This window comes from Nicotiana sylvestris, chromosome 2 (assembly GCF_000393655.2).
Source record: "Nicotiana sylvestris chromosome 2, ASM39365v2, whole genome shotgun sequence".
NCBI lineage: Eukaryota > Viridiplantae > Streptophyta > Magnoliopsida > Solanales > Solanaceae > Nicotiana > Nicotiana sylvestris.
This window is the reverse complement of record NC_091058.1, coordinates 102,257,380-102,401,558: the sequence shown is the minus strand read 5'-3', so window position 1 is coordinate 102,401,558 and position 144,179 is coordinate 102,257,380.

Genomic DNA, 144,179 nt, shown 5'->3' with positions numbered 1-144,179 from the left:
AGTGGCACTTTCGATATCCAACGTTAAGAGTAATTTGTACGTAAATCATGTGAATCCAACATACAGAGGAACCGGAGTTATTGTAGGACCAAACCCAAAGCATATCACCTAGGTAACGTTCCATGCCCCCATCACTAGTCTAAATCCAACAACAAAGTTACATTATTAAGTGTTAGTTTTTTTAATTAAATTATTAATTGTTTGCAGGTTTAACATTAACAGCTTGTTTGGATGGTCGTTATCTATTGTATCGTATTGTATTGTTACTTTAAATACAATGTTTGTTTTGGTTGTTACTTAAATTTTATTGTATCGTATCGTTAAATCCGTCGTTACGTAACGACGAAATGTGCCATTTTATGTAACGACCGATTTGGTATGGTTGCGTCGTTATTTTGTCTTTTTCTCTCATCTCACCCTTCACTATTATTAAATTATTTTATTTTATCATTTCCCCTACCTTTTTATATAATAAATTTACCCCGTATCATAATTTATCTTTATAATATTACAAATGTATTCTTCATATTGCTAGTGCATGATATCATGAAACAATGGCAAACAATACAATCTATCCAAATATTGTATTCATCAAAAGATACAGTATAATACAATACAATACGATACGATACATTATGAAACGATGTGTAACAACCATCCTAAAAATTCTAACTTACTCAAAATGAAGTGTCTTATTTCCATGAATATAGCTAACAACCCTCTATTATTACAGTCTCCACGTCCAGAATGAGTTGGTGGGAATATAAATGAGTGATATTCTCAAAAGGACATTTGAAAATTGAGATATTATTGCTTTCTCTTTTCGTCACAACTACGATTGTACCCAAGTAAAAGTATTTCACCGAATTACTACTATTCACCAACAAGGGCTGTGGTGGAGTGGTAAGTACTTATTCATCCTTAATTAGAGGTCTCGAGTTCGAGCTTGGGGTATGAGTTCGGGCCCCAATGTGAGTACTGGATACCGAATGAGAAATCAAAAAAAAAATTACCACTACCAGAAAATGAGCCTATTGCAACAGTTTTTTAGTAACGGTTATAGAACCGTTGCTATAGAACACATATAGCAACAATTACTACCATTCCCGTAGAATGTGGATGATATCAGCGCACTTTTGATATAAAATCGTTACCATTGAAATTAAACCATTGCCATAGCACTTTTTAACCGGACGGTTTAGAACGAAATTTTGGGAAAACTGATAACGGAACGGTTTTTGTTCTCCTCATCGGATTCCCTCCTAAATGTTGTTAAACCCGCCAAATAAAAATAATTTCTGTTTTTTTTAATTAATTAGAAAAATAAAAATATAAAAGTCTCTAATTTAATTACTCCATATCCTATTAGCAGCCGTCGATATCTCCAAAGTCCCAAACCCCAAAATCGCCTTTGACGCGTCTCCACCCCATTTCCGACCAAAATCTCCACCGTCTTTCAGCCATAAAACTTCCACCAAAGCACCATGGAAAAGACCACCTTCTTCCCCTGTTAAACCAATATCGATTGCTCGAAGAAAACCCATATTTCAATCTCTCTGTTAGAGACAACGAAATTGCATAAAAACCTTTTTGGCGATATCCGACTGCTCGAAGGATAAATTGCTGAAATTTGTTGGCGTCTGAAACTCCAAGGAAACAAAGAAACTAACATCATTCCAAGACTTAGGATTTGGGCGGGTGAAATCACAGGTACTTTCTTTCTCTCAAGTTTTTTCGCCTACTTTTAAGGGGTTCTCTTTAATTTTTGTCAAATAAGGGTACAAATGGGTATTCTCTAAATCTCAAAGCCTAAGTTTTGCTATATTCAGTAAATCTCCTCCATTTCACTAATTTAATTGCTTCTTTATTTCACTATTTCTTCCTAGTATTATTCCCTATTTGTTGTTTCCCCTTTTGGATTTGTGGCCCTCTTTTTAATTTCATCGATCTGTATAGATTTCATGGGGTTTGTTGTTTTGTGTAAGGAATACATGTAAATTTATTTAATATTTGTGATTTTGGGTGCATTTTTTGGGGCATTTTTATTAGTTTTCTTTTGCGCCCCATTCTTTGATTTTTTTCTGGTGACAAAATGCTTCAAGTTTGAAGCTCAAAGTGGTTGTTGTTCTGTAGCACGATAGGTACATGAGATACAGAAAAACATATTTAACGTGCAAGTGTCAATGACGCGTGTAACAACTTGTGGAAAATAGAGCATGTGCTTGTGAATCTTAGCTTTAAAAACCTTGAAATAGTGATGGACTTGGACAACAAACAAAAGGGATAACTTTTGATGTGTGTTTTCTAAAAACTGCTGATACTGCATTAGATCTGTTGTTTCACCATAAAGAGACTTGAACTTGAAAGAATGTATATCTAGGCAACACTGTATTCAATATTAATATTACTTTTTTGCAGAAATAAATCCCAACTTTTTAGTAGTGTAATTTTGTGAAATAAAAGAAAAAGATTCAGAAGCTTGAATATTTTAACAGAATCTTCATTCTTATCTAGAAACTTTCTTTTCTTCATTGCAAAAATCTGCTTCAAGATTTAACTTTTCTCCAATCTGAAGCTTTTACTATAACCAAGATTTAACTCTTCTATTTTTAGGTGACTGTTTATTCTTTTCTTTAACAATTTCCTCGAGTTTGGGGTTTTAAGAATCCCTTTCTCCTGCTTTTTAAGAAGCTGTTGGGACTGGTGAGTTTAAAAAGTCCTTTCTTTTTGTAATTGTATTAGTTTCTTGAGACCTATAATGTTAAAGATTTAATCTTTTGTTTGTTTTTCCTCTTTCAGATTAATAAAGAAAGAAACTTTTTTTTTCTTTATTGTTAAGTTCTGAAGTAAAATTGGTTTAGAAGGAAGAAAAATGAGGTCTTTTGATATTTTGTCACAGTGATGAATCATTGACTAGTCTAGGCACCAAGTAGCAAGGATTACTTGACTTGAAGTTGTAAATGTGTGTAATTTATGCCATCACAAGCTTGACTTATTTCTGCATAAAATAACTCCTGAATGTGTCTCTGTTATTAGGTACATTCCGACCCATATCAGGTTTAAGAGAAAACAAATGATGCCTTGCTATTTGTATTCCTTACATTCATGTAATATAGCTAATATACAGTAACAGACATAGAAATGTATCAGAAATGTAATATAGCTAATCACAGTAACATCTTAATCAGCGAGTATAGAAGATCAGCATATTATTACAGTACTATTCTATAACAATAGTTTGTATTTAGCATGATTTTTTTTTTAAAAAGTTGAACTTTGTATATATAAATACACAGAATTGAATTACAACCTTAGTGATTAAACAATAATACAACTTAGGGTTGTTGGTTGTTGCAATTTTTTCCTTCTTCTTACTCATTCCCTTCAATTGAAATCCACATTTTTTTTGAACTATGCTTTATTTTCTAGACTGAGATTACCAGCCTGAGATTACTCTGTTTCCCCTTTGATTGTCATATCTGTATGGAGAATTCAATTTTTGGTGGATGATATTGGTGGAAATTATTTATCAAATCTCATCTACGAATAAGATAAGAAGGATGAGTTGTATTCAGGTCATCCCCTTTAACTCCTTGAGCTCATCCCCTTTAAGCTTTGGCCAAAGTCAAATTAGTATGTACCTTGGTTTATTGAGTTAATTGTGTTAATTTACTTTTGTCGTATAAGATTTTCATGGATAATATAGATAAAATTTGGATGCATCTTCTAAGATGGACGGATGAGTATATCCGTGGAGTGAATGATTTCCTTGATAAAGCATTTGAACGAGCTTCCCAAGGAAATGAAATATTATGTCCTTGCAAAAAATGCATTAATCGCTATTGGCATTATAGAAATGTGGCGGAGGATCACTTGATCGTTAATGGCTTTGTTGATGGTTACACCGAATGGGTTTTCCATGGTGAAGGGTTTTCCTCTAGAATTACACCTCGTCAAAGCAATAATGATGAAGGTTCTAACATGCGTGATAATATTGGTGGATTACTTCATGATACATTCAAAAATGTAGAAGGCGAGCCGGTACAACAAGAAGGGATGAGAGAGCTCTATCTGAAGATGCTAAGAGATTTTTTAAATTATTAGAGGAAGGGAAACAAGAATTATATCCAAGGCATGAAAACTTCAATAAACTGAGTTTCACCATCCGGTTGTACTTGTTTAAGTCTTTGCATGAGTTGAGTAATGTAGCCTTTTCAGACTTGTTAGAGTTGTTAAAAGAGGCATTTCCCTTTGCTAAGCTGCCAGAGTCTTTCAACAAGGCTAAAAATATGATATAAGATTTGGGTCTTCATTATGATAAAATACATGCATGCCCTAATGATTGCTTGCTATTTTGGAATGACAATGCAAAGGTCGATAATTGCTCTATGTGGGTCTTCTAGATGGAAAAGTTCTAATCGTGCTTTGACTAATGCAAACTCTAAAGTTCCTGCAAAGGTTTTAAGGTACTTTCCCTTGATGCCTAGGCTTCAGAGGATATTCATGTGTCCTGAAACAGCTATTGCAATGAGATGGCACGCTAATGAACGACCTAATGATGGGAATTTGAGGCATCCTGCTGATGGAGAAGCTTGGAAGGATTTTGATTCTCTTCATCCCGACTTCTCCAAAGATCCACGTAATGTTAGGTTGGATCTTTCAAGTGATGGTTTCAACCCGTTTCAAACCATGAGCATTTCTCATAGCACATGACCTGTCATGTTAATGAACTACAATTTATCACCATGGATTTGCATGAAGCCAGAATATATCATGTTGTCAATGATCATTCCAGGTCCTTCATCTCCAAGAAATGATATAGATGTGTACTTACAACCACTTATTGCAGAATTGAAGGAACTATGGGAAACTGTGATAGAAACATATGGTGTTGAGACAAAGCAAACATTTCAAATACGTGCAGCCTTGTTGTGGACAGTTAGTGATTTTCCAGCATTAGCTATGCTTTCAGGATGGAGCACCAAGGGGAGGTTGGCATGCCCCACTTGTAATTATGACACATGCTCTCTATATCTCAAACACAGTCATAAGTGTGTTATATGGGCCATCAAAGATTTTTGCCTCATGATCATCCTTTGCGGAAAGATAAGAAGTCATTTGATGGTAAGGAGGAACATAGACTTGCTTGAGTTCAACAATGTTTTTGGAAAGGGAAAAAAGAAAAGACCTCGGGATAACAAGTGTCTGTGGAAAAAAAGATCTATTTTTTTGAATTGCCATATTGGGCGCATAACAAGTTGAGGCACAATCTTGATATGATACATATCGAGAAAAATATATGTGACAGTTTGCTTGGGACTTTATTTGAAATGGAAAAAAAGTCAAAGGATCATGTATATGCTCGCTATGACTTACAAGAAATGGGAATACGAAATGAGTTACAACTAAGAGAAGATGATGATGGAACAGTGAGTTTGGCTCAAGCTTGTGTCACGACCCGGATTTTCTACCCTCGGGAGTCGTGATGGCGCCTATTAATGTGAGCTAGGCAAATCAATTATTGAACCATCTACCTTTTTACCAATCTTATTCTCTTTAACAATTACGAAGAAATAACATTTAAACGACGGAATATTACATAAGCGGAAGAAAACAATAAGACATCTGAACATGAATATCTATTGCAACTGTTTGAGTCTCGACTACCCAGAAATGGTGCCACAGTTTCACAGACGGTCTAAGAATTCTACAAATAAAGGTCTGAAAGAATTAAATATAACACTGTCTCTAGAAATACATGTAGAAACATGAATGTAGATAGAAGGAGATGCCAAGGCCAACGAACGCCTGTAGGGCTACATCGGGTCGCCTGATGAACGAGATTCAGCAATCTCACTGCAGTCCGAAGTCTAAAATACTGGGGTTTACACAAAAGAGTGCAGAGTGTAGTATCAGCAGAACCGACCTCATGTGCTAGTAAGTGCCCAGCCTAACCTCGACGAAGTAGTGACGAGGCTAGGACATACTACCAAATAAACTTGTGCATTTCAAATATATATAGCGGAAAAGAAATACGAAAATAAACAAGTAAAGATGGGAGGGGGAAACATGCTTCGGGGAATAATAGGTAAAAACAGAATATCAAGAGAACTATAAAAGAATCAAAATCCAACCACTAACAAGAATAGGGAAAACAAAGGCAGATTTTACTTTCTTTTCACATCTTGTTGCAGGCGTGCAACCCGATACCATTTTCTGTATCTCGTGGCAGGCGTGCCAACCGCTCCCATTTCATTATATCTCGTGGCAGGCGTGCCACCCGCTCCCATTTCATTTATCTCGTGGTTGGCATACCACCCGCTCCCATTTTATTATATCTTGTGGTAGGCGTATCACCCGCTCCCATTTCATTATATCTTGTGGTAGGCGTACCACCCGCTCCCATTTCATTATATCATGTAGTAGGCGTACCACCCGCTCCCATTTTATTATATCTTGTTGTAGGCGTACCACCCGCTCCCATGTACAAGCCAACAATAATCACAAGGAATCCCGGCAAGGAAACAATAATTTCAACAAACAATATCCTGGTAAGGGAGAAACAGCTATAACCAAACTTGTTACAACATCTAACTACCTCAGCTATAACAAAACTCGTTAGAACATCTAACTACCTCAGCTATAACCAAACTTGTTACAACACCTAACTACCTCAGCTATAACCAAATTTGTTACAATACCAAACTACCTCAGCTATAACTAAGCTTGTTACCACACCTAACACAAAGAATCATCAACCTAAACATCCGTAGTATCAATTAAGAACACAATGCAAGGGAACCACAACTCAACAATAGTTCGGCAAGGGGGCAACATAATGATCTCTTCTCTTTCTCACTTTTACTTCATAATTCACTTCACAACTGGAGCCAATGCTCCTCAATGTTCATAGGTCACAATTCTTTCCACAACTTTACACAACAAATAGAAATCTTCACCAAGACATGAATAATACAACGAAGTCATGAAAATCACAATATAAGACCCACGGTCATGCTTGACACCAATGTATAGATACTCATCACCATGCCTATACGTCGTACTCAACAAGAGGCAAATAGAAAATAGGACACAACTCCTAATCCCTCAAGCTAAGGTTAGACCAAACACTTACCTCGAACTTCCACGACCAACTCAATCCTCAAACACCGCCTTTCCTTTCGAATTCGGCTCCAAATCAATTGTATCTAGACATAATCGACTTAATAACATCAATAAATGCTAAACAATCCAATTCCAAAACTTAATTATAGCTTTCTAATCATTCTTCCCAAAAATTGACCCCGGGCCCGCTTGGTCAAAATACGAGGTTCGGACCAAAACCCGATCATCCATTCACTAACGAGTCCAAATATATAATTTGTTTTGAAATCTGACCCCAAAACGAGGTCAAATTTCCAAATAATCAAAAAACCCAAACTCTACCCAAATCCCTAATTTTCTACCCTTAATCACATGTTTTAAGCCTAGAAATCTAGTGGGTGTTGATAAAAATGGAAGAAAATGAGCTTAGGATTACATACCTATGAAGCTATGGTGAAGTTCTTCTTCAAAAATTGCCCAAGAGGTGCGGAAAAGATGAAGTTTGTGAAATATAATGAAAATCCCGTATGGCATTCTATTTTTGAAACTTAAAATAACTTGGCGAAATTGGTCATCGCGTTCGCGATGAGTTAGGTCTGACAGACCTTCACGTTCGTGGAAGATGGCTCGCGTTTGCGGAGCTTTGGCTCCTCAAGCCTATGCGTTCGTGGGCCAGTGGCCCCATTCGCAATGCACAAAATGGTGACCCCTCCCCCGGCCTTAACCTTACGTGTTTGTGAGTGCATGGACGCGTTCACGAAGGGTATTCCCCCCCTCAGCCTCGCGTTCATGTCTCAAGCTTCGCATTCACGAAGAAGAAATCTGGCACCTGGGAAATTTGCCTTACGCGTTCGCGAGAGGGACCACGTGAACGCGAAGAGTTAAATCCCTGGGCACTGAACAGCAGAAATCTGCAATTGTTTGAGTTCAAAAACCTTCCGAAACACACCTGAGCCCTCAGGGCTCAAAACCAAACATACGTACTAACTCAATAACATCATATGAACTTATCCGTGCGATCAAATCGCCAAAATAACCTCAATAACAACGAATTAAACCTCAAAATCAATGAAATATTTCAAAACTTCTTAAAGCATCAAACTTTGCATTTACGGTCCGAATCACGTCAAACGGACCCTCCGGGACCGTCAAATCATGGGTCCGTCAAACTTGGGACCTCGGAATTCGATTCCGGGCATATGCCCAAGTCCCATATTTTCCTACGGACCCTCCGGGACCGTCAAATCATGGGTCCGGGTCCTTTTACCTAAAATGTTGATCAAAGTCAAATTTATTCATTTTATAGTCAAAATTTATCATTTTTATAGATTTTCACATATAAGCTTTCCGGCTACGCGCCCTGACTACGCACACAAATCGAGGTAAGGCTAAATGAGGTTTTCAAGGCCTCGGAAACACATAATTCAATTTAAAAGCAAGTGATGACCTTTTGGGTCATCACATTCTCCACCTCTAAAACAAACGTTCGTCCTCAAACGGACATAAGAAGGAAGTACTTGAGTCAGGAAAAAGATGGGATAACGGCTCCGCATATCGGACTCGGACTCCCAGGTCGATGCCTCAAGAGGCTGACCTCTCCACTGAACACGATCAGAATGAAAACTTTTCGATACCTGCCGGTCTAGAATAGCTACCGGCTCCTCCTCATAAGACAAGTCCTTGTCCAACTGGACAGTGCTGAAATCTAACACGTGGGATGGATCGCCGTGATATTTTAGAAGCATGGACACATGAAACATTAGATATACGGCTGATAAGCTCGGCAGCAATGCAAGTCTATAAGCCACATCTCCCACTCGATTAAAAATCTCAAACGGGCCAATGAACCTAGGGATAAGCTTGCCCTTCTTCCCAAATCTCATCACGCCCTTTATAGGCGACACTCAAAGCAATACCCGCTCACCGACCATGAAAGCCAAATCTCGAACCCTGCGGTCAGCATAACTCTTTTGCTTGGACCGAGCTATACGAAGCCTATTATGATAATCCTAACCTTGTCCAAGGCATCTTGAACTAGATCCGTACCTAATAACTGAGCCTCTCCCAGCTCAAATCATCATCCAACCGGAGACCAACACCGCCTACCATATAAAACCTCATAAGGAGCCATCTGGATACTCGACTGGTAGCTGTTGTTGTAGGCAAACTCTGCTAAAGGAAAAAACTGATCCCACGAGCCTCCAAAGTCAATGACACAAGCTTGGAGCATATCCTCCAAAATCTGAATAGTCCGCTCGGACTGCCGGTCCGTCTGAGGATGAAATACTGTGCTTAACTCAACCCGCGTGCCCAACTCTCGCTGAACCGCTCTCCTAAAACGTGAGGTAAACTGCGTACCTCGGTCCGAAATGATAGACTCGGGCACACCATGAAGACGAACAATCTCCCGGATATAGATCTTAGCCAACCTCTCAGAAGAATAGGATACTGCCATAGGAATGAAATGCACTGACTTGGTCAGCCTATCAACAATAACCCACACTGCATCAAACTTCCTTTAAGTCCGTGGGAGTCCAACGACGAAGTCCATAGTGATCCACTCCACTTCCACTCAGGAATCTCAATCTTCTGGAACAAACCACCAGGCCTCTGATGCTCATACTTAACCTGCTAACAATTCAAACACCGAGCCACAAATGCTACGATATCCTTCTTCATTCTCTGCCACCAATAATGCTGCCGCAAATCTTGATACATCTTTGCGGCGCTCGGATGAATAGAGTACTGGGAGTTATGGGCCTCCTCTAAAATCAACTCTCGGAGTCCATCCACATTAGGCACACAAACTCGACTTGCAATCTCAAATTTCCATCATTACCTAAGGTAACCTGCTTGGCACCTCCGTGCTGCACCGTGTATCTGAGGACACACAAATGGGGTTCATCATACTGCCGATCACAGATACGCTCCAATAAAGAAGAACGAGCAACCACACAAGCTAACACCCGACTGGGCTCAGAAACATCCAACCTCATGAACTAATTGGCCAAAGCATAAACATCCAAAGCAAGCGATCTCTCATCGACCGGAATATAAGCAAGACTGCCCATACTGGCTGACTTCCTACTCAAAGCATCAGCCACCACATTGGCCTTTCCTGGGTGATATAAGATGGTGATATCATAGTCTTTCAATAACTCCAACCACCTCCTCTGCCTCAAATTCAACTCCTTTTGCTTGAACAAATACTGAAGACTCTTGTGATCCGTGAACACCTCACATGCCATGCCATACAAATAATGCCTCCAAATCTTTAACACATGAACAATAACAATGGCTGCCAACTCCAAATCATGAACCGGATAGTTCTTCTCATGAATCTTCAACTGTCGCAAAGCATAGGCAATGACCTTGCCATCCTGCATCAATACTGCACCAAGCCCAATACGAGACGCATTACACTAAACTCTATAAGGCCCTGAACCTGTGGGCAAAACCAACATCGGTGCCGTAGTCAGAGATGTCTTAAGCTTCTGAAAGCTCGTCTCACACTCGTCTGACCATCTGGACTGGGCACCCTTCTGGGTTAACCTGGTCATCCGGGCTGCAATAGATGAAAACCCCTCCACGAACCGACGATAGTAGCTTGCCAATCCCAAGAAACTTCGAATCTTTGTAGCTGATGCTGGTCTAGGCCAGTTCTTGACTGCCTCAATCTTTTTCGGATCAACCTGAATATGCTCTGCTGATTAAACATGACCCAGGAATGCAACTGAACTCAACCAAAACTCACACTTCGAGAACTTAGCATATAACTGACTATCCCTCAGAGTTTGAAGACCCACTCTGAGATGCTGCTCGTGCTCCTCCTGGCTGCAGGAATATATCAAAATATCATCAATGAAGACTATCATGAATGAGTCCAAATAAGGCCTGAACACTCGGTTCAACAAATCTATAAAAGCTGCTGGGGCATTTGTCAACCCGAATGACATCACCAAGAATCATAATGCCCGCACCGAGTGCGGAACGCTGTCTTAGGGACATTAGATGCCCTAATCCTCAACTGATGGTAGCTAGATCTCAAATCAATCTTTGAAAATACCTTGGCACCCTGAAGCTGATCAAACAAATCATCAATCCTCAGCAATGGATACTTATTCTTGATTTTAACCTTATTCAACTGCCGGTAATCAATACACATTCTCATCGATCAGTCCTTTTTCTTAACAAACAACACTGGCGCACCCCAAGGTGTGACACTCGGCCTAACAGAACCCTTTTCAAGCAAGTCCTGCAACTGCTCATTCAACTCTTTCAACTCAGGCGGGGCCATACGATACATCGGAATAGAAATGGGCTGAGTGCCTAGAGCCAAATCAATGCAAAAATCAATATCCCTGTCGGGTGGCATACCCGACAAGTCTGAAGGGAATACCTCAAAAAACTCACGAACGACGGGCACAAAATCAATAGAAGGAACCTCAGCACTAGAATCACGAATGTATGCCAAATAGGCCAAGCACCCCTTCTCGACCATACGCCGAGCCTTCACATAATAGATAACACTACAGGTAGATTGACCAGGAGTCCCTTTCCACTCTAAACTAGGCAAACCCGATAAAGCTAAGGTTACAGTCTTGGCATGACAGTCCAAGATAGCATGGTAAGGTGATAACTAGTCCATCCCCAATATAACATCGAAATCGACCATGTCTAGAATCAACAAATCTACACGAGTCTCAAGACCCCCAATCACAACTATACAAGAGCAATGGACTCGACCTAACACAATAGAATCACCCACCGGTGTGGACACATAAATAGGAACACTCAATGAATCACTAGGCATGACCATATACGGTGCAAAATAAAACCGAAGCTTCCCTGCCACAAACCAGAACAGTACCTACACCTCCACCTCTAATACCTTTACCTCTACCTCTAATACCTCTACCTCCACCCCTAATACCTCTACCTCCACCCCTAATACCTCTACCTCCACCTCCAGCTAACTGAGCGGGCTGGACGAGTCCCTCAATGAACCTCCTCACTCTCTCTCACAGTGGAAAGTATGATAAGAGCATGACGGGCCAAGTCGATGAATCTAATCTCGTACTGAGTAACAGTCATAGAACCCTACTGGAGATGCTCAAACTGCCTCTGATAGACCTCTTTCTGAGTGATGTAGAGAAACTCCTCCAGAAATAGCTGCGTGGACTGTTCTCAAGTCAAAACTGATGACCTAACTGGTATAGCCAATCAATAATCCCTCCAACAGATCTTGGCGGATCCAGACAAGCAAAAAGTAGCAAAATTCAACCCCATTGGTCTCCACCATGTTCCTGAGAACCTCATGATAGCTGCCTAGATAATCTTGGGGATTCTCAAAAGATGCACCACTGAAAGTAGCGAAGAGCTTGATGAAACTTATCCAACCTCCACAAAGCCTCCGAAGACGTAGCTGATCTATCACTGGTCTGTGCTACTGCTCGGCTGAAAAAGCGGTACATGACCTCGTCGTTCGCGAAATGACAAGAGTAGAGGTTTTAATTTAGCATTGAGAGATCAAAATTGCACAACAGGAAAGAATAGATGCAAAGTTTTTCCTAACCATGTAGCCTTTGGGATAAATACAAACGTCTCCGTACCGATCCCCCAGACTCTACTAAGCTTGTTTGTGAACTCTGAGACCCATGTAACCTAGAGCTCTGATACCAACTTGTCACGACCCGGATTTCCCACCCTCAGGAGTCGTGATGGCGTCTAGTAATGTGAGCTAGGCAAGCCAATTATTGAACCATCTACCTTTTTACCAATCTAATTCTCTTTAACAATTACGAAGAAATAACATTTAAACGATGGAATATAATATAAGCGGAAGAAAACAATAAGCCATCTGAACATGAATATCTATTACAACTGTTTGAGTCTCGATTATCCAGAACTGGTGTCATGTGACGATCCGGCCAGTCGTCTGATGAGTTACTGCTTCGTTTCCCCCATTTAAGCTTCTTTATACTTCGTTATCCGTGTTTTTGTGGTATCAGGTTGGTCGGATCGAGTCCGGAATGAGTTTGGTGAAGTTTGAGATACTTAGTCTCTTTTAAGAAGGCTTAAGTTGGAAAAGTCAACCGGATGTTGACTTATATGTTAGAAAGCTCGGAAGTGAGTTCCGATGGTTCGGTTAGCTTCGGGAGGTAATTTGTGACTTAGGAGCGCGATCGGAATGGGTTTTGGAGTTGTAGAGAAGATTTAGGCTTAAATTAGCGAAGTTGATATTTTGGCGATTTTCGGTTGATAGGCGAGATTTTGATATAGGGGTCAGAATTGAATTTCGAGAGTGACAATAGCTTCGTTGTGTCATTTGGGATGTGTGAGCAAAATTTCAGGTCAATCGGACGAGATTTGATAGACTTTTTGATCAAAAACATAATTTAAGAGTTCTTGTAGTTTTTAGGCTTGAATCCTATGTTAAATTAGTGATTTGATGTTGTCGTGAGCGTTCCGAAGTTTTGAACAAGTTTGAACGATGTCATGGGATGTGTTGGTACAATTGGTTTGAAGTTCCGGGGGGTTCCGGGTAGGTTCCGAGATGTTTTAGGATGAAAATCATAGCTGTAGAAGGTCCAGAAGGGTTGCAGGCCTCGGAACCCACCAGCGCGGTCCGCACAAAATGAAGTGCGGCTGCGGTAGGTGCTGTTGATAACTGCGATTTCTGCACGTTTTTTATACCCATTCTTACCTGAGCTTTGTGCATTTATTGCCATATAATAGTCCCAAAATGCTTACAAATGACACTTGATTGCAGGTTTGAGCGACAAGATGACAAATACTAAAGATCGGCTCAAAAAGGAGTGAAATCTGCCAAGTGTCAAGAGACAACTGAAAGGGGGGATAAAAAGGGCATGTGCGGTCCGCACTGTTCTGTCACGCGGCCACGCAGGAGAGTTCAGAAGCTGGGCATATCCAAGTTCAACCTGCGCGGACCGCACTGTTTTGCCACGCGGCCGCGCAGGAAAGTTTAGAGGCCATGATATTTTTAAGATAAGCTGCGCGGTCCGCGCCCAGTTCCAACGCGGTCCGCGTCCCTTTTTGTGCGGTCCGTGCCTAAGAGAATCAGAGAAGCAATCACTCGAGACAAAAGCCCATGCGACCGCGTACCTAATCAGTGCGGTCCGCGTGGATGAAGTTCATGCGGCCGCACGTCACTTTTGTGCGGTCCGCGCCCCCCAGTACCAGATGCAAGTAATGAAGACCCAGAGCCCTACGCGGCCGCGCGTCATTTGTGCGCGGTCTGCGCCAAACCCTCAGGGGTATTTTTGTCCGATTTTTCCTGTGTAGTATAAATAGAACATTTTACTTTTTAGTAGGAGTTTTTGAAAGGCGGTCGAGAGCAGAGAGCAGCTGAACTTGTGTTACCCTATTATCAGCCTATTTTGGGCCATTTCTTATAGTTTTAAAGTGGAATCAAGTAGATTAACATTGTAGTTAACTATTATGTCAATTTCATCTATTATTTCTTTGATTTTTGTTACTACTATGTCTAGCTAAACCCATTAGCTAGGGTTGTGGCTCAACCCTAGTGTGGGAAATTGATGGGTGTGATTGTTTAGTGCATGAATGATGTTGGGTGTTTGCTATTTGGATTAATCTTAAGTTTTCACTAAGATTTGGTGGTTGCAAACACTAAGTCTAGCTTAGTGGGTCTTGACTCTTCTTGAGAAAGAGAGTCTATGACCTCAAGATTAACTCCAACAAGGAATCGGGATGGACCCATGAGAATGGTAGTCCCAATTAACGGGTTAAACCTCGAGAGAGTAATTACCCAACTTGAACCATAAGTTGCTTGGGCAAATTAGCCTACCCAATTGGTCTCGAGAGAGTCAATTGGGCAAAATCACTCTCTCTACCGAGAGGTGTGAGAGTGGGTGTAAAAAGGTGCAACGGTTATAGCATAAGCCCCATATTCGTCATTCTTGCATTAGGAATTTCTACCCGTTAGTGGACCACCTAGGTAAATGCTGCATCCCTAGTGCTTTTATCTATCTTGCATACAATTTAGAATCATAATTTTAGCATAACCTAGTTTTACAACTGTAGTTGATAAATTGTAGCTCTTAAACAAAAGAAAACCAAAAATGTTAGAAGATCAATTATGAGCTAAAACACTATCCTAGACCATACAAATACTCGACTCCAATTTGAAGTTCCCTGTGGAAAATTGACCCCGATATCGCTATTAGGTAAAAGTATTAGCACCCACTCATCCTTAGGTTGAGTCTGCTGCGATCACTTTTTGGCGCCGTTGCCGGGGAACTTTACGGTGTTGACTATCTGTGTAGCTAGTATTGTGTTTTGCTTCTCTTTCCTTCTTATTTACTAATTTTGTGTGTTGATCAATCAGGTACCTTGACTCTTAATGCAAATGACCCTCTCGGCAATGTGATAGCGGGGAAGGAGGTAGAAGATCTAGAACAAGATGAGGTCTTACCTCAACTTCCACGGAGAGGCCGGAATGTCAATATAAATGCAAATGAGAATAACAACATTCCAGACCCTCCTCCGCAACCGCCGAGAGTGGCTCCCAGAGTTCTACCAAATCAAGGATACGCCAGTGCTATTGTTCCTCCCCAAATCCGGGCGGGAACTTTCAAATCACAAATGTTATGCTGACCTTGCTCGAGCAATGAGGTTATTTCACGGGTGCCTCCGATCAAAATGCCTACAAGCACTTGAAGGGGTTCGTGGATACTTGTTGGGGTAGCAAGCAGACAAACGTGTCGCGTTGAGATTGAGGCTTTTCCCGTTCTCTCTTCGGGGTAAAGCATTGGATTGGTTAGAAAGGCTCCCCAATCATTCTATCACAACATGGGATGAATTGGCGGACAAATTTATTGCCAAGTTCTTCTCTCCAAGTCATATGGCGGCTCTTCGGGATGAAATTCTAGCTTTCAAGCAGGAGCCAACAGAACCTTTGCATGAAATATGGGAAAGATATAGAACAATCGTGAAAGAGTGCCCTAATAACGACATGACCGAGGCTATGATTCAACAAACCTTTTATCCGGGCATCAACACCACAAATCAATGCATTGTGAACCAATTGGCCGGAGGGAATTTTATGAAACTTTCTTACCAAGAGGCATGTGATGTACTTGATGAAATGGCCGACACCTCTTCGGCATGGCAAAGCCGAGCAAACGTGCCACAAGGTGACCCCACGGTCATCCATTTGCACAAGGAATTGCACGATCATGGCAAAGCAATAGCCGAACTTACAACAACTATGAATCAATTAGCAAAGGCGCAATTGCAACAAGTCCAAAACCCGCGCCAAGTCAATGCAATGGAAGGTGTTTCTATGTTGAAAAGGAGGCAAAGAGGACAACAACCTCAAGGTAATTGTGAACAATATGACAACAACAATGATGGTGGTGGGTATTCGAATGAAGGTTTTGATGACCAAAGTGAGGAAGTCCAATATGTCAACAACTACCAAGGGAATAGAGGCAACCAAGGGAATCAGCAATGGAGACCCCAAGGTAATTGGGGCAATCAACAAGGCGGCAATTGGAATTACAACAACAATCAAGGAGGCAATTGGGGGAACAATAATTCTGGGAATCAAGGAAATTGGAGCGGGAACAACAATTGGAACAACAACAATGGTGGTCAAGGTAATAGGGGGCAAGGCTATCAAAGGTCCCCAATGTATCAACAGCCCAATAACCCGCCTCCGTTCCAATCCAAGGGTCGAGTTCGTCGGGCAATGACATGAGTCGAATAGAGAGCATGTTCAAACAAATGATGAAAAAAAGTCAAGATTCCGAGGCCCAATTAGCTTCACATAACACATCTATCAGGAACTTGGAAGTGCAATTAGGCCAAATCTCTCAATCTTTAAATACACGCCTAAAGGGTGCTCTACCAAGTGACACGGTAGTAAACCCCAAGGGAGGGCACAACAATCATGTGATGGCAGTGACAACACGAAGTGGAAGAGGCGGTGATGTGCATGCCTCAAGAGATAACCGAGTTCCGGTAGATGAAGATGAGTTGCAAAATGATGAGATCCCGTTGGTAGTTGAGGATGTTGTCGAACCAAGTGCAAATAATGATGGGAGAATTGCAATTGATGAGGGTAAGGAGGAGACTCAAGAGACCGTGAACCCGTCTAGGGAACATGTCATTGATATGCCCGAACCGGAGGTGCCAAAAGCCAAAGCACCCTTGCCTAGACCTCCTCCGCCCTACCCTCAACGGTTGGCCAAGCAAAAGGGTGACAACCAATTTAAGAAATTTATTGAAATGATGAAGAGTTTGACTATCAATGTGCCTTTGGTGGAGGCACTCGAGCAAATGCCGGGATACGCAAAGTTCATGAAAGATTTGGTTACAAAAAAGAGATCAATGGAGTGTGAGACAATCAAGATGACCCATCAAGTGAGCGCAATTGTGCATTCTATGGCTCCAAAACTTGAGGATCCCGGCGCATTCACTATCCCATGTACCATTGGAAGTGCCGACTTTGCAAAAGCCCTTTGCGACTTGGGGGCAAGTATCAATTTAATGCCATATTCGGTCTTCAAGACCTTGGGAATCGGACAACCTCGTCCAACCTCTATGAGGCTTCAAATGGCGGACCAATAAATGAAGCGGCCTTTGGGAATTATTGATGATGTCCTTGTTCGTGTTGATAAGTTCATATTGCCAGCCGATTTCGTGATCTTGGATTGTGAAGTGGATTTTGAGGTGCCTATAATTCTTGGGAGGCCCTTCCTAGCTACGGGAAAGGCCTTGGTTGATGTGGAAGCGGGAGAATTGACCTTCCGTGTTGGTGAAGAAAAGGTGGTGTTCCACGTATGCAAATCAATAAGGCAACCAAATAGCAACGAGGTGTGCTCGTTTGTTGACATTGTCACAGCAATGATAGTGGATGACACAAGCGCTATGGTTAATGTTGAGGACCCACTTGAGGCCGTACTATTGAACATGAATGTTGATGATGATGCTAGAAGGGTGGAGTGTGTGAATGCATTACATGGCATGGGCTCATATTCTTATGAACCGAGGAAGTTATCTCTTGATCTTGAAAATCGCAAAACTCCTCCCACCAAGCCATCTATTGAGGAGCCACCGGTGTTGGAGTTGAAACCACTTCCTCCTCACCTCAGGTATGAATTTCTTGGTCCTAATTTTACTTTGCCGGTTATACTTTCTTCTTGCTTGACTAACGTGCAGGTTGAAGCCACTTTGGCGGTTCTTCAAAAGCGCAAGCGGGCAATTGGATGGACCTTGGCGGATATTCGGGGAGGATGATGCTAGGCCGTCTCTTGAACATCAAAGGAGACTCAATGAAGCCATGCAAGAGGTGGTTAAAAAGGAAGTCATCAAGTGGCTTGACGCTGGTGTGGTGTATCCAATTTCTGATAGTTCGTGGACTTCTCCAGTACAATGTGTGCCAAAGAAGGGAGGAATGACTGTGGTGACTAATGACAATAATGAACTTATTCCGACTCGCACTGTGACGGGTTGGAGGGTATGCATGGACTACCGGAAGTTGAACAAGGTGACTAGAAAGGATCATTTCCCATTGCCGTTCTTGGACCAAATGCTTGATCGTCTTGCAGGCCGGGCTTTCTATTGTTTTCTGGATGGGTATTCAGGCTATAACCAAATTCTCATTGCCCCGGAAGACCAAGAAAAGACAACTTTCACATGTCCTTATGGCACATTCGCCTTCTCTCGAATGCCATTTGGGTTATGTAATGCACCGACGACTTTCCAACGATGTATGATGGCAATCTTCACCGATATGGTGGAAGACATTTTGGAGGTCTTCATGGATGATTTTAGTGTGGTCGGGGACTCTTTCAGTGATTGCTTGCAAAATTGGATCGTGTATTTGCCCGATGCGAAGACACAAACTTGGTTCCCAAATGGGAGAAATGCCATTTCATGGTAGAAGAAGGCATTGTGTTGGGTCACAAAATTTCAAAAAGAGGGATTGAGGTTGATAAAGCGAAAATTGAGGTTATCTCGAAGCTCCCTCCCCTACTTCTGTCAAAGGGGTGAGGAGTTTTCTTGGACACGCGGGTTTCTACCGAAGATTCATCAAAGACTTCTCTAAGGTAGTTAACCTGTTGTGTAAATTGCTTGAGAAAGATGCCAAATATGTGTTTGATGAGAAATGTATGGAGACTTTCAAGCTTCTAAAGCAAAAGTTAACGACTACCCCCATTATTACCGCACCAAATTGGAGCTTGCCCTTTGAGCTCATGTGCAACGCTAGTGATGTTGCGGTGGGGGCGGTCTTGGGCCAAAGAATCAACAAGATGTTCCATCCGGTGTACTACGCAAGTAAGACAATGAATGAAGCTCAAAGGAACTATACGGTCACCGAAAAGGAATTGCTTGCCATTGTTTTTGCCATAGAGAAGTTTCGCCCATACCTTATGGGGGCCAAAGTGATTATTCATACCGATCACGCCGCCCTTAGGTATTTGATGAAGAAGAAAGATTCGAAAGCGAGGTTAATGAGATGGGTGCTTCTTCTTCAAGAATTTGATTTGGAGATCATTGATAGAAAAGGTAGTGAAAACCAAGTGGCAGACCACTTGTCTCGATTGGAGGAGGAAGGGAGGCCTTTGGACGACCTTGAGATAAATGATGCTTTTCCAGATGAACAACTCCTCTCGGTTTCAATGCTATACATGCCATGGTTTGCCGACATTGCCAATTACCTTGTTACTGGTGTGGTTCCGTATGAGCTCTCTTCTAACCAAAGGAAGAAGCTCAAGCGGGATTGCTTGGATTACTATTGGGATGAGCCGTATCTTTTTAAAATCTGCACCGATGGTGTAATTCGCCGGTGTGTTCCTGAAGAAGAGCAACTGAGTATTGTGGAAGCTTGTCACTCTTCGCCCTATGGTGGCCATCATGGCGGGGCAAAGACGGCGTCTAAAGTGTTGAGCTGTGGTTTCTATTGGCCTTCGTTATTCAAGGATGCCGGTGACTTTGTGAAAAGATGTGATGAATGCCAACGTGCCGGAGGGATTTCGAAGAAAGATGAGATGCCCCTTAACACAATTCTAGAGGTTGACATCTTTGATGTTTGGGGGATAGACTTTATGGGACCATTTGTAAGTTCCTGTGGCAACACTTACATCTTGGTAGCGGTTGACTATGTGTTCGAAATGGGTTGAGGCCATAGCTTTGCCAAATAATGAAGCTCGAAGTGTGGTGGCATTTTTGAAAAAGAGTATCTTCACGAGGTTTGGCACTCCACGTGCCATAATTAGTGACGGGGGTTCTCATTTTTGCAACCGGGCTTTTGACTCTCTGCTAGCCAAGTATGGGGTAAATCACAAGGTAACCACTCCTTATCATCCTCAAGCGAGTGGCCAAATTGAGGTGTCAAACCGTGAGATTAAGAGTATTTTATCCAAAACTGTCAATGCAAATAAGACTGACTGGTCGAAGAAATTGGATGATGCTCTTTGGGCTTATCGTACAGCTTTCAAGACGCCGATTGGTATGTCACCGTATCGGTTGGTGTTTGAGAAGGCTTGTCATCTTCCGGTAGAATTGGAACATAAAGCTATGTGGGCGCTGAAAAAGTTGAACTTAGAATGGGATGTAGCTGCAAATCTTCGGGTGGAGCAATTGAATGAACTTGATGAGTTTAGGTTTCATGCTTACTCCAACTCGTCTTTGTATAAGGACAAGATAAAGTACCTTCATGACAAGTATGCCAGAGGGAAGGAATTCAAAGTGGGTGATATGGTTCTTCTTTTCAATTCCCGGTTGAGGTTATTTCCGGGCAAGTTGAAGTCCAAGTGGAACGGCCCTTTTGAAGTGGTTGGGATAACTCCCTTTGGTGCCATTGATCTCAAAAATAAAAATGGTGAAGTCTTCCGAGTCAATGGGCATCGCGTCAAGCATTATTTGGGAAAGATTGATGACAGCCACGTAGTGGCGCACATTCATTTGAAATGACTGTGATGGTAACATGCATCGTGCCGCGACGTTAAATCAGCGCTTCGTGGGAGGCAACCCATGTCTTTTTCCTTTTCTTTGTTTTTCTGTTGTAGAGTAGGATTTTTGAGCTGATAATTTGTGAAGTGTTGCAGGGATTATGTTGAACCAGTGCAGGGAAGAAGTACAAAAAAATGATCAGTCCATAGAAATTGCCCCACGCGGCCGCGCATCAAAGCAGTGCGGTCCGCGTGGGCTTGAGCAACATTGAGTTCATCCTCAGAAAAAAATTCAACGCGGACCGCGTCCCTTTCTGTGCGGTCCGCGTGTGAGAAGCTGGAATTACCAAGTCTCTGATAAACTCCCACGCGGCCGCGCATCAAAGCAGTGCGGTCCGCGTGGGCTGAGTAGTCAAAATGTGACTAAAAGAAAACCAGCGCGGACCGCGGCCATTTTTGTGCTGCCGCGCTGGTAGGTAAGCTGAAAGCCCCAGGGTTTTTCTATAAATAGAAGCCTTGGGCCTCATTTGAACCTTTTCGCAAATTTTCATCTGGAGCTCTAAATTTTCACTATTCATCCGCACTCCCTGCTCATTTAGTCGATTTTTCACTAATCCCTGGTAACAAATCTTGTTTATTTCATGCATAGCCTAATCTTCTTAATGACTGTTAGTTTGGATTTCTATTGTTTAGTGAGACTTAGGGGCATAAATCCATGTAATTAATTGAGTTGGGACACTGAGGGGTCAAATTACGATCAAAATGGGACTTAAAGAGAAATTTTTTTTCCGCCTAAGTTAAATCTGCCCTATGCGGCCGCACAACATTTTTGCGCAGTCCGCGTGGTTTTTTGTGTGCTATGATGAATCGCCTCCATGCGGTCCGCGTGACATTTCTATGGGGTCCGCATGAGTCCAGCGCGGCCGCGGTCCAAAACAGTGCGGACCGCGTGTGAAAAGTTCAGAGAAGTCACCATTTTGGCAGTTCACCTGTGCGGTCCGCGTCCATTTCTGTGCGGTCCGCGCTGAAGCTACGCGGCCGCAACACAAAACAGTGCGGACCGCGTCGGTTCATTCAGAGAAACCATTGTGTGAATCAGTAAACTGCGCGGACCGCGTGCCTTTTGGTGCGGTCCGCGTTCCTCTGTCTGTGAAACTGTGTCTGCAATTCTTTCATTCAATTGAACTGTCCATTTCATATCATGTGCTTTTACTAACAATGCTAGACATGTCTTCCTTGCAGACAATGGTTCAAAAACATGTGGCTAAGAAGCGAACGGGGAAACAAATACAATCTGGGAGAGGTGGTTCCTCCCGTGGGGGAAGGGGAAAAGGAATTGTAAAGCTAAATCCTAAGACCAGGGAAGCAGATAAAGCTGCATCCCACTCCACGGGGAGTGAGTATGCGTCACGGAGCATTACCTCGGAGTCTTCTCCAACACATAGGGCCACTTCATTCCAACTCCGTGACCCTCCTTCCCCGGATTATGATGATATAGCCTCTTCCAAGGAGTCGGTCGATGTTATCTCGGACTCGTCTGATGAGTCCGGAGCAGAAAAAGACAAGGGGAGCACTTACTCCACGTCTCCCACAGCTTCAATATCAGGGGATAGTGGAGGATATGCCGAAGGGGGTGAACCACAGGTTGGAGGTATAGAGAGAACCAGGAAACCAGAAGCATGGGAGGATAGGTTTGTCAGCGAGGTCGCTTTCCACAAATTCAGGGAATGGTGGCCGAAGAGAAAGTTGATTCCGGAAAGGCGGTTCATAGACGCTGATCTTGTCCCACTCAACCCTCACGTGCAAGCACAATTCCGCACTAGAGAGGGTTGGGGATTCTTCAAAGAGAGAGTCGAATTTGCAAACAAGCATATGGTGAAGGAGTTTTATTGCAATGTTCACCACACAGTTCGGAACTCCAAAGCAACAAAAGTGAGGGACAAGATAGTAGTCTTTGATGGGAAGTCGCTGAATGACTTTTTGGGGTTTGCAGATGAGGACGAGTCTCAATATCTTGAGAAGCTGGCATTGAAAGAGGAGGTTCATCCGTGGTTGGCCAAGCATTTAGCAGCTCCAGGGACAGTCCTTGTGTGGTTGAAGGCACAGGAAAAGATTTTGCGGAACACCCTCAACTTTGAAGCAAAAGGGTGGTTAACCTTCGTGTGTAGTCGACTTGACCCGTCTACACACGATCACTCCGCCCCCTTCCTCGGGCTGTGTTGGTGGCAGCTATCATGGTGGGCTTCCCTCTGAATGTGGGAAACATAATGTCGAGGGTGATTTATCAAGTCGGGAACGAAACAAAAACAAACTTCCCCTTTCCGAACACACTCTCCCTTTACTTCAGAGAGTTGAAAGTGAAGAAGAAAAGATATGATGTTACGGTACCTCCAGTGGCCCCCTACTCATGGTATGATCAGTTGGGTCCGGACAACCCAAAGAAAGGAAAGAAAACTCCAGCTTCTACCTCCTCCGCACCTGGCCAGTCTGAAGAGCCAGTTGCGACAGAGCAGCCCTCTGACCCTACTCCTGATGAGACACTTCCCCCAGGTCCTTCCTCCACAGCTGGTCCATCAGTTGCATCTGATTCGGTGATTCATTCATCAAAGACTCACCGGTTCACTGCCAACCAGCTCGCACACTCCATTGCCAGTTTAAACAACCGGATGTCAGTTGCGACATCCAAGTTATCTTCTTTGACCACTGTTGTGCAGGCACAGGGAGCACCAACTACTGTAGAGATTCCCTCCGCCATTGAGGATGTTTTGAAAAAGATCCTGGCCAACCAGGAAAAGATGATGGCAACACAGGATACCTTGACCAAGGCAGTTGGGGAACATGGAAAAGCTTTGGAAAAATTGGCTCGGGAGCACAAAAAGCTAAGGAAACAAAAAGCTTCCAAGGAGTTAGTTGCACAGTTGAGAGGGGATGTGGACAAGCTGCTAGCGGATCAGATGCCATTCGACTTATTATTTGGAGATCCAGCTGGAGAGCCAGCAGCAGAGCAGCCACAGGCAGAGGAGGATAGGCCAAGGAAGAAGAGGAAGCTCCCTAATACAGAGGGAATAGTGATCGAGGTGGCTCCCCCGTCTAGTACAGCAGATGTTGAGCCCTCTTCAGTTCCACCAGTTGATGAGCAGGATCATGAGCAGACACCTGTCCCAGCAGCACAGCAGCAGCAGGCTGGGGACCAGTTTGATGAGGCTTGAGGGGCCGCTCTATATCCTTTGCTTATTTTTTGATTTTTGATGTCTTATTTGGTAGTTAGCATTGGGGACAATGCTAGCTCTTATTCATGGGGGTGTGGCCCTACTATTTGGATTAACTGTCAGGATGACTGTATATATTATTTTACCTTCTTTTAATTTCTATACATTAGTAGTGGATAGATGGTTTGTGTATAACTGTTCATTCCAGATGATCTTCAGAGTTTATGTATATATTCATTTCCCCCTGGTTGTATATTCTACTCCCCGTTTGTACATATTCATTAGGTTTTCATCTTGATTTTCTATTTTTCGTTTTAGTTGCAAAGTTAGGCTCGTAGCCTTTGTGTTTTGTTTTGGCGTTTGCAATAAGCCCTTGGTTTTCTTAATGCCACGGTTCTTTCCAAGGGTAGATATTGTGCGAACCGGGTGGCTCTTCCCAATGATAGATGGTGTGACAACCTTCTTAAGGGTTTGAGTCCGTTTTTGATTTTTTTCTTTTTTGATTTTCAAGTTTTTGTAGTTAAGGATACCTCAGGCAAAGCCTCACTTGGGCCTAACACATTTGCCTTTGATCCTATGGTCGAAGACATTATGTTGTGTTTAGGATGATGAAAGTTGTGGCCTTGAGACTCTTGTGTTGACCAAATAATCATCACATGGTCATTTTGGGCCATGGGGCGCTTGAATCATATCTAAGGTTGTTGTGGGCCCTCGACTCCGTCTTAGGCAACCCTTGAGTGTGTGTGGTGAGAATTCGAATCGCGAGCCCAAGTACCGAGCCGATGGTCTAGAACTTGCCCTGAATGTTTGTTGAGGCGAAATCATAGGTAGAACTTGACTTGAGACGTGAGTATAGGCTCTCCTTGATCCAAAATTCAAAATTTGAAAACTTTTCATGACCTACCAATGAAATAATCCCTAGTTCAACCCTTTTGAGCTTTAAATCTTTTTCGTTCATGAACCAAGCTAAAAACCTATACCCGTTCCTAACGAAACCACCTCTTGGCACCCAAATCTTCCCTTGATTAAATGGCAAATGTCTAAGTTTGGGGGGGAAAGACAGGAAGGGCATCAATGTGCTAAAAAGATGCAAAAGCAAAAGAAAAGGAAGGCAATGAAAAACAGAAAAAGACAAAAAGAAAGACAAAAATGAATAAAAACCAAAAAGGGAATCCAAGGACGACAAAAAGAAGTGAAAAAAGTGTAGAAAAGTGATAAAAAGGAGAAAGAATTTGAATTGCAAAAGAAAGAGTGACAATGTGTCCCTCTAACCCCTTGAAAGAAGTGAACTACTCAATTGAGTCAAGAAAGTGTGCCAAAATAAATCAAAAGAAGGGCTTAAGGGAAGATTAAACCCATTTGAACAAAAACACGTCCTACCTTTACCAAAAGCCTTCACAATGACTCCTCAAAAGCCCTATATGATCTTGAGTTGAGGGAAGCCTACATTAGTGGATACTTACATAAGGGGCAAGCATATGGTACTTAGAGCCGGACTCAGGGCCTCTTCTTTGTGAGAGACGAGAGAGAAATCCATTCATCTCGATTTGTGTGCAAATACCCTAATAGGTGAGATTCACTCAGGGAAAGTCAAGGATGTGTGAGTTTGGGTTCCATGATGACCAAAGAAATTGAGAAAGGTTCCGTGATGAAATGTGTCAACTCTTGATGCTCTTGTGTCGCACTTGATCCACAAGTTTGCAAGTTTAAATATGTTGAGGATGCATTTGCATTGAGGGCAATTGCTAGTCCCAATTGATGCCTGCTGAGGTTACTTTAGGATAAACAGGAATTACTTGGTTGTTTTCCATTGAGGGGTAGGTCTCATTTTATTTGCTTGAGGACAAGCAAAGGTTTAAGTTTGGGAGAGTTGATAACTGCGATTTCTGCATGTTTTTTATACCCATTCTTACTTGAGCTTTGTGCATTTATTGCCATATAATAGTCCCAAAATGCTTACAAATGACACTTGATTGCAGGTTTGAGCGACAAGATGACAAATACTAAAGATCGGCCCAAAAAGGAGTGAAATTTGCCAAGTGTCAAGAGACAACTAAAAGGGGGGATCAAAAGGGCCTGCGCGGTCCGCACTGTTCTGTCACGCGGCCGCGCAGGAGAGTTCAGAAGCTGGGCATATCCAAGTTCAACCTACACGGACCACACTGTTTTGCCACGCGGCCGCGCAAGAAAGTTCAGAGGCCATGATATTTTTAAGATAAGCTGCGCGGTCCGCGTCCCTTTTTGTGCGGTCCGCTCCTAAGAGAATCAGAGAAGCAATCACTCGAGACAAAAGCCCATGCGACCGCACACCTAATCAGTGCGGTCCGCGTGGATGAAGTTCATGCGGCCGCACGTCACTTTTGTGCGGTCCGCTCCCCCAGTACCAGATGCAAGTAATGAAGACCCAGAGCCCTACGCGGCCGCGCGTCATTTGTGCGCGGTCCGCGCCAGACCCTCAGGGGTATTTTTGTCCGATTTTTCCTGTGTAGTATAAATAGAACATTTTACTTTTTAGCAGGAGTTTTTGAAAGGCGGTTCGAAAGCAGAGAGCAGCTGAACTCGTGTTACCCTATTATCAGCCTATTTTGGGCCATTTCTTCTAGTTTTAAAGTGGAATCAAGTAGATTAACATTGTAGTTAACTATTATGTCAATTTCATCTATTATTTCTTTGATTTTTGTTACTACTATGTCTAGCTAAACCCATTAGCTAGGGTTGTGGCTCAACCCTAGTGTGGGAAATTGATGGGTGGTGATTGTTTAGTGCATGAATGATGTTGGGTGTTTGCTATTTGGATTAATCTTAAGTTTTCACTAAGATTTGGTGGTTGCAAACACTAAGTCTAGCTTAGTGGGTCTTGACTCTTCTTGAGAAAGAGAGTCTATGACCTCAAGATTAACTCCAACAAGGAATCGGGATGGACCCATGAGAATGGTAGTCCCAATTAACGGGTTAAACCTCGAGAGAGTAATTACCCAACTTGAACCATAAGTTGCTTGGGCAAATTAGCCTACCCAATTGGTCTCGAGAGAGTCAATTGGGCAAAATCACTCTCTCTACCGAGAGGTGTGAGAGTGGGTGTAAAAGGTGCAACGGTTATAGCATAAGCCCCATATTCGTCATTCTTGCATTAGGAATTTCTACCCGTTAGTGGACCACCTAGGTAAATGCTGCATCCCTAGTGCTTTTATCTATCTTGCATACAATTTAGAATCATAATTTTAGCATAACCTAGTTTTACAACTGTAGTTGATAAATTGTAGCTCTTAAACAAAAGAAAACCAAAAATGTTAGAAGATCAATTATGAGCTAAAACACTATCCTAGACCATACAAATACTCGACTCCAATTTGAAGTTCCCTGTGGAAAATCGACCCCGATATCGCTATTGGACATCTGTAGCGAAAGGTATGGCCAAAATACTAAAGCCTGTCACTGCAGATGAAAACCTGTGCGGCCGCAGTCGTTTTTGTGCGGACCGTGGTCGTTTTTGTGCGGTCCGCAGAGGTGAAAATCTGTGGGGTACTCTATAAATACGAGGTTTTGGGTTTTATTTAATATTATGACCTAGAGAGCTCGAATCTTGGCCATGTTTTGAAGGGTTTTCAAGAAATTCATCGGGGTAAGTGATTCTAACTCAGATTTGGGTAAAATACATGAATCTATCATCGAATTCATCATTTAATTCGTGATTTGGGATGAAATTTGGGAAGAAAAGTTGTGGAATCTTCCAAAAATATAAAATGATGATTTGAAGGATCAAATGGTACTGGAATTGGATAATTTTGGTATGGTTAGACTCGTGAGGGTATGAGGATTCTGAAAATGTAAATTTTACCCAATTCCGAGACGTGGGCATGGGGCTCGGGTTTTGGTAATTTCGGGAATCATGCCCTTGGTTGATTGTTTTTGCTTGGGATTTGTTCCCTTAGCATATTATGATGTATTCGTTATGATTTTGGATAGATTCGACGCGCGCAGAGGCCGATTCTAGGGACAAAGGCGTCGCGATTAGAGATTTAGCCGGTTCGAGGTGAGTAATGATTGTAAATGATGCTCTGAGGGTTTGAAACTCCAGATTTGCACATCGTAGTGCTATATTGAGGTGAGACACACACTTGATGAAGAGCGTGGGGTCGTGCACTATTAGAGATTGCTATATCGTAGTGCTATTTGCTATCATCATGATTTGCGTTGATTGCCATATTTGGGCTTTGTGCCAACTATTTGAACCCTTCGGGGATTTTTATTACTATTTCCTCATTGTTTTGACTTATTACTTGAACTCAGTCATATTATTTTCCACCGTTTTACTACTCAGCCATTTTTACTTAGTTTTGAGACTTAAATGATATTTTTAAATGATGTTTTGGGCTGAGAAATACTGTTTTACTATTGCCCGAGGAGCTTGTGATGATTTTTGGACTGAGTAAGGCCAAGGGCCTAGCTGTGAGGATACATTGATAGTGATATGAGGCCGAGGGCTTGAGATACATAAATATGCCACGAGGTGGCTTGATTGATATGAGGTCGAGGGCCTAGATTTGATGCCACAAGATTGCTTGATATTGCGCTGGGGCCAGGCCGTAAGGGGCCCCTCCCGGAGTCTATACACCCCAGTGAGAGCGAGTACCCATTGTGATGTGAGATTGATCCCGAGGGGCTGATATTGTTCTGAGATTGAGACCGAGGGGCTAATACAGTTCTGAGATGTTGCCTGAGGGGTGGATTCGTTGATACTGTGCCCGAGGGGCGAACTTCTATTTGTTTACTTACCTATCAATTACTTGTTTTACTTGTTGAAAAGGGATTTTACTTGACTCTTCACTGTTTTACTGTTTTAAGTAATTTTTTTACTGCTTCAATATAGAATGCCTTGTGTTTTATGTGTTTTCTTACTTTCAGTCGTTATTTACATTTTTTACTCACTGAGTTGGAGTACTCACTTTACTCCCTGTACCCTGTGTGCGTTTGCGAAGGGTATTTCCCCCTCAGCCTCGCGTTCGCATCTCAATCTTTGCGTTCACGAAGAAGAAATATGGCACCTGGAAAATTTGCCTTATGCGTTCGCAAGAGAGACCACGCGAATGTGAAGAGTAAAATCCCTGGGCACTGAACAGCAGAAACCTGCAACTTTTTGAGTTCCAAAAACCTTCCGAAACACACCCGAACCCTCGGGGCTCAAAACCAAACATACGTACTAACTCAATAACATCATACGAACTTATCCATGCGATCAAATCACCAAAATAACCTCAATAACAACGAATTAAACCTCAAAATCAATGAAATATTTCAAAACTTCTTAAAGCGTCAAATTTTGCATTTACGGTCCGAATCACGTCAAACGGATTCCGTTTCTTACCAAACTCCACAGAATCATCTTAAATCATATATAAGACATTTACCGGGTGCCAAAACCAAAATACGGGCCTGATACCAACATGCTCTAATCGAAATTAATTTTAAATTCCTTTAAACAATTTCAGAAAATAATTTTCTTTAAATATTCATTTCTCAGGCTTGGAACCTAGAAATTATATTCCGGGCATACGCCAAAGTCCCATATTTTCCTACGGACCTTCCGGGATCGTCAAATTACGGGTCCGGATCCGTTTACCCAAAACGTTGACCGAAGTCAAATTTATTCATTTTATAGTCAAAATTTATTATTTTTCACAGATTTTCACATATAAGCTTTCCGGCTACTCACCCGGACTGCACACGCAAATCGAGGTAATGCTAAATGAGGGTTTTAAGGCATCGGAAATACAAAATTCAATTTAAAAGCAAGTGACATCACAACTTGTTTCTACATGAAACCAAAAGAGAAAAGTTTATTTTGTACCGTCATAAAAAATGCCAAGTTGCCAAAAGGTTGTGCTTCAAATATTTCAGAACGCGTACAAGTGAAGCAGATGAAAATATCCCGGTACAAGAGTCATGATGCTCATTTTTAATGCATTACTTGCTCCAGGTTGCTGTTAGAAAGACGTTGCCCAAGAGTGTTTCATTGGCCTTGATTAGATTGGGTAATTTTTTTAGAGCCATATGTATTAAGGTCATAAGGTAAAGTGATCTTGAAAAAATGAACTCTGAAATTGTTGAAATAAATTGTGAGTTTGAAAAAAAATTTCATCCAACATTTTTCGATATAATGCCACATTTGCCTATTCATTTGGTGAATGAAATTAAGCTTGGGGTCAAGCTCATCTTCGTTTGATGTATCCCATTGAGAGGAATCTATGTAAATACAAGACATTTGTTCGTAATCGATCTTGTCCAGAAGCATCGATAGTAGAGGGATTTTTGGCAGAAGAGTGTTTGATTTTTTGTTCAAGATACCTACATGACAGTGTGAAGACAAGATTCAGTAGATACTCAATTGTAGATGATGAGTGCCCTCAAAATTTGTCATCCATATTCCCTGTTATAGGCCATCCAATTGGAAGTAAGAAAAAAATACTTTTCACATGGATCCACAGTTATGTTATGAAGCACATTGATATGCTCTGTTCAATACTGGAGATGAACAAGTGGAAAGTTTATCGAGTAAGATAATTATATAACACTTATTCTATACTTCATTTTTAATGATATGATTGATCTTGAAATATTCATGATTGCAAGGAACATAAGAATTTAATTGGTAATCGCAGTAGATCAAATGCATAGGAAAGGACAAGAAATCATAGTCGGGAATTCAACAATTGGTTTGCTAAGAACGTTAAAAATATTGAAGTGCCCAATTATGTAAGATGGCTAGCTAAAGGGCCTAATACAATTGCCAAAAGATATACTGCATATGTCATTAACGGATACTTATAGTCAGATTACAAATATAATGCTTCATTGATATGATATGTGCCTTAACTTTTCTATTCTTTCAACAAGTAATGACAGTCTAACTAATTGATTGATTCTATCAGGTTTGCATATGAAGCTGTAATGTCTAACTAATTGATTCTATTCTTTCACAAAGTAATGATAGTCTCTCTAACTTTGTTCAGAGAAAACATTTGATTCTATTCTTCCTTTAGTAAATTGAAACTATTTTTTTAATGTGAAAGGCTGACTGATTACAGAAAAGATCAAGGTAACGTAGACTTGTGAGGTGTATACAATGCATTATTGTTAATGTTTTGATAACTTATTTCTTATTTAATTTTTTGATTTTGACAGGAATTTGAATATTCATGAGTCAGGAAGGACACTCAAGTAAAAACAAAAAGGCTAAAAATTACATTGCAGTCGGATCACTTGCATCTTTGCTGAACCAAAAAGTTTCATAATTAAAAACAAAAAGAATTGTTCAATCTACAAGGACAAATGACAAGCATCACCTGAATTTAATTGAAAAACAACTTCCGCAATTAGGAGCTCATGTGCAAGACCTCAGCCTTCTGCTTCTCCTCCAATACAAAATGTACATGAACATGTGCAACAAAAATCACTGAACTTTACCTCTCTTGCATCACCAGCAGTACATTAACAATTGCAGCAACTGCCACTGAATTCCACCCCTCGTACTTCACAAACGGTACATGAACAATTTGAGGATTCTTCCAATCATGAAACAAATAAACAATCCGAGGAACAAGGCAAGAACATATAAATTTTATTTCGTTAAATTAGCAAATAATATGGACGTGATATATGGTGATTATTCTTACTTAATATTAATGCAGGTCCTTCTGCCGAAAAAAAGAGAGGAAAAACTCTGATGCCAAGTATTCATGATAGGAAAGAGCGCAAGCTAATTGTGCTAAACGAGAACAATCAACCCATAGGTCCTACTGATGATGTTGTAGCAGAGTTGGGTAGCTTCCTCGGTACATTGGCAAGGAATGCAACCTTTTGTTCTCTTAATGTGTTTAATTGGAGAAAACTTCAAACAAAAGAAGATATGTGGATATATATCAAGGTTTGAAGTTCGCAATATTCTATATAGATGTTTCATATTTTTACACTAACCTAACTGTACCAAATTAAATTTGTAGGGAAAATATGATATTCATGATGCTGCGAAAAGGTGGGTTTTTGATTCAATTCAGAATGCTTGGAGAAAGTATAAGAATCAACTATTTAACGACCATTATAAAGCGTATGAGAATGACGAGCTTCAAATGGAGAAAAGGCTGGTTGATGTTCCTAAATCTCAATTTAGGGATCTTCTTAATTATTGGAACTCTGATGCCTACAAGGTAAAACTAAGTACTGTCCCATGATTTGCTGAGAATGTCTGGTTTATGTTTAATTAGAAATCACTTAACTATTTTTATACATCAAATGCACTTAAGTTACATAACCTAGTACAAAATTTAAGCTTGATTTGAATCTATTAGGACAACTGAACTTGACAAATTTGTATTTATTGGCTGATTTACAGAAAATGTCCCAAACCAATATCGAGAATTGCAAAAAGTTAAAATATCCACACACTGCTGGTAAAAGAAGTTTTGCTCGAATATGCGAGGTTTGATATTATTTTTTCTTCTTATTATTCTTTTAAATATGAACTTATTAACTTTAGTCCAAAATATTTTATACCACTTTTTATATAATCAGGAAAAAAAGAAAGAAACTTCTGAGCCTCTATTAAGCAAGGGCATCTTTGTGGTTACGAGAAAAAGAAAAGTTGATCGAGTATACAAGGCCTCGTATGCGGATACTCTTAATAAAATTGTACGAGTTATTAATTTAAAGTTTGTTGTTATCATTTGTCTATTCTTAGTTATTGACTCAGTGTCATATACTTTCTGATTTAATAATGACTCAATTTGGTCTTGTAGGATGAAATGGAAAGAATACAATCAACACAAGAAAGTGAAAATGGCAGTCAATCAGTTAATGCATTTGCATCAGTCATAGGACCTGAGCATCCAGGTTGCCTAAGGTTGTATGGACGTGGGGTTACCAAGACTTCCTTAAAAAGAAAAGTGGGAGATTTTGGACCCTCTTTAAGTTCTACTGATGAGGTGATGCAGCAAAAATTGGAGGAAATGGAAGAAAGGATGCAACAAAGATTGCAGGAAAAGTTCAATTCACAAAAAGATACCATGAAACTACAAGTTGCAGTTAACATCATTTCACAACTTAAGCATCCGAATCCAGATTTACGAGTTAATCCCAGCATGCTAGGTTTCAATACTCGTTCACCTGGAGAAGCTTCCTCTGCACAACAAGCTGCTGTACAACTAATCAATCGCCTATCTACTAGGAGTAATAATCAAGGTCAGTACGTCTATCTTTGTTTGTTTCTTGCTTTCTTCTTCTCCTCCTTCTGCTTCTTTTTTAAAGTTTCACTTAAACTTATTCGGAGTTGACTGTTTTATCTCAAATTAGCTATAACCTTTTATAAAGAGAATAATTGGCTTATAATATCAACACATGTTGCTTCCTCTTTATCTTGGTTTTCTATACAAAGCCATCTATCGATTGGCAAAAGCAAATGTTAAAACTCGTGCTTTTGTTGGTCTTTTGGAGTACACAAGATTCATTCATATCAAATCTCGGTTGTCTAGGTGTGGCTAGCTGATTTTTGTATCTTTGGAACCTAAATCAATTAATCAGTCAACAACGTTTCAATTACAAACTAGTTGGGCTCAACTCCATGATTTACTGGTGAGCATTTGTTTCAATTGCTTACCATTTGCTTTTTTTTCTTTTCTTTCTAAATCCTCATAGTAGACTCTCTACATTGAAGGCTTCTGTCAACTAGCTATATTGAGCGTCAAAGGACATATAAGAGTAAGGGTGGTGGTTTATTACAAATATCATTAGCTATGTCTTGTGGTCGTGACTAGTGAATTGTTCTTAATTATTTTCATTGCTTATGCATTTCGACTGCATGTTTAATCAGCAGGTCAAAACTGGAAAAGTTTTCTCGGCTAGATCAGTTTAACACATTAATATTAGCTAAAAATAGATCTTGGTTATTTTTAACATTATTATAGGCCTGCACTCTTTTAAGAAATGATTATAGAGTGGATCTAAGAAAAGCTTCTTTTCTCTTATTCAGAAAAAAAATCTGGACCATAAAAAAAGAAGTTGGTTGGGCTTTCTTGGACAACCCTGTCTATTCAAGTTTCTTGGATATATTCGTTGTTTTTTTGGTTAAGAGATCATGAGCGTATATTTACAGATGTCTAGCATGTTAAACTTGCTATTTTTGTGGGGGATGTGGATTTGACTTGGAACCTAGTAACATAAGGTGGGCACATTTTGACATGCATATGGTTTGAGCACTTCATTTGAAAGCCTTGTTGCAGCTGCTGTAGTAGCAGGCTGCTATTCCAAGAGTGTTTTTAGTGCTTCATTCTTATTCCCTCAATCTTTTGAAACTCTCTTTATCTCATTCCTGATGTACATTTTTTTGGTTACCTGCTTAATTTACATCCATGTTAACAAAATGCATTGCTTGCCTTCCTGAGTACTACTCTTTTCACTTTTTAACTTGGTTCCGTTTGTAAGTCCTTATTCATTCTGTTGTAATATACCCTTTTGACTGGCATCTAATTGTTGTAGTTTTGGACTTCCTGTAATTCAAACATTTAAAAAAAGGTCATACTGACTTGTAGCAATTGTATAGGCTTTGCATATGTTCCACATGACACATGAGAGAGGGAAGGAGGGACTCTATTGGAAAGATATGTTTCATGTAAGTGTGTTACAAGTTATGTCTGTCCATCAGTCTAAGATGGCATGTAGTAGATGTCAGGAAGATAGGCATACATGCATCTTTTGCTTGTAATATGTAATGTAACTTTCATCATTCCAACTGAAAGGAGACACACTTAAATGACTTTGCTATTCAGAAACTGTAACAATTAAGTTTAACCAAGCTGAAATAACATTGGTTGAAATCCTTATGCTTGTCTATGTCATACTTGTCTATGTTGATATTTAAAAAAAATATCAACTGACTATTACACTTCTGGTACCTCTCTAATGTCTTGAGCATGTTGTTTCATTGTCACAAGCTTATGATGCTTCAGTTTAGAACACAATTAGATAATCCCAAAGCAAATATGTTTTCATTATGAAGTTAATAATAGATCTATATTTTTTCATCTCGTTGGTACCTGATTTTAACCCTCAGAAAATCTGAAAAGTTTCTTTTGCATTCTTACACAGATTTAAAGACAACCAATTACTTGTTGTCATCTCTGACTTGTTTTTGAAAACTTTGTGCTTTAAGATTTTTGCTGGATATAAGATTGTTTCATCCTAGCAAAAAGAACTGAAGACTTAGAGATCGACATTCTAGTACATTTGAAAACTTTGTGCTTTATGGATCGTTTATGGACCATACCCATTCTTATAATGATAAATCAACTCTTGAAGGATAATGACTTTATTTATCCTCTTTTGTAGGTGGAGCAATTGAAGAAAGGGAAGATGGAGATTGTGAAGATCTAGGCTTTACTTAAGAACTTTGAATTGTTGTCCATGTTCTAGGAATCTTTTGTTATCAACATTTGAAACTTATAACTCTAATTCTTGAAGTGTTGAAATATAAAACTTATGTGATATTGGGTTAAAATATTTTGGTTTTATGGAGACAATATAAATTATGAAGTGTTTTATCTTTTTATTTATATAAATTTCAGGTTATTACAATTTTTATATATCTAAATATTCATTTACAGCCAGGGCGTAATAGTCTAATAAAACCGTTCCAATAGGTCTTGCAAACCATTCCAATAGGTCTGACAAATTGCTCCAAAATAGTTTAAAAGAACCGTTCCAATAGGTCTTCCAAACCGTTCCATTAGGTCTTACAAATCGTTCCAAAATGTGCAACAAACTGATATAATAGGTAGTTAAAACAGTTGAAAAAGGAAAAAACCGTTACAGTAGCATAATGAAACCATTAGAATATCTGTAAATAAACGTTGCAATAGCTTACATAACCGTTGCAACAAATTATATGGTAACGACTGCCAACCGTTGTTGTAAACTCTATGCCAATGGTTTTTAACCGTTACAACTGGAAAGAAATACTCGTTGCTTCAGACAGAGGAACAACCGTTGCGATAGATAGCCCTTAAGCACCGGTTTGGATAACCGTTGCAAGAACTGTTACTCTAGATCTACTGGCACGACAGCGTATATAACGGTTTACCTGTCAATTGCAACGGTTTTCTGGCTGTTGCAATAGGCTCATTTTCCAGTAGCGTACTACTATTCAAAGGGCCACCTGTAGCCATCTTCTTAGTTAACTATTCTTATTTTCCAACTTAGTTGGCATAATCCATCTAACCTGTAACGTTATCAAATTATTTTTTGACCATTTTTCAGTGTCAGTAGATATAATATAGTAGGTGATATATAGTAATTGTAAAAGGTATAACATATTGTATGATTGGTGATGTTTAACTGTTGATTGAAACAAACAAAATTGAAAAAAAGTTGTTACTCAAAGTAAAAACAATTGACTCTTCAAATAGTGATACTATATACCATGCACCCAAAAGATAGAACAAGCAAAGAACATTGCCACGTTGCTCTTCAAGTTCACTCCTTCCTGGTTTGCTAATAAAAAGAAAAACCTAAACAAATAGATTGGAGGAGTTTTTGATATATTTCTTGGGATATGGCAGAGACTTCTCTCTCTTTTTGTTTGTAGACCCTCAACCAACTCATTAGTGTATATATTATGGAGTTATAATCTTTGGATTTAACTTCTCTTACGCCGATGGTAAAAAAAAAAAATTGCACTCTCAAGTCCCCTTGAAGGTAATTTAAAGAATAATCTGAGAAATAATACAAGTAACATTATACTACAACAAATTAAATTTGCACTGAATGTCTAAATTTGTTTGCATTGTCACTTTGTCAGTGATATTATAAGATAAATGTATTATTCTTTTGACTGATAGTAACGTGGAATTGTGCAGAACATTCTGAATTGAGGAGGAAATGAATTATGAGAGACTATGAGACAATGAACGGCAAGGACGTGGGAAAATGAGCAAACATTTGGTTCCCATACTGGGTGAAAAGCAGGCATATCCCTAAAGGACCACTTCAATTTCTAGTTTACTGCTATATTCAACGTACCCACTTCCAAATAATTAAAAGCGGTAGAATTCTTCATTCTAACCCAGATTCTGTATATTGCCTCCATCCACCCAATTATATGTCCAAATCTTTGGTTTTTTGTGCACACCGCCATTCCTTTTGATCTTCTACCCATGTTTTTGCATTTATTCCCTCTTAGTCTTACATAAATCATTTCCATGCATTTCTCACTAACCACTCATGCATTTTATTTACTCGTAAAACGATACATCTAAATTTATAACGTGGTTCATAGGCAAGATAATCGATTTGACCCAAAAACAATAAACAAATAAGAACAAAAAATAAGATTAACGACTTAAATTAAAAGAAATAACAAGCCGGACTAAAGACTTAGCATTTTCGATGACAAGAGCAGATGCAATGTTCAAATATTAAAATTGAGCGTAACATGATAGTAGATTATAGCTTTTCGTGTATAATATATTTTGTGTCCCTACAATGGTTGTTAATCCTGCTATTTATAGTCTTACTTAGCGAGACAAGATCCTAAAATCAAGCCCCTCTTGAATGAGAATAAAATCGCCATTTATGGGTGCATAACGGCTGACTTTGAATGATGATATCCTCTGTAATTGCTGCTCATTAAATGTTATCCGATATCGAACCTTTGAATCTTTATTGTCAGCTACACTCCCTTCGTGATCAATCCAGCATAGGTCATACAATTTACACCCGGTGCCAGTTATTTGCGGACTAACTTTTTACCTGTCTTAGATTTCACGTGTCATCTCACCATTCGACCACCTGCTATCAACCAATTTCACCCCATACAGATAGTCACCCTACTTTCCGGTGACGCAACGCAGTGTTACCGGAAAGTAGATAAGCATTCTTTTCTTGGCGAAAAAGTTCTTGAACGGTCTCTATCACTTGAAGGGACGCACGTCTTCTAGCATTTAATACTCCGAATGTCACGACCCAAATCGATAGGCTGCGACGGGTGCCCGAATCCTATATGTCGAACATCCTTAAACATACGTTTAAGATATAAACATGAATAACATACGTGAGGGTAACCTATCCAAAAGATATATGTACATATACATGCGGAATACAGTGGGCGAGCAGGCAAGGCTGCTATAGACAACTATATACCCAAAATTGGAAGCCGACAAGGCCACATGCTATCCAACTATACAGAACTGTCTACAGACCTCTAATAGAAAATACAAATGTGCAAGGAAGGGACGGGGCCACGTCATACCCATATATGTATACAAGCATATCGTACCAAAATAAAAAGCAGCTCCGGATCAAGTGGAGCACGCCAACTCTCGTTGATCAAGGATCCTAAGCAAGGGGACCGCCAGCTTGCCTACCTGCACCTACGAGCATAAAATGCAGGCCCCGAAAAATAGGGTTTCAGTACGAAAATGTACTGAGTATGTAAGGCATGAAAATCAGTACATATGAGACATAGATGAAACATAGAATAAGGAATTCCGCCTGTAAGTCTAAATAACTTTGCAAATCCTGAAACAATTATAACATCATGCACGTGCGTGTAAATATCGTGTCATGCATAGGTATAGGTGTACATAACATCATCAAGCCTCTGAGGGCATCCCATCATATCATCTCGGCCATTGTGGGCAAAATCATCAATATATACCAACTGATCAGGTGGTGGTGTGTATATAACGTCGTAACCTTTTTCCATATCCCATATATATAAATACGCATATATAACGCCATCTGGTCATGGGTCAATGTATATGTATAAATGAATGAAATGCATGTAAATATGTTAATAATCTCAACATTCCTTTCGGATAAACTTTATCAACCGTGTATTATTCTGAGACCCATGAAAGAAGATATAATAATATGTCACATGGGGAATCAAGAACATAGAGACCCCTAGTAATTCTGTTTATGAAAGCTGTGCGTTTGCTCATTTTTTTTTGTATCATTTAGATGATGCGAAAAAGAAAGAAGGGATAGCCTTAAAATACCTGGAGTAGAAAAAAATCCGTATGATATTCTTTGAAAAGGTTGCACTGTACTCCTTTAGAACCACAAAATTTTACGTTGCTAAGGTTTTAATAACTCTCTTTCGAATCGCTTGGTTGCAAGAAGTTTTTATTGAAAACTTGAAGAATGGCTAATGTTCTGATTTGTAGTGCTTTTTTAATTATCAATTCATGGCTAACGTTTCTAATTGTAAGAATGGCTATATTCAGATTGTAGTGATTGTATACAAAATATAGGGAATGAAGTGAATGAGTAACTAACACATTATGCCACCTAATAAGAAATGACTAAGAGTCATTTCTTTAGGATGTGGCTTGCTGCCACATGGGGATTGGGGGGGGGGATTTTAGTCTTTATCCAAACTTATTAGTTAATTAGGTAATGTCCAATTACCTGATAATTAATCAATTACCCACATAATTAAGAATTATCTCAAATTACTTAAAATACTACTTATTTTTAATATACTTTATACATCATACTATCATGATCATATGGTACCTTATATGGTACTAGTCCATAAATATCGGGTATTATAGCTCAGGCCATATTTTATCCCAAATCGACAACCTTCAACGAAACTCATTTTTTTAAATTCATATACCCTTTATCCTTTATGACACTTACTTATTGCTTGTTATGAATAGAATAAATATGCTAACCTCATGATAATCTCATCCCCGAGTCTATGTTAACTAACTGAAGACGAAACTTTAACGTACGAGAAACGCGAGATGTAACATCCTCCCCCCCTTAGAAACATTCGTCCTCGAATGTTTAACTCCCCGGAATCTATATAGACTTTGGCAGAGTCACCTTTGTAACAATAACACTATTGACTTTTCCTGTAGAAACTCAATAATTCAACGACACATAGGACCACAATCATCAACAACGACAATGGCCTCACACGACCAATGACAATAACTAATACAAGAATCCATACACGTACCTTAAGGTTGTGATATCTCAGTCGGACCCTTCTCTGGAAGAGGAAATAAGTAGGGATATCTAGACTTCATGTCTTCCTCGGCCTCCCAAGTCATTTCTTCTACATTGTTGTTTTTCCAAAGTACTTTCACCTAAGCTACGTCCTTAGTTCTCAATCTCCGAACCTATCTGTCTAATATAGCAATGGGAGTTTCTTCATATGGTAGCTACTACGTGACCTGAACGTTGTCAATTGTCACTATTCTGGAAGGATCTCCGATACATTTATGGAGCATAGACACATGAAAGATTGGATGTACAGACTCCAAGTCCGAAGGCAAGTCTAACTCATATGCTACCTAGCCTACCTTGCGTATCATCCTATATGGTCCAATGTACCGAAGGCTAAGTTTTCCTTTATTTTCGAACCTATAACACCTTTTATCAGTGATACTTTTAGGAATACCCAGTCGTCAACCTGAAACTCCAAGTCTCATCGTCGATTATCCGCATAAGACTTCTGACGACTTTGAGTTGCTAATAGCCTTTCCTGTATAAGCTTAATTTTCTCGATTGCCTATTGTACCTATTCTGGTCCTACTAACATAGTTTCCCCAACATCGAACCACTCTATAGGCGACCTACACTTCCGTCCGTAAAGAGCTTCGTATGGAGCCATCAGAATACTGGAATGGTAGCTATTATTATATGTGAACTCAATAAGTGACAGATGATCATCCCAGCTACCTTTGAAGTCTATCACACAAGCTCATAACATATCCTCAAGTGTCTAAATAGTACACTCAGCCTGTCTGTTTGTCTGGGATGAAATGTTGTACTAAGACTTACTTAAGTCCCCAATCCTTTTTGGAAGGACATCCAGAAGTTAACTATAAATTGAACTCCTCTATCCGAGATAATAGATACAGAGACACAATGCAGTAGTACTATCTCCTTAATATAAAGCCTTGCATAATCCTCTACGGAATATGTGGTCCCAACGGGAAAAAAATAGGCTGACTTTGTAAGCATATCAACAATCACCCATATCGAATCGAACTTACGCTGGGTAATAGGTAAGCATACGGTGAAATCCATATTGATTACTTCCCTTTTCCAAGTCGGAATCTCCATAGCCTGCAATAATCCACCGGGTTTTTGATGCTCAATCTTAACCTGAGGACACTAAGCAACAAACTTCGCTATATCCTTTTTCATTCCGTCCCACTAGTATACTTCCCTGATAACATCTTTGTCGCTCCTGGATGGATAGAATAACGATAATAGTGAGTTTCTCCCATAGCCTGCCGACACAGCCCTGCAAGATTAGGGGCACATAATCGTCCTTGATATCTGAGGACCCCATCTTCTATAATTTTAAATGGTGTCTTCTCTTTCTGAGGGGTGGTATCCTTATAATGAACTAATAGAGGATCCTCGTACTGGCGTTCCTTTACTTCAGTTACTAAAGAGGATGTTGTTGTATCCTGAATAGTAATTCCATTATCACCTGAGTCGAGTAATCGAACTCTAAGACTAGCTAGCTGATGAACCTCATGGGCTATTCCCCTCTTTTCTGGCTGTAAATATGACAGGCTACCCAAAGACTATGACTGAGGGCATTGGTTACTATGTTCGCCTTCCCCGGATGGTATAAAATATCAACGTCATGGTCTTTAAGTAGCTCCAACCATCCCCTTTGACGTAAATTCAATTCCTTTTGCTTGAAGATATATTGGAGGCTCTTATGACTATCAACATGAATGCCATACAAGTAGTGCCTCCATATCTTTAGTGCATGAATCACCGCGGCTAACTCTAAATCATAGGTCGGGTAGTTCTTCTCGTGCTTTCTTAGTTGTCTAGAAGCATAAGCTACAACTTTACCATGCTGCACTAGCACACAACCCAATCTAACGCCTGAAGCGTCACAATAGATAACGTAGCCATCGGTCCCTTCTAGGATCATTAGAGCTGGTGTTGAAGTTAATCTGTCCTTTAATGCAAGGAAACTCCGTTCGTAAGCATCAGTCCATTGAAATTTTGCTCCCTTTTAAGTCAACTTTGTCAAAGGTGCTGAAAGGGAAGAAAATCCCTCTACAAATATCCTTTAATAGCCTGCCAAACTGAGAAATCTACGAACCTCCGTCGGTGTTGTGGGTCTAGGATAAGTCTTTACTGCCTCAATCTTTTGTGTATCCACCCAGATGCCTTCACTTGAAGTGATATGCCCAAGGAAAGCTACAGAGTTCAACCAGAATTCACATTTAGAGAATTTTGCAAACAACTTCTCTTTTTCTAGAACTCTGAGCACCGTATGCAAATGATCTACATACTCAGCCTATGAACTAGAATACACCAATATATCATCGATAAATACAATTATGAACAGATCTAAAAAGGTCCTAAACACACGGTTCATCAAATGTATGAATACTGCTGGGGAATTGGTCAAACCGAACGGCATAACATGAAACTCAAAGAGCCCATATCTGGTCCTGAATGTTGTCTTCAAAATATTTTCCTCCTTAACCCTTACTTGATGGTACCCGTACCTCAAATCTATCTTTGAAAAACACTTGGCACCTTGCAACTGATCAAATAAATCATCAATGCTCGGGTGCGGGTACTTATTCTTGATCGTCACCTTATTCAACTATCTAAAATCAATACACATCCGTAAGAAACCATATTTCTTCCTTTCAAATAACACAGGCGCTCCCCATGGTGATGTACTAGGTCTGATCAAGTAAGTCTTTTAGTTGTTCCCTCAACTCTTTCAGCTCAGTTGGGTCCATTCTATAGGGAGGAATAGATATTAGATGAGTATCTGGTAGTAGGTCAATAGCAAACTCAACTTCTCGCTCTGGCAGAAGACCCGGAAGCTCATCGGGAAAAACATTAGGAAACTCATTAACCACAGTGATGGACTGAATGGTTAGTGGCTCTAATTCCACATCCTGAACCTGAACTAAGTGATAAATACAACCCTTTTTGATCATCTTCCTTGCCTTGAGATAAGAAATAAATCTACCTCTCGGCGACACCGTATTACCTTTTTACTCCAAAACAGGCTCCACTGGAAATTGAAATCGGACCATCTTTGACCAATAATCAACGTTGGCATGACAAGAAGCCAACCAATCCATACCCATTATAACATCAAATTCTACCATATCTAACTCGATTAGGTCCGCTATGGTAGTTCGACTATGAACTACTATTATACAACCTCTATATACTTGTTTAGCTATCACCGAGTCCCCAACAGGTGTAGACACCTCAAAAGGTTTAATCAATTCAGGTTTTATTCCCAACTTACTAGCAACCAATGGAGTAACATATGATAAGGTGGAACCTGGGTCAATCAGTGCATATACATCATATGAGGAGACTGATAATATACCTGTAACAACATCTGGTGATGACTCCTGATCCTATCGTCCTACCAAAGCATAAATACGGTTTTGAGGACTGCTCGAGCTAGATGCTCCGCCTCTACCTCTACCACAACTTATTGGTGCTTGTGAACCTTGCCCACTGGGGCGTACTGATGATGACGAACTATCCCGCTGGCTGAGCTATGCTTGCATACCTCTCATCGGACAATCCCTCATAATGTGGCCCGAATAACCACAAGTATAGCAAACACCTAACTCCATACAACACTTCCCGACATGCTGCTTACCACACTGAGCACATCGTGGCAAGGGCGGCCTCATGTGACTTGACTCACCCCTATACTGAGAACCTGAGGCCATGGAATTCTGATAAGGCCCTGAATATATAGAACGATCAAATATCTTACCGCCAAACTAAAAGGGTGCGCTAGCCGATGGCTGAGCTAGATACCTCGGGTAGTGTTGTCTTTGACCACCTCAAAACTCACTAGAAGGACTCCAAGACCTCGCTTTCTTGTTCTGGGCGCTATCATGCTCACGATCTTCCCTCTATTTCTACTTACGCTCCTCTACGCCCTGAGCGTATGCCTGAATACAAGAAATATCTATGTCTGCGGGAAGTGAGACCGACATACAATCGTTAAGCAAGTGCGGCTCTAACCCCATCACGAACCGGTGAACTCGATCCTCCATCTTAGATACAATAGTGGGAGCATACCTAGCCAATAAATCAAACTGAAGACTGTACTCCTGAACACTCATGTTACCCTGCCGAAGGGTCAAGAACCTATCAACTTCGGCCCGCCTAAGCTCTGGTGGCAGATAATGACGAAGAAAAGCTTATATAAACTCCTGGCATATTGTTGGAGGGGCATTCTCACCTCTGGACAACTCCCAAGATTCGTACCAATTAACTGCAACATCCTGAAGTCTGTAGGAAGCTAACTCAACTGACTTAGTCGTAGTGGCCTTTATTACCCTCAAAGTCCTTTGCATTCTATCGATAAGTACCTGAAGGTCTTCATTTGGATCTACCCAATGAATACTGGAGGGTCCAAATTAATGAAATCACAAACCCTCGCACTAATGGACCTATCTGTATGACCAATACCTACTTCCTAATGTGGAACCTACACGACTACTAATAGATTTAATAGCTGAATAACATCTCTCATCTCCTGACCTGATGTATCTGGATGAGGGGTTGAACGTACAAGGGCGGGTGCTGGAGCTGGTGCCTCTTGGAGCTCTTCTGGAAAGGGCGGGGTATGCGAAGTCTGAGATGTAATCTCACTATGAGACTCTCCCTAAGCCCTGGTAACTTGTGGCGCTCGACTAGTAGTCTCACCAGCCACGAACTTTCCCTTTTGCGCGGCTGTAGTCTTCGGAGGCATCACTGAAAACGTAACATATTGTTAGGAACATGAATTCTTATATCGCATGATCTAAGATAAAAAGAGAGGATAATATCCTATATGTCCTGTAGCCTCCTGTTTATAAGTGTGGTGCACAACACACCCATAAACAAAACTCTACTAGACAAGGTTTGTAGACAACTCTAGGATAGAATTGCTTTGATACCACTTTTGTCACGACCCAAACCGATGGACCGCGACGGGTGCCCGAATCCTACATGTTGAACATCCTTAAGCATGCATTTAAGATATAAACATGAATAACATACGTGATGGTAACCTATCTTATCTATATACCCAAAACTGGAAGCCGAAAAGGCCACATGCTATCCAACAATACATAACTGTCTACAAACCTCTAATAGAAAATACAACTGTGCAAGGACGGGACTGGGCCACGTCATACCCATATATGTATACAAGCAAATTGTACCAAAATCAAAAGCAGCTCCAGATCAAATAGAGCACGCCAACTCTCGCTGATCAAGGATCCTAAGCAAGGGGACCGTCAGCTTGCCTACCTGCACTTGCGGGCATGAAATACAGGCCTCGGGAAATAGGGCGTCAGTACGAATAATGTACTGAGTATGTAAGGCATGAAAATTAGTACACAAGAGATATAAATGAAACATGGAATAAAGAATTCTGCCTGTAAGTCTAAATAACTTTGCAAATCCTAAAATAATTATAACATCATGCATGTGCGTGTAAATGTCATGTCAGGCATAGGTATAGGTGTACATAACATCATCAAGACTCTGAGGGCATCCCATCATATCATCTCGGCCACTGTGGGCAAAATCATCAACATATACTAACTGACCAGGTGGTGGTGCGTACATAACACCGCAACCTTTTTTCATATATATATATATATATATATATATATATATATATATATATATATATGTTGCACCGTACTCCTTTAGAACCACAAAGTTTTACATTGCTAAGGTTTTAATAACACTTGTTCGAATCGCTTGGTTGTAAGAAGTTTTTGTTGAAAACTTGAAGAATGGCTAACGTTCTGATTTGTAGTGCTTTTTAATTATCAATTCATGGCTAACGTTTCTAATTGTAAGAATGGTTAGTATTCAGATTGTAGTGTTTGTATACAAAATATAGAGAATGAAGTGAATGTGTAACTATCACATTATGCCACATAATACGAAATGACTAAGAGTCATTTCTTTAGGATGTGGCTTGCTGCCACATGGGGATGGGGGAGGAAATTTAGTCTTTATCCAAACTTATTAGTTAATTAGGTAATGTCCCGTTACCTGATAATTAACCAATTACCCACATAATTAAGAATTATCTCAAATTACTTAAAATACTAATTATTTTTAATATACTTTATACATCATACTATCACAGTCATATGGTACCTTGTATGGTACTAGTCCATAAATATCGGGTATTATAGCTCGGACCGTATTTTATCCCAAATCGATAACCTTCAACGAAACTCTTTTTCTTTAATTCGTGTACACTTTATCTTTTATGACACTTACTTATTACCTGTTATAAATAGCATAAATATGCTAACCTCAAGATAATCTTATCCCCGAGTTTATGTCAGTTAACTAAAGACGAAACTTTAACGTACGAGAAACACGAGATGTAATACCGAACACGTGTTGCTCCGTGATTCAACAAGTATTTTGCCGGTTTTCGAGGTAATCATGATCACGATTTTTGATATCTATCACTTCCCCACTACTCATCATTTTTACTTTTTAATTTCAATATTTTCACAACTCTTGCTTCTTCTATGAATTCCCTTAGAATTTTTCTTCAACACTCAACTTTCTTAGTAAGAACTTCTCCACAGATCTTTTACCACCATGTATTCTTATACTGCTATCTCTGGAAACACTGGTCTTCTCTTCGGTGGAGGCTCAAAGAAAAACAAAATCAAAGAGGGTGACGTCGAGTCCAATCCTCCAACCGTAAACACCATCATACCACTTCACCTCAGCACTGCATCTGATCTCCAGGAGCAAAAAGCACCGGCAAATTCCACAAGTGGCAGGTTTTGGCCTATTCGTAGGTACCCTTCCTCCATTCTTCCTTCTAGCATCCATGTTGTGAAGGAGGACTGTAACTTCAACAATGTATAAATCTTCGTCCCAAAGTTAGTGGAACGAGTTACTTACTCCAAAGCGGGGTTCATGTATGTCTATACATACCCCTTCACTTTAGATCCCTTCACCTCGGGGTTAAGTGAGGGACTTGACTCACTAATCTTAGAGTTTTGTCACCGGTACTAGGTCTGCTTTGCACAAGTATGCCTATTTATATGGCATACAGTGGCTTGTCACCGTATGTTCTACTCTGAAATAGGGAAAACCCTAACTCTTGCACACATGATGAACCTTTACTCCCCCCAAGATTTTTCATGGGGGAGTGTTAAGCCTTAACATGTGTGGTCATCACGCCCTCCTCACCAGTGTTGATGGCGACAACGATCGTGGATGGATAGAATGGTTCTTTGTTATTGCTGCTAGGGACATTATCCCGGCCACATCGTTAGTTTTTCCCGAATCATAGAACCTGTTTCGCAAGTCTTCATATATTTGTTTCTTCTCTAACGAAAAAACTTTCTCCTTAGCTGACATTTTTTTTCTTCGTAATCTACTCACTGGGAACCTCCACGGGTTCAAGGATTGGTTCAATGGTTCAAAGGATCCTAGACATCAACACTCCGAAAACCCGATGATGGAAATAAAGGGCTCCAAAATACGGGTGTAGAGCCAAGAATTATAGTAAGCAAAATTCTTCTTTCTTTCAATTTTATCTGTGTAAAACACTTAAGAACAATTCACTAACCGTCTTTTTTCTTATATAGGGCTTCTGAGGGGTTCTGTTAGATGCCCCGATGTCGATGCTCTCAATGGCCCCGAAGAGGCCGAGCGGGTACTTCAGAATGCCCTTAATCAGAGCAAGGCTCATGGATTTGCTCGAGCCTCCAGTGAGGATACCTCATCTCAGAGTCCCTAGTCCCAAAGTAAGAAACCAAAGAGGAAGTGTCGTAAAAGGAAGTTCAAGCACTCTGGGGAAAATATGTTTGGTTGAAATTGTTGATTCCCGCTTTCCGATCCCCGTCGATGCCCCCGGTCTAAAGAGCTTGGCCCCTAATCTCCCTATGTCACTAATTGCTGAGTCTGCCATAACTACCATGCCTTCTACACCATCTGTATCTTCTCCATCTACACCAACAACTCCTTATCCACTGACACTAGCTACCTCTTCTTGACCAGCACCGACTGCTTCTCTTCCACCGGCATCAACCGAACAAGTAAGTAATGCTTCTCCTCCATAGTTTCCTGACCATAGGAACTTGGGAAATATTTACTCGACCCCATCTCAAGATACTCATGGAAGGCAAAGTGCCACTCTTTCAGTTTCAAACTAGTTCCATATTCTCTCAAGCCGGTGGAGCTTGCTAATTACCTGAAGCCGCAGGCTTCAGGGAAGAATTGGAAAAAGATGGACTCCCTTTCTAGGGAGTGCCTAATAATGATAGCATCCTAGGAATCTCAAATCTATTCAAGTACAAGGAGGAAGCTTTGGAATCTCAAAGAGAGCCTTTAACAAGATCTCAAGCTAAAAAGTTACAAAACAAGGTCATTGGACTTCAGGAACGATCAAAGAAGTTGTTAATTGGGAGGAAGAGCTTAAGGATAAAGGATATGAGTTATCTAGGTGTTATAATGATTTTATGGTCCAAATTCATGTCCAATAAGAGGTGGATTAGATCCCAAGATACATCCTCTGAAGAAGGTCCAAATCAGGCCACTGTTGGACCAATTTAACACCGAAAATGTTTCCAAACTTGCAGCCCATGAAGTCCTACATAAAGCCACGTTTTTATAGAATAAAAAGGACTTACTTGATGTCTGAGAATGATACAATAGTCGTGCTAGACGTTGAGTGCAAATTTCCTTCAAGATTTCCAAGATTGGTTTGGTACTCATTTCCATATATTATGAGACTATATTTATTGCTTTCCTAGTTATTTAAGGTTATGTTTTTCTTTTACTAAAATTTTTGGAATTACTTTCCAAGAATGACTTGGTTTTTACTTCCTAGTATTTTCCTTTTCCTAAGGTAGTTGGACTTGTTGTCCAAAGTAGTTCAGGACTTTATTTCATTGTATTTTTAGGTACGATTTCGTGACCCTCTCTCTATATAAAGGGGTGTCTTCTTTGTTTTTAGAGGTAGATTATTCAGATTATTATCAATAAAAATTATGAGATTTTTCTTGCACTCTTGTATGTGGCTACTCTTGGATTTATTCTTCAACCTTCAAGACTCAACTTCAGGTGGTAAGATTAAACTCTTTCGAAATCTTAGATCACTTATAGGTATTTAAAAAAGCTGATAAGTTTAGGCTTATTGTTATTCTTGTTATTCTAAAGGGTCGGGTTTCACAATCTATCTCTGGTTTTTAACCTCTACCAAAGGCGATTAGTTCTTCGTTAGCTAATTGTTGTTGTTAGGATTAACCTTCAAGAATAAACTTCTTTGAATTTAAGAAACTCTTTCTTGAATTCAATCTATCTTTAATTTCAGTCTTCTTTTTCGTTTCCTTATTTTCTTTTAGCTTTCGCACGTTTCTTGATTTTCTTGTTTTTCTTTAGTAATTCTTGAATCCCCTATCGTGTTTTTATCAAGTGGTATCAGAGCATAGACTAATCAAGATTTCAATCTTGATAATCTTGGGAGGTTCTTGAGCAACAACAAAAAAAACAAAACAAAAACGAAAATCAGCCCCAAAAAGTGTTATTTCTCATTATTATTTTTAGAATTCAAGTATTATTTGGTTTCCAAGTCAAGAAAGGAAACAAGAAGAGGGGATCCTTGTTCTTGAAGATTAAGGAAACTTCTTGCCTTATTCTTGTGGGTTTTGGGTTTCCTAAAATTCTTTTTTTTTTCTACTAACCAATTCCTATTCTTCCTAGGTTTGGTCATTCACTTTTCTTTCTTTTTCTAACTCCATATTCTTATCACTAATGGTTGTGACTAGTAAAATTTATTAATAAATCTAAAAATTAACGACCAAAAGTTGCATTGAGTGGAAAAAGGCAAGAGAGGTGAGAATATTAGAAGGAAAAAGCCAAAATTTAAGAGAGACATAATTCTTCTAATCTTTGTTCAAGATGTTTCAAACAGGTAGTTATGAAGAAAGGAGGCGAGCTATGACTCAACAATTTGAAAAGTCAAACTTACAACATGCTAAAGGGAAGGAAGACAATGGTAAAGTTATTTTTCAAACAAGAGCTAAAGTGATATCTGCGATTTGTGCCCTTAGAATTGACAAAGAGTTTGGCTATAACTCAATTAGCACTTATATGGTTGAGAAATTGAACTTGTCTTATGTTGAGCATATTGAACCCTACATGTTTGGAGGAGTAAAAGTAGATAAAAGAGTGTTATTACTATTCTCTATTGGAAGGTATGAGGATGCAATCTGGTGTGATGTGATTCCCTTGAATAATTATCATGTCTTGTTGGGAAAGACATGGTATGTTTACAGAAGAGCTTCATATAACATGGGAATAAATAGATACTCTTTTGAGATTAACGGGAAGAAACTCATTCTTGGACCTTTGACTCCCTCACAAATTTGTGAAGATAAACAGACCATTAAAGAGAATATGGAAAAGTATGAGAGAGAAAAGAATGAGAGGAGTAAGGGAGTGCATGTCGACATCCCAAGAGAGGAAAAAGGAGAGGTTGTGTTGAATGAAGAGAATGGGATGTCAAGTGAGAAAAAGAGTGAGCTTGAGGGAAAAGAAAAGAGAAAAGGCAATGAGCTAACAAAAGTATGTGAGGTAGAGTGAGAAAAATATGAGGGTTTGAGTGAAGAAAAAGAAGAAAACTTTAGTGAGATAAAAGAGGCTAAGGGTGAGGAAAAAGTTAGTCTTGAGATAAAAGTCAAAGAGAGTGTAAGTAAGAAAACATATTCTATACTTCCTAACCCATTAACTCTTTGTTGTTTTAGTTCTTGTGTTTTTGTGCAGGCACAAGTTGAAAGACCTTCTAAAAGGATAGGTGAAGCGCAAGAGATAGTGGTAAAGGATCCCATTGGATTCCAACATGAATTAGACGAAATCAATTCTTGTTGGATAGTGGAAGATAAAAGCTTGATTATTTTATTTTTTGTTGAACCTTTTGACTATTTTGATCTTTATTTACAGGTTTATGACATGTAGTTGCCTAAATACATTGCTAAGTTGGAGCCATTACATAAAAGAATACTAGGTGAAGATGTTCTATTGGTAAATAAGTCCAAGTATGGTATGTATAAATGGTTTATTCGAATTCTTGGCCTTTCTAGGATACCTAAGGTATTTTTGGAGGTAATGAACTATACTTTAATTTCTTATATTAGTGATTTTATAATTTTTGTGGATGATGATATTTTGATGCATATCAAGTCATTAACTGTAATATCTAAGTTCAAGTGCAAGAGTAATTTGCTTCCTTTTGAAATTGATTATGACATAGATGATTATGCATTCCAACTTGGTGGAAAGAGGCATGAAATTTATGAGAAGAGACTTGCTAATGAGTTAAATATTCTTTATTCTCTTATTCAAGTGCCTAATGAGTTTTCATGTGATAAATTGCTAGAATGTAAGTTTTGTTTTTTGATGGGAAATTATTACTCTAGTCATTAGATTGTGAGCCTGTAAAAGTGCTTGCTTTTAGTAAAGAGGTTATGCATGATTATTGTGACATTAGTCATCAAATACTCTTTCATGAACCTATCTATGACTCTTTCTGTGACGGTTTGAGCAATTATGTAGAATCCATTGATGTTGCGAATATTATTGGGGAAAGTTATAATCATGAGCTTGAATATATTGATATTTTTATTTTGGAATTTATGGGTTCTTCTAACCTTCTTGTGAATTTATGTGCTTCTTTGAATAGCTTACATGTAGAAGAATCCATGACATTTATAATTGATACTTGGCTATATCATAAAAGTGTCTTATTTGATACATGTGGTAGAGATACTTGTGTTAAATGGATGCGTGATAAATCTTTTGTAATTTCATTGTCATGCACATTTTTTGACTACCTTAAGAGAGATTTTTATGGGACAAGTCTAAGTAGGCATAAATTTTATTGGGATGATGATGTCCATATGCTTTATAAAGGAGTATTTACACCTACTAGGCTTAATTGGATTAAGTGTACATATGGTCACTATCTTGTTTTATTCTTACCATTTTTTGCCATTTACTAGTGCCTGTCTTTGTTTTCTTGAAAGGTCGAAATTCGCGGATGAATTTTCTTCAAGAAGAGAGGAATGATAGCATCCTAGGAAGCTCAAATCTATTCAGGACAAGGATGAAGCTTTGGAATCTCAAAGAGAGCCTTTAATAAGATCTCAAGCTAAAACGTTGCAAAACAAGGTCATTGGACTTCAAGAACGATCAAAGAAGTTATTAGTTGGGAGGAAGAGCTAAGGATTGTCATGACCCTAAAACGGACCCGGTCATGATGACGCCTATCGTGAAATTAGGCCAGCCGACACAAACCCCCAAACCAACTAAACAGTTATAATAAGTCATTTAAAGATAGTAATAAGATAAAAATCCCAAAAATGTAGAATATAATAGAATAGTGTGGAAACAAACACAGCCCGACATCGGGGTGTCACCAGTCACGAGCATTTACTAAGGTATAAAAATATACTAAAAACAATCTAAGGAATACAAGAGGGAGAAGAGCAGGGCTGCGAACGTCGAGCAACTACCTTGCTAACTCTAATAACTATATCACTGAGCAATCAACACCCGCTACCAGGTTCAGAAATACCCGAATCTACACACAAGGTGCAGGGAGTAATGTGAGTATACCAACTCAGTAAGTAATAAAAGTAAATGAAAGCTGAGTAGTAAGAAAACACATAAACCACGTCATAACGCTACAACAAATGCAATACACTTCCAAAATAGTACAGAAACTATTTACTTCGTAAATCAAGCTCAGTTTCAGTAAAACCTTTTAAAACAACTTTCAATAGTTTCAAATGAGTGATAAAACAATGATTAAAAATTATGGAAAATGTAAACAGCCCCTCGGGCAAAACATGCACCATAAACTGCCCCTCGGGCATAATATCAACAGAACCAGCCCCTCGGGCTACCTCACAATCACTCGTAATCAGCCCCTTGGGCATAACATAAATCAAGAACAACCCCTCGAGCAAACATGGATCAAGAACAGCCCCTCAGGCAATAACATGAAACAATAACAGCCCCTCGGGCTACATCCTATCACTCACACTGGGTACCCGCGCTCACTGGGGGTGTACAGACTCTTGGAGGGGCTCCTACAGCCCAAGCCCAATAACAAGCCATCTCGTGGCATAGTCAAACAGGCCCTTGGCCTCAAAACAAGCTACCTCGTGACGTAACAAATCAGGCCCTCGTCCCCAAAATCATGAATCAGTACCACTACCACGGGCGCAGCCTGATCCCATAATATCCTCACAACACAGGCCCTCAGCCTCACTCAGTCAGATATCTCTCAAGCCACTCGGGTACAGTATAACATGATGCTCAGCCCATAATATCATTTAAAATGTCAAAACGGAGTAAATATGGCTAAGTTATGAAAATAGTAGAATACAGCATGACTAAGTACAAATATGAAGTCAAACAGTGAGAAATAGTAGTAAAAATTCCCTCAGGGTCCAAAAACAGTTGGCACGAGGCCCAAATATGGCATTCAGCCCAAAACATGATAATACTTTCCAAAACACAATGATATCAAACAAGTTTTAATTAAATACACGACTTAATAGTCGTACGGGACGGACTAAGTCGCAATCACCAATGGTGCACCACCCCACGCTCGTCATCTAGCGTGTGCGTCACCTCAAAGTAGCTCAACGATGAGAAATCCAGGGTTTCATACCCTCAGGACAAACATTTACAATCATTACTTGCCTCAATCCTATCCAAACTCTAGCCCGCGATGCCTTTGACTCTCGAATCGGCCTCCGAATGCTCCAAATCTAACCAAAAATTGATTCATACCATCAAAATATGCTAAGGGAACAAAGCCCACGCGAAAATAACCAATTTATACCAAAAATCCTGAAATTGGCCAAACCCGACCCCCGGGAACACGTCTCGAAATCCGATAAAAATTACATTAATAGAATCCTTATCCTCCCACGAGTCCATACATACCAAGAACAGCAAAATCAGACCTTAAATGGCCCCTAAATTCCTCAATTTATACTCTCTAATTACAAGCTCTAATTCCCCAATTTTAGGCTTTAAATTCCACAAATTTCATGTTAAATAAATAAGAATCAATATAGGATCGAGTATTGAGTTCAAAAATCTTACCTCCAAGTGATTCCGTTCGATTACCTCTTCAATCCTTCACAAAAAGTTCCAAAATCGCTCAATAATGGAGGAAATAGACCAAAAATCGCAAAACCCACTTTTAAACATTCTGCCCAGGTATTATTTCCTTCTTCGTGAACGTGGTGGCTCCCTCGCGTTCGCGAAGCACAATTTGCCTCATGCCAAAATTCCCTTCTTCGTGAACGCTAGGGCCCACCCACGAATGCGAAGACCAAACAGCTGACCCTATGCGAACGCGAAATGCTCCTCACAGACGCGTAGCTTTAACTCAGGAACCTTCGTGAACACGGGACTTACATCGCAAACGCGAAGAACAAACCAGCTGCCCCTCTCAACAACCCTTCTCAAACACGAAGAACAAAACTCTGCAAGAGAACAAAAGAAAAATCTGCAACTCTCAAAAACCAAGAAATGGTCCATTAACCACCCGAAACTCACCCGAGGCCCTCGGGACTTCAACCAAACATGCCAACATATTCCATAACATCATTTAAACTTTTTCCAATCTTCGGAACACTCAAAACAACATCAAAACATGAAATCGTTATCTGATTCAAGCCTATTAATTCCAAAAACTTCCAAATTCCGAATTCGATCAAAAAGTCTATCAAACCTCGTCCGAATGACCTAAAATTTTGCACACAAATCACCTAAAGGAGCTAACCAAATCATACAAATCCAAATCCGAGATCAAATACTAAAAAGTCAAAACTTGATCAAATCTTACAAATTTTAAGGTTTAAACTGAGGATTGTTCTTCCAAATCCATTATGATTACCCTAAAAACCAAAACCGATGATTTACATAAGTCATAATACATCACACGGGGCTAGTCATGCCCAAAAACTGGCGAGCAAAGTGCAAAAGCTCAAAACGACCGGTCGGGTCATTACATCCTCCCCCACTTAAACATACGTTCGTCCTCGAACGTGCCCAGAGTTGTTCCGAAAACCATCAAATCGCTGTGTAACCTTGCCATGCACATACTCTGGGGTGATCCCACGTCACCCTATCTCATATAGGTCCGACAACACAATGTAACTAAAATTTCGCAATCCAACCTAGCCCATAAACCTTAGAACCACATTTCCGCTTCTGAAATCATCTATAAGATTAGAATCTCACATTTGTACTCTGAATAAGCCCGAACAAACTGTAACAAACCATACCCGCATATTCAAATGCCATACATGATATACCACATAACTCCAACACTCGTAGCGATAACTTCTAATCACAGCAGTTGTCCAAAACAACCGAATACTGATAATAAACCTCTTATCAAATAAAGCCTCATTCCAACACTTTCGTATACTGCCAATGATAATTGAAACACGCAGTAATCATAACCATTCCTCAGATCAACCATTCATGAATCCACTTCTCATTTGGAAAGGACCATGGCAAATTCTGAGCCGAACCTCGATATCATTCTTCCAACACACCGAAACCGAATCCGTTTTCATTCTAGATCCCAACAATCTCATCTAATCCAACACAACTAATCTGATGACATGACACATCAACACAATCTAAAGCCTCAACTCGTGCAATCTGCGCACCAAAAAGCAACAATTCGAATGTACTCAAATCATGAAAAATGACCCAATTGAGAGAGATGTACTGCAAGCTCACCAGTACCACCACACACAATGCTGAGAACCCGTCACACATCATAGAAATAGAACACACGGATCTAACCCGAAGGGTCATACCTCCACATAACTTTGCTGCAATGTGCGACTCTATCCAAACAATGGTCCACATGAAACACCTCAAGTCACTATGCTCAAAATCGACAACCACGCGCAATTTGATGTCTAGAACCAAAGCAAATCATCATACCCATGGCGAAGCAATTGACATAACATTACACAAACCCGAAAGGACACAACTGATACGCCACCCGCCGAGCAATACCCAATACTCTTCCCGGTCGAATTCCACTGAGAGACCCCAATAAAATTGCACCACATGGGCCTATAGCCAACAAATCCTAATGCCTCACAATGCGGAAAGGTAACTCATAGATCTCCCCAGATCACTAATAAGCTCAATAACAATCGAACCAACACATCCCTCAACAATACAACTCGGAGTCAACCAAGACGACTCTATGTAGAACACACATCCATATTGGCCTACAAATGAACCCCTTATCAAGGAGTTCCTGAAGCTGCTCCTTCATTCCCTTTAACTCCGCCGGTGCTATACGATACGGTGCCCGACACCAAATTATACCGAAATCAACAACCCTGTCCGACGACATGCCCGACAGCAGGAAACACATCGGGAAAATCCCTCACCACCGGAACTGAATCAATGGTAGGAGCCTCTGCACTGACATCTATCACGAAGGCCAAATAAGAAAGACAACCCTTTCCAGCCATCCGCTGGGTCTTCAAAAAAATGAAACCACCCAATTGGAAACATAATCCATCGAACCCCGCCACTCAATCTGTGGTATTCCCAGCATAGCTAACGTCGTTGTCCTAGCGCAACAGCCCAAAATAACACGATACGAAGACAACCAGTCCATACCCAATATCACACCAAAATCTAGCATACTAAGAAATAAGGATCCACTCGGGTCTCCAAACTTCCAATAGTCACCACACTAGGCTGATACGCGCGACCCACAACCACAACATAACCTGTCTATGAGTACTCCCAGTCTCCAAGTCCATAAAGCACACGAATCACCATATCCGATCCCAATTCCACCGTCCGAATGCATACTACACCTCTAATACCCAATCATTCCATGAGAGGTACTCCTATAATTCCTTTGTGCCACCAAATAAACTCGAATCTCAGTAGTCGATCTAATAAGAGATGCCGCAATACTAATGAAGTATCCTCAACTCAAACACTTGCCCTTTTTTGAAAATGCATACTCTCATCAAGCCATACTGGTCAGTGATATTATTTACATAGTGATCTGGAACTGCCCATGCTATCCAAAAATTTATGACCTTCCTTTCATAACTGAACCGTGACTTTACACATGCAAATATCAATCTTATGCAAATACCGCATATACTATACTCTCCTAGGATAACCATAAGAACTTCTTATCCATTCCGAGCCACAAGCAACTACATACTCAAATAGCCAAGAACTTTCCATTGATCCATCTAGAAGAAAAATCACTATACATCCCATGCTCCTCATGCTCGTAGAAAATATACATCTCTAACCGTTGTCGAACCCATCAAGAACTCTCTAAATCCCCTTTGCACAAAACCAAACCATCAGGACTAAATCATTCTAACTCAACCAAGCTACGCAGGTCACCAAAACCCAAGAGCATTGCCGCGAAAACCTATAGAAACTCATTACCTCATAAGCACCCGAAGACCTGATCATATCCCTTACCATGCCGATCCGTCCTATCACCAAGCTGTCCATCTATCCAAGTTCCTTCTGATTTACCTTCAACTTGATACTTCTTACCGCTATAACACCACAATCCTCAACCCAGATGCGCCACATGAGACCCAAACATAAAGCCACACCGTTCTACGATTCATATTCCGCTGACTACTCTCTCAAATATCCCCAAAAGCACCACATTCGAAATACTTCCCTAAAGAGACTTCCTGCGAATCTAAAGCCATTACCTTCACCTTCCTGATACTGATGTGTAGAATCCATTAGATAGAAATACCACGAATCTTGACACCCTCCAATGCAAATCTCAGTTTTTAGCTAAATATACAACTTGAAAATCTCCAATTGTTACATGTAAAATCTTGAACCCATTAGAACCATTCTCAAAAGTCATCCACTCTACTCAAACCGCAATTAGACCGATCAAACGAACCAGACGACCTGTGCTCCATTATCACTCCGACACTGCAGAATGTAACCTCACCGTAACGCAACCAATTAACTTCCTACTCTATTCACCGTACCTCTTTTACCAATAACAACTCAAGTCATTCTGTGATTCTCATACACCCATAAAGCATAACATAACCTGTATTGAAATTTCCTTTACTCGATCCATCCTTGGTCTCAGCCGCCGTAACCATAACTAATTCACAAGTACACCTCAAACTAGAACCAACATAGTACATAACCGTGTAATCAACTAATCAATAGCAGACTCCCCCACTTGGCTCAAAGCCATAGATCAAAACATACAATAACTCATAATGCATATACTCTATTACTGCCTTAATACCATAGTGAGATTAAACTCAATCCTTCATAAGCTCGTACAACATAGACCATCTAGTACTTCAAATTGTCACGACCCAAACTGGAGGGCCATGATTAGCACCCAGCCATACTTTCCGAGCACCAATATACATTTTATCTAACCTTCTTTATTATCTTTTAGGGCCGATGAGATCAATATAAATGGTAGACATGGATCATGGACAACCAACAATGAAAGATGATGGCATGAACATACATAACATGGGATGAACAGACAATTAAGAAACTATATATAAGGTACGAGCTACCACGCTACCATGAAAGACTATACAATAAAAATCAGCCGACAAGGCATACCCAACTATACATGAGTCAAAACCTGTCTATGAGCCTCTAAAGGAATATAAGTACTGCAACATTGCCGGAACAGGGCCCGACATTCCCATAATGTCTATAACAAAAATGCATACCAAGACCACAACAAGTCTGTAGAAGGGATCTCGCCAATAACCGCTGAATTGGGCAGCCTATTGTGGTGGGGGAGCTGTGTCTACCCGTCTATCAGGACCTGCACCATGACATGCAACCTCCACAAATAAAAAGGATGTCAGTACGAATAAAGTACAGAGTATGCAAGGTAGGAAAGCATAACTATGAACTGTAATGTGAATAAGGATAGAGAATATACACCCTGTAACATCTGGGTACCTTTGTGGGCTACTGACATGAAATAAATGATACAGACATATATACATACATAAACATTTTAAACACACGCCTCTATGGGCATCATCATCATTATAACGTACCCGGCCTCAAAGAGGACTCGATAAAAATGTACCCGGCCATTGTAAGGCTCGGTAGAAACGTACCTGCCCATGTGGAGCTTGGTAAAACCCAACAGATCAGTGGTTGCACAATAGGTACCTTACCCGATTAACTATAGCGTGGCTTGGTAGAGTAAAATAGATACATTATATAATGCATGCTCGACTCATGGAATCACGTTCTAAACCTTTCGGAGTGACGTAAGGTCGGTATCCTCTGTACACATTATTAGGACTAACTCTTCACCATGAACCTTATAAGAATCAGGAAGTACCAACAACATTGATAACATAAGAATAAGAGAAGCAACATCAACATCTATCGTTCCATAAGAGGGGAAACAATGTAAGTACTGCTAGCTTCTAAGAGTAGAGTATCTTTGGAAGCTCATTCATTAGATTATGTACAATCAGAGTCATGAAAAAAAAGGAAAGGGATAGCCTCACATACCTTATATATACTTCCCAACTTCAAGTTATACAAATGTCACGACTCCTTAGTCTACAATAGGAGAAATGACACTATCCTTAACGTTTAAGCATCGTAAGTATTCTGTACCGACCACAACCTATTTTATGATGAAACAAACAATACCTACCCTATTTATATGACTTCACACAAGTGAAAAAAATCACCAAACATCCCAAACAACATCAATGTTAATCATATTGAGCCTCCCAAAATAGTCCACCTACCGATAACATTACTACCAAGCCTTTCGATATATATTTCACAAGTTCTAGCTTCAATGACTTAGCCGTAACTTGGATAATCTTAAATAAATGTAGAGTAAGAGGTTCATTACCTTTAGACAGAAAGAAAAACTCCAATTTGACCTTAATTGTCCACAAAATATCCCTCCAATGCTGCCACAACAACAAGGAAGCGAAACTAGCAATCAATTAGGGGTTTTCGGTACTAGAATCACTTTAGAAGGATTGAAATCACCTAGGGTTGATACTAAGAACTTGAGGGAGTATTTACAAAACATAAACCCCTTAAAACAACCTCTCACATGAGCTGGAACAACACAAAAATGAGCAACAACAAGAAGAACAAGAAACTTACTAGCGCCACGGGATTCCCGATACTTGATTTGTGTTGTTTGCCCTTTGTTTGGGTCTTGAATCTTGAGAGAACCTTGAGAAGGTGTTTATAGGGTTCTAAGGTCTGAATATACTGAAAAAATGACTTAAAAAGGGTTGGAGGCATCATATATATATATCCAAATGTCTTAAACCGCCTAAGTGGGCACCATAGAGAGGTGCTTGGCGCAGTCTCGCGAAAAAACAAATATATCTCTACTCCGAGATCGTATCGATGAACGGTTTAATGCGTTGGAAACTAGATTCATAGATATTCAATGTGGTGGGTATATAAACCCGTAATTCCAAGTAAATTAGGAGACAAGCTTAGTAACATTTGACCTAATGTTTAAGTAAAATTATGAACCTAAGTTGCGACAACTTTTGTCGACTTTTGTTTCATAACTCGTTTGACTTCAAGACTTATGATACGGATATTATATGATTCAAATACCTTAAAACACGACCTCTTGAGTGTACTAAGAACCTCTAGGTTTACCCAAAAATACAACTGACAACATCCTTGATTCGTTTAACTTCTAATTCTTGTTAACCACCCTTATACACCTTTGTATCATTTAAGACCAATAGGATTAAATTCTTATCATCTTATAGATAATCTCTTCATGGATTTACGTCGACTACCTTATGGCATGAACTAACATACGTGAATATATGTTGTAACACCCTCCCCCCTTAGGAACATTCGTCCTCGAATGTAAGGGTTTATGGAGAGTCCAAATCATCGTAGATTCCAACGGAAATTTCTGGTCAATTTTCCCCCATAAAATGGTCACTAGCAAAACTTGCAAGCAGTTAAACCCAGTGTATGGCCTCATAAGGTTATATAAAGCATAATGGATATGTACATTATCTGCATATCACCATTTTGTATTAAGGAAGTGTATTCTCAAGCTATTTCTTACCTCATAGGGCTATTTCACCTTCTAATGCGTCCTACGTTCCCCTGGCATCCTCGTTATCTTCCTTCTGGAACAGGAAGGGTATTTAGAATTCATCCCCTCTTCTGCTTCCCATGTCATTTCTTCCATATTCTTTTTCCTCCACAATACTTTGACGGAAGCTACATTTTTTGTTCTCAACTTGCGGACTTATCGATCTAATATAGCCACTAGCACTTCTTTATATGATAGATCCTCTGTAACTTGTACATCTTTGATAGGGACTACTCGAGAATGGTCTCCAATACATTTCCTCAACATGGATACATGGAATACCGGATGGACAAATTCCAATTCGGATGGCAATTCTAACTCATAAGCAACATGTCCAATTTGTCGAAGAATTTTATACGGCCCGATATACCTTGGACTCAGCTTAGCTTTCTTCCCGAAATGCATAACACCCTTCATTGGTGAGATCCTCAGGAAAAACCAATCACCAACCTCAAACTCCAGATCATGACGTCGGACATCAGAATAAGACTTTTGCCTGGTTTGTGCCGTCCTCAATCGCTCCTATATCACTTTCACCTTCTCAATGGCTTGGTGAATCAAATCTGGCCCATATAATTTTGTTTCACCGACTTCGAACCATCCGACTGGTGATCTACATCTCTCCCGTGTATGGGGCCATTTAATACTGGAATAGTCGCTATTATTGTAGGTGAATTCTATGAGTGGAAGATGGTCATCCCAATTTCCCTTGAAATCTAAAACACATGCTCGTAGCATATCTTCAAGTGTCTGAATGGTACATTCAGTTTGTCCATCAGTTTGCAGATGAAATGCAGTGCTGAGATTCACTTGTGTGCCTAAACCCTTCTGAAAAGACCTCCAAAAGTTAGCCGTAAATTGAGATCCCCGGTTTGATATAATAGATACCGGCACACCATGAAGCCTAACAATCTCCTTGATATACAACTTTGCATAATCTTCAGCCGTGTAAGTTGTCTTAATTGGCAGAAAATGGGCACATTTTGTAAGTCGATCAACTATCACCCCGATGGAGTCAAACTTATGATAAGAGCGAGGTAATCCAATAATGAAGTCCATATTAATCACCTCCCATTTCCAGGTCGAAATCTCTATATTCTGAAGCAATCCACCAGGTTTCTAATGTTCTATCTTTACTTGTTGACAATTGGGACACTAGGCTACACATTCTGCAATAGACTTCTTTATGTTATCCCACCAATATTGTTCCTTGACATCATGATACATCTTTGTCGAGCTGGGATGGATGGAATATCGGGATTGATGAATCTCATTCATATTCTTGTCTCGCAACCCTGGCACATTTGGCATACATAATCGGCCCTGGTATCTCAGTGCCCCATCTCCTCCGATCTCAAAAGCCGTAATTTTACACTGCTGAATGCTCTCTCTCAATCGTACTAAGATAGGATCTTCATATTGTCGTGCTTTTACCTTGGCTACCAAAGATGATTCTGATGTATTTTGTACAGTAACACATCCGTCATCAGAATCTAACAATCTGATTCTCATATTGGCTAGCTGATGAAGCTCTTTAATCAACCCCCGTCTACCTGCCTCAATATGTACTAAGCTTCCCATTGACTTACGACTGAGAGCGTCTGCCACAACATTGGCTTTATCGGAATGATACAATATCTCGACGTCATAGTCTTTCAGTAATTCAAGCCACCTATGCTGCCTCAAATTCAACTCCTTCTACTTGAAGATATATTGTAACCTCTTGTGATCTGTGTAGATGTCAACATGGACGCCATATAAGTAGTGCCGCCATATCTTCAAAGCATATATTACTGCAGCTAATTCCAAATCATGGGTTGGATAATTCTTTTCATGCTTCTTCAATTGTCTTGATGCATATGCAATCACCTTCCCACGCTGCATCAATACGCACCCCAAACCTATACTTGAGGCATCACAATATACCACATAACCTTTTGTTCCTTTAGAGAGAGTAAGCACTATTGCGGATGTCAATCAATTCTTCAGCTCCTGAAAACTACGTTCATAAGTGTCAGACCACTGGAACTTGGTAGCTTTTTGTGTTAACTTAGTTAATGGTGCTGATATAGAGGAAAACCCTTCTACAAACGCCTATAATATCCTGCTAGCCCCAGAAAACTGCGGACTTTTGATGGTGTTGTAGGTTGAGCATCTAAAAACAATCTAAGGATTACAAGAGGGAGAAGAGAAGGGCTGCGAACGTCGAGCAACTACCTTACTAACTCCAATGACTCTGCCACTAAGCCAACAACACCTGTAATCGGGTTTAGAAATACTTGAATCTGCACACAAGGTGCAGAGAGTAACGTGAGTACACCAACTTAGTAAGTAATAAAAGTAAATAAAAGCTGAGTAGTAAGAAAACACGTAAACCACGTCATAACGCAACAACAAATGCAGTACATTTCCAAAACAGTATAGAAACTATTTACTTCGTAAATCAAGATCAGTTTCAGTAAAACCTTTTAAAACAACTTTCAGTAGTTTCAAACTAGTGATAAAACAGTTAGTAAAATTGATGGAAAACGTAAATAGCCCCTCGGGCAAAACATGTACCATAAACTGCCCCTCGGGCATAATGTCAACAGAACCAACCCCTCGGGTTACCTCACAATCACTCGTAATCAGCCCCTCGGGCATAACATAAATCAAGAATCGCCCCTCGGGCAAACATGGATCAAGAACAGCCCCTCGGGCAACAACATGCAACAACAATAGCCCCTCGGGCTACATCATATAACTCACACTGGGCACCCGCGCTCATTGGGGGTGTACAGACTCCTGGAGGGGCTCCTATAACCCAAACGCAATAACAAGCAATCTTGTGGCATAATCAAACACGCCCCCGACCTCATAACAATCCACCTCATGGCATAACAAATCAGGCCCTCGGCCTCAAAATCATGAATCAGTACCACACTGCTGCGGCGCGCAACCTGATCCCAGAATATCTTCACAACACAGGCCATCGGCCTCACTCAGTTAGAAATCTCTCAAGCCACATGGGTAACAGTAAAACATGATGCTCAACAAATAATATAATTTAAAATGTCAAAACAGAGTAAATATGGCTGAGTTATGAAAATAGTAGAATACACAATGACTGAGTACAAAGATGAAGTCAAAACAATGAGGAATAGTAGTAAAAGTCCCCTGAGGGTCCAAAATAGTTGGCACGAGGCCCAAATATGGCATCAGCCCAAAACATGATAATACTTTCCAAAACACAATGATATCAAACAAGTTTTAATCAAATAAGCGACTTAACAGTAGTACGGGACTGTGACGACCCGGCCAGTCTTCTCATGAGTTACCGCTCCATTTCCCCCATTTCAGCTTCTTTACGCTTCATTTTCCGTGTTTTATGGGATCGAGATCATTAGTTCGAGTTCGGAGAGGATTTGGTAAGAAATGAGACACTTAGTCTCTTTTAAGAAGGCTTAAGTTGGAAAAGTCAACCGGATGTTGACTTATGTGTTAGAGGGTTCGGATGTGAGTTCCGATGGTTCGGTTAGCTTCAGTAGGTGATTTGGGACTTAGGAGAGTGATCGGAAGTGGTTTTGGAGGTACGGTGTAGAATTAGGCTTGAATTGGCAAAGTTAGTATTTTGGCGAATTCCGGTTGATAGGTGAGATTTTGATCCGAGGGTCAGAATGGAATTCCGAGAGTTTCTGTAGCTTCGTTATGTCATTTTGGACTTGTCTGCAAAATTTGAGGTCATTCGGACGTGGTTTGGTTGGGTTTTTGATCAAAAATGGAATTTGGAAGTTCTTGAGATTCATAGGCTTGAATTCGATGTGATTTGATGATTTTGGTGTTAGTCGAGGTGTTTTGATGATTGGAATGAGGTTGAATAATGTTTAGGATGCGTTGGTGCTTTTAGTTGAGGTCCTGAGGGCCTCGGGTGTGTTTCGGGTGAGTTTTGAGCGAGTACAGACACCCCAGAACTTAGAAAAATGGAGGGAGCAACAGTTTTGGCGCGGACCGCGCTCCTTTTCACGATGGGCGCGCTGGCCTAGTGCTGGCCGCGTCAAAGTGGCCGCGGCCACGGTCGTGAAGACTGCAGGTTGCTGGTCCTACTTCGGAAGCTCATATCTTTTGTTTCACAAGGAATTTTGAGGTGATTCTAAAACAAAATTGTAGCCCTTCGTGTCTAGTTTCCAGAAAGATAAAGATATCGCAATTTAGACATCTGTAGCGAATGTTATGGCCAAAATACTAATTCCTATCCCTGCAGAGCAAGACCTGCGCGGCTGCAGTCGTTTTGCGCGGACCCCGCTGGTTTTGCGCGGACCGCGGCCATTTTTGTGCGGTCAGCGGTGTCGGAATCCGAGAGGTACTCTATAAATACGAGGTTTTGGGTTTTATTTGATATTTTGACCTAGAGAGCTCGGATTTTGGCGATTTTTCGAAGGTTTTTCAAGAAATTGGTCGGGGTAAGTGATTCTAACTCAGATTTGGTTAGAGTACATGAATCTATCACTAAATTCATCATTTAATTCATGATCTGAGATGGAATTTGGGAAGAAAATTGTGGAACCTTTCAATAATGTAAAATGATGATTTGATGGATCAAATGATATCGGAATTGGATAATTTTGGTATGGTTAGACTTGTGAGGGTATGAGGATTCTGAAAATGTAAATTTACCCGATTTTGAGACGTCGGCCCGGGGCTCGGGTTTTGCTAATTTCGAGATTTTTGATATTTTTCGAATGTTTTCGCTTGGGCTTTGTTCACTTAGAATATTGTGACATATTCGTTCTGATTTTGGATAGATTCGACACGCTTGGAGGCCAATTCAAGGGGCAAAGGCGTTGTGAGCTAGAGAATTAGCCAGTTCGAGGTGAGTAATGGTTGTAAATGATGTTCTGAGGGTTTGAAATCCCAGATTTCACATCGTAGTGCTATATTGAGGCAAGATACGCGCTGGATGATGAGCGTGGGGTTTTCAGTACTGGGGATTGTGACTTGGTCCATCCCGATTGATGATATTACTGAATATTTGACTGAAATTCATTTGTTACCATCATGATTTGGGCTGATTGCCATATTTGGGCTTCGTGCCAACTATTTGAACCCTTCGGGGATTTTTATCACTGTTTCCTTACTACTTGACTTATTATTTGAACTCAGTCCTGTTGATATCTACTGTTTTACAAACTCAGCCACTTTTACTTAGATTTGAAACTTAAATGATATTTCTACATCATGTTTTGGGCTGAGAACTACTGATTTACTAATGCCCAAGGGGCTTATGATGATTTCTGGACTGAGTGAGGCCGAGGGCCATATGTGAGGATATGTTGAGTGATATGAGGCCAAGGGCCTGAGATACTATTTATGCTATGCGGTGGCTTGAGTGATGTGAGGATATGCTGAGTGAAGATGCCACGAGGTGGCTTGATATAGCGCTTGGGCCGTAAGGGGCCCCTCCAGAGTCTGCACACCCACAGTGAGCGTGGGTACCCATGTGATTTGAAACAATGGTAACAATGACACTGTTTGATGAAAGTTGGTCAGGTAACAATGGCTGACCATTATGCTGAGTGATTGTGAGGTAGCCCGAGGGGCTGATACTGTACTGAGAGTGAGCCCGAGGGGCTGATACTATGCTGAGCGATTGATACTGTGCTCGAGGGGCGGATTTCTACTTGTTAATTACCTGTTAAATTACCTGTTTTACTTGTTTTAAAAAGGAATATCATTTGATTTCTTCACTGATTTACTGCTTTAAGTGATTTTACCTCTTGATATGGAATTGCTTTGTGCCTTTACGTGTTTTCATACTTTCAGCCATTATTTGTAATTATTACTCACTGAGTCGGAGTACTCACACATTACTCTCTGCACCATGTGTGCAGATTCAGGTATAGCAGAGTCCGTACCTGAGCGCTGATTCCTTCCAGGCTAGGCAGTGATTTGGAGTTACGAGGTAGCTGTTGACGTCCGCAGCCCCTTGTCTCTCTTATCCTCTATCATATATGTTTTCTTCAAACTGTTGTATCGGATTCCATACTTTGTAGACCTATAGCAGATTCTGTAGTAGCTCATGACTTGTGATACCCCGGTTTGGGCTGTGTCGGGATGGTTCCTGCTGTTATTATCATTAAATTCCGCAATTTATGAGCATTATATTATATGTTATTACTGTTTATGATGATTAACTGTTTAAAAGAGGTGTTCCGTTTTGGTTTGGCTGGCCTTGTCTTCACGAGAGGCACCATCACGACCGGGTTCGGAGATCGGGCCGTGACAAGTTGGTATCAGAGCCTAGGTTACTTAGGTCTCACGAGTCATAAGCAGGTTTAGTAGAGTCTCGTGGATCGGTACGGAGATGTCTGTATTTATCCTCGAGAGGCTGCAGAACCTGTAGGAAAAATTTCTTATTCTTGAAACTCTTGTCATGCGAACTTGTTGGTCTGAGTTCTAAACTTTTGATATTCCATTCTCTCACAGATGGTGAGGATGCGAGCTACCGGATGAGGTGGACGACCACCAGTGCCACCCACTGAGGCCACCAGAGGCCGTGTACGCGGTCGTGGACATGGCAGAGGCAGAGCTGCGAGGGCACCACCTGTTGATGCATCGACTGCCCCGGCTCCGGATCAGGCTCCCTCTATGGATGCTCCAGCAGCACCAGTTCAGGCACCAGTTATGCCTATCGTGGTTCCGGGTCTTTAGGAGGCCTTGGCACAGATCTTATCAGTTTGCACTGGCCTGGCTTAGGCAGTTTCAGCCACTACAGCAGTAGCTACTTCACAGGCCGGGGGAGGCAATCAGACCCCCGCTGCTCGCCCACCTGAGCAGGTAGTACAGGGACTACAGACACCGGAGGCACCCCCAGCTCAGCCGGTTGCACCAGCTCAGGAGTTTATTGTGCCAGTTATGGCGGATGATGAGCAGCGCCGTCTTGAGAGGTTTGGTAGACTCCAGCCTCTGTCATTCAGTGGTACCGAGGGCGAGGATGCCCAGGGTTTTCTTGATAAGTGTCAGCGGATACTCCGTACAGCAGGGATTCTTGAGACTAGTGGTGTGGCATTTACCACCTTTCAGTTTACTGGGGCTGCCTTCATATGGTGGAAGGCGTATGAGAGGCGTAGGCCGGTTGGAGCAGCGCCCCTTACTTGGCAGCAGTTCTCCACTCTCTTCTTGGAGAAGTATGTGCCGTAGTCCCGCAGAGAGGAGCTGCGTAGACAGTTTGAGTAGGTGCGACAGGGGGATATGACTGTGTCACAGTATGTGTTGAGGTTTTATGAGTTGTCTTGTCATGCCATTTGGATGGTTTCGACAGATCGTGAGAGGATCAGGAGATTTGTTGATGGCCTTAACTATCACCTCCGTATTCTTATGACCCGAGAGAGGGTGTTGGGTGCTACGTTCGAGGAGGTGGTCGATATCACTCGCGAGATTGAGACGGTTCGCCGTCAGGATCGAGAGGAGAGGGAGGCCAAGAAGCCTCAAGGATCTGGCAGTTATAGTGGTGCTTTTTTGAGGGGCCAGTTTCAGCATGGTAGAGGCCGTTCTTTCAGGCATGCTCAGCCAGTCCGCCCAGAGTATCGCGGGGCATCTTCGGGTCATGGTCATCATGGATCTCAGCGGGGCCAGTCATCACTCAGTGCCCTTCCAGCCCAGAGTTCATCTCGTGCCCCGTCAGCTCAGGGTTCTTTTATGCCGAGTGCATCATCCGGTCACTCCGGTGTAAAGGGTTCCCTTTAGTCCCCTTCTCCAGCACTTGGGAGTTGTTATGAGTGTGGAGAGTTTGGACATGTCTGGAGGCGGTGTCCTCGTCGTATGGCTAGTTCATCTCAGTAGAGGGGTCAACCCTCGACTACTACTACAGTTACCTCACCACCAGCCTAGCCAGCTAGGGGTAGAGGTCATGCAGCTAAGGGTCGCCCCAGAGGGGGAGGTCGATCAGGGGGCGGTCAGGCCCGTTTCTATGCACTTCCTGGCAGGCTAGATGCTATTGCTTCAGATGCTGTCATTACAGGTATTGTTTCAGTCTGCCACAAAGATGCCTCTGTATTATTTGATCCCGGTTCCACCTTTTCTTATGTGTCATCATACTTTGCTCGTTATTTGGGTATGCCCCGTGAGTTTCTTGCTTTACCTGTTCATGTATCTACCCCAGTGGGTGATACTGTTGTTGTAGACCGTGTGTACCGGTCATGTGTGGTGACTATTGGGGGTTTGGAGACCCGAGTGGATCTATTTCTATTGAGCATGGTGGATTTTGATGTCATTTTGGGCATGGATTGGCTATCTCCGTGTCATGCTATTCTAGACTATCATGCTAAGACAATCACTTTGGCTATGCCGGGTGTACCGCAGATCGAGTGGTGTGGTGTGACTGATTATATCCCTAGTAGAGTGATCTCTTTCTTGAAGGCCCAGCGTATGGTTGGGAAGGATTTTCCCGATGTTTTTCCTGCAGACCTGCCGGGCATGCCACCGGACAGGGATATTGATTTTGGTATTGATCTGGTGCCGGGCACTCAGCCCATTTCTATTCCGCCATATCGTATGGCACCAGCAGAGTTGAAGGAATTGAAAGAACATCTTCAGGAACTCCTAGATAAGGGGTTCATTCGGCCTAGTGTGTCCCCTTGAGGTGCACTGGTTTTGTTTGTGAAGAAGAAGGATGGCACGATGAGAATGTGCATTGATTATAGGCAATTGAACAAAGTAACAATTAAGAACAAGTATCCTTTGCCTCGCATTGATGATTTATTTGATTAGCTTCAGGGAGCGAGGGTGTTCTCCAAGATTGATCTCCGTTCGGGTTATCACCAGTTGAAGATCAGGGATTCAGATGATCTTAAGACTACTTTCAGGACCAGATATGGTCATTATGAGTTTCTTGTTATGTCCTTCGGGCTAACCAATGCCCCAACAGCATTCATGCATTTGATGAACAGTGTATTTCGGCCTTATCTGGATTCGTTTGTTATTGTATTCATTGATGATATCCTGGTGTACTCGCATAGTTAGGAGGAGCACGCGGAGCATTTGAGAGTTGTGTTACAGAGACTGAGGGAGGAGAAGCTTTATGCAAAATTCTCCAAGTGTGAGTTTTGGCTCAGTTCAGTGGCTTTCTTGGATCACGTGCTGTCCAACGAGGGTATACAGGTTGATCCGAAGAAGATAGAGGTGGTTTAAAGTTGGCCCAGACCGTCCTCAGCCACAGAGATTCGTAGCTTTCTTGGGTTAGCAGGCTATTATCGCCGGCTTGTTCAGGGATTTTCATCCATTGCATCTCCCTTGACCAAGTTGACTCAGAAGGGTGCTCCATTCGTATGGTCGGACGAGTGTGAGGAGAGCTTTCAGAAGCTCAAGACAGCCTTGACCACAGCTCCAGTGTTGGTTTTGCCATCAGTTTCAGGTTCATATACTGTGTATTGTGATGCTTCAAGAGTTGGGATTGGTTGTGTGTTGATGCAGGAGGGTAGAGTTATTGCTTATGCTTCTCGGCAGTTGAAGCCCCATGAGAAGAACTACCCCGTTCATGATTTGGAGTTGGCTGCCATAGTTCACGCATTGAAGATTTGGAGGCATTACTTGTATGGCGTATCTTGTGAGGTGTTCACTGATCATCGCAGTCTTCAGCATTTGTTCAAGCAAAAGGATCTTAATTTGAGGCAGCGGAGATGGTTGGAGTTGCTTAAGGATTATGATATCACTATATTGTACCATCCGGGAAAGGCCAATGTGGTGGCCGATGCTTTGAGCAAAAAGGCAGTGAGTATGGGGAGTTTGGCATATATTCCAGTTGGGGAGAGACCTCTTGCAGTTGATGTTCAGGCCTTGGCCAATCAGTTCGTGAGGTTGGATATTTCGGAGCCCAGTCGGGTGTTGGCTTGTGTGGTTTATCGGTCTTCTTTATATGATCGCATCAGAGAGCGCCAATATGATAATCCGCATTTGCTTGTCCTTAGGGACAGAGTCCAGCATGACGATGCCAGGGATGTGACCATCGGTGATGATGGTGTGTTGAGGATGTAGGGCCGAATTTGTGTGCCCAATGTGGATGGGCTTAGAGAGCTGATTCTGGAGGAGGCCCATAGCTCGCGGTATTCCATTCATCCGGGTGCCGCGAAGATGTATCAGGATTTGAGGCAGCACTATTGGTGGAGAAGAATGAAGAAAGATATTGTGGGATTTGTAGCTCGGTGTCTCAACTGTCAGTAGGTGAAGTATGAGCATCAGAGACCGAGTGGCTTATTTCAGCAGATGGTTATTCCCGGGTAGAAGTGGGAGAGAATCACGATGGACTTTGTAGTTGGACTTCCTCGGACTTTGAAGAAGTTCGATGCTATTTGGGTGGTTGTGGATCGGCTGACCAAGTCTGTGCACTTCATTCCTGTGTGTACTACTTATTCTTCAGAGCGGTTGGCAGGGATTTATATCCAGGAGATTGTTCGGTTGCATGGCGTTCCTGTTTCCATCATCTCAGATAGAGGTACTCAGTTTACTTTGCAGTTTTGGAGAGCCGTGCAGAGAGAGTTGGGCACTCAGGTAGAGTTGAGCATAGCGTTTCATCCTCAGACGGACGGACAGTCCGAGCGTACTATTCAAATATTGGAGGACATGTTGCGTGCTTGTGTTATTGACTTTGGCGGTTCATGGGATAAGTTTCTACCACTTGCAGAGTTTGCTTACAACAATAGCTACCAGTCGAGTATTCAGATGGCTCCATATGAGGCTTTGTACAAGAGGCGGTGTAGATCTCCGGTTGGTTGGTTCGAGCCCGGCGAGGCTAGACTATTGGGGACAGATTTGGTTCAGGATGCCTTAGAGAAGGTGAAGGTGATTCAGGAGAGGCTTTGTACAGTGCAGTCACGTCAGAAGAGTTATGCGGATCGGAAGGTTCGAGATGTGTCCTACATGGTCGGTGAGAAGGTCTTGCTGAAGGTTTTGCCCATGAAGGGTGTTATGAGATTTGGGAAGAAAGGCAAGTTGAGTCCTCGGTTCATTGGGCCTTTTGAGGTGCTTCGGAGGATTAGGGAGGTGGCTTATGAGCTTGCTTTACCACCCAGCCTGTCGAGTGTGCATCTGGTATTTCATGTTTCTATGCTCCGGAAGTATATTGGGGATCCGTCTCATGTGTTGGACTTCAGTACAATTCAGTTGGATGACGATTTGACCTTTGAGGTGGAGCCAGTAGCTATTTTGGGTTGCCAGGTTCGGAAGTTGAGATCAAAGGATATAGCTTTAGTGAAGGTGCAGTGGAGAGGTCGCCCGTGGAGGAGGCTACCTAGAAGACCGAGCGGAAGATACCGAACAGATACCCTCATCTGTTTGAGGCTTCAGGTATGTCTCTTGACTCGTTCGAGGACGAACGTTTGTTTAAGTTGGGAGGATGTGACTACCCGGCCAGTCGTCTCATGAATTACCGCTCCATTTCCCCCATTTCAGCTTCTTTATGCTTCGTTATCCGTGTTTTATGGGATCGAGATGATTAGTTCGAGTTCGGAGAGGATTTGGTAAGAAATGAGACACTTAGTCTCTTTTAAGAAGGCTTAAGTTGGAAAAGTCAACCGGATGTTGACTTATGTGTTAGAGGGTTTGGATGTGAGTTCCGATGGTTCGGTTAGCTTCGGGAGGTGATTTGTGACTTAGGAGAGTGATCGGAAGTGGTTTTGGAGGTACGGTGTAGAATTAGGCTTGAATTGGCGAAGTTAGTATTTTGGCGAATTCCGGTTGATAGGTGACATTTTGATCCGAGGATCGGAATGGAATTCCGAGAGTTTCTGTAGCTTCTTTATGTCATTTTGGACTTGTCTGCAAAATTTGAGGTCATTCGGACGTGGTTTGGTTGGGTTTTTGATCAAAAATGGAATTTGGAAGTTCTTGAGATTCATAGGCTTGAATTCGATGTGATTTGATGATTTTGGTGTTAGTCGAGGTGTTTTGATGATTGGATCGAGGTTGAATAAAAATGATGCGTTGGTGCTTTTGGTTGAGGTCCCGAGGGCCTCGGGTGTGTTTCGGGTGAGTTTTGAGCGAGTACGAACATCCCGGAACTTAGAAAAATGGAGGGAGCAACAGTTTTGGCGCGGACCGCGCTCCTTTTCGCGCTGGGCGCGCTGGCCTAGTGCTGGCCGCGTCAAAGTGGCCGTGGCCGCGGTCGTGAAGACTGCAGGTTGCTGGTCCTGCTTCAGAAGCTTATATCGTTTGATCCACAAGGAATTTTGAGGTGATTTAAAAACCAAAGTTGTAGCCCTTCGTGTCTAGTTTCCAGAAAGGTGAAAAGATATCGCAATTTGGACATCTGTAGCGAAAGTTATGGCCAAAATACTAAAGCCTGTCCCTGCAGAGCAAGACCTGCGCGGCCGCAGTCGTTTTGCATGGACCCCGCTGGTTTTTCACGGACCGCGGTCATTTTTGTGCGGTCAGCGGTGTCGGAATCTGAGAGGTACTCTATAAATACGAGGTTTTGGGTTTTATTTGATATTTTGACCTAGAGAGCTCGGATTTTGGCGATTTTTCGAAGGGTTTTTAAGAAATTGGTCGGGGTAAGTGATTCTAACTCAGATTTGGTTAGAGTACATGAATCTATCACTAAATTCATCATTTCATTCGTGATTTGAGATGGAATTTGGGAAGAAAGTTGTGGAACCTTTCAAAAATATAAAATGATGATTTGAAAGACCAAATGGTATCGGAATTGGATAATTTTGGTATGGTTAGACTTGTGAGGGTATGAGGATTCTGAAAATGTAAATTTTACCCGATTCCGAGACGTGGGCCCGGGGCTCGGGTTTTGCTAATTTCGAGATTTTTGATATTTTTCGAATGTTTTCGCTTGGGCTTTGTTTCCTTAGCATATTGTGACGTATTCGTTCTGATTTTGGATAGATTCGACGCGCGTAGAGGCCAATCAAGGGGCAAAGGCGTCGTGAGCTAGAGAATTAGCCAGTTCGAGGTGAGTAATGGTTATAAATGATGTTCTGAGGGTTTGAATTCCCGGATTGCACATCGTAGTGCTATATTGAGGCAAGATATGCGCTGGATGATGAGCGTGGGGTTTTCACTACTGGGGATTGTGGCTTGGTCCATCCCGATTGATGATTTTACTAAATATTTGACTGAAATTCATTTGTTACCATCATGATTTGGGCTGATTACCATATTTGGGCTTCGTGCCAACTATTTGAACCCTTCAGAGATTTTTATCACTGTTTCCTTACTACTTGACTTATTATTTGAACTCAGTCTTTTTGATATCTACTGTTTTACAAACTCAGCCACTTTTACTCAGATTTGAAACTTAAATGATATTTCTACATCATGTTTTGGGCTGAGAACTACTGTTTTACTAATGCCCAAGGGGCTTATGATGATTTCTGGACTAAGTGAGGCCGAGGGCCATATGTGAGGATATGCTGAGTGATACGAGGTCGAGGGCCTGAGATACTATTTATGCCATGTAGTGGCTTGAGTGATGTGAGGATATGCTGAGTGATGATGCCACGAGGTGGCTTGATATAGCGCTTGGGCCGTAAGGGGCCCCTCCAAAGTCTGCACACCCACAGTGAGCGTGGGTACCCATGTGATTTGAAACAGTGGTAACAATGACACTGTTTGATGAAAGTTGGTCAGGTAATAATGGCTGACCATTATGCTGAGTGATTGTGAGGTAGCCCGAGGGGCTGCTACTGTACTGAGAGTGAGCCCGAGGGGCTGATACTATGTTGAGCGATTGATATTGTGCCCGAGGGGCGGATTTCTACTTGTTAATTACCCGTTAAATTACCTATTTTACTTGTTTTAAAAAGGAATATCATTTGATTTCTTCACTGATTTACTGTTTTAAGTGATTTTACCGCTTGATATGGAATTGCTTTGTGCCTTTACGCGTTTTCATACTTTCAGCCATTATTTGTAATTATTACTCACTGAGTCGGAGTACTCACATTACTCCCTGCACCATGTGTGCAGATTCAGGTATAGCAGAGTCCGCACCTGAGCGCTGATTCCTTCCAGGCTAGGCAGTGATTTGGAGTTACGAGGTAGCTGTTGACGTCAACAACCCCTTGTCTCTCTTATCCTCTATCATATATGTTTTCTTCAAACTATTGTATCGGATTCCGTACTTTGTAGACCTATAGCAGATTCTGTAGTAGCTCATGACTTGTGACGCCCCGGTTTGGGCTGTGTCGGGATGGTTCCTGCTATTATTATCGTTAAATTCCGCAATTTATGAGCATTATATTATATGTTATTACTGTTTATGATGATTAACTATTTAAAAGAGGTGTTCCGTTTTGGTCTGGCTGGCCTTGTCTTCACGAGAGGCGCCATCACTACCGGGTTCAGGGATCGGGTCGTGACAGGGACGGACTAAGTCACAATCCCCAGCGGTGCATGACCCCACGCTTGTCAACTAGCGTGTGCATCATCTCAAAGTAGCACAACGATGTGAAATCCGAGGTTCCATACCCTCAGGACAAACATATACAATCATTACTTACCTCAATCTGGTCCAAACTCTAGCCCGCGATGCCTTTGCCTCTCGAATCGGCCTTCGAATGCTCCAAATCTAACAAAAAACAAATTCATACCATTAAAATATGCTATGGGAACCGATCCCCGGGTCCACGTCTCGGAATCCAATAAAATTCATATCAATAGAATCTTTATCCTCCCACGATCCTATACATACCAAGAACATCAAAATCGGACCTCAAATGGCCCTTCAATTCCCAAATTTATACTCTCCAATTTCATGCCCTAATTCCCCAATTTTAGGCTTTATATTCCACAAATTTCATGTTTAAACAAGTAAGAATCAACATAGGATCGAGTATTGAGTTCAAAAATCTTACCTCCAAGTGTTTCCTTCGATTCCCTCTTCAATCCTTCTCAAAAAGCTCCAAAAAACGCTCAACAATGGAGGAAACAAACCAAAAATCGCGAAACCCACTTTTAAACATTCTGCCCCAGGTATTATTTCCTTCTTCGCAAACACGGTGGATCCCTTGCGTTCGCGAAGCACAATTTGCCTCATGCCAAAATTCCCTTCTTCGAGAACGCGAGGGCCCACCCGCGAACGTGAAGACCAAACAGCTGATCCTACAAGAACGCGGAATGCTCCTCACGGACGCGTAGCTTTAACTCAGGAACCTTCGCGAACGCGGGACTTACATTGCGAACGCGAAGAACAAACCAGATGCCCCTCTCAACAACCCTTCTCAAACGCGAAGAACAAAACTCTGCAACAGAACAGAAGAAAAATCTGCAACTCTCAAAAACCAAGAAATGGTCCATTAACCACCCGAAACTCACCCGAGGCCCTCTGGACCTCAACCAGACATGCGAATATATTCCATTTCATCATTCAAACTTGTTCCAACCTTCGGAACACTCAAAACAATATCAAAACATCATCGGATTCAAGCCTATGAATTCCAAAAAACTTCCAAATTCCGAATTCGATCAAAAAGTCTATCAAACCTCGTTCGAATGACCAGAAATTTTGTACATACATCACAAATGACAGAACGAACCTACTCCAATTTCCGAAATTCCATTCCGACCCCGATATCAAAATTTCTACTACCAACCGGAAAATGCCAAATTTTCATTTTCGCCAATTCAAGCCTAAAGCTTCCACGGACCTCCAAAATACATTCCGATCATGCTCCTAAGTCCTAAATCACCTAATGGAGCTAACCAAATCATAAAAATTCAAATCCGAGATCGAATACTAAAAAGTCAAAACTTGGTCAAACCTTTCAAATTTTAAGCTTCAAACTGAAAACTGTTCTTCCAAATCCATTCCGATTACCCTGAAAACCAAAACCGACAATTTACATAAGTCATAATACATCATGCGGGTCTAGTCATGCCCGAGAACAGACGATCAAAGTGCAAAAGCTCAAAACGGCCGATCGGGTCGTTATATCCCCCCCACTTAAACATACGTTCGTTCTCGAACGTGCCCAGAGTTGTTCCGAAAACCATCATATCGCTGTGTAACCTTACCATGCATATACCCAGGGGTGATCCCATATAACCTTATCTCATATAGGTCCGATAACACAATGTAATTGAAATTTCGCAATCCAACCTAGCCAATAAAACTTAGAACCACATTTCCACTTCTGAAATCATCTACAAGATTAGAATCTCACATTTATACTCTGAATAAGCGCGAACAAGCTGTAACAAACCATACCCGTAGAGTCAAATGACACTACATGATATACCAAATAACTCCAACACTCGTACTGATAGCTTCTAATCATAGCAGTTGCCCAAAATAACCGAATACCGATAATAAGGTCATTGGACTTCAGGAACAATCAAAGAAGTTGTTAGTTGGGAGGAAGAGCTTAAGGATAAAGGATATGAATTATCTAGGTGTTATAATTATTTTATGGCCCAAATTCATGTCCAATAAGAGGTGGATTAGATCCCAAGAAATATCCTCTAAATAAGGTCCAAATCAGGCCACTGTTGGACCAATTTAGCACCTAAAATGTGTCCAAACTTGCAGCCCATGAAGTCCTACATAAAGCCACATTTTTATAGCATACAAAGGACTTACTTGATGTCCAATAATGGTACAATAGTCATGCTAGATGTTGAGTACAAGTTAGTGCCAAGTTGCTTGCAAATTTCGTTTAAGATTTTCAAGGTTCTATAAGATTGGTTTGGTACTTATTTCCATATATTATGGGACTATATTTATTGCTAATTTAGTTAGTTAAGGTTATATTTTCCTTACTAAGATCTTTGGAATTATTTTCCAAGAATGACTTGGTTTTTGCTTCTTAGTATTTTCCTTTTCCTAAGGTAGTTGGACTTGTTGTCCAAAGTAGTTTAGGACTTTATTTCCTTATTTTTTAGGTTTAATTTTGTTACCTCCCCTACCTATATAAGGTGTGTCTTCTTTGTTTTTAGACATAGATTATTCAAATTATTATCAATAAAAATTGTGAGATTTTTCTTGCACTCTTGTATGTGGATACTTTTGGATTTATTCTTCAACCTTCAAGACTCAACTTAAGGTGGTAAGTTTAAACTCTTTCGAAATCTTAGATCACTTCTAGCTATTCAAGAAAGGTGATAAGTTTAGGCTTATTGTTATTCTTGTTATTCTAAAGGGTCGGGCTTCACAATCTATCTCTTGTTTGTAACCTCTACCAAAGGCGATTAGTTCTTCGTTAGCTAATTGTTGTTGTTAGGAATACCTTCAAGAATAGACTTCTTGAATTCAATCTATCTTTAATTTCTGTCTTCTTTTTCGTTTATTTATTTTCTTTTAGCTTCCGCACATTTCTTGATTTTCTTGTTTTGATTTAGTAATTCTTGAATCCCCTGTCGTGTTGTTATCAAGTGGTATCAGAGCATAGACTAATCAAGATTTCAATCTTGATAATCTTGGGAGGTTCTTGAGTAACAATAACAAAAAAAACAAAAAACCAAAATAAATAAATAAATAAAAATCAGCCCAAAAAGTGTTATTGCTCATTATTATTTTTAGAATTCAAGTATTATTTGGTTTCTAAGTCAAGAAAGGAAACAAAAAGAGGGGATCCTTGTTCTTGAAGATTAAGAAAATTTCTTTCCTTATTCTTGTGGGATTTGGGTTTCCTAAAATTCTTTCTTTTCTTTTCTACTAACCAATTCCTATTCTTCCTAGGTTTGATCATTCACTTTTCTTTCTTTTTCTAACTCCATATTCTTATCACTAAGGGTTGTGACTAGTAAGGTTTATTAATAAATCTAAAGATTAAAGACCAAGAGTTGCATTGAGTGAAAAAAGGCAAGAGAGGTGAGAATATTAGAAGGGAAAAGCCAAATTTAAGAGAGATATAATTCTTCTAATCTTTGTTCAAGATGTTTCAAACGGGTAGTTATGAAGAAAGGAGGCGAGCTAGGACTTAACATTTTGAAAAGTCAAACTTACAATATGCTGAAGGGAAGGAAGACAATGGTAAAGTTATTTTTCAAATAAGAGATAAAGTGATGTCCGCGATTTGTTCCCTTAGAATTGACAAAGAGTTTGGCTATAACTCAATTAGCACTTATATGGTCTAGAAATTGAACTTGCCTGATGTTGAGCATATTGAAACCCTACATGTTTGGAGGAGTAAAGGTAGATAAAAGAGTGTTATTAGTATTCGCTATTGAAAGGTATGAGGATGCAATCTAGTGTGATATGATTCCCATGAATAATTATCATGTCTTGTTGGGAAAGCCATGGTATGTTTACAGAAGAGCTTCATATAACATGGAAAAAATAGATACTCTTTTGAGATTAACGGGAAGAAACTCATTCTTGGACCTTTGACTCCCTTACAAATTTGTGAAGATGAAAAGACCGTTAAAGAGAATATGTAAAAATATGAGGGAGAAAAGAATGAGAGGAGTAAGGGAGTGCATGTCGACATCCCAAGAGAATAAAAATGAGAGGTTGTGTTGAATGAAGAGAATGGGATGTCAAGTGAGAAAAAGAGTGAGCTTGAGGGAAAAGAAAAGAGAAAAGGCAATGAGCTAACAAAAGTATGCGAGGTAGAGAGAGAAAAATATGAGGGTTTTAGTGAATAAAAAGAAGAAAACTTTAGTGAGAGAAAAGAGGCTAAGGGTGAGGAAAAAGTTAGTCTTGAGATAAAAGCCAAAGAGAGTGTAAGTAAGAAAACATGTTCTTTACTTCCTAACCCATTAACTCTTTCTTGTTTTAGTTCTTGTGTTTTTGTGCAGGCACAAATTGAAAGACCTTCTAAAAGGATAGGTGAGGCGCAAGAGATAGTGGTAAAGGATCCCATTGGATTCCAACATGAATTAGGTGAAATCAATTCTTGTTGGATAGTGGAAGATAAAAGCTTGATTAATTTATTTGTTGTTGAACTTTTTGACTATTTTGATCCTTATTTATGGGTTTATGACATGGAGTTTCCTAAATGCATTGCTAAGTTGGAGCCATTGCATAAAAGAATACAACGTGAAGATGTTCTATTGGTAAATAAGTCCAAGTATGGTATGTATAACTGGTTTATTCGAATTCTTAGCCTTTATAGGACACCTAAGGTATTTTTGGAGGTAATGAACTATACTAATTTCTTATGTTAGTGACGTTATAATTTTTGTGTATGATGATATTTTGATGCATATCAAGTCATTAATTGTAATATCTAAGTTCAAGTACAAGAGTAATTTGCTTCCTTTTGAAATTGAGTATGACATAGATGATTATTCATTCCAACTTGGTGGAAAGAGGCATGAAATTTATGAGAAGAAACTTGTTAATGAGTTAAATATTCTTTATTCTCTTATTCAAGTGCCTAATGAGTTTTCATGTCATAAATTGCTAGAATGTAAGTTTTGTTATTTGATGGGAAATCATTCCTCTAGTCATGTTGATTGTGAGCCTGTAAAAGTACTTGCTTCTAGTAAAGAGGATATGCATGATTATTGTGACATTAGTCATCAAGTACTCTTTCATGAACCTATTTATGACTCTTTCTATGATGGTTTGAGCAATTATGTAGAATCCATTGATGTTGTGAATATTAATGGGGAAAGTTATAATCATGAGCTTGAATATATTGAAATTTTTATTTTAGAATTTATGGGTTCTTCTAACCTTCTTGTAAATTTATGTGCTTCTTTGAATAGCCTACATGTAGAAGAATCCCTGAAATTTGTAATTGATACTTGGCTATATCATAAAAGCGTCTTATTTGATAAATGTGGTAGAGATACTTATTTTAAATGGATGCGTGACCAATCTTTTATAATTTCATTGTCATGCACATATTTTTACTACCTTAAGAGAGGTTTTTATGGGACAAATCTAAGTAGGCATAAATTTTATTGGGATGACAATATCCATACGCTTTATAAATGAGTATTTACACCAATTAGGCTTAATTGGGTTAAGTAGATACATGGTCACTATCTTGTTTTATTCTTACCATTTTTTCAGATTAGTGAATGCTATTTTCTAGTGCCTGTCTTCATTTTCTTGCAAGGTCGAAATTCGAGGAAAAATTTTCTTCAAGAAGAGGGGAATGATAGCATCCTAGGTAGCTCAAACCTATTCAAGCTAAAAAGTTGCAAAATAAGGTCATTGGACTTCAGGAACAATCAAAGAAGTTGTTAGTTGGGAGGAAGAGCTTAAGGATAAAGTATATGAGTTATCTAGGTGTTAATAATTATTTTATGGCCCAAATTTATGTCCAGTAAGAGGTGGATTAGATCTCAAGAAACATCCTCTAAAGACGGTCCAAATCAGGCCACTGTTGGACCAATTTAGCACCTAAAATGTGTCCAAACTTGTAGCCCATGAAGTCCTACATAAAGCCACATTTTTATAGCATAAAAAGGACTTACTTGATGTCCAAGAATGGTACAATAGTCTTGCTAGATGTTGAGTGCAAGTTGGTGCCAAGTTGTTTGCAAATTTCCTTCAAGATTTTCAAGATTCGATCCAAGATTGGTTTGGTACTTATTTCCATATATTATGGGACTATATTTATTGCTTTTTTAGTTAGTTAAGATTATATTTTTCTTTTACTAAGATCTTTGGAATTATTTTCCAAGAATGAGCTGATTTTTGCTTTCTGGGAAATTCCTTTTCCTAAGGTAGTTGGACTTGTTGTCCAAAGTAGTTTAGGACTTTATTTCCTTATTTTTAGGCTTAATTTCGTGACCCCTCTTACCTATATAAGGGGTGTCTTCTTTGTTTTTAGACATAGATTATTCAGATTATTATCAATAAAAATTGTGAGATTTTTCTTGCATTCTTGTATATGACTACTCTTGGATTTATTCTTCAACCTTCAAGACTCAACTTAAGGTGGTAAGATTAAACTCTTTCGAAATCTTAGATCATTTCTAGGTATTCAAGAAAGGTGACAAGTTTAGGCTTATTGTTATTCTTGTTATTCTAAAGGGTTGGGTTTCACAATCAATCTCTTGTTTTTAACCTCTACCAAAGGCGATTAGTTCTTCGTTAGCTAATTGTTGTTATTAGGATTAACTTTCAAGAATAGACTTATTGAATTCAAAAAACTCTTTCTTGAATTCAATCTATGTTTAATTTCTGTCTTCTTTTTTGTTTCTTTATTTTCTTTTAGCTTCCGCACGTTTCTTGATTTTCATATATTTCTTTAGTAATTCTTGAATCCCCTATCATGTTGTTATCAAGTGGTATCAGAGCATAGACTAATCATGATTTCAATCTTGATAATCTTGGGAGTTTCTTGAGCAACAAAAAAAACCAATAAAAAATAAAGAAAATCTGCCGAAAAAAAGTGTTATTGCTCATTTTTATTTTTAGAATTCGAGTATTATTTGGTTTCCAAGTCAAGAAAGAAAAAAAAAAGAGGGGATCTAATAACAACACGATAGCAACCTTTCTTCATAACAACCTTTTTGAGACATCTCGAACAAAGATTAGAAGAAATATGTATCTTTCAAATTTGGCTTTTTCCCTCTAATGTTCTCACCTCTCTTTCTTTTTTCACTCAAAGCAACTCTTGGTCGTTAATCTTTAGATTTATTAATAAACCTTACTAGTCACAACCCTTAGTGTAAAAATTTAGAGTTAGAAAAAGAAAAGGAAAGTGGAAGACCAAAGCTAGAAAGAATAGGAATTGGTTAGTAGAAAAAAAGAAAGAATTTAAGAAACCCAAAACCCAGAAGAATAAGGAAAGAAGTTACGTTAATCATCACGAACTAGGATCCTCTCTTCTTGTTTTCTTTCTTGACTTGGAAACCAAATAATACTTGAACTTTGAAATACTAATGACCTATTCACTTTCCTTTTTTGGGATGATTTTTTTTTCTTTTTCTTTTTTGTTTTTTTTTTACTTTTTCTTTTTTTTTCTTTTTTTTTGGTTGCTCAAGAACCTCCCAAGATTATCAAGATTAAAATCGTGATTAGCCTATGCTCTGATACCACTTGATAACAACACGATAGGGGATTCAAGAATTATTAAAGAAAAATAAGAAAGTCAAGAAACGTGCGGAAGCTAAAAGAAATTAAAGAAACCAAAAAGGACGGAAAATTAAAGATAGATAGAATTCAAGAAAGGGTTTCTTGAATTCAAGAGGTTTATTCTTGAAATTGAATCCTTACAACAATAATTAGCTAACAAAGAACTAATCGTCTTTGGTAGAAAATTAAAAACAAGAGATAGATTGTGATACCTGACCCTTTAGAATAACAAGAACAACAATAACCCTAAACTTATCACCTTTATTGAATACACAGAAGTGATCTAAGATTTCGAAAAGGGTTTAATTTTACCACATTAAGTTGAGTCTTAAAGGTTGAAGAATAAATCCAAGAGTAGCCACACACAAGAGTGCAAGAAAAATCTCACAATTTTTATCGATAATAATCTGAATTATCTAAGTCTAAAAACAAAGAAGACACCCCTTTACATAGAGAGAGGGTCACGAAATTGTACTAAAAAAACAAGAAAATAAAGTCCTAAACTACTTTGGACAACAAGTCCAACTACTTTAGAAAAAGGAAAATACTAGGAAGCAAAAACCAAGTCATTCTTGGAAAGTAATTCCAAAAATTTTAGTAAAAGGAAAACATAACCTTAACTAATTAGGAAAGCAATAATTATAGTCCCATAATATATGGAAATAAGTCCCAAACCAATCTTGGATAGAATCTTGAAGGAAATTTGCAAGCAACTTGGCACCAACTTGCACTCAACATCTAGCACGACTATTGTACCATTCTTAGACATCAAGTAAGTCCTTTTTATGCTATAAAAATGTGGCTTTATGTAGGACTTCATGGGCTGCAAGTTTGGACACATTTTAGGTGCTAAATTGGTCCAATAGTGGCCTGATTTGGACCTTCTTCAGAGGATGTTTCTTGGGACCTAATCCACCTCTTATTGGACATGAATTGGTCCATAAAATAATTATAATACCTAGATAACTCATATCCTTTATCGTTAAGTTCTTCCTCCCAACTAACAATCGTTCCTGAAGTCCAATGATCTTGTTTTGCAATTTTTAGCTTGAGATCTTGTTAAAGGTCCTCTTTGAGATTCCAAAACTTCATCCTTGTTCTTGAATAGATTTGAGCTTCCTAGGATGCTATCAGGATCCTTGTTCTTGAAGATTAAGGAAACTTATTTCCTTATTCTTATGGGTTTTGGGTTTCCTAATATTCTTTCCTTTTTTTTTCTACTAACTAATTCCTATTCTTTCTAGGTTTGGTCATTCACTTTTCTTTCTTTTTCTAACTCCATATTCTAATCACTAATATTTGTGACTAGTAAGATTTATTAATAAATTTAAAGATTAACGACCAAGAGTTGCATTGAGTGGAAAAAGGCAAGAGTGGTGAGAATATTAGAAGGAAAAAGCCAAATTTAAGAGAGACATAATTCTTCTAACCTTCGTTCAAGATGTTTCAAATAGGTAGTTATGAAGAAAGGAGGCGAGCTATGACTCAACAATTTCAAAAGTCAAACTTACAACTTGCTGAAGGGAAGGAAGACAATGGTAAAGTTATTTTTCAAACAAGAGCTAAAGTGATTTCTGCGATTTGTGCCTTAGAATTGACAAAGAGTTTGGCTATAACTCAATTAACACTTATATGGTTGAGAAATCAAACTTGCCTTGTGTTGAGCATATTAAACTCTACATGTTTGTGTGACGACCCGACCAGTCATCTCATGAGTTACCACTCCGTTTCCCCTATTTATACTTCTTATTGCTTTGTCTATCGGTTCTTTGGGTGATTGGGTTGGTTGGCTCGGATTCGGAAAGGATATGGTAAGGTTTGAGACACTTAGTCTCTTTTGAGGAAACTTAAGTTAGAAAAGTCAACCGGATATTGAATTATGTGTTAGAGGGATTGGATGTGAGTTCCAATGGTTTGGATAGCTTCGGGAGGTGATTTGGGACTTAGGAGCGTGATCAGAATGTATTTTGGAGGTCCGAAGTAGATTTTGGCTTGAATTGGCAAAGTTGGTATTTTGGCGATATCCGGTTGATGGGTGAGATTTCGATATAGGGGTCGGAATGGAATTTCAAGAGTTGCAGTAGTTTTGTTGTGTCATTTGGGATGTGTGTGAAAAATTTAAGGTCATTCGGATGTGGTTTGGTTAAGTTTTTGATCAAAAACATAATTTAGAAGATGTTAGAATTCTAGGCTTGAATCCGATGCGAATTTGGTGTTTTAATGTTGTTTTGAGCGTTCCGAAGGTTGGAACAAGTTTGAATGAGGTTATGGGATATGTTGGAATGTTTGGTTGAGGTCCCGGGGGCCTCGGGTGAGTTTCGGGTGGTCAATCGGACCATTCCATAATGTTTGGAATTGCAGAAATTGCTGATCAGTGTTGCAGAGAAAATGGCCTTCAAGTTCGCGAGTAGGCCCTCGCGTTCGCGAAGGGTTAGTTGGTGAAGGCTAGAATTTTAGCTTTTGCGTTCGCGAGGAAGGCTACGCGTTCGCGAAGGGCTGGGCTTGAGGTGCATCGTGTTCGCATAGAGGAATTTGAGCGGTAGGGTTGGAAGATGTTTGTTCATCGTGTTCGCGATATAGGCAGTATGTTCGCGAAGGGTTAAACGGAGGAGCCATCGCATTTGCGAGTGGCTGGTCGTGATCGCGAAGAGGAATTTTTGGTCAGAGTTATTTTGTGCTTTGCGAACGCAAGGCATTGACCGCGTTCGCGAAGAAGGATTTTAGACCTGGGCAGAATGTTTAAATAGTCGTCTTGTCCATGATTTTGGGGTTTTTTTCACAATTGTTGAGCGTTTTTGGAGCTTTTTGAAGAGGATTGAAGAAGTATTCAAGGGGAATCACTTGGAGGTAAGATTTATGGACTTAAAACTCGATTCTAATGTGAAATCTACCTAATTAATCATGGAAATTAAGCCTAAAATGGAAGAACTAGGGCTTGAAATTGGAGACCTAGAAATGGGTATTTGAGGGGTCATTTGTGGTTGGATTTTGATGATTTTGGTATAGTTGAAATCGGGAAGTGATAAGGAATCTATTGATGCGGTTTTTACTGGAATCCGAGACGTGGGCCCGGGGGTTGGTTTTGGTAATTTCAGGATTTATGTTGTAAATTACATATTTTTGCTTGGGCTTCGTTCCCTTAGCATATTTTGACGTCGTGATTCTGATTTTTGATAGATTCGACGCGAGTGGAGGCCGATTCGAGGGGCAAAGGCGTCGCGGGCTAGAGTTTGGACTGGATTGAGGTGAGTAATGATTGTAAATGATGTCTTGAGGGTATGAAACTCCTGATTTGCACATCGTTGTGCTATGTTGAGGTGACGCACACACTTGATGACGAGCGTGTGGTCGTACACTATTGGGGATTGTGACTTAGTCCGTCCCGATTGACTATTTTACCGCGTATTTGAATGAAAACTATTTGCTATCATCATGTTTTGGGCTAAATGCCATATTTTCTCACTGTTTTGACTTTATACTTAAACTCAATCATGCTATATTCCACTATTTTCATAACTCAGCCATGTTTTCTCTGTTTTAACACTTAAGTGATCTTTAAATGATATTTTGGCAGAGGATCATGTTTAACTATTGCCCGAGTGGCTTGTGAGGATTTTGAATAAGTAAGGTCGAGGGCCTATGTTATGAGGAAGCATTGACTATGATTATGAGGTCGAGGGCCTAAGATATGTACTCCTCGAGCTGACTTGTTGATATGAGGCCGAGAGCCAAGTGATGATGCCACGAGATAGATTGATATTGCGCTTGGGCCGTAAGGGGGCTCTCCAGGAGTCTGCACACCCCCAGTGAGCGCGGGTATCCATTGTGATGTGAGATATAGCCCGAGGTGCTGGTATTGTTGACATTGTGCCCGAGAAGCAATCCTTTATGTGCTTATCTATCTTATTTGTCTGTCATTTACCTGTTTTAATTGTTGAATAGGCATTTCTTGAAATTTAAACTGAATTATATGATTTTACATATTTTCACTGAATCGCTATTCTTACATGTTTTACTGCTTCATTATAGCCTATAATGTGCCTTACGTGATTTCATGCTTTCAATCTTTATTTATGATTATTATTCACTGAGTTGGAGTACTCACTTTACTCCCTGCACCCCGTGTGCAGATTCAGGCATTGCTGATCCTGTCAGTGCGAGTTGAGAGCTCCCGGCAGACTTCAAAGTCCACGAGGTAGCTACTTGGCATCCACAGCCCCGTATTTCTCCCCCTTTATCTCATTTCGTTTCCCTGATTAGTGACTCAGTAGTAGTTTTGTAGACCTTTCTTGTATTATCCGGATTTGGTAGTTGCTCATGACTAGTGACACCCCGGTATCGAGCTGCGTTGGGTTTATCTTCCGCAACTGTACTGTTAACTGTTCACTTTTGGATTAATTATCATGTTTTAGACATAAATTCTTATTGTTGACTGCTTAAAATTGAAATGGAAAGTGTCGGCTGGACTTGTCTTCACAAGAGGCACCATCACGATCGGGTCCGGATTTGGGGTCGTGACAAGTTGGTATCAAAGCTTATCTTACATTGGTCTCACGAGTCATGAGCAGGTTTAGTAGAGTCTCGCGAATCGGTACGAAGACATCTGTATTTATCCTCGTGAGGCTGTAGAACCTTTAGGAAAAACTCCATATTCCTGAAATTCTTGGCGTGCGAATCTGTTGATTCGAGTACTAAACATTTGTTATTCTATTCTCTCACAGATGGTGAGGACACGCGTTACCTGTCAGGATGGATGACCACCAGTACCACCAGCTGTGGCCACTAGAGGTCGAGGACGCGGTTGTGGTCGTGGTAGGGGTAGAGGTATGGCCCGCACAGCAGCTAGGGCAGCACCTGCAAATCTACCAACCGCCCCAGTTCAGGATTAGGTCCCAGTTATGGATGCTCTAGTAGCACCAGCGCAGGCACCAGCGGTGCCCATTGTGATTCGGGTCTTCAGGAGGCCTTGACTCAGATTCTATCAGTTTGCACTGGCCTAGCTCATGCAGTATCAATTACTACAGCCGTTGCTACTTCTCAGGCCGGGGGAGGCAATTAGACTCCCACCACTCGCACATCTAAGTAGTTCATGAAGGGACTTTAGATGCAGGGGGAGAGGGCATCCAGCCCAGCCGGTTGCAGCTGCTCAGGACTATGTAGTTCCTGCCATGCCAGAGGACGAGCATCATAGGTTGGAGAGGTTTGGTAGACTTCAGCCTCCAACCTTCAGTGATGCAGAGGGCGAGGATGCCCAGGGTTTCTTGGATAAGTGCTAGAGGATGCTTCGTACAGCGGGTATTTTGGAGACCAACGGGGTCGCTTTCATTACTTATCAGTTTTCTGGAGCTGCCTTCACTTGGTGGGAGATTTTTCAGAGGCGTAGGCCTATTGGTGTAGCACCTCTTACCTAGCATCAGTTCTCCATTCTCTTTCTGGAGAAGTATGTGCCACAGTCTCATAGAGAGGAGCTGCGTAGGGAGTTTGAGTGGTTGCGTCAGGGAGAGATGACTGTGACAAAGTATGAGATGAGGTTCTCCGAGTTAGCTCATCATGCTATTTAGTTGGTTCTGACAGATAGAGAGAGGATTAGGAGGTTTGTTGATGGCCTCACATATCAGCTTCATATTCTCATGACTAGGGAGAGGGTGACTGGTACTACTTTTGAGGAGGTTGTGGATATCACCCATGGGATTGAGTCTGTTCATCACTAGGAGCGAGAGGAGAGGGAGGCCAAGAGGCCTCGAGGATCTGGTAGTTATAGTGGTACTCCTTCGGGAGGTCAGTTTTAGCACGGCAGAGGCCGTCCATTCAAGCATACTCAGCCAGCTCGCCCAGGTTATCATAGGGCGTCATCGGGTCATGGTTCTCATAGTTCCTATCAGGGCTAGTCATTACTTAGTGCCTTTCCAGCTCAGAGTTCATCCCGTGCTCCATCGGTTCAGGGCTCTTCTTTGCCAGGTACATCTGCTAGTCACTCTAGTGCGGGGGGTTTCCTTCAGTCCCCTTCTCCAGCACCTGGGAGTTGTTATGAGTGTGGAGAGATGTTCCATATGTGGAGGCAGTGTCCTTGTCGTCTTGCGGGTTCATCTCAGCAAAGGGGTCTGTCATCGGCTTTAGCGCCAGTTACTTCACCACCACTTGCCCAGCCAGCTAGAGGTGAGGTCAGTCAGCTAGGGGTCGCCCCAGAGGAGGAGGTTGATTAGGTGGCAGTCAGGCCCGTTTCTATGCACTTCTAGGAAGACCCGATGCTATTTCTTCAGATGTTGTTATTACAGGTATTGTTTCAGTCTGCCATAGAGATGCATCTGTATTATTTGATCTCGGTTCCACCTTTTCTTATGTGTCATCATACTTTGCTCGTTATTTGGGTATGCCTCATGAGTTTCTTGCTTCACCTGTTCATGTATCTACCCAGGTGGGCGATACTGTTATTGTAGACCATGCGTACCGGTCGTGTGTGGTGACTATTGGGGGTCTGGAGACCCGTATGGATCTTTTATTATTGTGTATGATGGATTTCGATGTCATTTTAGGCATGGACTGGCTATCTCCGTGTCATGCTATTTTGGACTGTCATGCTAAGATAGTCACATTGGCTATACCGGGTGTGCCACAGATTGAGTGGAGAGGTTTGAGTGATTATATTCCCACTAGAGTGATCTCATTCTTGAAGGCCCAGCGTATGGTTGGGAAAGGTTGTCTTTTGTATCTGGCCTTTGTGATGGATGTCGGTGTTGAGACTCCCAGTATTGATTCTATTCCAGTTGTGAGGGATTTTCCCGATGTGTTTCCTGCAGACCTGTTGGACATGCCACCGAACATGGATATTGATTTTGGTATTGACCTGGTGCCGGGCACTCAGCCCATTTCTATTCTGCCATATCGTATAGCACCGGCGGAGTTGAAAGAGTTAAAGGAGTAGCTTCAAGAACTTCTTGATAAGGGGTTCATTTGGCCTAGTGTGTCACTTTGGGGTGCACCGGTTCTATTTGTGAAGAATAAGGATGACACTATGAGGATATGCATTGATTATAGGCAATTGAATAAAGTAAAAGTTAAGAACAAGTATCCTTTGCCTCACATTGATGATTTATTCGACCAGCTTCAGGGAGCGAGAATGTTCTCCAAGATTGATCTCCATTCAGGTTATCACCAATTGAAGATCAGGGACTCAAATATTCTTAATACGGCTTTTAGGACCCGATATGGTTATTATGAGTTCTTGGTGATGTCTTTTGGGCTGACCAATGCCCCAGTAATGTTCATGCATTTGATGAACAACGTGTTCCGGCCTTATCTTGACTCGTTTATCATAGTCTTTATTGATGATATTCTAGTGTATTCGCGTAGTCAGGAGGAGCACGCGGAGCATTTGAGAGTTGTGTTGCAGAGATTGAGGGAGGAGAAGCTTTATGGAAAATTCTCCAAGTGTGAGTTTTGGCTCAATTCAGTGGCTTTCTTGGGGCACATGGTGTCCAACGAAGGTATTCAGGTTGATCCGAAGAAGATAGAGGCAGTTCAGAGTTGGCCCAGATCGTCCTTAGCCATAGAGATTCGCAGCTTTCTTGGTTTGGTAGGATATTATCGCCGGTTTGTTCAGGGATTCTCATCTATCGCATCGCCCTTGACCAAGTTGACTTAGAAGGGTACTTCATTTGTATGGTCAGATGAGTGTGAGGAGAGCTTTCAGAAGCTCAAGACAACCTTAACTACGACTCCAGTGTTAGTTTTGCCATCAGCTTTAGGTTCATATACCGTGTATTGTGATGCTTCGAGAGTTGGTATTGGTTGCGTATTGTTGCAGGAGGGTAGAGTTATTGCTTATGCTTCTCGTCAGTTGAAGCCCCATGAGAAGAAATACCTCATTCATGATTTGGAGTTGGCTACCATTGTGCACGCGTTGAAGATTTGGAGACATTACTTGTATGGTGTGTCTTGTGAGGTGTTTACTGATCATCGTAGTCTCCAGCACTTGTTCAAGCAGAAGGAGCTTAATTTGAGACAGCGGAGGTGGTTGGAGTTGCTTAAGGATTATGATATCACTATAATGTGCCATCCGGGAAAGGCCAATGTGGTGGCCGATGCTTTGAGCCGAAAGGCGGTGAGTATGAGGAGTTTGGCATATATTCTAGTTGGGGAGAGACCTCTTGTAGTTGATGTTCAGGCCTTGGCCAATCGGTTTGTGAGGTTGGATATTTCGGAGCCCAGTCAGGTATTGGCTTGTGTGGTTTCTCAGTCTTCCTTATACGATCGCATTAGAGAGCACCAATATGATGATCCACATTTGCTTGTCCTTAAGGATAGAGTTCAGCATGATGATGCTAGAGATGTGATCATTGGTGATGATGGGGTGTTGAGGATGCAGGGCTGGATATGCGTTCCCAATGTGGATGGGCTTCAGGAGTTGATCTTGGAGGAGGCCCATAGCTCGCGGTATTCCATTCATCCGGGTGTCGCGAAGATGTATCAGGATTTGAGGCAGCATTATTGGTGGAGGAGAATGAAGAAAGACATTGTGGGATTTGTAGCTCGGTGTCTCAATTGTCAGCAGGTGAAATATGAGCATCAGAGACCGGGTGGCTTGCTTTAGCGGATGGATATTCTAGAGTCGAAGTGGGAGCGGATCACTATGGACTTTGTAGTTGGACTCCCACGGACGTTGAAGAAGTTCGATGCTATTTGGGTGATTATGGATCGGCTGACCAAGTCTACGCACTTCATTCCTGTGTGTACTACCTATTCTCCAGAGCGGTTGGCAGAGATCTATATCCGGAGATTGTTCGTTTGCATGGTGTCCCAGTTTCCGTCATCTCAGTAGGGGCACTCAGTTTACTTCGCAATTTTGGAGGTTTGTGCAGCGAGAGTTGGGTACTCAGGTTGAGTTGAGCACAAATTTTCACCCTCAGACGGAGGGCATTCCGAGTGCACTATTCAGATATTGGAGGACATGTTGCATGCTTGTGTCATTGATTTTTGAGGGTCATGGGATCAGTTTATACCGCTTGCAGAGTTTGCTTACAACAACAGCTACCAGTCGAGTATTCAGATGGCTCCATATGAGGCTTTGTATGGGAAGCGGTGTAGATCTGCAGTTGGTTGGTTTGAGCCGGGTGAGGCTAGGCTATTGGGAACAAACTTGATGCAGAATGCGTTAGAAAAGGTAAAGGTAATTCAAGAGAGGCTCCGTACAACGCAGTCAAGGCGAAAGAGTTATGCTGACAGGAAGATCCGAGATCTGTCCTACATGGTTGGTGAACAGGTTCTATTGAAGGTTTCGCCCATAAAGGGTGTTATGAGATTTGGGAAGAAAGGTAAATTGAGTCCTCGGTTCATTGGGCCTTTTGAGGTGCTTCGGAGAATTGGGGAGGTGGATTATGAGCTTGCTTTGCCACCCAGCTTGTCGAGTGTGCATCCGATATTTCATGTTTCTACGCTCCGGAAGTATATTGGGGATCCGTCTCATGTTTTGGATTTCAGCACGGTTCAGTTAGATGATGATTTGACCTATGATGTGGAGCCAGTAGCTATTTTGGGTCGTCAGGTTCGAAAGTTGAGGTCAAAGGATATAACTTCAGTGAAAGTGCAGTGGAGAGGTCGGCCCATAGATGAGGCTACCTAGGAGATCGAGCAGGAGATGCGGTGCAGATATCCTCCCCTATTTGAGGCTTCAGGTATGTTTCTTGACTCGTTCGAGGACGAATGTTTGTGCAAGTTGGGGAGGATGTGACAACCTGACCTATCGTTTCATCCCCCATTTTTGCTTTTTATTGCTTTGTCTATCGGTTCTATGAGTGATCGGGTTGGTTGGCTCGGGTTCGGAAAGGATATGGTAAGTTTTGAGACACTTAGTCTCTTTTGAGAAAGCTTAAGTTGAAAAAGTCAACCGGATGTTGACTTATGTGTTAGAGGGCTCGAATGTGAGTTCCGATGATTCAGATAGCTTCGGGAGGTGATTTGGGACTTAGGAGCCTGATTGGAATGTATTTTGGAGGTCCAGAGTAGATTTAGGCTTGAATTAGCGAAGTTGGTATTTTGGCGATTTCCGGTTGATGGGTGAGATTTTGATATAGGGGTCGGAATAAAATTCTGAGAGTTTCAGTACTTCTATTGCGTCATTTAGGATGTGTGTGCAAAATTTCAGGTCATTCGGACGTGGTTTGGTTGGTTTTTTTTTTATCAAAAGCGTAATTTAGAAGATGTTGGAATTCTTAGGCTTGAATCTGATGCGAATTTGGTGTTTTGATGTTGTTTTGAGCGTTCCGAAGGTTAGAACAAGTTTGAATGAGGTTATGGGATATGTTTACATGTTTAGTTGAGGTCCTGGAGGCCTCGGGTAAGTTTCGGGTGGTCAATCGGACCATTCCATAATGTTTGGAATTGCAGAAATTGCTGATCAGTGTTGTAGAGAAAATGGCCTTCAAGTTCGCGAGTAGGCCCTCGCGTTCGCGAAGGGTTAGTTGGTGAAGGCTGGAATTTTAGCCTTCGCGTTCGTGAGGAAGGCTACTGGTTCGCGAAGGGTTGGGCTTGAGGTGCATCGCATTCACGAGGTGGTATCGCGTTCACATAGAGGAATTTGAGCGGCTGGTTGGAAGATGTTTGTTCATCGCGTTCGCGATATAGGCAGTGCATTCGCGAAGGGTTAAGCGGAGGAGCCATCATGTTCGCGAGTGGCTGGTCGCGATCGCGAAGAGGAATTTTATGTTAGAGTTATTTTGTTCTTCGCGAACGCGAGGCGTTGACCACGTTCGCGAAGAAGGATTTCAGACCTGGGCAGAATGTTTAAATAGTCGTCTTGTCCGTGATTTTGGGGTTTATTTTCACTATTGTTGAGCATTTTTGGAGCTTTTTGAAGAGGATTGAAGAGGGATTCAAGGGGAATCACTTGGAGGTAAGATTCATGGACTTAAAACTCGATTCTAAAGTGAAATCTACCTAATTAATCATGGAAATTAAGCCTAAAATAGAAGAACTAGGGCTTGAAATTGGAGACCCAGAAATGGGCATTTGAGGGGGTCATTTGTGGTTGGATTTTGATGCTTTTGGTATGTATGAACTCGGGGAGTGATAAGGAATCCATTGATGTGGTTTTTACCGAAATTCGAGACTTGGGCCCGGGGGTCGGGTTTTGGTAATTTCAGGATTTATGTTGTAAATTGCATATTTTTTCTTGGGCTTCGTTCCCTTAGCATATTTTGATGCCGTTGTCGCACCTCCTTTTTCCGCACCCGCATGGGCGCAAGGGAGTTTTTTCCAATTAAAGGACAATCGAAACGGGATTGGTTTAATTATTTCAGAGTCGCCACTTGGGAGATTTAGGGTGTCCCAAGTCACCAATTTTTATCCCGAATCGAGGAAAATAATGACTCTATATTACAGTCTGCGTACCAGAAATCTAGATAAGGAATTCTGTTAACCCGGGAGAAGGTGTTAGGCATTCCCGAGTTCCGTGGTTTTAGCACGGTCGCTCAACTGTTATATTTGGCTTATTTATCTGATTTTAAATACAATTATGAACCAATGTGCCAATTTTAACTTTTTGCCGCTTTATTATTGTTATTTCAAAAGAATGTGAACATCGCTTAAAACACGTCTTTGGATTGCGTCACATGAAATGCACCCACAATCCGGAACGCATTTTATTTGATGTTTTGAGATTTGGATTTGGGTCACATGAAATGCACACCCAAGTTTAAGAAAATAGATTATTAAACACGCGCCTAAAGAGACTATCGTGTTATTATTTTGGGAAGGCCGTGAAATTCGCTAAGCGGCCCTCCTGAATTCTAAGTAATTTAAAACAAGTATTTACTGAGGGCCCCGCAATTTGTATTTTTATTCGGCGAGGCTCATCTCATTCTTATTTTTTAAAGGAATTTGCAACGTCATGGAAATGCATCTCGGGCCACGCCACAATCAATGCGCCCGTGACTAGAGACACATTTCGACTCCGTTGAGATTTGGATTTGGGTCACATAAATGTGCACCCGAGTTTAGGGAGATAACATTATTAAAGGCGCGCCTAAAGCAACTAGCGCATTATTATTTTTTGGTAGGGCCGTGAAATTTGCTAAACGGCCCGTCCCGGAATCTAAGTATTTAATACATATATTTTGTGAGGGCCCCGCAATCTGTACATTTTTTCCGGCGAGGCTCGTCTCATTTTATTTATTTTTATTATTATTTTTTATTCATTCATTTTTTTTATAATTATTTATTTATTTTTAAAGGATGCCATTTCTACGCCTTTAACAATACTAAAACTTACGGCCTCTGTACAACTAAAATCTCATAACTTGTCAAGATTTAATAAAAGAAGTTAGGCGAATGAGTGTTTCGGGCGTAGTAACAACAGGTACTAATATTAATTTTGTCCAAATAAACTAAGACAATGAAGGGACGAGCGAATCAACGTCAAGCTGTGTCTTAGGACTACTAATACAACTAAATCAAACGACATCAAGTAAACAATAATAACATAACCCAGAAATGAACTAAAATGCATACGGTGAAACATGGGCAGAAAATTATCATATCAATCGATATATTGCAACTTCGAACATTGAACGTAACATTTCCTTATCTAATGCTTTAAGTTTACTAACCTTTGAACCTCGACAAACTCAGGACGACAAACACGATTCCGACGGAACTCAAGCCGGACCTCTCTGACCGAAGAACAACGACGAAACCTCGGACAGCGCCTCGACGTACCGGACCTCGACGAACCAAAGTCGACCTCTACGGAAAACAGAAAACTCGGAAATGCCACAACGACTGCTTGGTACTCATCGATGGCTGCTTGTTGGACTGAAAATAGCGGACCTGTTGGTTCTTGTTCGGGCTGTGCGTGGGGCTGACGAACTGGCGGTGGTTATGGCGGTTGACGGAGGGGGTGTTTAGACGATGCAGTAGCGATGGCTACTGCTTGACGGGTGTTTTGTTGGATGGGTTGTTGTCGTTGAAGATGGTGTTTGAGAAGGTGGTGGGTGGTCGAGTCGGGGTTGGGGTGACAGTGACGACGAGGGAGAAGACTGGTGGTTAACGGACACTCGGTCGTCGACTGGTGAGGCTTGTCTGGTTTCGTTTCCGGCCAGTTACGAGGGAGTTCGACGGGAGGGTCTGTTGGTTATGGTGTTTGAACGGCGAGGTTGCGGGCAGCATGGTAGTGGTGTTGAGGCGGAGAGGGAGCTGGGGGAAGGTGACGGGCTTGTTGGGTGCGACAGGTTTGGGTGTGTTTGGTGTTTTGGACGCGATGGTGATGCGAGGATGATAATGGAGTATGGTAACGGGCAGTAGGGGTGTTGGTCCGGTGCTGGGGGGAAGCTGTTTGGACGTGGGTTTTGGTAGGTGTTTGGGCGATGGTGTTTGGACGGGAGTGTTGGAGGAGTTGGTTGGGCGGTTATGGCGGAGAGGGAGTTGACGGGGTTGGGCTGCTAGGGTTTTCTTCTTCTTCTTGTTGAAGAAGAAGATTGAACAGTAGTATCTCCTTCAAAATTTTCAAAAAAAAGTCCCCCTTTTTCTAGTCCAAGTCTCGTGCATTTGTATGGGTTTGCCCCAAAAAATGAGCCCCACGCGTGGTGGGGTTCGAGACTTATGTCCCCCACGCGTGGTGGGGTTCCCCATGTGTCCTGGACACGGTTTATTATGGGCTAGGTCCGAAAATTAGGCCTAAAACCGGGTAGTTTGAACCCGAATATTATTCTTTTGCCCGGACCCGAGAAATAGGAACACGTTGCTTAACTAGTCCTATGTAAGCAAAATAACTACCAAAAATAAGACTAGTATTTAAACAAAACTATATCTTTTTTTTTAAAATATTTTTTCAAGATTTAAAATAGCTACAAAATATTAATGAAACTATTTTTTTTGTAATTTTCGTTTTTTTTAAATATTAAGATAAAATATGAGGTAATATTTTTGTATTTTTCAAAGTTAAAAATGACTATAAAACCTTAATAGAACTATATTTTTTGTAATTTTCGAAATTATATAAAGTACAAAAATAAAGTGCAATTTTTGTATTTTTCAAGTTTATGAGAAATACATAAACTAAAATTTATATATATATTTTTTGAAATTTTCTTTTTGCAACGAAATAAAGTAAAATAGTTAAAATAGCTATACTAGACCCAATTTCACATATTCACGCTAAAAATGTGAAAATTCTCGGGGAGGGTCAAAAATCACGTGCTTACAGCTGCCCCTCTTTGACTGGAAACACGAAGAGTTTTCCGACAAAGAACGACTAGACGTGTTTTTGACCCGACCATTACTTGGACGGACTACACTTAAGGAAAGGGAGGGAATGTGACCGAGCCCTGGTATCTGAGCTGCCTACATATCCTTGGTTATACAGGAATCAGGCCACGTGTAGTTCGGAAATGAGAGAGATAGTGAAGTGTACCGAGGTGAAGAGCCGATCGAGGTGCCGTTCCGTTGAGGTTCCGGTCCGCGGTCCTGTCATTACAACAAAAATGAAAACTGAAAAAGACTAACTAAGCCTATCAGCTACTAGTTACAAGGATTCCTATCTCTTAAGTCTTCTGAAACTTGGTCTTGAGTCTTGAATGGTGCTTCATACAGACTTTGGATCTGAACCTTGACACTTGTTAGTTGTAGGCGCTAGTTCTTGAGTAGATCTCATCTGTTCTCCACTTCCGTATTTTGGGCTCTTCTCTTTCTTCTCTTTTTTTCTTCTTTTTTCTTGTTTTTTTTTGTTTTTGTGACCAGCTTCTGTTGATCGTCCCAGACTATTGATTCGCGTTCTTGAGGCGAGCTTCTAACTTGGATTGAATGCTGGGGATTTCTGTTGTAACCTTCTGCTTTCCGGTGGGCCACTGCTTGATCTTGAAACATGTTTCTCCGTTCTACAGGCGGACCCCTGACTTCTTCTATCTTCGACACGCAACAACCTCCGTTCTACAGGCGGGTCCCTGACAATCAAAACAAACAAAACAAACAAAATTTTCTAACCCAGTTTGTACTGGGAAGATTTGTGAGTCATTAGCAAAATTGTAACTCACTTACACTACTGATGCAATGATGAGAGTAAACTAAAGACTGGGCTAGGATGTGCATCTCCTCTGAGTAAAACCAAAACTCTTGCTAGCAAATGTGTCTGCTAAACTAAAAACCTCAATGACTCAAACTAGAAAGTGTGTCTTCTATGGTTGAATCGGAATGAGCTAAACTAGGAAGTGCGTCTCCTAAGGGTGAAAACTTCAGTGACTAGAACTAGGAAGTGCGTCTCCTATGAATAAAATCTCGATTAGGAAGTGCGTCTCCTACGGGTAAACTTCAAAAAACTGGACTAGGAATTGTGTCTCCTATGGGTACAATAAACTTAGGAAGTGCGTCTCCTATGGGTACCATAAACTTAGGAAGTGTGTCTCCTATTGGGTACAATAAACTTAGGAAGTGCGTCTCCTATGGGTACCATAAACTTAGGAAGTGTGTCTCCTATTGGGTACAATAAACTTAGGAAGTGCGTCTCCTATTGGGGATGACTGTTTTTAGGAAGTGCGTCTCCTACTGGGTGAAACTATTCTTAGGAAGTGCGTCTCCTATTGGTACAATAGATCTAGGAAGTGCGTCTCCTATTGGTAAAACTTAGCTTAGGAAGTGCGTCTCCTATTGGTAAAACTTAGCTTAGGAAGTGCGTCTCCTATTGGTGAAATCAACTTAGGAAGTGCGTCTCCTATTGGTGAACCTATTCTTAGGAAGTGCGTCTCCTAATGGTAAAACTGAACTTAGGAAGTGCGTCTCCTATTGGTAGAACTAAACTTAGGAAGTGCGTCTCCTATGGGTGAAATGAACTTAGGAAGTGCGTCTCCTATGGTGAAACTGAACTTAGGAAGTGCGTCTCCTATGGTGAAACTGAACTTTAGGAAGTGCGTCTCCTATGGTGAAACATATCTTAGGAAGTGCGTCTCCTATTGGTGAAACTGAAACTTAGGAAGTGCGTCTCCTATGGTGAAACTGATCTTAGGAAGTGCGTCTCCTAATGATAAAACTTGCTTAGGAAGTGCGTCTCCTACTGGTGAAACTTGCTTAGGAAGTGCGTCTCCTACTGGTGAAATATTTTTAGGAAGTGCGTCTCCTATTGGTGAAACTGAACTTAGGAAGTGCGTCTCCTACTGGTGAAACTTATCTTAGGAAGTGCGTCTCCTACTGATAAAACTTGCTTAGGAAGTGCGTCTCCTACTGGTGAAACTTATCTTAGGAAGTGCGTCTCCTACTGATAAAACTTGCTTAGGAAGTGCGTCTCCTACTGGTGAAACTTGCTTAGGAAGTGCGTCTCCTACTGGTGAAACTTGCTTAGGAAGTGCGTCTCCTACTGGTGAAACTTATCTTAGGAAGTGCGTCTCCTACTGATAAAACTTGCTTAGGAAGTGCGTCTCCTACTGGTGAAACTTGCTTAGGAAGTGCGTCTCCTACTGGTGAAACTTATCTTAGGAAGTGCGTCTCCTACTGATAAAACTTGCTTAGGAAGTGCGTCTCCTACTGGTGAAACTTGCTTAGGAAGTGCGTCTCCTACTGGTGAAACTTATCTTAGGAAGTGCGTCTCCTACTGATAAAACTTGCTTAGGAAGTGCGTCTCCTATGATAAACTGAACTTAGGAGGAAATGCATCTCCTATGGGTGAAACTGAAACAAACCTAGGAGGAAATGCGTGTCCTATGGGTGAAACTAAACAAACCTAGGAGGAAATGCATCTCCTATGGGTAACACTAAAACTTAGGAGGAAATGCATCTCCTATGGGTAAAGACGTGGAATGTATGCCTCTATTATATGGGCGGGCTCCCAACTTCAACACTTAAAGTAAAACGACTGAAATGTATTCCTCTCGTTATTCAGGTGGGCGCCTGGTTTCAACACTTGAAATAAAAAGACTGAAATGTATTCCTCTCGTTATACAGGTGGGCGCCTGGTTACATGAAATGCAAGTACTGAAATGTATTCCTCTCGTTATACAGGTGGGCGCCTGGTGGTAAAGATATGAAAAATGATATGCCCGCATTATACTGGTGGGTGACCTAGGACAGAAATGAAGAGACAGAAATGTATTCCCGCATTATACTGGTGGGTGACCTAGAACAGAAATGAAAAGACAAAAATGTATTCCCGCATTATACTGGTGGGTGACCTAGAACAGAAATGAAAAGACAAAATGTATTCCTCTCGTTATTCAGGTGGGCGCCTGTCAAACTAGAACATAAAAGTATTCCTCTCGTTATTCAGGTGGGCGCCTGGTTTCAACACTTGAAATAAAAAGACTGAAATGTATTCCTCTCGTTATACAGGTGGGCGCCTAGTTACAACAATAACTTTGAAAATAAGATCCTATTTGAGGGCGGATGAACCCGACATATCCTATTTAAGGGCGGATGAACCCGACATATCCTATTTGAGGGCGGATGAACCCAACATATCCTATTTGAGGGCGGATGAACCCAACATATCCTATTTGAGGGCGGATGAACCCAACATATCCTATTTGAGGGCGGATGAACCCAACATATCCTATTTGAGGGCGGATGAACCCGACATATCCTATTTGAGGGCGGATGAACCCAACATATCCTATTTGAGGGCGGATGAACCCGACATATCCTATTTGAGGGCGGATGAACCCGACAGATCCTATTTGAGGGCGGATGAACCCAACATATCCTATTTGAGGGCGGATGAACCCAACAGATCCTATTTGAGGGCGGATGAACCCGACAGATCCTATTTGAGGGCGGATGAACCCGACATATCCTATTTGAGGGCGGATGAACCCGACATATCCTATTTGAGGGCGGATGAACCCGACATATCCTATTTGAGGGCGGATGAACCCAACATATCCTATTTGAGGGCGGATGAACCCGACATATCCTATTTGAGGGCGGATGAACCCGACATATCCTATTTGAGGGCGGATGAACCCAAAATATCTTTAAGACTTGAAAATGTCTTACCTTGAATACTTGCTGGGGATTGGGATGAATTTTCCTTTTCTACCTTCCCCATTTTTATTATTATTCTTTTTTTTATTCCTTTTTTATTTTTGTTTTGTTTTTGCATAGCTTCTCCCTTCAAAGAATACCTCCCTTGATTTACTTACCTATTGGGGGGTAAAATGTTATCAGCTGGGGGTACCTGACTTCCAGAAAATTTTCTAAATGTTATCTGCCCCCGTTTGATAATATCCCTTGTGGCATGCGTTTCTGCCTCAATGCCATTTCCTTTACCTGTTTCAAATCAGACAAAATTTGTTAGTTTAAAACATGGTGGTTGGTTGTGATACTCCCAACGGGATGGCTTTTCCTTTTTCCTTCCTTGCTTTGCGTTGCACAACTTGTTGGGGATGATATTATGTGCTGGGGATAATCCCTTCCTCCTGGGGGATATCCCTCTTCTTTTGTGGCATAGCTTGGAAACTGGCATTTCCCCGACCTCTTAGTCTAGTATGGATTTTGCCAAATCATGCTCACTGCTCTCCTTGCTCTGTTCATGGGCCTTTTGCTGGGGATATATGTTTTGACACTGGCCTCGCGCTTGTTCCTCGCTGACTATACCACTTGGATGTACTAGTCAGATCTCATTTTGGAAAGCTGATGGCCTATTCGAAGTCATTTCATACTTGTTCTGACCGGACAGACTCTATTGGGGAATTTTTTATGAAAGGAGAAAGATAACAGAAACAAAATAAAAGACAAAGGAAACAACGACTCTTTTACAAAAGAAACTATAAATAAAAACCTATCAAATGCAGATACCGACTCTAATGGCCATGACATGCGTATGTGGCCTATCCTCTACCGTCAATCATCTTTCAAGATCTTCAATCGGCGATTCCCCATCTGATTCTCAATCTTATTCGACTTGTAGTGCCCGAAGGGTTTTCACTATCAAGTCTCTCTCATTTTGGTTTTCTCTCAGCTTTCATCGCCTTATGGTGCCTGTGAAGGTTTTCACCGATAAGACTCTCTCATTTGTATCACTTTCCAGCTGGGGATTTGGAGTGTCGCCGGTACGACTCTTTCTGCTGGAGATTAGAGTCCTTTCTGCTGTGGAACAGAATGTTATGTTCGCCGGTAAGATTCTTCATTTGTCTGACTTGGCATCTTTTGAAGACTGATCGGAAGGTCTTTCTTTGGACCGTAATGTGGGTTTTTGGATTGGGCTAGAAAGAAAGGGTATTAAAGGCTCAAAAATGCATTCATTTTGGGTTATTAATTACAACCTTCGGAATTAGATTTATTTACATCAAACGCAACATCTGCCCCAGTTTCTTGCTTGGGGATATTTTAATTGTTTTTTTTTTCATTTTCAAAACTATGACCGAGCCGTGAAGCGCCTACGTATCCTCTTTGAGGAATCAGGTCAAACGTAGTTCCCAATTCCTCTTTTCATTTGACTTTCTTTTGTTCTTTTTGTTATCATCTTTCTTTTCTTTTCTCTTTTCATTTCTCCTTTCTTTTTGTCGTTTTTTCTTTCTCTCTTTTTTCTTTTATTCTTCTTTTTCCATTTTGTTGTTTTCTTTTCTTTCTTTTCTCTTACCTGCCATGCTCGCGTATTTTATTCGTTGCTACTAATTCCGAACGAGGGGTATGAGAGAAAATAAATAAAGCTCAAAAAGGGGTAACGAAGGATAAAGTGTTTGGGTAGCAGAACAAAATGCCTTCGTCATTCCAGTCTTCAAGACATGCCAAGTGCAAACAACACAATTAAACAATAGATTTATAGTCTCTTCCGATGGTGCTAGACTTGACAATTATATTCAACATTTGTTTGTTCATTTGTCACTTCTAAACACCGCTGGGCGATACTCTCATTATCATGAACACCCTTCATGCCAATTTGGCGAATCTTGGTTTTAACGGTTTTTCTTCATATTTTACTTGCCCCAGTTCCACATGACTCGAGCTCTGAATAATCTCAAACCGCCCTTATTTTCTTTAAATGGTCTGGTCGCCTTTCCAGGGTTTTATGATTAACTTTAAAGACTAGGCCCAAATTGGGTGCGCATGTCATGTCCCTAGAATCGGTATTGAATAAAAAATGATAAAAGGACTAAACAAAACTTGAAATAAAAAGGACCGGATTTTGCATTAGATTACCGGTGAAATGGTTTGAATGACCAGACAAACAAAACAACCAGAATAAAATTCTAACCCAGCCTCGACAAAACTTAAACAAACTTATATGACAAAATGGAAAGATAGGAAGGTTTGACACAAGACAATACTTGGATTACAACCCTAAGAATAATCCGAACAACAGAAATGACAACAAAATAAGCCACCAACAGCTTCTTTCTTGCTAACCAAGGAACGGAGCGTCCTCCCACTTTATCAAACTTGGCATCTTAGCCACTGAGCTTTGCATTAGTATTGTCAAGACCATTGCCAACTTCAATATCATTACCCTTAGTCAACAAGTTCCCAATAGGACTGGAATGCTTCTATCATCAGGCCTGATCCCCGCAGAGTGTGCATCATGAGGTGCAAGTAAAGGATTCCGGGTGTCATTGTCCGGCTTACCACAAACCAACCACCTTAACTTATTTGCAAAACAAACAGGTTAGAATGGACTCAGTAAAGTCGGTCCTCATTATTGACAACATCTCTTTTCTTTTTCTTTTTCGATGTTTTTTTTTCTTTTTTTTTTCTTTCTCTTTTCTTTTTTTTCATTGTTTTTTCCCTTTTTTTTCTTTTCTTTCTCTTTTCTTTTTTTTTCATTTTGCTCTTTTTCATTTTTCTTTTTTTGTTGTGGTCGAATCTTATGGAGATTGCCTACGTATCATGACCCCGCATGAATCAGACCTTGCGTAGTTCGGGCCAATAAAAGATAAACAACACTAAACACACATTTTTTTTAAAATTTAAAACAAACTGGGTTTCAAGGATTTAAAGATTACCCACCAGCTTGAAAATTAAACACCCGCATGTTCTAATCAAAAGATTGGTAGACTTAAAAACAAAATTCCAGCTCCCTTTCTCTGTTCGACAAATGCAACCAAATGGTTATTTTTTGCAAATGTGGCCCCTTCCAACTTTCACATGAATTTTGAGGCCGGGGAGGATTATTTTGACACTTTAAAACTTGTCCATTCTTTTACGAAAATAACCTTTCGACAACTGAAAGATACTCTAAGGCTATTTCGGCAAGAACGGTTTAAGACGCGGCCGAAGCTGGCTCGGCTTATTATGACAAAAGACGGTATTCACATGACCGCTGACTCTTTGATTTTTTTTTCTTTTCAAAATTACAATAAAAGATTTGGCGTTGTAAACACGGCCCTTCAGCGCCTCGGGGACGAAGATTTATAAGGCTGTGTGGGTCCATATCTCAAAATGACCCAAAGGTGGTTGTTTATGCCAAGTCAGCCTTCCGGCGTCCCTTTCGGGAACATTCGGCTATTTATGACAAACGGCATCTCCTGCCTTAGTTATGACTCTTTTATTGTTTTTCAAAAATAGGAAACCCAATATTGCAAACACGGCCTGTCAACGTCTCGGGGACGAAGATTTTTAAGGCTGTGTGGGTCAACTAGACCAAATCTGAAAACTGACCCAAAAGTGGCTGTTTATGCAAAGTCAGCCTTCCGGCGTCCCTTTCGGGAACATTCGGCTATGTCTTGGTAAAACAGCGTCACCCGACTTCTTTATGAAATTTGACATGTATTTTTTTATTATTATTTGTTTGTTTTTGGCTATTTTAGCAAAAGGTGGGTTGGACATCACCCGACTTACTTATGACAAGATTAAAATTTTTGATTTTTGGCTATTTCAGCAAAAGGTGGGGTTGGACCCGATGAGGGTTGCCTACGTATCTCACATCCGGTGAGAATCAAACCCGCGTAGTTCGGGCAAATAAACTATTATTGAGAAGACCCTTTTCCATTTTCTATATATATATTTTTTTTATTATTATTTTCACAACAATCAAATAGACTATTATTCTATTATTTTTCATTTATAACAAACAAACGAATTAACGAAAAACATAAAACATTCCTTCTTTTTTAGAAGGTGGGGTTGGACCCGATGAGGGTTGCCTACGTATCTCACATTTGGTGAGAATCAAACCCGCGTAGTTCGGTCTGATCATGAATAAGTAAATGAACTAACAATTTTTTTTTAATTGAAATTTGTGAAAGAACTGCTTCAAAAGAAGAAAGGAAGTATTTTTTTTTGATTGATTTTCTTTTGAAAGAAAGACTTGTAAAAATTCCTTTTCTTTTGATTTGAACTTTGAGAATTTCAAAAGTAAAAGGAAGATATTTGTTTTTCTGAATTTGTTTTTATTCTAAAGAAAAAAGAAAATATTTTTTGGAATTTTACTTTTAATAAAAGAAATGCTTCTAAAAAGTATTTTTTGAATTTTGAATTTTCTTTTCAATTTGAAAGAAGAATCAAAATATTTTCGGATTTTTTTATTTTTTTTTATTTTTATTTTTTAAAAAAGAAAGCATTTTTATTATTTTTGTTTTATCAACAATGGAAAATAAAGATATTTATATTATTTTTGCAAGACATATCTTTTTGGAATTTTACTTTGAATTTTCTTGGCAAGACAAATACCCTTTGCAGCAAATAAAGATATATATATCTTTCGGAAATAAAAAAAACTTTTCGGATTTATATATATATATATATATATATATTTGCGACAAATAATGAAAGACTCTTTTTCATTTTCATTTTCATTTTCATGGCAAGACAAATTATTTTCCTTTTCTATTTTTTGAAAAAACAAGACAGAACAACGACTCTTTTTTTTTCTATTTTTCCTTTGCTTTTAATAAAACAAACTAATAAGATATTCTTATTTTCTCAAAATTTCGGCAGAGTTTTGACAGTATTGGGGTATTGGTTTTTTTCAAAAATAAACAATCAATTCCCTAACCGCTATTTTTCGATTTCACAATATTCATAATATTCAAACACCGGTCAGCGAGACAAAATAAATGCACGGAAAACAAATAGGATGCATCAGGATGGTCTTTTCATATCAGGTTGCTAGTCCTAGACGGACCCAACCCCTGTGTTGAGTCCCCTAAGTCAAATGCAACGTGATGCAAATAAGCGTTCCTACTAGGGATCCGGCATGAAGTCACGTTATTCTATGTTCAAAACCTGGGTCGGTGTTCTAGACAGTGTACCCGAGCGGACAACTCGAGCTGAGGAAGGAGCTCCTTTCCGGGAACCAAAAGGCCAGCCGGCTTAGAAACTTTCCGAGCCTCTTTTATTCAGGGTATGACACTAACAGAATAGGGAGTCTCAACCAGTAAGCACATCCCCGGAGGTAAGAAGAGAAAGGTTTCGGCACAGTTTATATACAGTTCAAATAATATCAAAGCGGTAAAAGCAGCATTTAGCACATTAGGCTCAAAACATGTAATAATCAGATAATAAATAAAGCCAAATAATAACAATTATTCTAAGCTCGAATTCTTAACCCTGAACCAGTGGTTCTGGGTAAAAATCCCCAGCAGAGTCGCCAGAGCTGTCGCACCTCCTTTGTCCGCACCCGCGTGGGCGCAAGGGAGTTTTTTCCAATTAAAGGACAATCGAAACGGGATTGGTTTAATTATTTCAGAGTCGCCACTTGAGAGATTTAGGGTGTCCCAAGTCACCAATTTTTATCCCGAATCGAGGAAAATAATGACTCTATATTACAGTCTGCGTACCAGAAATCTAGATAAGGAATTCTGTTAACCCGGGAGAAGGTGTTAGGCATTCCCGAGTTCCGTGGTTTTAGCACGGTCGCTCAACTGTTATATTTGGCTTATTTATCTGATTTTAAATACAATTATGAACCAATGTGCCAATTTTAACTTTTTGCCGCTTTATTATTGTTATTTCAAAAGAATGTGAACATCGCTTAAAACACGTCTTTGGATTGCGTCACATGAAATGCACCCACAATCCGGAACGCATTTTATTTGATGTTTTGAGATTTGGATTTGGGTCGCATGAAATGCATACCCAAGTTTAAGAAAATAGATTATTAAACACGCGCCTAAAGAGACTATCGTGTTATTATTTTGGGAAGGCCACGAAATTCGCTAAGCGGCCCTCCTGAATTCTAAGTAATTTAAAACAAGTATTTACTGAGGGCCCCGCAATTTGTATTTTTATTCGGCGAGGCTCATCTCATTCTTATTTTTTAAAGGAATTTGCAACGTCATGGAAATGCATCTCGGGCCACGCCACAATCAATGCGCCCGTGACTAGAGACACATTTCGACTCCGTTGAGATTTGGATTTGGGTCACATAAATGTGCACCCGAGTTTAGGGAGATAACATTATTAAAGGCGCGCCTAAAGCAACTAGCGCATTATTATTTTTTGGTAGGGCCGTGAAATTTGCTAAACGGCCCGTCCCGGAATCTAAGTATTTAATACATATATTTTGTGAGGGCCCCGCAATCTGTACATTTTTTCCGGCGAGGCTCGTCTCATTTTATTTATTTTTATTATTATTTTTTATTCATTCATTTTTTTTATAATTATTTATTTATTTTTAAAGGATGCCATTTCTACGCCTTTAACAATACTAAAACTTACGGCCTCTGTACAACTAAAATCTCATAACTTGTCAAGATTTAATAAAAGAAGTTAGGCGAATGAGTGTTTCGGGCGTAGTAACAACAGGTACTAATATTAATTTTGTCCAAATAAACTAAGACAATGAAGGGACGAGCGAATCAACGTCAAGCTGTGTCTTAGGACTACTAATACAACTAAATCAAACGACATCAAGTAAACAATAATAACATAACCCAGAAATGAACTAAAATGCATACGGTGAAACATGGGCAGAAAATTATCATATCAATCGATATATTGCAACTTCGAACATTGAACGTAACATTTCCTTATCTAATGCTTTAAGTTTACTAACCTTTGAACCTCGACAAACTCAGGACGACAAACACGATTCCGACGGAACTCAAGCCGGACCTCTCTGACCGAAGAACAACGACGAAACCTCGGACAGCGCCTCGACGTACCGGACCTCGACGAACCAAAGTCGACCTCTACGGAAAACAGAAAACTCGGAAATGCCACAACGACTGCTTGGTACTCATCGATGGCTGCTTGTTGGACTGAAAATAGCGGACCTGTTGGTTCTTGTTCGGGCTGTGCGTGGGGCTGACGAACTGGCGGTGGTTATGGCGGTTGACGGAGGGGGTGTTTAGACGATGCAGTAGCGATGGCTACTGCTTGACGGGTGTTTTGTTGGATGGGTTGTTGTCGTTGAAGATGGTGTTTGAGAAGGTGGTGGGTGGTCGAGTCGGGGTTGGGGTGACAGTGACGACGAGGGAGAAGACTGGTGGTTAACGGACACTCGGTCGTCGACTGGTGAGGCTTGTCTGGTTTCGTTTCCGGCCAGTTACGAGGGGGTTCGACGGGAGGGTCTGTTGGTTATGGTGTTTGAACGGCGAGGTTGCGGGCAGCATGGTAGTGGTGTTGAGGCGGAGAGGGAGCTGGGGGAAGGTGACGGGCTTGTTGGGTGCGACAGGTTTGGGTGTGTTTGGTGTTTTGGACGCGATGGTGATGCGAGGATGATAATGGAGTATGGTAACGGGCAGTAGGGGTGTTGGTCCGGTGCTGGGGGGAAGCTGTTTGGACGTGGGTTTTGGTAGGTGTTTGGGCGATGGTGTTTGGACGGGAGTGTTGGAGGAGTTGGTTGGGCGGTTATGGCGGAGAGGGAGTTGACGGGGTTGGGCTGCTAGGGTTTTCTTCTTCTTCTTCTTGTTGAAGAAGAAGATTGAACAGTAGTATCTCCTTCAAAATTTTCAAAAAAAAGTCCCCCTTTTTCCAGTCCAAGTCTCGTGCATTTGTATGGGTTTGCCCCAAAAAATGAGCCCCACGCGTGGTGGGGTTCGAGACTTATGTCCCCCACGCGTGGTGGGGTTCCCCATGTGTCCTGGACACGGTTTATTATGGGCTAGGTCCGAAAATTAGGCCTAAAACCGGGTAGTTTGAACCCGAATATTATTCTTTTGCCCGGACCCGAGAAATAGGAACACGTTGCTTAACTAGTCCTATGTAAGCAAAATAACTACCAAAAATAAGACTAGTATTTAAACAAAACTATATCTTTTTTTTTAAATATTTTTTCAAGATTTAAAATAGCTACAAAATATTAATGAAACTATTTTTTTTGTAATTTTCGTTTTTTTTAAATATTAAGATAAAATATGAGGTAATATTTTTGTATTTTTCAAAGTTAAAAATGACTATAAAACCTTAATAGAACTATATTTTTTGTAATTTTCGAAATTATATAAAGTACAAAAATAAAGTGCAATTTTTGTATTTTTCAAGTTTATGAGAAATACATAAACTAAAATTTATATATATATTTTTTGAAATTTTCTTTTTGCAACGAAATAAAGTAAAATAGTTAAAATAGCTATACTAGACCCAATTTCACATATTCACGCTAAAAATGTGAAAATTCTCGGGGAGGGTCAAAAATCACGTACTTACAGCCGTGATTATGATTTTGGATAGATTCGACGCGAGTGGAGGCCGATTCGAGGGGCAAAGGCATCGCGGGCTAGAGTTTGGACCGGATTGAAGTGAGTAATGATTGTAAATGATGTCCTGAGGTTATGAAACCCCGGATTTGCACATCGTTTTGCTATGTTGAGGTGATGCACACGCTTGATGGCGAGAGTGGGGTCGTGCACTATTGGGGATTGTGACTTAGTCCATCCCGAATGACTATTTTACCGCGTATTTGACTGAAAACTATTTGCTATCATCATGTTTTGGGCTGAATGCCCTATTTGGTTTTCGTGCCAACTATTTGAACCCTTAGGGGATTTTTATTAATATTTCCTCACTATTTTGACTTTATACTTAAACTCAGTCATGCTATATTCCACTGTTTTCATAACTCAGCCATGTTTTCTTCGTTTTAACACTTAAATGATCTTTAAATGATATTTTGGGTTGAGGATCATGTTTTACTATTTCCTGAATGGCTTGTGAGGATTTTGGCTGAGTAAGGTCGAGGGCCTATGTTGTGAGGAAACATTGACTATGATTGTGAGGCTGAGGACCTAAGATTTGTACGCCATGAGGTGGCTTGTTGATATGAGGCCGAGAGCCTAGTGATGATGCCACGAGATGGCTTGATATTGCGCTTGGGTCGTAAGGGGACCCTCCAGGAGTCTGCACACCACCAGTGAGCACGGGTACCCATTGTGATGTGAGATATAGCCCGAGGGGCTGGTATTGTTGACATTGTGCCCGAGGGGCAATCCTTTATGTGCTTATCTGTCTTATTTGTCTGTCATTTACCTGTTTTAATTATTGAATAGGCATTTCTTGAAGTTTAAAGTGACTTATATGATTTTACATATCTTCACTGAATCACTATTCTTACCTCTTTTACCGTTTCATTATAGCCTATAATGTGCCTTACGTGATTTCATGCTTTTAGTCTTTATTTATGATTATTACTCACTGAGTTGGAGTACTCACTTTACTCTCTGCACCACGTGTGCAGATTCAGGCGTTGCTGATCCTGCCAGTGCGAGTTGAGAGCTCCCAGCAGACTTCGGAGTCCACGAGGTAACTTCTTGGCGCCCACATCCCTGTGTTTCCCCCTTTTATCTCATTTCGTTTCCCTGATTAGTGACTCTATAGTAGTTTTGTAGACCTTTCTTTTATTATCCGGATTTGGTAGTTGCTCATGACTAGTGACACCCCGGTATCGGGCTGTGTTGGGTTTATCTTCCACAACTGTACCGTTAACTGTTCACTTTTGGATTAATTATCATGTTTTAGACATAAATTCTTATTGTTTGATTGCTTAAAACTGAAATGGAATGTGTCGGCTGGCCTTGTATTCACAAGAGACACCATCACAACCAGGTCCGGGTTTGGGGTCGTGACAATTTAGAGGAGTAAAGGTAGATAAAAGAGTGTTATTACTATTCTTTATTGGAAGGTATGAGGATGCAATCTGGTGTGATGTGATTCCAATAAATAATTATCATGTCTGGTTGGGAAAGCCATGGTATGTTTACAGAAGAGCTTCATATAACATGGGAAAAAATTGATACTCTTTTGAGATTAACGGGAAGAAACTCATTCTTGGACCTTTGAATCCCTCACAAATTTGTGAAGATGAAAAGACCGTTAAAGAGAATATGAAAAAATATGAGGGAGAAAAGAATGAGAGGAGTAAGGGAGTGCATGTCGACATCCCAAGAGAAGAAAAATGAGAGGTTGTGTTGAATGAAGAGAATGAGATGTCAAGTGAGAAAAAGAGTGAGCTTGAGGGAAAAGAAAAGAGGAAAGGCAATGAGATAACAAAAGTATATGAGGTAGAGAGAGAAAAATATGAGGGTTTGAGTGAACAAAAAGAAGAAAACATTAGTGAGAGAAAAGAGGCTACGGGTGAGGAAAAAGTTAGTCTTGAGATAAAAGCCAAAGAGAGTGTAAGTAAGAAAACATGTTCTTTACTTCCTAACCCACTAATTCTTTCTTGTTTTAGTTCTTGTATTTTTGTGCAGCCACATGATGAAAGACCTTCAAAAAGGATTGGTGAGGCGCAAGACATAGTGGTAAAGGATCCCATTGGATTCCAACATGAATTAGGCGAAATCAATTCTTATTAGATGGTGAAAGATAAAAGCTTGATTAATTTATTTGTTGTTGAACCTTTTGACTATTTTGATCCTTATTTATAGGTTTATGACATGGAGTTGTCTAAATGCATTGCTAAGTTGGAGCCATTTCATAAAAGAATACAAGGTGAATATGTTCTATTGGTAAATAAGTCCAAGTATGGTATATATAATTGGTTTATTCGAATTCTTGGCCTTTCTAAGACACCTAAGGTATTTTTGGAGGTAATGAACTATACTCTAATTTCTTATGTTAGTGACTTTATAATTTTTGCGGATGATGATATTTTGATGCATATCAAGTCATTAACTGTAATATCTAAGTTGAAGTGCAAGAGTAATTTGTTTCCTTTTGAAATTGAGTATGACATAGATGATTATGCATTCCAACTTGGTGGAAAGAGGCATGAAATTTATGAGAAAAGACTTGCTAATGAGTTAAATATTCTTTATTCTCATATTCAAGTGCTTAATGAGTTTTCATGTGATAAATTGCTAGAATGTAAGTTTTGTTGTTTGATGGGAAATCATTCCTCTAGTCATGTTGATTGTGAGCCTGTAAAAGTGCTTGCTTCTAGTAAAAAGGATATACATGATTATTGTGACATTAATCATCAAATACTCTTTCATGAACCTATCTATGACTCTTTCTGTGATGGTTTGAGCAATTATGTAGAATCCATTGATGTTGCGAATATTATTGGGGAAAGTTACAATCATGATCTTGAATATATTGAAATTTTTATTTTGGAATTTATGGGTTCTTCTAACCTTCTTGTGAATTTATGTGTTTCTTTGAATAGCTTACATGTAGAAGAATACATGAAATTTGTAATTGATACTTGGCTATATCATAAAAACGTCTTATTTGATAAATGTGGTAGAGATACTTGTTTTAAATGGATGCGTGACCAATCTTTTATAATTTCATTATTATGCACATCTTTTGACTACCTTAAGAGAGGTTTTATGGGACAAATCTAAGTAGGCATAAATTTTACTGGGATGATGATGTCCATATGCTTTATTAAGGAGTATTTACACCTATTAGGTTTAATTGGGTTAAGTGGACACATGGTCACTATCTTGTTTTATTCTTACCATTTTTTCAGATTAGTGAATGCCATTTTCTAGTGCCTGTCTTCGTTTCTTGCAAGGTCAAAATTCGAGGACGAATTTTCTTCAAAAAGAGGGGAATGATAGCATCCTAGGAAGCTCAAATCTATTCATGGACAAGGATAGAGATTTGGAATCTCAAAGAGAGCCTTTAACAAGATCTCAAGCTAAAAAGTTACAAAACAAGGTCATTGGACTTCAGGAACGATCAAAGAAGTTGTTAGTTGGGAGGAAGAGCTTAAGGATAAAGGATATGAGTTATCTAGGTGTTATAATTATTTTATGACCCATATTCATGTCCAATAAGAGGTGGATTTGATCCCAAGAAACATCCTCTAAAGAAGGTCCAAATCAGGCCACTGTTGGACCAATTTAGCACCCAAAATATGTCCAAACTTGCAGCCCATGAAGTCCTATTGTCACACCTCCTTTTTACTACCCCCAGAAGGGGGTATAAGGGAGTTTTTTCCAATTTAAGTGACAATCGAAATAGGATTATTTATTTAAAATCAGAGTCGCCACTTGAGATAATTTATGGTGTCCCAAGTCACCGGTTAAAATCCTGAATCGAGGAGATTGACTCAATTTGCAGTCTGCAAACACAAAAATTCGGGTAAGGAATTCTGTTAACTCGGGAGAAGGTGTTAGGCATTCCCGAGTTCCGTGGTTCTAGCATGATCACTTTAATCTTACTTGGCTTATTAAAATTGTTTAATTACTTATTTTAGAATCTATGTGCATTTGCCTTTTTTAATTAAAAAATATCTTAAAACGAGTCATGCGTACGTGTACCCATTTATTTGGCGCGTCAAAAATCATATCACGCGAACGTGTCCACAATTAGTAACACTTCATTATTAGTAAGAAAGTTCGGCCGAAGTTGCGCGAATGCATACTCCGGTTTTATTTTTTAGAAATCGTAATCATGTCATGCGAACGTGTACGCAATCGCGATGATTCAATTAATTTATTTTAAGACAAGAATGCAAATTTAATCCCAATTCTACTTTACTTCATCTAAAATCCAAGTCCAATTTTTCAAGTGAATCACATTAAGGAAATTCATTTAATTGAAGAAGGTAATTCTTTTTCAGTTTTTGTTTTAGAATATAAAATGTCAGACATTGTCTCGTGCCCTTTCGGCCAAATCATTAGGATACCTCAAAATCTGTGTAGGATTCCAAAAATTATAAATTAAACAATTAAACAAAATTTCTCTGCAAATCTAGAAATTTTTGTCTTCATATATATGAAAGCAAGAGGTACAACATACTCACGATTATTCCCTTATATCGTGCTTTTGCAACTGATTGGAGACTCGAGCAACAATGAAGTTGGCAAAGAAAGTTTGAATAGAACAAGCAGAAACAACGACAAAAAGCAGACTAACAGAGATTCCCCAAAATCCTAACAGAACCGCGGACGACAACGAACGAACGACGGCGAACTTGGACGAGCTTCAAACTTAATCGGAAAACTTGAGACTTGCCGAAAAAAGATACTAAAGTAGCTCTTAGTTGATGGGTTTCACTGGTGATTATGGAGGTGTTGAAGCTCGACAACTCGCTGGCCAGCTTGCCGGAGATGGCAGCGGTGGCGGATGGAGTCGCTGGTTTGGTGGTTTTGAGATGGGGTGGCTGGAGGGTCTGTGTCTTAAGGATCTAGGTGTTCTTTAGGCTGCTGAAGGTCCCAAAAATGGCTACCATCGGTGTTGTTTTCTGAAGATGAAGAAGAAGAACGACGTAGGGCTTGTTCCAAACGGTGCTCCTTTTAGATTTTTCGGGTCTTCGAGTTTGTTTTTCATTTTTTTGTTCTCTTTTTCCGGCTGATTTCTTTTAAGTCTAGGGGCTTTTGGTTAGCTCCTCCAGCTCCTTAGGCGTTAGGTCTTGTATCTAAAGGAGAATAAGTCAGCTCTAGGTTAGATCTCCAAAAATGAAAAAGAATAGATGGGGTTGTTTGGGGTCCTTTGCGGAGTTGCTTTCCTAAGGTCTAGGCTTTTGTTTTTTCCCCGTCTTTTTCAGCTGATAGTCTCTTAGGTCTTTTTGTGTATTAGGTCCCTAGGTTTTATAGGGTTTTTTAGGTTAAGGGGTATGGGTCTAGAAATTATGGGCTTGAGAATTATGGGTTAGATCCAAAAATTAGGTCTAAAAATGGGTCGTTTGAGCCCAAGTTTTATTCTTTTCCCGCGAACGAGACTAAAAATACGATCTCATTTATTAATTAATCCTACTTAAGTAAAATAACTATTGAAATAAGACTGACCATTAAAACAACAATATTTTTGGTATTTTTCATGATTAAAAATGACTACAAAACATTAATGAAACTATTTTTTTATAATTTTCATTTTCTTGTAATAAAATAAAGTAAAAGAGTTAAAATTAGTTGAAATAACGATATTAGGCCTAAGTTAAATATTTACATGCTAAAATATAAAAAATCTTGGGGAGGGTCAAAAATCACATGTCTACAGCTGCCCCTCTTTGACTGGAAACGCGAAGAGGAAGGAGAATCTGACCGAGCCATGGTATCTGAGTTGCCTACATATCCTTGGCTATAAAGGAATCATGCCACGTGTAGTTCAAAAGTAAGAACAGTGATGGAGTACCGAGGCGGAGAGCCAATTGAGGTGCCGTTCCGTCGAGGTTCTGGTCCGCGGTCCTGTTATTACATCAAAATCAAAAAATGAAAAAGACTAGCTAAGCCTGTCAACTATGAGTTACAAGATTCCTATCTATAAGTCTTCTGAAGCTTGATCTTGAGTCTTGAATGGTTCTTCACGCAGACTTTCGATTTGAACCTTGACGCTTGCTAGTTGCTAGTTCTAGTTCATTCTTCTTCAGCTTTTCGGATCAAAATCGAACACCACACCATGCTTGTGACTTCAGTCATATCTTGAGCAGCTCACATCTTTCATCAACTTCTGCATTTGCATTCACTTCTTGCCTTTTTTTAATTCTGGATTGTGACTAACTTCTGTTGATCACCTCGGACTGTTGACTCGCATTCTTGCAGAGAGCTTCTTTTGTTGCTGACTTGAATTGCATTCTGAAGTGAATTCCCTTATTCTCCAGGTAGGCGCCTGATTGCCAATACTTGAATTGTCTTCCTTCGAAACTTGGACTGCCTTCTCCTTGTTCTCTATGTGGGTGCTTGATTGCCAATACTTACACTGTTTTTCCTCGAAACTTGAACTATTTTCCTTTGAAACTTGAATTGATCTCCCTGTTCTCTAGGTGGCGCCTGATTGCCAAAACTTTAACTGTTTTTCCTTGAGACTTGAACTGCTTCTCCTTGTTCTCCAGGTGGGTGCCTGATTTCCAACACTTGCACCACTTTTCCCTCGAAACTTGACTTGTTTCCCCTTGTTCTCCAGGTAGGCTCCTGATTACCAAAACTTGAATCGTCTTCCTTTGAACATTGCTGCTTCCCCTTTGTTCTCTAGGTGGGTGGCTGATATCCAACACTTGCACTGCTTTTCCCTCGAAACTTGACTTGTTTTCCCTCGTTCTCCAGGTGGGCTCCTTGTCACGACCCTGGTTCGCCCTCCGTGAAGATCGTGATGGCACATAGTCTCTACGACTAGGTAAGCCTAAATTGCGGAAGGAAAACCAAAATTTGCAGAAGTAAAACAATTTAAAATAGAAATAAACCAGTAACATTGTTTAAATGTGCCGCTCGGCATACACCATGTTTAACTCTCAATACCGAAACCTAAATCCAACACCCGGAAACCCATGAATCACAAGCTATGATCAATAATACATAGCTCTCTTCGGAATGTCTAATAAGAACAGAAAAATACAGAAGTGCTAAATACTAAAAGCAGGAATAGAAAGGGACTTCTCGGTCTGCAGACGCGGCAGATGTACCTCGAAGTCTCTAGATAAGTCGCCTCCTCAAGGATGATAAGCCTGAGTAGCGGTACCTGGATCTGCAAATGAAAAAACATGCACATAAGGGGCATGAGTACACCACATTGGTACTCAGTAAGTGCCAAGCCAAACCTCAGTTGGGTAGTGACGAGGAAGGTCAGGGCCCTACTGAGATTAGATAAATATAAATATGACAGGATAAGGTAAGCAGTACAATTGAGAATCTATAGTAAGAATCTATACATGATAATAAGAGTACAATAACGGAAACAGAGATTAAGGCAAACCACAAGGAAGTACCACTCCTAACAAGGCTGATAATCGGGGATCTCTGGGTATCCCGAGGATCTCTTGGTATCCTCTATGTATACAAGGGATCTCTTGGTATCCCGAGGATCTCTTGGTATCCTCAATATATGCTAGAGATCTCTTGGTATCCCGAGGATCTCTTAGTATCCTCAATATATGCTAGAGATTTCTTGGTATCCCGAGGATCTCTTGGTATCCTCAATATATTTGCCAGGGATCTCTTGGTATCCCGCACCTCAGTCTAGATCATAAATACGTACATGGGATCTCCTGGGTTGCCGTCCCGTAGTCCCAAATTAAATACACACAGAAGCAACACAAGAATACTCAATTAAATGCTAATTTCGTACCAAGTAAATAGTTTATTCTAGCCTAACATACTTCACATAATGCAATTAAAGCAATTTAAGCAAATAGGCAATTAAGTCAACTAAACATGCTTTTCTAAACTACAACACGATAAATTTGCAAGTAGAATAAAATAGGAAAAAGGAACTCAATTGAAATACTTAAAGTAAAACCGGATTTTCAACAATTAGCTCAATTATGCACTCGTCACTTCACGTACAAGGCATTTCAATTATCAAATATATCATATCCTATGGGGAAGGTCCCCCGCATAAGGTTCGACAAGCCACTTACCTCGAACAGGCTCAAAATCAAATGAAACCATGCTCTTGCCACGAGTACTCGACTGCAAATGACCCAAATCTATTAAATTCAATTGCATAAAGCAAATAACACTTCAAGTAACTGATTCTACAATTAAATTCTAAGGTAATACAAGAGATTACGTAAAATGACCAAAATACCCCTCAGGCCCACGTCTCGGAATCGGGTAAAATTTGTATTTCCAGAACCCGCGCACTCTCACGAGTTCAGTCATATCAAAAGTACCATAATCGAACCTCAATTTGTCTCTCAAACCATCACTCAAAGGTCTCCAATTTGACAAGCCCTAACCCCCAATTACCACTGATTTTCCTAAATTTTTCATGCTTAAATTGATAAAAGTCATTCCAATAACAAATTTAGGGACCAAAGACCTTACCCCAATGAACTTCTCTGAGAATCTCTCTTGAAAAGTGCTCCCCAAGCTTCTTCCCGTTTTGAAAATAATGAAAAATGGCTAATTTTCGCGAAGGCAAGAATTTATATGTTCTGCCCATCGATTTCTGCATTTGTGGCCCTGGGACCGCATCTGCGGTCCCGCTTCTGCGAAACTAATGTCGCATCTGCGACTTTTCACTTAATGGCCAATTTTCGCATCTGCGACTCCCAATCCGCACATGCGGTACCGCTTCTGCGGAATTACCACTGCTTCTGCTGTTCCTGAAGAAGTCCCCAACTTTTGCTTCTACGGCCACTGATCCGCTTTTGCGGTGCCGCACCTGCGGAACCCAAACCGCAGGTGAGGTTATGACAGAACCAGCAGCTGAAGCTGCAACTTAATTTCCAAAATCTTTCCGTCAACCATCCGAATTCATCCCGAGACCTCTGAGACCTCAACCAAAGGCACCAACAATTCACAAAAAACTATCCAAACTTGTACCAATCCTTAGATCTCCTAAAACAACATCGGAACCTCGAATTAACGATGGATTGAAGCCTAAGAACTCCAAAATTCTCAAAATACGATGTCTATCAAAAAGTCTATCAAACCTCGTCCGAATGACCTAAATTTTGCACACACATCACATTCAACACTATGGACCTACTCCAACTTTCGGAATTCCATTCCAACCCTCGGATCAAAATCTCACTATCAGACCGGAAACTTCAAAAATTCAACTTTCGGCATTCCAAGCATAAATTAGCTACGGACCTCCAAAACACAATCCGATCACGCCCCTAAGCCCGAAATCACCTGACAGAGATAATGGAACCATAGGATTTCCATTCCGAGGTTGTCTTCTCACTGTTCCGACTATGGTCAACTTTCCAACACTTAAGCTCTCATTTAGGGACTAAGTGTCTCAAAACTCTCCGAAACTCAAAACCGAACTTCCCGACAAATCAAAATAGCAGAATTAAACTTGGGGAAAGCAGTTAATAGGGGATTAGGGCGTAAATTCTTAAGACGACCGGCTGGGTCATCACATCCTCCTACACTTAAACATTCATTCGTTCTTGAACGAGCATAAAGACATAACTGTAGTAGTGAAAAGATGAGGGTAACGACTGTGCATATCCTACTCAATCTCCCAGGTCGCCTCCTCGACCGGTTGACCCCGCTACGGAACCTTCACGGATGCAATGTTCTTTGACCTCAGCTTTCTAACCTGCCTGTCCAATATTTCCACTGTCTCCTCAACATATGATGGATCCTTATCCAACTGGACTGAACTTAAATCCAACACGTGTGAGGGATCACCGTGATACCTCTGCAGCATCGAAACATGGAATACCGGATGAACTCCGGCCAAGCTAGGAGGTAAGGCAAGTTGATAAGCAACCTCCCCAACACGTCTCAATATCTCAAAAGGACAATAAATCTCGGACTCAACTTTCCTTTCTTCCCGAATCTCATAACGCCCTTCATAGGCAAAACCCGAAGTAGAACCCGCTCTCTGACCATATAGGAAACATCACGAACCTTTCGGTCTGCGTAACTCTTATGTCTGGACTAAGCTGTACGGAGTCTATCCTGAATCACCTTAACCTTCTCCAAAGCATCCTGAACTAAGTCTGTGCCCAATAATCTAGCCTCACCCGACTCAAACCAACCCACCGGAGATCTACACCGTCTACCATATAAATCCTCATACGGTGCCATCTGAATACTGGACTGATAGCTGTTGTTGTAAGCAAACTCCGCCAATGGAAAGAACTGGCCCCAAGACCCTCCAAACTCAATCACACACGCACGGAGCATATCCTCAAGAATCTAAATAGTGCGCTCGAACTGTCCATCCGTCTGAGGGTGAAATGATGTACTCAACTCCACCCGAGTACCCAACTCATGCTGAAGGGCCCTCCAGAACCGCGATGTGAACTGAGTACCTCTAATGAGATGATGGAAACCAGAATACCATGCAGACAAACAATCTCACGGATGTAAATCTCTGCCAACCGCTGTGATGAATACGTAGTATACACAGGGATGAAATAAGCGGACTTGGTCAGCCGATCCACAATCACCTAAGTAGCATCAAACTTCCTCAAAGTCCATGGGAGCCCAACTACAAAGTCCATGGTGATCCGCTCCTACTTCCACTCCGGGATATCTATCTGCTGAAGCAACCCACCCGGTCTCTGGTGCTCATACTTCACCTGCTGACAGTTGAGACACTAAGCTACAAATCCAACTATATCTTTCTTCATCCGCCTCCACCAATAGTGCTGTGTCAAATCCTAATACATCTTCGTGGCACCCGGATGGATGGAATATCGCGAACTATGGGCCTCCTCTAGAATCAACTCTCGAAGTCCATCAACATTGGGTACACAAATCCGACCTTGCATCCTCAATGCCCCATCATCACCAATAGTCACATCTTTGGCATACCGTGCTGAACCTTATCCTTGAGGACAAGCAGATGAGGTCATCATACTGCCGCTCCCTGATACGATCCAATAAGGAAAACTGAGAAACCACGCAAGCTAGAACCCGACTGGGCTCCGAAAGATCCAATCTCACAAACTGCTTGGATAAGGCCTGAATATCCATTGCCATAGGTCTCTCCGATGCTGGTAAATAATCCAAACTCCCCAAACTCTCTTCTCAGCGACTCAAAGCATTGGCCACCACATTTGCCTTGCCCCGGTAATACAAAATAGTGATATCATAGTCCTTCATCAACTCTAACCACCTCCTCTGGTGCAAATTTAGATCTTTTTGCTTGAATAGGTGCAACAAGCTCCGATGGTCAGTATAATCCTCACAAGAAACCCCATATAAATAATGGCGTCAAATCTTCAGGGCATGAACAAAGGCAACTAACTCAAGGTCATGAACAAGGTAGTTCTTCTCATGTATCTTCAACTGTTTGGATGCGTAGGCAATCACCCTATTGTCCTGCATCAACACCGCTCCGAGGCCAACCCGCGAGGCATCACAATAGACCGTATAAGACCCCGAGCCTGTAGGCAATATCAAAATTGGGGATGTGGTCAAAGCTGTCTTGAGCTTCTGAAAGCTCACCTCACACTCCTCCGTCCACTTTAACGGAGCACCCTTCTGAGTCAACCTGGTCATAGGGGCTGCAATCGATGAAAACCCCTCCACAAAACAATGGTAATAGCCCGCCAAGCCAAGGAAACTATGGATCTCTGTAGCTGAGGATGGTCTAGGCCAACTCTGCATGGCCTCTATTTTCTTTGGATCCACCTGAATGCCCTCACTCGATACCACGTCGCCTAAGAATGCCACTGAATCAACCAAAATTCACATTTTGAGAACTAAGCATATAACTTCTTCTCTCTTAGAGTCTGAAGCACAGTTCTCAGGTGCTGCTCATTATCTTCCCGACTCTAGGAATACACCAGAATATCATCAATAAAGACAATGACGAATGAGTCAAGATATGGCCAGAACACACTGTGCATCAAATGCATAAAGGTTGCTGGGGATTGGTCAGCCCAAATGACATAACAAGGAACTCGTAATGACCATACCGAGTCCTAAAAGCAGTCTTCGGGATATCTAGCTCCCGAATCTTCAACTGATGATAACCAGAGCGCAAATCAATCTTAGAAAACACCCGTGCGCCCTATAGTTGGTCAAACAGATCATCAATACGAGGCAAAGGATAACAGTTCTTAACTGTAACTATTTTCAACTGACGATAGTCAATGCACATATGCATAGAACCACCCTTTTTCTTCACAAACAAGACAGAAGCACCCCAAGGTGATACACTGGGCCAAATAAAACCTTTATCAAGCAATTCCTGTAACTGATCCTTCAACTCCTTCAACTTAGGAGGAGCCATACAACACGGAGGAATAGAAATGGGCTGAGTGCCGGGCAACAGATCGATGCCAAAATCAATATCTCTATCGGGCGGCATGCTTGGAAGATCAGATGGAAACACATCGGGAAAATCCCGTACTATTGGGACTAAATCAACTGAAGGGGTATCAACACTGACATCTCTCACATAAGCAAAATACACGTCATACCCCTTCTCAACCAAATGCTGAGCTTTAAGAAAAGAAATAATTCTACTAGGAGTGTGATCTAAAGTACCCCTCCACTCAGTACGCGGTACACCTGGCATAGCCAGTGTCACGATTTTGGTGTGACAATCAAGAATAGCATAATGGGACGACAACCAGTCCATGCCCAAGATAATGTCAAAATCTACCATGCTGAGCAACAATAAATCGACTCTGGTCTCAAAACCACTAAGAGTAACCAAACACGATCAATAAACACGGTCCACAATAAGAGAATCTCCCACAGGAGTAAAAACATAAACAGGGGAACTCAAAGAACCCCGATATACACCCAAATACGGAGCAAAATAAGAGGACACATAAGAATAAGTGGAGTCTGGATCGAATAGAACCGATGCATATCTGTGACAAACTAGTATAATACCTGTGATGATAGAATCGGAGGCAACAACCTCGGTACGGGCATGAAGGGCATAGTATCTGGCCTGGCCTCCCCCTCTAGGGTGACCTCTACCTCCCGGACCTCCACCTCTAGCTGGCTGAGCAGGTGGGGTAGCAACTGGAGCTATAATCATAGCCTGAGAACTCTGCGGGGCACGTTGTGGTTGAGAAAGTTGTGGAGGTGCACCCCTCCCAAGTCTAGGGAAATCCCTCACCACGTGGCGTGTGTCACCATACTCAAAACAAGCTTTGGGAGGATGTGGTGGCTGTGACAGGCTCGAGCTAGGTCTACTAGATTGACCTCTGAAAGCACCCCGCGCAGGAAGCATGCTGGAAACTAGAGGTGCATAATAAGGCTCCTGAGGCCTAGGAGGAGCTAGAGCACTACTGGCTGCTAGAAGAGCTGAATGAATAGGGCCACTCATATAACCCCTACCATGACGACCTACAGCTAGGGTACGGGCACCAGAATAATGGCCCGACCCTCAAGACCTCTTTGCCTCCCTCTCCTCTCTCTCCCTAGCATGCATACCCTCAATCCTCCTAGCAATGCTCACCACCTGCTGATAAGAAATATCCATCACCAACTCACGAGCCATGCTTGACCTAATGCTGGGAATAAGCCCCTTAATAAATCGGCGAACCCTCTCCCGAACAGTAGAAACCAAGGCTGGTGCATGCCTAGCCAAACTGGTGTAATGGACATCATACTCTAAGACAGTCATAACACCCTGGTGCAAATGCTCAAACTCGGCACACAATGCGTCCCTAAGGCTCTGAGAAACATACTCTCTCAGAAACAGATCCGAAAATGAGTCCAAGTTAGTGAAGCAGTCTCATCTGAACTGTCTAACTCATAGGTATGCCACCACTCATAGGCGGCTCCTCGAAGCTGGAAAGTAGTGAAGGAAACCCCGCTCGATCCTGATATACCCTTGGTACGGAGAATGCGGTAACTTTCATCTAGAAATCCTAGAGCATCCTCCGATGCTAGACTGATGAATATAGAAGGCTTGTACCTCTTGAACCTCTCAAGCCTCAACTGCTCCTCCTCGGAAGCTGTTGCCCTGTCCTCGGGCTGAACTGGAATTGCAGGCGGTACAAGAATAATCTTAGGGACCTGCTCAACATGCACTTGCTGCTCAGGAGTGCGGGCAGCGGGAGTCTGTGCTCCTCCACCGGCATGAGATATGGTTGCAGCAAGGTGAAGCAACCCTGCCTGATCCAGAGTGGTGTACATGCTCATGAACTGTGCCAAAGTCTCCTGGAGAGCTGAAGTAGTGGTAGTAGGCATGTTAGGTGCCTGGACTCCTGCTGGAACTGCTGGTGGTACCTCGGCGGCAGCTCGCGCAGGTGCTCTAGCTGCACCACGTGCACGTCCTCGGCCTCTACCCCGGCCTCGGCCTCTGACGGCTACAGTAAGGGGCGCGGGTGCCTGATCATCTCAGGTAGCACGTGTCCTCACCATCTGTGAGAGAATAGAAGATAGAAGTTTAGAATTGTGATGTCAAAATATCGCACGACAAGGAAATTAAATGAATTGAAATTTTCCTAACAGTTACATAGCCTCTCGTAGATAAGTACAGACATCTTCGTACTGATCAGCGAGAGTCTAATAAACCGGCTTGTGATCCATGATTCCTATAAACCTAGAGTTCTGATACCAACTTGTCACGACCCCGGTTCGCCCTCTGTGAAACATCGTGGCGGCACCTAGTCTCTATGACTAGGTAAGCCTAAATTGCGGAAGAAAAACCAAAATTTACGGAAGTAAAACAATTTAAAATAGAAATAAAGCATTAATAGTGTTTAAATATGCCGCTCGACATACACCATATTCAACTCTCAATACCGAAACATAAATCCAAGACCCGAAAACCCACGAATCACAAGCTAAGATCAATACTACATAGCTCTAACTCCGGAATGTCTAATAAGAATAGAAAAATACAGAAGGGCTAACTACTAAAAGCAGGAATAGAAAGGGACTTCTCGGTCTGTGGACGCGGCAGATGTACCTTGAAGTCTCTAGAGCAGTCGCCTCCTCAAGGATGAAAGGCCTGAGTAGCAGTACCTGGATATGCACAAGAAAAACATGCACAGAAGGGGCATGAGTACACCACAACGGTACTTAGTAAGTGCCAAGCCTAACCTCGGTTGGGTAGTGACGAGGAAGGTCAGGGCCCTACTAAGATTAGATAAATATAAAGATGACAGGATAAGGTAAGCAGTACAATTGAGAATCTACAGTAAGAATATATACGGGACAATAAGAGTACAATAACGGAAACAGAGATGAAGACAAACCACAAGGAAGTGACACTCATAACAAGGCTGATAACCGGGAATATCTGGGTATCTTGAGGATCTCTTGGTATCCTCAATGTATGCTAGGGATCTCTTGGTATCCCGAGGATCTCTTGGTATCCTCAATATATTTGTCAGGGATCTCTTGGTATCCCGCACCTCAATCCAGATCATATATACGTATAGGGGATCTCCCGGGTTGTCGTCCCATGTCCCAAATTAAAAACACACAGAAACAACACAAGAATACTCAATTAATGCTAATTTCATACCAAGTAAACAATTAATTGTAGCCTAACATGCTTCACGTAATGCAATTAAAGTAGTTTAAGCAAATAGGCAATTAAGTCAACTAAACATGCTTTTCTAAACTACAACAGGCTAAATTCGCAAGTAGAATAAAACAGGAAAAAAGGAACTCAATTGAAATACTTAAAGTAAAACCGGATTTTCAACAATTAGCTCAAGTACGCACTCGTCACCACATACACAATGCATTTCAATTGTAAAATATATCATATCCTAAGGGGAAGGTCCCCCACACAAGGTTCGACAAGCCGCTTACCTCGAACCGACTGTGAATCAACCCAAAAACCACGCTCTTGCCACGAGTACTCGACTCCAAATGGCCCAAATCTATTCAATTCAATTGCATAATGTAAATAACACTTCAAGTAACTGATTCTACAATTAAATTCTAAGCTAATACGCGAGATTACATAAAATGACCAAAATGCCCCTCGGGCCCACATCTCGGAATTGGGTAAAATTTGTATTTCCAAAACCCTTGCACTCTCACGAGTTCAGTCATACCAAAAGTACCAAAATCGGACCTCAATTTTACCCTCAAATCATCACTCAAAAGTCTCCAATTAGACAAGCCCTAACCCCAATTACCACTGATTATCCTAAATTTTATATATTTAAATTGATAAAAATCATTCCAATAAAGAATTTAGGGAGGAAGAAGGTAACAACCCTAGATGTCATGTAGCCTCCTGATTATAAATGTGGCGCGCTACACATCCATAATCAAGAATCTACTAGACACGGCTCATAGACAACCCCTAGGACAGACTTGCTCTGATACCAAGTTTGTCACGACCCAAACTGGAGGGCCATGACTAGCACCCGACCACACTTGCCGAGCACCAACGTACATTTCATCTAACCTTCATTATTATCTTTTAGGGCTGACGAGATCAATATAAATGGTAGACCTGGATCATGGACAACCAACAATAAAATATGACGGCATGAACATACATAGCAGGGGATGACCAGACAATCAAGAAACTACATATAAGGTATGAGCTACCACGCTACCATGAAAGACTATATAACAAAAACCAGCCGACAAGGCATACCAAACTATACATGAGTCGACACTTGTCTATGAGCCTCTAAATGAACATAAGTGCTGCAACATAGCCGGAACAGGGCCCCGACATACCCATAATGTCTATAACAAAAATGCATACCAAGACCAAGGCAAGTCCGGAGAAGGGATCTCGCCAATCACCGCTGAACTGGATAGCCTACTGTGGTGGGGGAGCTGCACCTGCCTGTCTATCAGGACCTGCAGCACGACATGCAGCGTCCACAAATAAAAGGACGTCAGTACGAATAAAGTACTGAGTATGTAAGGCAGGGAACCATAAATACGATCAGTAATGTAAGCAAGGATAGAGAATATACAACCTGTAACATCTTAGTACCTCTGAGGGCTACTGACATGAAATGCATGATACATATGTATAAATACATAAACCTTTAAAACATTTGCCTCTGTGGGCATCATCATCATCATATCGTACTCGGCCATAATAGGCTCGGTAAAAAACGTACCCGGCCATCATAAGGCTCGGTAGAATCGTACCCGGCCACGTGGAGCTCGGTAAAACCCAACTGATCAGTGGTTGCACAATAGGTGCCGTACCCGGCCAACTATAGCGTGGCTCGGTAGAGTAAAATAGATACATATATATAATGCATGCTCGACTCATGGAATCACATTCTAAACCTTTCGGAGTGACGTAAGGTCGGTATCCTCTGTACACGTTATTAGGACTAACTCTTCACTATGAACCTTATAAGAATCAGGAAGTACCAACAACATTGATAACATAAGAATAAGAGAAGCAACATTAACATCAATCGTTCCATAAGAGGGAAAACAATGTAAGTACTGCTAGCTTCTAAGAGTAGAGTATCTTTGGAAGCTCGTTCATTACATTATGTACAATCGGAGTCGTGCAAAAGAAGGAAAGGGATAGCCTCACATACCTTGTATATACTGCCCCAATCTCAAGCTATGCAATTGTCAAAACTCCTTAGTCTACAATAAGAGAAACGATACTATCGTTATCATTTAAGCGTTATAACTATTATGTATCGACCACAACCTATTTTACGATGAAATGGACAGCACCTCCCCTATATATATGACTTCACACCATTCAAAACAGTCACCAAACAGCCCAAACAACATCAATAATAAACATATTGAGCCTCCCAAAATAGTCCACGCACAGCCTAATCACTCCATACATACGACGACCACCGTAGTCGTGTCAAACGACCCGGAAATGTTACGAATAACTATCATCCCACAACCCTACATATATATGGTGTTTCTCCACACCCTTCCTCCTCCAAAATTCCACAAAACAATAGTAAAATACGCAGCCCAACAACAACGCAAAACAGTCCACAAAACAATAACATTACTACCAAGCCTTTCGATATATATTTCACAAGTTCTAGCTTCAATGGCTTAGCCGCAACTTGGATAATCTTAAATACATATAGAGTAAGAGGTTCCTTACCTTTATACAGAAATAACAACTCCAATTTGACCTTAAATTTCCATGAAATATCCCTCCAATGCTGCCACAACAACAAAAAAGCGAAACTAGCGATCAATTAGTGTTTTTCGGCACTAGAATCACTTTAGAAGGCTTGAAATCACCTAGGATTGATATTAAGAACATGAGGTAGTATTTACAGAACATAAACCCTTTAAAACAACCTCCCACACGAGCTGGAACGACACAAAAATGAGCAACAACAAGAAGAACAAGAGACTTACTAGCGCCACGAAATTCCCGACACTTGATTTGTGTTGTTTGCCCTTTTTTGGGTCTTGAATCTTGAGAGAACCTTGAGAGGATGTTATTAGGATTCTAAGGTCTGAAAATAGTGAGACGAAATGACTTAAAACAGGTTGGAGGCATCCTATATAGGTCCAAATATCTTAAACCGCCTTAGTGGGCCCCATAGAGAGGTGCTTGGTGCAGTCTCGCAAAAATGCGAATATTTCTCTACTACGAGATCGTATTGATGAACGGTTTAATGCGTTGGAAACTAGACTCATAGATATTTAATTTGGTTGGTAGATAACCCCGTAATTCCTTGTAAATTAGGAGAAAAGATTAGAAACATTTGACCTAATGTTTAAGTAAAATTATGAACCTAAGTTGAGACAACTTTTGTCGACTTTTGTTTCATAACTCATTTGACTTCAAGACTTATGATACGGATATTATATGATTAAAATACCTTAATACATGACCTCTTGAGTGTATTAAGCACCGCTATATTTACCTGAAAATACGAGTTATGACATCTTTGATTCATTTAACTTCTAATACTTGTTAATCACCCTTATACACTCTTGTATCACTTAAGACCAATAGGATTGACTTCTTATCATCTCAAAGATAATTCCTTCTTGGATTTATGTTAACTAATATATGGTATGAACTAACACATGTGGATATGGGTTGTAACATCTGCGGTCCCGCTTCTGCGGATCTAATGTTGCATCTACGACTTTTCACTTAATGGCCAATTTTCGCATCTGCGACTCCCAATCCGCAGATGTGGTATCGCTTCTGCGGAATTACCACCACTTCTACAGTTCCTGAAGAAGTCCCCAATTTCCTCTTCTACGGCCACTGGGCCGCTTCTGCAGCACCGTACCTGCGGAACCCAAACCGCAGGTGCGGTTATGACAGAACCAGCAGCTGGAGCTGCAACTTAATTTCCAAAATCTTTCCGTCAACCATACGAATTCATCCCGAGACCTCCGGGACCTCAACCAAAGGCACCAACAAGTCACAAACAAATATCCAAACATACCGATCCTTAGATCACCTAAAACAACATCGGAACCTCGAATTAACCATGGATTCAAGCCTAAGAACTCCAAAATTCTCAAAATATGCTCTCAATCAAAAAGTCTATCAAACCTCGTCCGAATGACCTGAAATTTTGCACACACGTCATATTCAACATTACGGAGCTATTCCAACTTCCGAAATTCCATTCCGACCCTCGAATCAAAATCTCACTATCGGACCGGAAACTTCAAAAATTCAACTTTTGGCATTCCTAGCCTAAATTAGCTACGGACCTCCAAAACACAATCCGATCACACCCCTAAGCCCGAAATCACCTAACGGAGCTAACAGAACCATTGGATTTCTATTCCGAGGCCGTTTTCTCACTGTTCCGACTACAGTCAACTTTCCAACACTTAAGATCTCATTTAGGGACTTGGGGAAACTCTCCGAAACTCAAAACCGAACATCTTGACAAATCAAAATAGTAGAATTAAACTTGGGGAAAGCAGTTAATAGGGGATCATGGCATAAATTCTTAAGACGACCGGCCGGGTCGTCACACTCCTGATTGCTGAACTTGAACCGTCTTCCTTTGAACATTGTTGCTTTCCCTTTGTTCTCTAGGTGGGTGCCTGATTACCAACATTTGAATTGTATTCCTTTCCTCTGAAACTTGAATTGTTTTCCCTTGTTTTTCAGGTGGGCGCCTGACTGCTGAACTCGACCCACATTACTTTGAAACTGCTTTCCCTTAAAACTTGAACTATCTTCCCTTGTTTTCCAAGTGGGTGCCTGATTGCTTGAACTCAAATTGTCCTCTTATTGAAACTGGTTTTCTTTTGAACTGTCTTTCCTTGTTTTCTAGGTGGGTGCCTGATTACTTGAACCTAAACTGCTTTCTATTCTTGAAGCTCGTGTTGTCTTTCCTTTTTCTCCAGGTAGGCGCTTGATTACAACAAAACAGACAAAACAAAAGAAATTTTTCTGCTCCAGTTTGATATTGGGAACATCTGTGAGTGTTAATCGAATCTTGTTATCGAAAGATCTATGAGAACTCAAAAGCTAAATCCCATTGTCCAGGAGGGTCCTGAAAATTTCAATTAAATCTCATCTTAAGAGTGAAAACTTTAAAACTAAACTATGTTTCCTAAAGGTAGAACTTACACTAAATCTTGTTAACTATGAAGGTCTTAAAATTTAACTAAAGCCCATTATCTAAGAGGGTCCTGAGAACTTTAAATTAAATCCCATTATCCAGGAGGGTCCTGAAAAGCCGAGAATGAACATACCTGAGCCATGCTTTCTTCTTGGAAGATCTCTGCAGAACGAACAAAATTCCTTGCCCCTGAACCATGCTTTTCCTCATGGAGGGTTCCTATATATCGAATAAATTTTTCTTTCCCCTTCTCAAACCGCCTTTGTGCTGACAAAATTTGGGCACGACACTTGAAAAAAATTCAAACTTCCAAGCTTTGATTTGGACACAATTTTTGTCCCTGTTTCAAACAAAGAAAACTTGTGAGTTTATAAATATGGTGGTTGGTTTGTGGCCTTGACTTTGAAGGCGATTGCTCTTTCACTTCCCATGATAACTTTGATTTTAACTCAAAAGACCTTGCTTGTTGATTGACTAACCACTTTCTCCGCCACCCTTTTCATAGAAAATACCTCTGATCCGTTCAAACCCAACATCCTCTATATGTTGCATTTTGCTCATGAATTGACGTTTACCGAACCTTTGTATTCCACATGAATTCTAAAGCACGTTGATTGTTACCAACTCAGTGCGTGTACTATTCTTCCCTTATGTATGCCACTGGCCTTGGCCTTGAGGTCTATGGCTCCTTCACTTGCCATGATAACTTTGATTTCTACTGGGAAGACCTTGCTTGTTAGTGGTTAACCACTTTCTCTGTCAACCTTATCACAGAAAATACCTTTGATCCGTTCAAACCCAACACCCTCTATCTGTTGCATTGTTCATGAATTGACATATACCGAACCTTTGTATTTCACATGAATCCCAAAGCACGTTGATTGTTACCAACTCAGTGCACCTGCTATTCTTTCCTGACTTATGCCACTTTGATACACTAGCCTGACTCCGCTTTGTGCAATTGGAAAGCTAGTAGCATATTTTGAAGTCATTTCACATTTGTTCTGACCAAACAAACTTAGGAAGAGGAAGTAAGCAAGACAAAAGGAACAGAGTAAAGGACAAAGGAAAGAGATGATTCCTAACAAGAAAACTACAAAGTAGAAACTTATCATATGTAGATACCAACTCTAATGACCATGAAATGCATCTTTGGATTAAGTGGCCTACTCTATTAAGCAAGTCTAATGTTGAACTCTTGTTTTACCTCTGAGTCGTGAAACTGGGCTTCAATGCGCTGATTATCCTATTTGATTCATGGTCCTTATTAGACTTGTAGTGCCTGAAGGGTTTTCACCATCAAGACTCTCTCATTTTGTTCTTTTTCTGTGAAGGTTTTCACCAATAAGACTCTCTCATTTTGTTCTTTTCTTCTTAATTCACCATCGCCTTATGGTGCATGTGAAGGTTTTCACCAATAAGACTCTCTCATTTTGTTCTTTTCTTATTATTTCCTAGGATTCTATAGATTACAAGGCCTTAACCATGGTAAAAATATCATATGCTCTTGGCATGACTAACTCAACACTCTCAAAGATTATCTGGGAGGTCTTTTTTGGATTGTTTGTGACTTTTGGACAGGGTTAGAAAGAAAGGATATCATAAAGGCTCAAAATAATTAAGACAATGGGGTTAATTTATTTACAACTTTTAGAATCCATTCTAAAAACTTTGCCCCAATTTCTAAAAACAAAGGAATTTGTTTTTTTTGATGGAGTTACTAAGAAAGACTGCCCCACTTTCAACTTCGTGGGATTATAAAATATTTTATTTAGTATGACCGAACCATAAGGCTGCCTACATATCTTGTGGTGACAAGAATTAGGTCAAACGTAGTTCACAAAGATACGTTTTGTTGTTGCTATTTTTCTTTTTATTTTTTACCTTTTTTTCTTTTCCTCTTTTTTCTTTTTTTTACTTCTTTTTTATTCTTTTTTTTCTTTATCTCTATTTTCTTTTCTTTTTTTTGAATTTTCCTTTTTGAATGAACTTTCTAAAATAAACCTATGGGGACAATTTTTTTTTCTTTTTTCGTATGACTCTAACTTGATTCCAAAAGAGAGGAGGTCAAAGAAATTAGTACAGGCTCAAAAGGTTATCAAATGGTATAAGTGTTTGGGTAGCTGAAAGAGGACCTCCCAATCCCTGAAAATGCCAAGTACAAAACATGCAACTTGAAATGAGAATTGAAGATCATGCACAATATTTCTTTTGCGGCTTCGGCATTGATATTACTGATATGCCTTCCACTTTTCTTTAGCGCCTTGTCAAGTACAGAACCCTTGTTGGGTGATTCCCTTTTCACAATGGATGTCCTCCGTCAATTCGGAGAAAAATTCCTTGACTTTATCTTGTAACTTGAGATGCATTTGAACTCAAAGTTGCTTGCTTCAAATCGTCCGGGATGCACTCTTCTTTAACGAATTCTTATCACCCTATTATCTTCCCAAATTATCTTCCCCAGTTTCACACAATTCGGGTTTCAAATGATATCAAAATATCCAAATCTTTCCTTATTTCCCTCAAATGTCCCTGTCATCTTCAAAATTGTTTCATTGTTTCGTGATTAAACTAACTTTTAAGACCAGGCCTAGAATTATGCGTGCATTTCATGTCACTAGAGCCAGTGTGAAAATAACTATATAAAAAGAGAAGAGAACTAAACAAAAATTGACTAGAAATAACAGAAAACAAAAAATTGCATTAGACAGACGGTGAAAGGGTTTGAACAACAAGACAAGCAAAATAAACTGGGGTACAACCCTGGAACAAACCTAGATAACACTAAACGAGTTACTACGACTAAAGGAACTAGGCAAAATAAAAGGATAGAAGGGTTTGAGTCACAAAGCAATATCCAGATTACAACCCTGCAATAACCCGAACAACAGAAATGACAACAAAATGAACCACCAAGACTCCTCCCTGGCTAGCCAAAAAAAGGATCGTCTTTCCAATTACCAAGCTTGGCATCTTAGCCACTGAGTTCCACATCAATATTACCAAGACCATTACGAATTTCAATATCATTAACTTCACCAAGTGACTCATTGACTCCTTTGACCAACCCTTTTGTCATTGCAAACCATCCCAACAATCTGTGCGTTGACATGTACTTGTAGAGGATTATGTGTGACACTTGGGGTATTACTGCCTTGTACCACAATTATTCCTTCTTAAATCATTCTTTCTATTTCCCATTTCAAAGCACGACAATCTTCAATGCTATGCCCTTGGACATTAGAGTGGTATATGCACCGTACAGTAGGATCAAATCCTTCTGCATATGGGTCCGGCGTATAACCGAGGAGCGGCTCAATCAGGCCAGAATGTTTTAACTTTTCAAACAAGTTTGTGTAGTATTCTCCGATGGGCGTGAAATTATCTCTTTACCTTTATTTCCCTCCATGCCCCAGTTTTCTAGAGTTGTTGGATGCTCAAAAATGCTGTGAAGGTAAAAGAGAATTATGCGGTGCTCGCGCTCGCCATGAGGAATGACCCAGTGGTTGGACAGATGATCGAACGTTGTTCGAAGGATAGTACTGGGGTGAATTATGTGGAGCTCAGGGATGTTCATGGGGTCGGTATTGAGGTTGAAAGCGTTTAGCAGGAATGCCCCTTGGATCCTATCATTGGTTGGACTCAACAACATTTTTCTATCAATGGGAGGACTGTCCCGCATGACTTGTTCGCTCCATCTAAACCAAAATTCCCTAAAACTTTCCTTAGGTTTCTTTTCCATCTAAGATAGGGAGGAGTGGTCTGGGACAATGTCTATATCGTACTGAAAGTGTCGCACAAAATCTTGTGCCAGGTCATCCCATGTATGCCACTTACCGATATCTTGACGAGTATGCCATTCCAAAGTTGCCCCAGTCAAACTCTCACTGAAATACGTCATCAACAACTCATCTTTCCCGCCAACACTTCTCATTTCACTGCCATAACCCCTCAGATGGGCTACTGGATCTCCACGCCCATCATACAAATTAAACTTTGGCATCTTAAACCCTTTCAGCTTTCTAGATATCTCATCTTGCTCCACTGTCTTAGAAGGCTTTGCAGTCTCACCGGGAGGCTCAAAATGAGGAGCGTAAGAGTATTGACCCGAGACCTTGAAAATTGGTTATGGAGCATAGTGTTGGGTATTGGGGATTTTGAACACAGTCTCGTTAGAGGATCGAGGAAAAGTAGCAGGTAGATGAGCTACAAAAACATGAGTGGTCAAAGGAGCAGGATATAAGGTGGTTCTGGGGGGTGGAGTGTGAAAAGATTGTGGGGAGATATTCTGGACTTGTGACGGTGGCAGAATGGTGACAAAGCTTTCAGTGTAGTTAGTGGGAACTGATGGTGGAGGACGCCCACTAATCCAGGCTTGGTATATTTTGGCCATCTGTCCTTTCAACCTTATGACCTCTACTTTCAACTCAGATTCTGATTTAGCAATTCCCTTATACGGATCAATAACCCCTGTGTCCAAGTCTTTGCTAGCCATGACTACCTCGCTTTTTGACCTTGTGTTGTATGGATGAGTTACCTTAAGAACCACAAACCAACCACCCTTTTGCTCAATGAAGATAACAAAAGGAACAAAATGGGGTAATCCTGTTAGTGTTAGGGCATTTAACAGCTAAAAAAATCACATTGCGTGCAATGCACCTAGCAATAATTAACGGTTCTAGAATGACTTCTAGGGTCACAAGGTCACTTGGCATCATCCCAGTTTTGTTCACTTCAATCTTCTCTTTTCTTTTCTTTTCTAGCACTGCTTGGTTTTTTATTTCCTTTCTCCTCTTTTCTTTTGCTTATCGCTCTTTTCTTTCCTCTCATTTCTCACATCCCATAATTTCATCTCTTTTTTTTCCTATTTTTGTTATTTTTCTTTTAATAATAAACAAAAAATGCTTTGATCAAACCCTATGTAGGTTGTCTATGTATCATGACGCTGCATGAATCAGATCTTTGCATAGTTCGGGAAGATCAGGAATAAAGTAAAAAAAAACTAACGTTTTTTACCTTTTTTTTCTTTTTACCTTAATAACTACTCTGATGAGAAAAGACAAATAAAAGAAGCAAATCCTTTTTTTTTTGAATTTTCCAGACTTAATGATCTAAAACCTATTCTAAACTCAAGCTTAACGAGCATATATTTTTTCTTTTTGAAACAAACAATCTATGGGAAATTATTAAGGAAAAAAACCCTAGAAAAAATATTTTTTGATCCTTTTGTTACGAAGGAAATCTAAAGAATAAACCAAAGAAAAATATTTTGAATTTTCATTTGATATCCCTGAAAAAGCTTTCGAAACGAGAAATGAACAAGATAAAAAAAATTCTTTTGGATTTCAGTTTTTGATTACCTAAGGAAGAAACTCTAAAGATAAATAACATATAAAGTATGTTTTTTTTTCGTCTATGTACAATATCCTAAAGTTCTAGTGAAAATAAAAAGAATTTTTTTTGTTTTTCATTTTTCGTGAATTTCTCAAAGAAGAACCTTAAAAGAAATTCTTTTTTATTTGGATTTTTGATTTATAACACATTTTCCAAATACAAAATAGGTAATACAATAACAAAAGACTCGACATTACTGTACAAAACTAGAAAGTAAATGACAACATAAAATGAAGAACAGACTCAAAACATAAAAAATAAAAAAATCTCCTTAAGCAACTCCTGAATGAGCGATGCTGACTAGATGGTCCTGAGGTATCTATCATGATCAAACTCCGGTAAGTAGACCCACACCTATTTGAGAAAATCAAGACCAAATAAAGTTAAAGACCTAGAACTCTATGTGAGACAATAACCCTTCCTATTAGACACATGCAAGACATGATTGTGACTATTTTTCTAAAGTTAACCTATGTGGCTAAAAGTGGCTAAAAATGCAAGATTTGACTAAGACCCCGCAAAGATAAGAACCTAAGATTAACTAGGAAGACCGGACCCTATGTGGATTTCCTACGTATCACGCTCCGAAAGACGAGAATCGGGCATGTGTAGTTCGGGCAGACTGGGTACGGGCGAGAATTAAAAAAACAACTAATTTAGAGAAAATATTTTGTCTCTTTTTTTTTGAAAAAATGATAAAACATGTGAACTCTTTTTGGTTTTTCTTTTCCCCTTTTTTTGATTTTTTTATTTTTGGAAAATAATGAAAAAGTGCAAAATCTTTTTTAAATTTTCGTGATTTTTAACAAAAATAGGACAGAAACATAATTGGGCCCTACTTGCTTTATTTTCACACTTCACCCTTTCTTTTTTTCTTTTTTTTTCTTTGTTCATTTGCTGTCACGACCCGGATATTCCACCCTCGGGAGTCGTGATAGCGCCTACTAATGAGATCTAGGCAAGCCAATCCTTAACTACTTACTTCTGTATCCAATTACTTATTTTTAACAAATATAAGGCGATAACATGAAAACAGCGGAACTTTAAATAATTAAGCGAAAAATAACAATTAAATGTTTGAAATCTGCATCCATTACAAATACTTAAGTCTTAACCACCCAAAATCTGGTGTCATAGTGTCACAGACTGTCTAAGATTGCTACATACAAAGTCCGAAGAAATAACAGTACACTAATTCTGAACAAAGGAAAACGAAACAGGAAATAGGGATAGAGGGAGACGCCAGGGCGTGCGGACGCTACAGGTCTACCTTGGATCTCCGCACGGACTGAAGGTAGCATCCACACTACGGTCTTAAAACTGCTCCAGAATCTGCACGTAGTGAGTGTAGTATCAGCACAACCAACCCCATGTGCTGGTAAGTGTCCAGCCTAACCTCGGCGAAGTAGTGATGAGGCTAGAACCAGACTACCAAATAAACCTGTGCAATTTAACTATATACAGCAGAAAAGAAGTACAAAAAAGAACAGTCATATACAGTCAAGTATGGGAGGGGGAAAACATGCTACGGGGAAACATCGAATAGTAACAGAAGAGAAACAATTAAATATGAGGATCACCACAGTTCAATTGAAAATAGGAAGGGGAAATCATGCTGCGGGGTACAACTAGTATCAACAGGAAAATCAACAGTTTAGTGTAGAGAAACCGTAACACAGTTATCAATAAAACTTAGGAAATCAAAGATAAGTGCATGACATCACCCTTCGTGCTTTTACTATCTCTTACCAAAACAATACACGGCATCACACTTCGTGCTTTAACGCTCTTTCACCAAAACAATACACGGCATCACCCTTCGTGTTTTACGCTCTTCCTCACCCAAACAACAATCACAAGGCAAATAGGGTAAGGGAATCTATAACATCAAGATAAAATCAAGAAACAATAGAAAATCAATAAATAAACGTAAAGGACAACATAACTCAATTATCAGCAAGAATCAGGAAAATCAAGGACAAGTGCACGGCATCACCCTTCGTGCTTTTACTCTCGTCCTCACCGTAAGAATCAATATAAATTGCATGGCATTCACCCTTCGTGCTTTTACTCTCATCCTCACCATGAAATCAATATAATAGGCATAGAATGGTACATCGTGTGGCACGACATCACCCTTCATACTTTACACTCTTTCCCCACAAAACAAACAATGCACGACATCACCCTTCGTGCTTTAACTCTCTTCCTCACCCAAACAACAATCACAAACAATAGAGCAAGGAAATAAAGGAAATTTGCAATAAGAATCCTGAAAAGGAGCAACAAGTCAACAATTAAATCCTGGCGAGGGAACAACATTAATAACATCCACATCCCGACAAGGGAGATAACAAATAAATCAACAATAGCCCGGCAAGGGTGACAACATAATGATCTCTTCTCTTTCTCACTTTTACTTCACAATTCATTTTACAACTCGAGCCAATGCTCTAGAGGTTCAATTATCACTTATACCTTCACAACTCATCTCACAACTCGAGCTAATGCTCTAAAAGTTCAATTGTCACTTATACTTTCACAATTCGTTATACAACTTGAGCCAACACTCCTCAATGTTCATAGGTCACAATTTATTCCACAAACTTTATACAACAATTAGAAATCTTTACCAAGGCATGAATAATACAATGAAATCATGAAAATCAAAATATAAGACTCACGGTCATGCTTGACACCAACGTATAGATACTCGTCACCATGCCTATACGTCGTATTCAACAAGAAGCAAATAGCAATTAGGACACAACTCCTAATCCCTCAAGCTAAGGTTAGACCAAACACTTACCTCGATGCCACGAAAACACTTCACGATTCAATTATAGCTTTACCCCTTGATTCCACCACCAATTCGCTCGTATAATTGATTTGGAAGAAAAGTTGCCCTAGTATGTTTATGTTTTGAAAAGATGTGAAAATGGGTTTAAAAATCGGCTAAGTATAAAAGTTGCATGTCGCAGGTATTGGAATTGCGAACAGGGGTTCGCAATTGCGAACCCCAACCTCTACTAAGCTGGAAAATGAGAAACAGGGTTTGCATTTGCGAACCCTTCAGGAAAATAGGATCTTCGCATTTGCGGGGAATTGCGACAATTTCATCGCATTTGCGACTCAAGGCTGGGACAGGGATTTTCGCATTTGCGAAAGAAACCTCGCATTTGCGAGACTGGGCTGGCCTGGATTCCTTTGCATTTGCGATCAGCCACTCGAATTTGCGACATCGCATTTGTGAGCCAGGCATCGCAAATGCAAAGCCTGCAGGCCTGCTATGCACAATTGAAATTTGCAACTTTTGTAAGTTCAAAATGCACCCCGTGGCCTATCCAAAACTCACCCAAGCCCTCGGGGCTCCCAACCAAATATACACACAACCTCAAAAACATCCCACAGAGTTATTCGTGTACTCATATCACCAAAATAACATCAGAATCATTGAATTAAACCTCAATATCTATGAAATTTCTCAAAACTTCTTTAAACACCAAACTTTCCAATTAAGGTCCGAATCACGTCAAATGACATCTGTTTCTCACCAAATTTCACAGGATCGTCTTAAATCATATATAAGACCTGTACCAGGTACCGGAAACAAAATACAGACCCGATACCAACACGTTCTAATCAGATTTCATTTCAAATTCCTTTAAATAATTTTCGTTAAAAAGTCATTTCTCGGGCTTGGGACCTCGGAATTCGATTCAGCGCACACGCCCAAGTCCTATATTTTCCTAGGGACCCTCCAGGGCTGTCAAATCACGGGTCTGGGTCCCTTTACCCACAACGTTGACCGAAGTCAAATTAATTCATTTTATAGTCAAAATTTATCATTTTTCACAGATTTTCACATTTAGGCTTCGGCTATGCACTCGAACTGTGCACACAAATCGAGGTGATGCTAAAAGAGGTTTTCAAGGCCTCGGAATGTAGGATTTCATTTTAAAACAAGTGATGACCCTCTCCTCCTCTAAAACAATCGTTCATCCTCGAACGGACAGAAGTAGAAAGTACCTGAGTCGGGGAAAAGATGGGGATAATGGCTCCGCATATCGGACTCGGACTCCCAGGTTGATGCCTCAGGAGGCTGACCTCTCCACTGAACACAAACAGAAGGAAAACTCTTCGATCTCAACTGACGAACCTGACGGTCTAGAATAGCTACCAGCTCCTCCTCATAAGACAAGTCCTTGTCCAACCGAACAGTGTTGAAATCTAACATGTGCGATGGATCGCCGTGATATCTCCGAAGCATGGACACATGAAACACTGGATGCACAGTTGATAAGCTCGGCGGCAATGCAAGTCTATAAGCCACCTCTCCCACTCGATCAAGAATCTCAAACGGGCCAATGAACCTAGGGCTAAGCTTGCCCTTCTTCCCAAATCTTATCACACCCTTCATTGGCGACACTCGGAGCAATACCCGTTCACCGACCATGAAAGCCAAATCTCGAACCTTGCGGTCAGCATAACTCTTTTGCCTGGACTGAGCTGTACGAAGCATATCTTGAATAATCCTGACCTTGTCCAAGGCCTCCTGAACCAGATCCATACCCAACAACCGAGCCTCTCCTGGCTCAAACCATACAACCGAAGACCGACACCGCCTACCATATAAAACCTCATAAGGAGCCGTCTGGATACTCGACTGGTAGCTGTTGTTGCAGACAAACTCTGCCAATGGCAAAAACTGATCCTACGAGCCTCCAAAGTCAGTGACACAAGCTCGGAGCATATCCTCCAAAATCTAAATGGTCCGCTCAGACTGTCCGTCCGTCTGAGGATGAAATGTTGTGCTCAACTCAACCCACATGCCTAACTCTCGCTGAACTGCTCTCCAAAAGCATGAGGTAAACTGTGTACCTCGGTCCAAAATGATAGACACAGGCACACTATGAAGGCGAACAACCTCCCGGATATAGATCTCAGCTAACCTCTCTGAAGAATAGGAGACTGCCACAGGAATGAAATGCGCTGACTTGGTTAGCCTATCAACAATGACCCATACCACGTCACACTTCCTCCCAGTCTGCGGGAGTCCAACAACGAAATCCATAGTGATCCGCTCCCACTTCCACTCAGGAAGCTCAATCCTCTAGAACAATCCACCAGGCCTCTGATGCTCGTGCTTAACCTGCTGAAAATTCAAACACCGAGCCACATATGCAACGATATCCTTCTTTATTCTCCTTCACCAATAATGCTGCTGCAAATCCTGTAACATCTTCGCGGCGCCCGGATGAATAGAGTACCGGGAACTATAGGCCTCCTCTAAAATCAACTATCGAAGCCCATCCACATTAGGCTCACAAACTCGACCTTGCAATCTCAAAATTCCATCATCACCTAAGGTAACCTGCTCGGCACCTCTGTGCTGTACCGTGTCTCTAAGGACCCCCAAATGGGGATCATCATACTACCGATCTCGGATATGCTCCAATAACACCTGACTGGGCTCATAAATATCCAACCTCACAAACTGATTGGCCAAAGCCTGAACATCCAAAGAAAGTGGTCTCTCACCGACCGGAATATAAGCAAGACTTCCCATACTGGCTGACTTCCTACTCAAAGCATCAGCCACCATATTGGCCTTTCCCAGATGATATAAGATAGTGATATCATAGTCTTTCAACAACTCCAACCACCTCCTCTGCCTCAAATTCAACTCCTTTTGCTTGAACAAATACTGAAGACTCTTGTGATCCGTGAACACCTCACATGCCACACCATACAAATAATGCCTCCAAATCTGCAGTGCGTGAACAATGGCTGCCAACTCCAAATCATGAACCAGATAATTCTTCTCATGAATCTTCAACTGCTGTGAAGTATAGGCAATCAGATTGCCATCCTGCATCAACACTGCACCAAATCCAATACGATATGCATCACAATAAACTGTATAAGGCCTTGAACCTATGGGCAAAACCAACACCAATGTCGTAGTCAGAGCTGTCTTGAGATTCTGAAAGATCACCTCACACTTGTCCGACCATCTGAACTGGGCACCCTTTTGAGTCAAACTGGTCATCAGGGCTGCGATAGATGAGAACCCCTCCATGAACCGACAATAGTAGCCTACCAATCCCAAGAAACTCCGAATCTATGTAGTTGATGTTGGTCTAGGCCAGTTCTTTACTGCCTCAATCTTCTAAAGATCAACCTGAATACCCTTTGCTGATACAACATGACCTAGAAATGCAACTGAACTCAGCCAAAACTCATACTTCGAGAACTTAGCATATAACTGACTATCCCTTAAGGTCTGAAGAACCACTCTGAGATGTTGCTCGTGCTCCTACCGGCTGCAGAAATATATCAAAATATCATCAATGAAGACTATCACGAACGAATCCAAATTAGGCCTAAACACTCGGTTCATCAAATCCATAAAAGCGGCTAGGGCATTTGTCAACCCGAATGACATCACCAAGAACTCATAATGCCCGTACCGAGTGCGGAAAGCTATCTTAGAAACATTGGATGCCCTAATCCCCAACTGATGGTAGCCAGATCTCAAGTCATTCTTTGAAAATACTTTGGCACCCTGAAGCTGATCAAACAAATCATCAATCCTCGGCAATGGATACTTATTCTAGATTGTAACCTTGTTCAACTACCAGTAATCAATACACATTCTCATCGATCTGTCCTTCTTCTTAACAAACAACACCGACACACCCCAAGGAGAAACACTAGGTCTAATGAAACCCTTCTCAAGCAAGTCTTGCAACTGCTCCTTCAACTCTTTCAACTCAGGCGGGGCCATACGATATGGCGGGATAGAAATGGGCTGAGTGCCCGGAGCCAAATCAATGCAAAAATTAATATCCCTACCGGGCGGCATACCCGGCAGGTCTGAAGGGAATACCTCAGGAAACTCATGAACAACGGGCACAGAATCAATAGAAGAAACCTCAGCACTAGAATCACGAACATATGCCAAATAGGCCAAACACTCCTTCTCGACCATACGTCGAGCCTTCACATAAGAAATAACACTACGGGTAGAATGACGAGGAGTCCCTCTTCACTCTAAACGAGGTAAACCCGGTAAGGCTAAGGTCACAGTCTTGGCATGATAGTCCAAGATAGTGTGGTAAGGTGATAACCAGTCCATCCTTAATATGACATCGAAATCAACTATGTCCAGAAGAAGCGAATCTACACGAGTCTCAAGACCTCCAATCACAACTATACATGATCAATGAACACGATCCACCACAATAGAATCACTCACTGGCATAGACACATAAACAGGGGCACTCAAAGAACCACTAGGCATGAACAGATGAGGCACAAAATAAACCGAAGCTTCTCTGCTACATGCCAGAACAGTACCTGCACCTCCACCTCCAATACCTTCACCTCTACCTCTAGCATTTCTGCCTCCACCTCTAATACCTCTACCTCTACCTCTAATACATCTACCTCCACCTCCAGCTAACTGAGTGGGTTAGACGAGTGCCTCAATGAACCTCATCACTCTCTCTCATAGTGGGAAGTATGATAAGAGCATGACGAGCCAAGTCGATGAATCTGATCTCGTACTGAGTAATAGTCATAGAACCCTACTGGAGATTCTCAAACTGCCTCCGATAGGCCTCTCTCTGAGTGATGGGAGAAACTTCTCCAGAAATAGCTACGTGAACTGTTCTCAAGTTGAAACTGATAACCTAACTAGTATAGCCAATCAATAGTCCCTCCAACAGGTCTTGGCAGATCCAGACAAGCGAAGAGTAGCAAACTTGACCCCATCGGTCTCCACGATCCCCATGTTCCTGAGAACCTCATGACAGTTGTCTAGAAAATCTTGGGGATCCTCAGAAGATACACCTATGAAAGTAGTAGTGAAGAGCTTGGTGAAACTTATCCAATCTCCACAAAGCCTCCGAAGACGTAGCTGATCTATCACCGGTCTGTGCTGCTGCTCGACTGAGAAGCGGTACATGACTTCGCCATTCGCGAAAGGACAAGAGTAGGGGTTTCAATTTAGCACTAAGGGAACAAAATCGCACAACGAGCAAGAATGAATGTGAAGTTTTTCCTAACTCTGTAGCCTCTGGGGGATAAATACAGATGTCTCTGTACCGATGCCTTAGACTCTACTAAGCTTGTCTGTGAACTGTGAGACCCATGTAACCTAGAGCTCTGATACCAACTTACCACAACCCAGATTTTCCACCCTCGGGAGTCGTGA